At 42.3% G+C, this 109,578-nt stretch overlaps 3 protein-coding genes and 1 pseudogene across 3 annotated transcripts in view; 3 read left to right on the plus strand and 1 right to left on the minus strand.

Annotated features, from left to right (window-relative positions):
- Window positions 1–1,499, minus strand: part of LOC115104983 (lipase member H-like) — a 7,116-nt gene extending 5,617 nt beyond the window's left edge. The window contains exon 1 of the mRNA XM_029626458.2: window positions 1,055–1,499. Coding sequence (XP_029482318.1) covers window positions 1,055–1,106 — 52 coding nt within the window. The 5' untranslated portion in view covers window positions 1,107–1,499. The remainder of the gene's footprint in view (window positions 1–1,054) is intronic.
- A 20,481-nt stretch (window positions 1,500–21,980) lies between these two features.
- Window positions 21,981–33,323, plus strand: LOC115104569 (SH2 domain-containing protein 1B-like). The gene is made up of 4 exons (XM_029625926.2): window positions 21,981–22,491; window positions 31,528–31,591; window positions 31,665–31,833; window positions 31,976–33,323. Exons 1-4 carry the CDS (start codon window positions 22,352–22,354, stop codon window positions 32,014–32,016), a joined length of 414 nt encoding a protein of 137 aa, XP_029481786.2. The 5' UTR covers window positions 21,981–22,351; the 3' UTR covers window positions 32,017–33,323.
- Window positions 33,324–41,631: 8,308 nt separating this feature from the next.
- On the plus strand, window positions 41,632–46,299 carry LOC135563696 (protein CIP2A homolog; annotated as a pseudogene).
- Window positions 46,300–53,961: 7,662 nt separating this feature from the next.
- chrnd (cholinergic receptor, nicotinic, delta (muscle)) lies at window positions 53,962–68,230 on the plus strand. The gene is made up of 12 exons (XM_029626459.2): window positions 53,962–54,602; window positions 55,318–55,463; window positions 61,793–61,837; window positions 61,964–62,073; window positions 62,361–62,516; window positions 62,713–62,822; window positions 63,028–63,228; window positions 63,335–63,446; window positions 63,616–63,730; window positions 63,905–64,115; window positions 64,235–64,353; window positions 64,604–68,230. The coding sequence occupies exons 1-12, from the start codon at window positions 54,545–54,547 to the stop codon at window positions 64,784–64,786; spliced, it is 1,566 nt and encodes a 521-aa protein (XP_029482319.1). The 5' UTR covers window positions 53,962–54,544; the 3' UTR covers window positions 64,787–68,230.
- The last annotated feature ends 41,348 nt before the right edge of the window (window positions 68,231–109,578 follow it).

Consider the following 109,578-nt stretch of genomic DNA (forward strand, 5'->3'; position numbering starts at 1 on the left):
AAACCTGGAGTCTGCTAACACCGTGGTTCTCAAAACTCCTCAGCGACCCCCGTTGTTTTAACAAATTTGTTGCAGCTCTGAACTAATTCCAAATGTGGCCAATGTGATCAATGCAGTTTCACGTAGAAATGTGACTCATTTAACCACCCCCGCACAGGACTAAGATTTAAGATCAAAGGCCTGATCACCTGCATGCCCACCAATGTTGTTTACATGTTGAAATGTCCCTGTGGTCTGTCTTACACAGGGAAAAGCTGTAGAAGCATTAAGACGCGGATCAGTGAGCACCGCCGCATATACAGACAGGTGAGACAATAAACCCTGTTGCTGTTCATTTTGTACAAGCTGGACATCCTGTTAGTTCTCTGAGATACATTGGAATAGAAATGGTCAAGATGTCACGGAGGGGAGGAAGACGGAGAGGAAACTTCTTCAAAGGGAATCTTTCTGGATCCACAGTCTCTTCTTGGCCTTAATTCGACTTAAAACCATTTTATAGTTCCAAAATGTCCAAATGATTTGTGTACTTTTTCACCCAAATTGAATATTCTGTGTGTGTATATATTTTACTGTAAATATATATATTTTACTGTAAATATTGATCACATTCCTGGTGTATGGTCATATTTTGATGAATGTTAATATTGTGCACAATGTTGATATTGTACACTTATGTTATATATTTGTACCTCCTGTTTCAGGAAGTGTCACTGAGTACTGCCCATATATATAGGACCTTCCACCCCAACCTGGGATACGGATGCCTGATGAAGACCTACGTGTCAAAAACATTCTTATAATAAAATCACCTGGGAACATGAGCAGCAGTGTGCTGTGTTTAATTATTATTATTTATTTTTTTTGGCTTTTTCAGCTCTGGTTCACCTAGTCAAGGGCTTGATGATTAGTTGACAAGTTGAATCAGGTGTGCTAGCTGTGGAATAGATGAAACACATGGAACGGCTGGAAGTCCCGGGGGAGAGGTTGGAGAAACACTGTGCTAACAGATGCGAGACAGAAAACAACACTTTGATCATGGAAATATGAATCTTACCTTTGCAGAGCATGAGGGAGCCCACAAAACCGAGGAGTTGCCAGAGTAACATCCTTACAACCAAGAGAAAGAGGGAGATACTAGAGGGAGGTTTGTCTGAGAGAGGAAAGAATGGGAGCTCTTAGTAATACAGAGAGCGGGAGGGAGGGAGCAGGGGAGGGAAGAGCTAACTGACCAGAGCAGAGAGAGAGAGAGAGAGAGATGTTGAGGTGACTAGGTGTGTTGGTATCTGGGTGAACCAATAAAACTCTTGAGTAGAGCAACACGCTCACTGCCAACAAAACACAAACACACTGCCAACAAAACCCAACTCATTACACATCTCACTGTACACAGAGGAGAAGCATCGATGGAAGGAGAGAGACGAAGTACATCAGTATATAATAGTCATTCTAACCGTATTTCTTTATTCCTACTTGATCCTATACTTTTTAGTCTTTGGTAATATTTCGTGCTAATAAAGCATTATTGACTTGTACTGCAAGAGGGGAAAGAGAAGGCTCGAGACATGACACTTACTATTATTCTCCTCTGTTTCCAATGAGTCACCATGTACCTCCTAATCAGTCTTTCTCCATCTCTCCTTCCTTGCCTCTCCTTTATGCTCTATTCTCTATTCTCTCCATCCCTCTCTCATACTATCTGCCTCTATGTACTCAATTCCATCAATCGCAACTCTCCCATACATGTGAGGACCTGGTTGTCGCTGGCCAGCCCAGGCAGGAGTGCTCTCTGTGGGGCAGCTGTGTTCTGACAGGAGCATCTCCCTATGGAGTTCCACATGAGCAGGGTTATTAATAGCATCAGAGCTGTGGTAACACTAACCCGGCCCTGCCTATACCCACTATTTACTGACTACAGCATTAAATGTACAGTATGGGCTTTAAATACATATAATTTAAAGGCAGAGTACAGGGCAGAGGCATCGAAAGACATTTACATTTACATTTAAGTCATTTAGCAGACGCTCTTATCCAGAGCGACTTACAAATTGGTGCATTCACCTTATGACATCCAGTGGAGCAGCCACTTTACAATAGTGCATCTAAATCTTTTAAGGGGGGGGGGGGGTGAGAAGGATTACTTTATCCTATCCTAGGTATTCCTTAAAGAGGTGGGGTTTCAGGTGTCTCCGGAAGGTGGTGATTGACTCCGCTGTCCTGGCGTCGTGAGGGAGTTTGTTCCACCATTGGGGGGCCAGAGCAGCGAACAGTTTTGACTGGGCTGTTTTGACTGAAGCTGTCCAACCCTGCCCATTTCCCTGGTTACCTTATACTTATGAATACTTATTGTATGTCCCATTGCTGCCTGGTTCAAAGTTTCCCATCTAGTTGAACTTCAATTGTGTAGGCTAATACCAGTTGAGATGGTTTAGTTCAGGGGTCAATGCAGTGGCCTTCTGTTCATTCTGTAGACTTTGGGGGGCAATGATCTGGACCATGGACTGGGTAAGGTTTTGGTCTATGGAGTCTTAGACCACCAAGTTTAGGGCAGGGTCAGCCAGCATTCCTCCTGAAGAGCTACTCTCCAGAGGACCTTGATTCTCCAGGTGGGGAGCCAGGTCCTGATCATTCTCCAGGTGAGGAGCTAGGACTAGATCATTCTCCAGGTGAAGAGTCAGATCCTGATCATTCTCCATGTGAGGAGCTAGGACCAGATCATTCTCCAGGTGAAGAGTCAGGTCCTGATCATTCTCCAGGTGAGGAGCCAGGTCCTGATCATTCTCCAGGTGAGGAGCCAGGTCCTGATCATTCTCCAGTTGAAGAGTCAGGTCCTGATCATTCTCCAGTTGAAGAGTCAGGTCCCGATCATTCTCCAGGTGGGGAGCCAGGTCCTGATCATTCTCCAGTTGAAGAGTCAGGTCCTGATCATTCTCCAGGTGAAGCGTCAGGTCCTGATCATTCTCCAGGTGAAGAGTCAGGTCCTGATCATTCTCCAGGTGAAGAGTCAGGTCCTGATCATTCTCCAGGTGGGGAGCCAGGTCCTGATCATTCTCCAGTTGAAGAGTCAGGTCCTGATCATTCTCCATGTGTGGAGCCAGGTCCTGATCATTCTCCAGTTGAAGAGTCAGGTCCTGATCATTCTCCAGTTGAAGAGTCAGGTCCTGATCATTCTCCAGTTGAAGAGTCAGGTCCTGATCATTCTCCAGGTGGGGAGCCAGGTCCTGATCATTCTCCAGTTGAAGAGTCAGGTCCTGATCATTCTCTAGGTGAAGAGTCAGGTCCTGATCATTCTCCAGGTGGGGAGCCAGGTCCTGATTATTCTCCAGTTGAAGAGTCAGGTCCTGATCATTCTCTAGGTGAAGAGCCAGGCTGAGGCCACTACCAGGTCATTCTGTTTCCCCTCTGGATTAAGATCTTAACCCTGAAGCCACGCCCTCCTCTGTCATCTGTCTATGACTGGATAACACTAGACAGAGAGATTGTAGGCGACTGTGTGTGTCGAATCAAATGCATTTGTCACATGCTTCGTAAACAGAAGCTGTAGACTAACATTTAAATGCTTACTTACCATAGACTGGCTAAGTGGTTGGTCTATGGGCCTACCGGCCTTCCTTCTAGCTCTTACCATCTGGTCAGCCCTGGTCAGAGACACGGATACACACACACACAGGTCAGAGAGAATTATCCAGCAGGTCATAGCGAGGCTAACCTCCAACCTCAGTGGATGTTCTATGGTTAGTTAGTCAGTGATTAGTCTCATTAGGTGATTAGGTAATCAGAGATTAAACCTCTCAGAATATTAACCTCTCTGGGGAATTAGAGCATGAGATAACTACTCAAACAAATGGTGTGTTTGTGTGTTGTAGTTCACCCTATAACATCACCCACCCCTTTTGTAGGCCGTGATATCATTTCCATTTATTTGGGGGGGGGGGAACTCAGTTGGGGTCTCAACTTGCTGTTGAGAGTTAGAACAGTGCAATACACAAGGTGACATTTTTTATGTGGTTTTGCATCAGCAGCTTTTCTCTTGTTATGTCAGTCACTGACAGTAACTCAATTACCCATGTCAGCTAAATAGTTTTAGATGAGTAAATTAGTACAGTGGCTAGCTATCTAAACTTGTAGTAATCATGGTCAAACTACCGACCGGGAGGCCCCCATTGATTTTGTTAGTCACTCTCACTCAGATATCGTTTTAAAAACTACAAACATTTCTCTCCACCCTATGGCAAAATTTGTAGAGTTGCAGGAAATTAGTTATAAAATTAGGACCCCCAAAAGACCCATTGCATGTGTGGATGTGGGTACGCAGACCTGCGAGCCACTGCAGCCCATCATGATCAGTTCTGATTTTTGTTGGCCCCCACCTCCATCAAAGTTGCCCATCTCTGCACTACATAACAACATGATATGATCTATCAACATGATTATATTATATATGTACAACATTTTCTAATGTCATTTTTTAAATAATAATCTCAGTGGGCTGATCCAGTCCTGTGGTGAATGGGAAGACCAAGGTGGTGCTGGTCTCAGATTTGAAGACTAGGCTGTAGCTCAGTGGTCTAACCCATGCTTGCAAAACTTTCAAAAAAACTATTTTCGCTTTGTCATTATGGGTTATTGTATTGTCATGACTTTCCCTCTTGGGTGAGGATCATAGGCGCCAGATCAGCTCGGCACAGAGCTGACAGATAGACAGAGCCTCCCTCCCACCAGAGTTTTATGACTTAACAACAGGGTCGTAAATACCTTGCAGGCACTCTCTCTCCCACTCTGCAGAAATGGAAGTTAAACATGTTATTACCACAGAGAGAGATTTTGCAATACTGTAACATCAAAAGGTTAGACATTGAAACAATATTTCTAACCTAAATAATGTGAGAAAACGGTGGGAAGTACTTAAAGAACAATCATGTCAAAATCAGTAACTCTAAAAATGTATACGTCCCAGTTGTCAGGATTACATCTAAATGTTGTAAAACGTATATGATTAAATATTAAACTATTTGTGAGAAGGTGAAATGTGATTTTAAATCCGAATGAGCGGTTGTTGGGGTGCTAAATATCCTTATTTACGATGAGCATTTTATTCAACTGTATGTCAAATTGATTTATATAGCCCTTCTTACATCAGCTGATATATCAAAGTGCTGTACAGAAACCCAGCCTAAAACCCCAAACAGCAAGCAATGCAAGTGTAGAAGCACAGTGGCTAGGAAAGACTCCCTAGAAAGGCCAGCACCTAGGAAGAAACCTAGAGAGGAACCAGGCTTTGAGGGGTGGCCAGTCCTCTTCTGCCTGTGCCGGGTGGAGATTATAACAGAACATGGCCAAGATGTTCAAATGTTCATAGATGACCAGCACGGTCAAATAATAGTAATCACAGTGAACAGGTCAGGGTTCCATAGCCACAGGCAGAACAGTTGAAACTGCAGAAGCAGCACAGCCAGGTGGACTGGAGACAACAAGGAGTCATCATGCCAGGTAGTCCTGAGGCTGCAGGCTGAGACAGGAGGGGTCAGGAGACACTGTGGCCCCATCCAATGATACCCCAGGACAGGGCCAGACAGGCAGGATATAAACCCACCCACTTTGCAAAAGTACAGCCCCCCACACCAATAGAGGGATATCTTCAACCACCAATTTACCATCCTGAGACAAGGCAGAGTATAGTCCACAAAGATCTCCGCCACGACACAACCCAAGAGGGGGAGGCAACCCAGACAGGAAGATCACGTCAGTGACGCACCCCTCCGAGGGACGGCATGGAAGAGGACCAGTAATTCAGTGACTCAGCCCCCGTAATAGGGTTCCCTCTCCACTGGAATTGTCTGCCTCTAACCCTGTTACGGGGGCTAAGTCACTGGCTTACTGGTCCTCTTCCATGCCGTTCCTAGGAGGGGTGCGTCACTTGAGTGGGTTTAGTCCCTGACGTGATCTTCCTGTCCATGTTGGCGCCCCCCCTCAGGTTCGTGCCGTGAGGGAGATCTTTGCGGGCTATATTCGGCCTTGTCTCAGGATATTAAGTTGGTGGTTGAATATATCTCTCTAGTGGTGTGTGGGCTGTTGCTTTGGCAAAGTGGGTGGGGTTATATCCTGCCTGTTAAATGTAATTAAATAACTACCAAATAACTACCATCATCCACCTGAAACAAATTCTACAAACTTAGCTTTTTTTGTGTGAGCAATTATGGGGCATGTTCTCTAGCAAGCAAGCAGTAAATTGCCGCGTGCTGCTTAGACCGCCCATTGTGACTCACTTGTGACAGCATATATGTGACAGCATATTCGATTGTGCGTCAAGAATTCAGCATAGCAAGTTTGTATGAAGGTCTGGTTATTAAATGGGTAAATATTTCAATAGTAATATGGTCTGTAATTCTGCCCTGTTTCCAATTGTCCACATCGCTGGGATAACCTATTCAAGTATATAAATACATTTCGAAAATGTAAATAAAAATATTATGTATTATTAGCTAACTAGCCACAGTGTCGGCTAACTCAAATCAACTAGATACTTGGCTAGCTAGCTATCTAGACAACTTTACATACTGTATAAATAGCTGGCTAAGTGAATTAAATATCACCAGCTACCTAACTTCATATTAGCTAGCTTTCTTGATGTATTTATCACTGTAAATAACAAACTCCAAATGCATTTGTAGGTAGCTAGCTAACAGCCACGGAGGAAGGTGAAAGGATCATGTTAGCAGCCCCAACTGCCAAAGTGAGAGAGTAGGCTATTCTGGATAGGGCAGGTACTTTTGTGTAGGCCCTAGAAGTGAGGATGGAGATAATAGTAACATAATATTCAGTGCAGTGTAATTTGAATATAAGAAAGCCTGTTTCTTGTGAGGTTTTCTGTCCTCAGATAAAGAGACCTATGAAAGCCTGTCTACATATGAAGAGGTCCCAATGAAGAGCAGTGGTTCTCAGTCCTGGTCCTGGGGACTTAAAGGGGTGCATGTTTTTGCCTTAGTACTGCACAGCTGATTCAAACCATCAACTAATCATGAAGCTTCAAGTGGTATTTTATATATGTATTCATTTGTGATGCTATCCTTGATCTGGTCCTGTTATTGTCACATGCTACACATGCACATGCGTGTGCACATGCATCTATCAATCCAATGTTATCATGATTTGTTATAAGGGATATATATAGGGATTAGTAATCCACAATTACCTGGTGATGTAAAAGTCTAATAATTACATTATCTTCCATATTCCTACAGATACCTTGTGTACAGGTATCTGATTCTTTCAAATGGATTGCCTACAGTTACCATATAGGGCACTGCAAGGTTGGGTGACCATGGCCATCTGGGACTGCCTCCTGGAGGAATTCAGGCTAGTAAAGGGTAACTATGTCCTGCATAACTTCATGAGGATGGACACGAGGACCAGGAGAGGATCTGCAGCTCACCGCCGTGTGCCAGAGGAGAAGTCTGCTGCTCTGCTGGATGTTTCAAGGATGGGGTCCAACAATGTAACAAGTGAGGTAATCCATGTGCGGGAGATCTTCACCTCCTAATTCTTGGAAGAGGGTGCTGTTCCCCGGCAACACCATAGACTACACTATCCACAACCAAAGGCTCTTTTAACCTGTTGCTTCTACTCGGGACGCTTGCGTCCCAACTAGAGCTCTGGAAATGCAAATGCGCTACGCTAAATGCTAATAGTATTAGTTAAAACTCAAAAGTTCATTAAAATACACATGCAGGGTATCGAATTAAAGCTACACTCGTTGTGAATCCAGGCAACAAGTCAGATTTTTAAAATGCTTTTCGGCGAAAGCATGAGAAGCTATTATCTGATAGCATGCAACACCCCAAAAGACCCACAGGGGACGTAAACAAAATAATTAGCATTTCGGCGTTACACAAACCGCACAATAAAATAGAAAACATTCATTACCTTTCACCATCTTCTTTGTTGGCACTCCTAGATGTCCCATAAACACTATTTGGGTCTTTATTTAGATTAAATCGGTCCATATAAAGCCTAGATATCGTTATATGTAGACTGTGTGATAAACGAAAAAAACATCGTTTCAAAACGTAACGTCATTTTTTAAAATTCAAAAAGTCGACGATAAACTTTCACAAAACACTTCGAAATACGTTTGTAATGCAACTTTAGGTATTAGTAAACGTTAATAAGCGATAAAATTCATCAGGAGGCGATGTAAAGATCATTAGCTGTCCGTCTGGAAAAATGTCCGGCTAGAAACTCAACGAAAATAGAAAATATCCGGTCCTAGACCGGAGGAGATACGGTGTCCTGCATGTGTTTGACCAAGAAAAAACTCGAAGGGAAATGACAAGACTCTAGACACCGTGTGGAAGCTGTAGGTACTGCAACCTCAGTCAATTAATTGTGGTTCACGTTTATCAATGGGTTCAAGTAGCGCATGGATATATTTTCCCATTTTCAGTGATCAGTTTTTCCTGTGCTTTTCGATGTAAATGCCGTTCTGGTAAAGCCACAGCAGTGATATAACCAGTTTTTTAAACGTCTGAGTGTTTTCTATCCACACAGACTAAGCAAATGCATATACTATATTCCTGGCATGAGTAGCAGGGCGCTGAAATGTTGCGCGATTTTTAACAGAATGTTCAAAAAAGTAGAGGGTCGACTTAAGAGGTTAAAACTTGTTAGGGCTAAGGTCTAGTTTCCTGAATTTCCGCCTGACTGACGTGCCCAAAGTAAACTCTCTGTTACTCTGGCCCAGAAGCCAGGATAAGCATATAATTGGTAACATTGGATATAAAACACTCTGAAGTTTCTAAAACTGTTAAAAAGAATGTGATTTTCAGCTCCTAGGCTCTTATTATGGAAACCTATTGCTTCTATATATCTGTCACCCAAATTTCAATTCATTTGGCTTCCACTAGATGTCAACAGTCTTTATTCAAAGTTTCAGGCTTCTTTTTTGAAAAACGAACAAGTATTTGGAGTTTTTGTGATAGGACCACCTAGAGCAAAACAGTCTTTCAGCGCAAGCTTAGGAATTTTCCTTTTGTAACGGCCGATGTTGGTGGAAGAAAGAAGAGGACCAAGGTGCAGCGTGGAATGTGTCCATATTTATTCAAATGAACACGGAAATAACAAAAACACCAAAGAGAAATGACCGAAAACAGTTCTGGCTGGTGCAGACACACAACAGAAAACAATCACCCACGAAACACAATAGAAAACAGGCTACCTAAATATGGTTCTTAATCAGGGACAATGATTGACAGCTGCCTCTGATTGAGAACCATACCAGGCCAAACACAGAAATAGCAAATCATAGAAAAACTAACATAGACAACCCACCCAACTCACGCCCTGACCATACTAAAACAAAGACAAAACAAAAGAACTAAGGTCAGAACGTGACACCTTTCCTATTGAACATAGTACTTTCCATGTGAAATATTATAGTTTATTTACATTTTAGACTACCTGAGGATTAAATAGACATGTCGTTTGACTTGTTTGGACAAAGTTTACCGGTAGCTTTTTAGACTCCGTTGTCTGCATGTTGAACAAGTGGACTGAAATTAATGGCGCCAACTAAACATAATTTATGGGATATAAAGAATGATTTTATGGAACAAAACAACCATTCATGTTGTAGCTGGGACCCTTGGGATTGCAAACAGAGGAAGATCTTCAAAGGTAAGTGATTTATTTAATCGCTATTTGTGATGCCTGTGCTGTCCTCAAATAATTGCATGGTATGCTTTCGCTGTAAAGCCTTTTTGAAATCTGACAACGCAGTTGGATTAACAAGAAGTTGAGCTTTTAAATGATATAAGACACTTGTATGTTCATGAATGTTCAATATTACAAATATTTATTTGAATTGCGCACCCTGCAATTTCACCAGATGTTGTCGGCAGGTGTCCCGTTAACGGACCACCTAGCCCTAAGTTAAGAGCCATCCACATTGCAATAAGAATATTCTTCCATTTACTTAGCTATGTCAAATGCAGTTATTCAATTCCCAGCTACTCTCCCCTTGATTTCTATTTCTATTTCTATTTTGAGGGTCCTGTTTAGGTAAGGGTGTGATGTCTGTACAAAAACAAAACCGGCTATTTTTTTTGTCATCCATATAGAACAAATGTAGGAACAATTAGACACCCTATAACCCACACCTACACACATGTATCAATCTGATTGATGGATTGTGTTGTGCAGTAAGAATGCTCAGGTGTATAACCGTGGCTCCTTCCACCTTCAACGAATAGGTAAGAGGGCCAGCCATGGAGAATAGTAAGACACTTCATTATTTCTAATACTATGCTATATTGTTTGTCCTCATGTGTCTGTGCATATTTGTCAATATAACGTACTCTGCGAACCATCATACGCATTTGGTGTGTGTCATCATAGTGGTCTCTGACCTGTGGTCAGACTCCCTCAGGCAGAATACATTTACATTTGCAACTTTTTTCTATGCGGATTTGAATGTCATTTAGAAAACAGAAAGGTGTCAAATAATTGTTTCGCAAACATCCTTTCTGAATTTAAAAGTAATCCTAGGAGTATTCATCTAGTTTTTCTAAAGTATCGGTAATCTGATTACAATATGTTTGCTGGTAACATAACGGATTAAAGTTACAGTTTTTTGTAATCCATTACATGTAACATATGACATGTAATCTGTTACTCACCAACCCTGTGCGCACATGCCTGTTTGACAGACTCTTTTTCAGAGTGACATCAGAGCATTCAACTAAGGTAGATAAACAGCAACATATAACAGTCATATCAAGTAAAACATTTCTGTAACCGTTACTGAGCATGTTGTTGCTGTTCGGGCCGCTACGTGATCAAGACAAAGGAGATGATTGTGGACTACAGGAAAAGGAGGACTGAGCACGTCCCCATTCTCATCGACGGGGCTGTAGTGGAACAGGTTGAGAGCTTCAAGTTCCTTGGTGTCCACATCCCCAACAAACTATCATGGTCCAAGCACACCAAGACAGTCGTGAAGAGGGCACGACAAAACCTATTCCCCCCTCAGGAGTCCTCAGATCCTCAAAAGGTTCTACAACTGCACCATCGAGAGCAACTGACTGGTTGCATCACTGCCTGGTATGGCACCTGCTCGGCCTCCAACAGCAAGGCACTACAGAGGGTTTTGAGTACGGCCCAGTACATCACTGGGGTCAAGCTTACTGCCATCCAAGACCTTTATACCAGGCGGTGAAAGAGGAAGGCCCAGAAAATTGTCAAAGACACCAGCCCAGTCATAGACTGTTCTCTCTGCTACCACATGGCAGGCAGTACCGGAGCGCCAAGTCTAGGTCCAAGAGGCTTCTTAACAGCTTCTACCTCCAAGCTATAAGACTACTGAACATCTAATCAAATGGCTACCCAGACTACTTGCATTGCCCCCCCTCGCTTTTACGCTGCTGCTACTCTCTATTATTATCTATGCACAAGTCACTTTAATAACTCTACCCACATGTATATATTACCTCGACTAACCGGTGTCCCCACACATTGACTCTGTATCGGTACCCCCTGCATATAGCCTCGCTATTATTATTTTACTGCTGCTCCTTAATTATTTGCTGCTTTATTTCTTTTTTTTTGGTAATCTTCTTACAACTGCATTGTTGGTTAATGGCTTGTAAGTAAGCATTTCCCTGTAAGATCTACACCTGTTGTATTCGGCACATGTGCCAAATAAAATTGGATTTGATTTGATTTGCAAATGTATTTCTTTATTTTAAAATCCAAAATAGCCTAAGTGTTTTTAATTAAATAACTTTAAAAATAAGTATTTTGTAGTTTATTTTGATACATTGATCTTTATGGTATTTTGAATTGTATTTTATAATTGTATTTTGTCCATCCCTGACTGTATCCACCCTTAACGGGACCTAGTCTGATGTTATTACCTGGAGAGAGACGGTGAGAGAGCATGAGAGAGGGAGAGAAAGAAATGTTGACGTTTTTGCATCTAACTAAGATGTTTGGTGCAGTATTTTCTATTAAAAAGGTTGTGACGACCCTCCCACTCTGTCTGCCGTATTCTCTCTCTGTTATTTCCTTATTAGGATGCTGGTGGGCGGAGTTGGGAGGGTCGTCAGCTACATGGGAAACACCTGGGCCCGGTGTCTCCCAGGATAAATACACCACTTCCCCATTCATGGAGGAGACTCTCTCCATGCAGACACCTTTATGGATTTTGTTGTGATTCTTGGTGGTTTTTGGGTTGTTTGCGACAGCATCTTTCAACACCCTGCATTATCACATTCATGCATGCAAAACACTCACTTACACTACTGATTACTGATTACACACCCCATTGTATATTTTCCTTATTTGCTTTAGTTAATAAATATATATTTTGTTACGCCTTATCTCCATGTTGTCTCCCTTTTGTTACGGGCTTTGAGCTGGTTCGTGACAAGGGGCACCAGACACCTTTATATCAGATACATACAGCAAGGCAGCGAGAGAGGGAGGATAACACAAAGCCCCCGAAACTGACCTCTTGTGGAGGGATGCCAAAGGAGGTGATTCTCAGGTCGACTCCTTGGATGACGTCTAACCATGGAATCACAAAGAACAGACTTACAGGACAGATCATCACTTTGTGGTACAGTAGATAGGAGCACATTTCAAATCAAATTTTATTTGTCACATGCTTTGTAGACAACAAGTTAAAGATAAAATACAATAAAAAATAGAAATACTGACAAGAGGAATGAATACACAGTGAATAACTAATAAAAATAACAAGTAGAAATAACATGGCTACATACAGAGAGTACCAGCACCGAGTCGATGTGCAGAGGTACGAGGTAATTGAGGTAGCTATGTACTGTACATATAGGTAGGAATAAAGTGACTAGGCAACAGGATATATACTAGACAGTAGCAGCAATGTATGGGGTGAGTGTGAAAGTGTGTGAGTGTGCGGCGTCAGTATGCATGTGTGTGCATGTTATGTTTGTGTGGGCGTATGTAGTGTTGGGTTTCAGTGTAAGTATGTGTGAGTTTGTGGGTAGAGTCCAGTGTGTGTGCATAGAGTCAGAGAAAAACAGGATCAATGCAAGTATTCCGGGTAACCATTTGTTTAGCTATTTACCAGTCTTGTATAGAAGTCTTATGGCTTTGGGGTAGAAGCTGTTCAGGGTCCTGTTTCAGAATTTGCGCATTGGTACTACTTGCAGTGTGGTATCAGAGAAAACAGTCTGTGGCTTGGGTGGTTGGAGTGTTTTACATTTTTTTTTGCCTTCCTAAGACACCGCCTGGCATAGGTCCTGGATGGCAGAGAGCTCGGCCCGTTGATGTACTGGGCCGTACGCACTACCCTCTGTAGCGCCTTGAGGTGGGATGCCAAGCATTTGCCATACCAAGTGGTGATGCAGACAGTCAAGATGCTATCGATGGTGCAGCTGTGGAATTGTTTGAGGATCTGATGGTCCATGCCAAGTCTTTTCAGCCTCCTGAGGGAGAAGAGGCGTTGTCTTGCCCTCTTCACGACAGTCATGATAGATCCTTAGTTATGTGAACAGAGAGGAACTTGAAGATCTCGACCCACTCCACTACAGCCCCATTGATGTGCGTGGGGGGTGTGCTCGGCCCTCCGTTTCCTGTAGTCCATGATCACCTTTGTCTTGCTGACGTTGATGGAAAGATTGTTGTCTTGGCACCACATTGCCAGGTCTCTGACCTCCTCCCTTTAGGCCGTCTCATCGTTGTTGTTGATCAGGCCTACCACTGTTGTGTTATCGGTGGTGTTGGAGTCGCGCGTGACCACACAGTTGTGGCCCTTGAGGGGCCCCCGTGTTGAGGGTCTGCGTGGTGGATGTATTGTTGCCTACCTTCAACACCTAGGGGCGGCCCGTCAAGAAGTCCAGGATCCAGTTGCAGAGGGAGTTGTTCAGTCCCAGGGACCTTAGCTTAGTGATGAGCTTTGAGGGTATTATGGTATTGACTGCTGAGCTGTAGTCAATGAACAGCATTCTCACGAAGGTGTTCCTCTTGTCCAAGTGGGAAAGGTCAATGTGTTGGGGCGGTATGCAATTTGGAGTGGGTCCAGGGTCTCTGGGATGATGGTGTTGATGTGAGCCATGACCAGCCTTTCGAATCATTTCATGGCTACAGATGTGAGAGCCAAAGGGTGATATTCATTTAGACAGGTTACCTTGGCATTCTTGGGTACAGAGACTGTGGTGATCTGCTTTAAACATGTAGCTATTACAGACTGGGTCAGGGAGAGGTTTAAAATGTCCGTGAAGACACTTGCCAGCTGGTCAGCGCATGCTCTGAGTATGCGTCCTGGTAATCTTTCTGAATCTGAATATTAACCTTTTTTTTTAACCTTTATTTAACTAGGCAAGTCAGTTAATTATTATTTTTATTACCTCACCAGTTCTCATTACTGAATGTCGTAAACCCTTGGATATCTGCACGAACCCTAGCCTAAATCATGAATCAGTAATATACAAATTGGCTTAATTATTTATTTACTAACTAACTAAATAATCACACAGAATTACATAGCAAACACACAGTAGATATTTGGGTTTCATGATACAAAGATAAAGTCTCTAGCGGACGAAACCAATATGACGGCTTGGTAGACAAAGGAAAGGGGGTGGGGACTGAGAGTGGGAGAGTGGGAAAGACAAAATGGATTCACTACACACAGTTGACAATTATATGAATTGAAATGCTAATCCTTTGCACATGAACGGCCGCACAATCAAAAATAATTGCAATGTATATATTTACACCCATATATCGTTGTTGTCTTCTCTGTTGCAATCGCCGGTCCGTCTGCTGGAGAGTCAGTTCATCAGAGAGTCTCTGGTTAACTTCCCCAGAAGTCACAATGTCCTTCGTGGTTGTAGCTTTCTTCGCGGCTCTGGATAGTGTCTGTTGTAATGGATACGTAAGTCGCTCTGGATAAGAGCGTCTGCTAAATGACTTAAATGTAAATGTAAATACGTCAGGCCTACAGATGGTCGTTGCATACAATACAGTCGTATGAAAAAGTTTGGGCACCCCTCTGAGGCTGCATAGTAATTTACTGTCGTCACAGAAAATGATCACAGTGGCATGCCATTCATTTTCTAATAAAAGCTGAGTACTGGGGTATTGTCCAGACAAAGATTTTTAGCGTAGCAATATTAAGTTGTATGAAATTTGTGAAAAATAAGCTATGCAAAAATGTGGGCACCCTTGTCATTCTGTTGATTTGAATACCTGTAACTACTTAGCACTGATTAATTGGAACACACAATTGGTTTGGTGAGCTCATTAAGCCTCGAACTTCATAGACTAGTGCATCCAATCATGAGAAAAGGTATTTAAGGTGGCCAATTACACGTTGTTGTTCTCTTTGACTCTCCTCTGAAGAGTGGAAACATGGGGGCCTCAAAACAACTCTCAAATGACCTGAAAACAAAGATTGTTCAACATTATGGTTTAGAGGAAGGCTACAAAAAGCTATCGCAGAGATTTAAGCTGTCAGTGTCCACTGTGAGGAACATAGTGAGGAAATGGAAGACCACAGGCACAGTTCTTGTTAAGGCCAGAAGTGGCAGGCCAAGTAAAATATTGGAGAGGTCAAAAACAGCCCACAGACCACCTCCAAAGACCTACAACATCATCTTGCTGCAGATGGTGTCACTGTGCATCGTTCAACAATTCAGAGCACTTTGCACAAGGAGAAGCTGTATGGGAGAGTGATGCGGAAGAAGCCTTTTCTGCACACACGCCACAAACAGAGTCGCTTGAGGTATGCAAACGCACATTTGGACAAGCCAGCTTCATTTTGGAATAAGGTGCTGTGGACTGATGAAACAAAGATTGAGATATTTAGTCATAACAAGGGACGTTATGTATGGTGGCAAAAGAACACAGCGTTCCAAGAAAAACACTTGCTACCCACAGTAACATTTGGTGGGGGTTCCATCATGCTGTGGGGCTGTGTGGCCAGTGCCGGTACTGGGAATCTTGTTAAAGTTGAGGGTCGCATGGATTCCACTCAATATCAGCAGATTCTTGGGAATAATGTTGAAGAATCAGTCACAAAGTTGAAGTTATGCCAGGGCTGGATATTTCAACAAGACAATGACCCAAAACTGTTCAAATTCTACCTGGGCATTCATGCAGAGGAACAAGTACAATGTTGTGGAATGGCCATCCCAGTCCCTAACTCTAACTGAACTGGAGATGTTTTGTAAGGAGGAATGGTCCAAAATACCTTCATCCAGAATCCAGACACTCATTCGAGGCTATGGGAAGCATCTAGAGGCTGTTATTTTAGCAAAAGGAGGCTCTACTAAATATTGATGTGATTTTTCTATTGGGGTGCCCAAATTTCTGCACCTGTCTAATTTTGTTTTGATGCATATTGCACATTTTCTGTTAATCCAATAAACCTCATTTCACTACTGAAATATTACTGTGTCCATCAGTTATTTGATAGATCAAAATGAAATTGCTGATTCAAACACCCAATTATTTATAAATGGAAATCATGAAAATTGTCAGGGGTGCCCAAACGTTTTCATACGACTGTAGATGCTTCCACGGCTGTCAGTATTCTCATACTAGATTCACGTCATTTCTAGCTGCAGACTAGTAATTATACGTCTAAGATTTGCTCTTATTCCGTAGTGATCAATAGTCTCAGAGTTGAACCATTCCCAGCCATGTAGCCAAAACTAGAACTGTATGGTCTAATGGTCTATAGAATTGTAGCTATTCCAACGTGGGGACTCGGCGTTCTCTGACTTAATCTATATTTTGTATGAAGTGTGCTTTATACTCTGTGGAAGAAGGGGAAATCCATGACGCCTGATGCAATGTCTGGTCTCATGTGGGCGTGGCCACTGACTAGTTAAAACTTTATAACTAAACAAGTATCTCGTTTAGAAGGTCAACATAATATTACATCTTCTCACAAATAGTTTCATATTCAATCATGTATTTTACACAACATTCAGATAGAAAACTACTAACTGATAAATGTACACTTCCAAAGCTACCGTTATTCTGTGCTACCCTCCTTCCTGATGTCACAAAATAAAACAACTTCGACAGGATTATTCTTTAAATACCCACGGACCATTCCCACATTCTCAAAATAATAAATATTGTTTAATACTCCAATTTTGGGGATTTTTATTTCCCCTCTCTTTCTGCATGAACAGGGGGAGAGAGTCTCTGCCAGGAACTTATGACCTGTCGTAAAGTCATAAAACATGTGATGGGAGAGAGAGAGTGAGAGAGCCACGGTATATACCCCAAAGGGCCACGTCGTGACAGATGAAATCTATGCAGCCTACTCAATCACTTTTTATAGCTACTGTTTACAGGCCTCCTAGGCCATATACAGCGTTTCTCACTGAGTTCCCTGAATTCCTATCTGACCTTGGAGTCATGACGGATAAAATTCACATTTTTGGTGACTTTAATATTCACATAGAAAAGTCCACAGACCCACTCCAAAAGGCTTTCGGAGCCATCATCGACTCAGTCGGTTTTGTCCAATATGTCTCCGGACCTAGTCACTGCCACACTCATACTCTGGACCTAGTTTTGTCTCGTGGAATAAATATTGTGGATCTTAATGTTTTCCCTTATGATCCTGGACTATCGGACCACCATTTTATTACGTTTGCAATCGCAACAAACAATCTGATTAGACCCCAACCAAGGATCATCAAAAGCTGTGCTATAAATTCTCGGATAACCCAAAGATTCCTACTGTAGATGCCCTTCCAGACTCCCTCCACCTACCCAAGGACGTCAGAGTACAAAAATCGGTTAACCACCTAACTGGGGAAATAAATGTGACCTTGCGTAATACCCTAGATGCAGTCACACCCCTAAAAACAAAAAACATTTGTCATAAGAAACTAGCTCCCTGGTATACAGAAAATACTCAAACCCTGAGCCAAGCTTCCAGATAATTGGAACGGAAAGACAGTACCGTGCAGTATCGAAGAGCCTGCTGCTCGATCATCCTATTTTTCCAGCTTAATTGAGGAGAATAAGAAAAATCTGAAATATATTTTTGATACTGTCGCAAAGCTAACTAAAAAGCAGCATTCCCCAAGAGAGGATGGCTTTCACTTCAGTAGTGATGAATTCATGTACCTCTGAAGAAAAGATTATGATCATTAGAAAGCAATGTGCAGTGTGCGCTAACCAAGGTGGCCGGGCGCACAGTGTTTCCTCCGGCGCATTGGTGCGGCTGGCTTCCGGGTTGGATGCATGCTGTGTTAAGAAGCAGAGCGGCTTGGTTGGGTTGTGTATCGGAGGACGCATGACTTTCAACCTTCGTCTCTCCCGAGCCCGTACGGGAGTTGTAGCGATGAGACAAGATAGTAGCTACTACAACAATTGGATACCACGAAATTGGGGAGAAAAAGGGGTCAAATTTAAAATTTTAAAATTTAATAAAAATAAAAAAAGAAAGCAAATGATGGGCTCCTCTTTAAATCAGCATATTTTTCCAAAGCTCGGTTGTCCTGAGTCTGCATAACACTGCCAGGATCTAGGATCAAGGGAGACACTCAAGTTTTTTAATACTATATCTCTTGACACATTGATGAAAATAGTCATCGCCTCTAAACCTTCAAGCTGCATACTGGACCTTATTCCAACTAAACTACTGAAAGAGCTGCTTCCTATGCTTGGTCCTCCTATGTTGAACATAATAAACGGCTCTCTATCCACCGGCTATGTACCAAACTCACTAAAAGTGGCAGTAATAAAGCCTCTCTTGAAAAAGCCAAACCTTGACACAGAAAATATAAAAATACTATTGGCCTATATTGAATCTCCCATTCCTCTCATAACTGTTAGCAACTCACTGCCTTCCTAAAGACAAACAATGTATATGAAACACTTCATTCTGGTTTTAGACCCCATCATAGCACTGAGACTGCACTCATGAAGGTGGTAAATTGCCTTTTAATGGCGTCAGACCAAGGCTTTCAGACATAAGGAAGTGGATGGCGGCAAATGTTTTACTTTTAAACTCGGACAAAACAGAGATGTTTGTTCTAGGTCCAAAGAAACAAAGATATCTTCTGTTGAATCTGACAATAAATCTTGTTGGTTGTACAGTCGTCTCAAATAAACTGTGAAGAACCTCGTTGTTACTCTAGACCCTGATCTCTCTTTTGACTAACATATCAAGACTGTTTCAAGGATAGCTTTTAATCCATTTATGTAATATTGCAAAAATCAGAAACTTTCTGTCCTAAAATGATACAAGAAAGTTAAACCATGCTTTTGTCACTTTTAGATTAGACTACTGCAATGATTTACTTTCCGGCTACCCGGATAAAGCACTAAATAAACTTCAGTTAGTGCTAAACACTGCTGCTAGAATCTTGTCTAGAGCCAAACAATGTGATCATATTACTCCAGTGCTAGCCTCCCTACACTGGCTTCCTGTTAAGGCTAGGGCTGATATCAAGGTTTTACTGCTAACCTATAAAGAATAACATGGGCTTGCTTTTCCCTATCTCTCCGATTTGGTCCTGCCATACATACCTACAAGTACGCTACGGTCACAAGACGCAGGCCTCCTTACTGTCCCTAGAATTTCTAAGCAAACAGCTGGAGGCAGGGCTTTCTCCCATAGAGCTCCATTTTTATGGAATGGTCTGCCTATCCATGTGAGAGACACAGACTCGGTCTCAACCTTTAAGTCTTTATTGAAGACTCATCTCTTCAGTAGATCCTATAATTGAGTGTAGTCTGGCCCAGACGTGTGAAGGCGTCACTTAAATGGGTTGAGTCACTGACGTGATCTTCCTGACTGTGTTGGCGCCCCCTCAGGTTCGTGCCGTGGGGAAGATCTTCATGGGCTATGCTCAGCCTTGTCTCAGGGTAGTAAACCGGTGGTTTGAAGATATCCCTCTAGTCGGCTCCCACGCTCCTGCCGGTTCGTTGGGCTTCTATGCCCCAACCGGCTTGCCCAGCGCCCATGTCTCGGCCGGTTCGCTCAGGTGGGATGCCGGGTGGCACCCCTAGAGGGGGGGTACTGTCACGTCTGCTCCCGCTCTTCCCCCACCTGGCACTTGAGGGCGCCAGGCTGCCCCGCATCACGCACTCCTGCCATCTATTATGCACACCTGCCTTCCCTCGTCACACGCATCAGCGGTATTGAACTCCCCTGGACTCACTCATCACCTGTTTATTAGCACCCCTATATTTGTCAGTTCCCCTGCTCTGTTCCCTGCTGCTGCATTAATTGTTTTTTCTTCTTCTGTGTTACTCGTTTGCTGATGCTGTTCCTGTCTCGTTCCATGTCCGTTCTATACTAAATGTTTGACTCCCCGTACCTGCTTCGTCTCGCCAGCGTCATCCCATGTGACAGTTTGGGGTTTTAGGCTGGGTTTCTGTATAGCACTTTGTGACATCGGCGGATGTATAAAGGGCTTTATAAATTCATTTGATTGATTGATTGATTCTCTCTGCTACCGTATGCCAAGTGGTACCGGAGCGCCAAGTCTAGGTCCAAGAGGCTTCTCAACAGCTTCTACCCCCAAGGCATTAGACTCCTGAACATCTAATCAAATGGCTACCCAGACTATTTGCACCCCCCTCTTTTATGCTGCTGCTACTCTGTTTAGTATCTATGCATAGTCACTTTAATAACTCTACCTACATGTACATATTACCCCAATTACCCCGACTAACCAGTGCCCTCGCACATTGACTCTGTACCAGTACCCCCTGTATATAGTCTCACTATTGTTATTTTACTGCTGCTAATTATTTGTTACTTTTATTTTTATTTTTAGGGGTATTTTTCTTAAAATTGCATCTTTGGTTAAGGGCTTGTAAGTAAGTGTTTCACCTGTTGTATTCAGCGCATGTTTATGAATCCCCCCCAACACACACACACCTTTACCTGCACAAAATTGGAATCAGTCATGTAACTTTTGGATTAACCAATTAACCAAAGGATCCATCAAACGCATTTGGGGTGTCATCATATAGTGGTCTCTGACTTGTGGTCAGACTAGCTCAGGTGGAATAAACTTAAACATGCGCCTTTTTTTAATGCAAAATTGAATGTCATTGAGAAAACAGAAAGTATATGTAAAGTATATGTAATCTGATTACAATATTTTTGCTGGTAATGCAATTGGTTACAGTTTTTTTTGTAAACACACACACACACACACACACACACACACACACACACACACACACACACACACACACACACACACACACACACACACACACACACACACACACACACACACACACACACTACCTGATGATTGTGCCAGTCGAACTTTTCGGCTATCAGTATCCTTTTCCGCACAAGTTTGAAAAAGTAACTGTAATAATGTTACTTGTTACATTACTCTGTTACTCATAAAAGTAACGTGTTACCCCCAACACTGGTTACGGGGCATTCTGACTCTGGTTGAATAGAAGTAGGTTAACCAGTCTGTAAACATTGGAAAACGAAGTATGAGCTACTGTCCAGCAACTGAGTTATCTCGAGAGTGACTAGCAGCAACACTGATTATCTAACCTGGTGGTAGGTTAGGAGAATTAACATAACAGGTTAGAATAATTAGGTTAAGGTGAGGAAGAAAGTTAGGGTATGTCTCTCTCTTTCTCAATTCAGTTTTGAATTCAATTCAAGGGGCTTTATTGGCATTTTAAACATATGTTAACATTGCCAAAGCAAGTGAAGTAAATAATAAACAAAAGTGGAATAAACAATCAAAATGAACAGTAAACATTACAGTAAACATTTCCAAAACAATAAAGACATTTCAAATGTCATATTATGTGCAAATAGTTCAAGTACAAAAGGGAAAATAAATAAACATAAATATGGTTGTATTCACAATGGTGTTTGTTCTTCACTGGTTGCCCTTTTCTTGTCTCTCTCTCTCTCTCTCTCTCTCTCTCTCTCTCTCTCTCTCTCTCTCTTTATCTTGCACACACTTCCTGTGATCTTGTGGCCACAGAGGCGCGTTTGAAAGAGGGTCTGTGAGATATTGAACCTTTGAAGAGTGTTCTCTGTCTGTGTCTGTCTCTGCTCTCACTGCAGATTATGGAGAGATTGGTTGATTGATTATCAGAGAGTAACTTTACCAACGCTACCTCTGCTAGCTTCTCTCTGGGGTGAGGAGACAGAGAACACAGGGAGAGGAGAGGACAGGCGAGAAAGAGAAGAGTGGAGTGAAAAAGCAGGGAAGAGTATCAAAAGAAGAGGTGAGGACTGACTGAGGAGAGTGGGAGGACCAGGCTTCTGAGTGGACTGATACAGGAAGAGCGGTAGAGAGGGAGGGTGTTGACCCCCTGTTGCCCTGCTGTTGGGATAGTTACAATGGCATCGCCTCCATTGATGTACCACGGGGCAATCAGTAAACTGGACTGTGAGGATCTGCTGGGGAAGAAGGGGAAGGATGGAGCCTACCTCATCAGAGACAGCGAAACAATCCAAGGAGCCATGTGTCTGTGTGTCTAGTGAGTATTACACTCCTTGTTCTTTTTACAGAAATGTAGGACGTTTAATGTACACCAATCCATCATCCAAGCATTTTATAAATGCTTTATAGAATCCATCCTAGTTTTAATATTGCAGGGTGGTTTGGTGCTTTATGGAACACTAGTCAGTACTCATTGGAGAAAGCCAGGAACCCCTGTGACATCTATAAAAAAATGAGTGAGGAAGAAGGGTAACAATTAACCTTACACATTACACACTCGATGATCAGTACAGCCCTATACCCTCCATAGCTAATTGTATGTGGACACCTGCTCGTCAAACATGGGCATTAATATGGAGTTGTTCCCCCCTTTGCTGCTATAACAGCATCCACTCTTCTTGGAAGGCTTTCCACTAGATGTTGAAACATTGCTGCAGGGACTTGCTTCCATTCATCCAGAAGAGCATTAGTGAGGTTGGGCACTAATGTTGGGTGTTTAGGCCTGTCTCACAGTCAGCATTCCAATTCATCCCAAAGGTGTTCAATGGAGTTGAGGTCAGGGATCTGTGCAGGTCAGTCAAGTTCTTCCACATCGATCTCAACAAACCGTTTCTGTATGGACCTCACTTTGTGCATGGGTGCATTGTCATGCTGAAACAGGAAAGAACCTTTCCCAAACTGTTGCCACAGAGTTGGAAGCACAGAATTGTCTAGAAGGTCATTGTATTCTGTAGCATTAAGATTTCCCTGCACTGGAACTAAGGGGCCTACCCTAAACCATGAAAAACAGCCCCAAACCATTATTCTTCCTCCATCAAACTTTATAGTTGGCACTATGGATTCGGGCAGGTAGTGTTCTCCTGGCATCTGCCAAACCAAGATTCATCCACCTGACTGCCAGATGGTGAAGCATGATTCATCACTCCAGAGAATGCGTTTCCATTGCTCCAGATCCCAATGGCGGTGAGCTTTACATCACTCCAGCCGACGCTTCGCATTGCTCATGGGGATCTTAGGCTTGTGTGTGGCTGATTGGCCAGGAAACCCATTTCATGAAACTCCCGATGAACAGTTATTGTGCTGACATTGCTTCCAGAGGCAGTTTGGAACTCTGTATTGAGTGTTGCAACTGAGGACAGACAATTTTTACGAGCTATGCGCTTCAGCACTCTGGGCGGTCCCATTTTGTGAGCTTGTGTGGCCTACCACGTCGTGACTGAGACGTTGTTACTCCTACACGTTTCCACTTCACAATAACAGCACTTACAGTTGACCAGGCAGCTCAAGCAGGGCAGAAATTTGATGAACTGACTTGTAGGAAAGGTGGCATCCTATAACGGTGCCATGTTGAAAGTCATTCTATGTTTTATTATTTTATTTTATTTTGTTGCATATAGATTGTGGCTTCCACAATGTATGTAATTGTAATTGTCTCCATCATTTCCAATCTCCCATATATTTTTTTCTGTAAATACATAAAAATATTATTTTTTTTAAAGAAAAAAAAAGTCCTATATTATTTTCCCCTAACCCTGCCACCCCTCCCCTAATTGGAGTAAACTAGTGGACAACAACACTTAGGCTTCTACTTCCAGCTTATACATACTATATACATTTTACGGATACAGTATATATTACAATAGTTATCTTTTGTTTGTCTGTCTGTGCTATGATGTTTCACAAAAGATCTGAACCTTTCTAATCTTACAGATTCTACATATTTTAAATTAAAGATAAACATTTTTGCTAAGAGTACTATTATAGTATTGATCAATTGACTATGACTTTTAAAATCACCCAGCAGTGCTATTTGCAGAGTTAGCTCCAGGTAAATGTTGCAATTCTTCAGCCATTCCTGAACTTGTGACCAAAAAATGAAAATGATCTAATGATTCTTTCTCTTCGCAGCTAAATCTGCAGAACTGGCATGGTTGTATCCCCCATATATATAACATTCTATTGGTTGCAATAATTTTGTATAATCATTTAAATGGAAAAACTCTTAAGTTTTGAATCCAGAGTTGTTTTGTGTATCAGTCCATAAACCATGTGCCATGGAATCAGTACATTGAAAAGCTCTTCCCAACTATTATGCAATCTATATGGCACAGCTGTAAATGTTTTGGACCTTAAATGAAACTGGTATACTTTTTTTATTTATCACAATTTTCTTTAGCCAATTTTGCTCTTTAATGTGGGGCAGACAGACAACTGCCTTACTTTCTCCCCCTTCCACTTGCCTCTTCCATTTTTGCAGTAATGCTGCAATTAGTTGGTTGTAATTTTTAATAGAGCATATATTTACATAGACATAGATACATATATTTACAATAGAGCATATATTTACATATATTTTTTGTTAGCTACAAGTGTGACATATTATATCAATAGTCCCGTTTAATTTTGTCTGCCTTGCCATTCCAAATAAAATTGAATATTTTTTGCTCATATAATTCGAAAAACTGTTTGCTAGGTGTAGGCAAGGCCATAAGCAAATAGGTAAACGGGATATGACTAAAGAGTTATCATGGTGATTTGTCCACAAATGGGCAGGTATTTTCCTTTCCACGGTAGCAAGATCTTATTTATTTTGCTAACTTACTATAAAAATGTATTGTAATGAGAGCATTTTTTTCATTCGGGGTATGAACACTGAGTATGTGCATTTCACCATCAGACCATTTTATTAGTAAACTATACGGTAATGTAAAAGTTAGATATTTTTTATTGATCCAATACGTAATATGGTTCATTTATTATAATTTGATTGTAATCCAGAAAGGTTAGAAAATGTATTTAGATCCTCTATGAGGCTGTGGAGGGATCCAAATTGTGGATTTAAAAGAAAACACCTTTTTTAAGCACTGGATTTCTAGGCCCTTGATAGTATTATTGGATCTGATTTTAATAGATAACATTTTGATGCCATAATAAATAGATATGCCGATAGTGGACAACCTTGTTTTACTCCTCTTGACAGTTTAATACTTTCTGAGAAATATACATTATTTACTATTTTACACCTAGGGTTACTATATACATTTTACATTTACATTTAAGTCATTTAGCAGACGCTCTTATCCAGAGCGACTTACAAATTGGTGCGTTCACCTTATGACATCCAGTGGAACAGCCACTTTACAATAGTGCATCTAAATCTTTTAAGGGGGTGAGAAGGATTACTTTATCCTATCCTAGGTATTCCTTAAAGAGGTGGGGTTTCAGGTGTCTCCGGAAGGTGGTGATTGACTCCGCTGTCCTGGCGTCGTGAGGGAGTTTGTTCCACCATTGGGGGGCCAGAGCAGCGAACAGTTTTGACTGGGCTGAGCGGGAACTGAACTTCCTCAGTGGTAGGGAGGCCAGAGGTGGATGAACGCAGTGCCCTTGTTTGGGTGTAGGGCCTTGTGAGAGGATGCCAGGTCCGCAGGGAGGCGAGTTTTCCTCCATTGGTGTCCTCCATATATATATATATATATAACTTTAACCCATTGTATAAGAGATTTTATATAAGAGATTGAAATATTCCAGGAATTCATATATACATTCCAGTCGTACTTCCAGTCGTACTATCAAAAGCCTTTTTAAAGTCAGCTATGAATACCAGGCAATGTTTCACAGATTTTTCATAGTGTTCTATTGTTTCCAGGTCTTGTCTTATATTATCTCCATTTTATTGTCCATGTAAAAAACCTGTCTGATTAGGATGAATAATATACGACAATACCTTTTTAATTCTATGCACTATAAATGTTTCTAGATTTTTTTGCATCACAACATTGAATTGTAAGGGGCCTCCAATTGTTTAAATTGTTTATATTTACCACTTGGGTCCTGTTTCAGTAATAATGAAATTGGACCTAGTTGAGTATCTAATAATATACATTTTTTATAGGAATGGTTAAAACATGCTAATAATGGTCCTCTGAGTACATCAAAAAGGTTTGGTATCCCTCAACTGGTATGCCATCCAGCCTTAGACTTTTCCCAGACTTAAATACTTTAATTCTAAGTTCCTCCACTGTAATTTGACATTCACATGATTCATTCTGTATAGCTGTTCATTTTACATTATTAAAAAAAAATCTTTACAATTAACTTTGGCTAGTGGAGATGAAAGGAAAACATATGCTTAAAGTACTTTGCTTACTTCGCTTCTTTCAATATGTAATTTGGTGAACATGGGTGACTCCGTCATTTGTAACACGTTTCAGTCAATTATTTGTGTGAGTATTTCTATGTTGAAGATTTAAAAAATAATTTGGTGCATTTTTCCCCATATTCCATCCAGTTCGCTTTGTTATAATATCTTCTTTCTTGAATAAGTTCCTCCAGTTCTTTTAGTTTTTCCTCTAACTTATTATTATTCTATGGTACAGATTTTATTGCTATATATCTATTGCCAGTGTTTGTCTCTGGAGATTGTATGGCTGTGTGCTCGATTTTGTACACCTGTCAGCAATGGGTGTGGCTCAAATTTGAAGGGATTTCCACCTACTTTTGGCCATGTACAGTCATGGCCAAAAGTTTTGAGAATAACACAAATATTAATTTTCACAAAGCCTGCTGCCTCAGTGTCTTTAGATATTTTTCTGTCAGATGTTACTATGGAATACTGAAGTATAATTACAAGCATTTCATAAGTGTCAAAGGCTTTTATTGATAATTACATGAAGTTGATGCAAAGAGTCAATATTTGAATCATTTGTGTTGACCCTTCTTTTTCAAGACCGCTGCAATCTGCCCTGGCATGCTGTCAATTAACATCTGGGTCACATCCTGGCTGATGGCAGCCCATTCTTGCATAATCAATGCTTGGAGTTTGTCAGAATTTGTGGGCTTTTGTTTGTCCACCAGCCTCTTGAGGATTAACCACAAGTTCTCAATGGGACAAAGTTCTGGGTAGTTTCCTGGCTATGGACCCAAAATACACTGCTCAAAAAAATAAAGGGAACACTTAAACAACACAATGTAAGTCCAAGTCAATCACACTTCTGTGAAATGGAAATTATAGGCAATTAGCAAGACACCCCCAATAAAGGAGTGGTTCTGCAGGTGGTGACCACAGACCACTTCTCAGTTCCTATTCTTCCTGGCTGATGTTTTGGTCACTTTTGAATGCTGGCGGTGCTTTCACTCTAGTGGTAGCATGAGACGGAGTCTATAACCCACACAAGTGGCTCAGGTAGTGCAGCTCATCCAGGATGGGACATCAATGCGAGCTGTGGCAAGAAGGTTTGCTGTGTCTGTCAGCGTAGTGTCCAGAGCATGGAGGCGCTACCAGGAGACAGGCCAGTACATCAGGAGACGTGGAGGAGGCCGTAGGAGGGCAACAACCCAGCAGCAGGACCATGAGGGTGGTATGAGGGCCCAGGGTCCGTGCCGGACGTTTGGCATTTGCCAGAGAACACCAAGATTGGCAAATTCGCCACTGGCGCCCTGTGCTCTTCACAGATGAAAGCAGGTTCACACTAAGCACATGTGACAGACGTGACAGAGTCTGGAGACGCCGTGGAGAATGTTCTGCTGCCTGCAACATCCTCCAGCATGACCGGTTTGGCGGTGGGTCAGTCATGGTGTGGGGTGGCATTTCTTTGGGGGGCCGCACAGCCCTCCATGTGCTCGCCAGAGGTAGCCTGACTGCCATTAGGTACCGAGATGAGACCCCTTGTGAGACCATATGCTGGTGCGGTTGACCCTGGGTTCCTCTTAATGCAAGACAATGCTAGACCTCATGTGGCTGGAGTGTGTCAGCAGTTCCTGCAAGAGGAAGGCATTGATGCTATGGACTGGCCCGCCCGTTCCCCAGACCTGAATCCAATTGAGCACATCTGGGACATCATGTCTCGCTCCATCCACCAACGCCACGTTGCACCACAGACTGTCCAGGAGTTGGCGGATGCTTTAGTCCAGGTCTGGGAGGAGTTCCCTCAGGAGACCATCTGCCACCTCATCAGGAGCATGCCCAGGCGTTGTAGGGAGGTCATACAGGCACGTGGCGGCCACACACACTACTGAGCCTAATTTGAACTAGTTTTAAGGACATTACATCAAAGTTGGATCAGCCTGTAGTGTGGTTTTCCACTTTAATTTTGAGACCTCCGTGGGTTGATAAATTTGATTTCCATTGATAATTTTTGTGTGATTTTGTTGTCAGCACATTCAACTATGTAAAGAAAAAAGTATTTAATAAGAATATTTCATTCATTCAGATCTAGGATGTGTTATTTTAGTGTTCCCTTTATTTTTGTTGAGCAGTGTATATATGTTTCGTTCCCCGAGCCACTTAGTTATCACTTTTGCCTTATGGAAAGGTGGTCCATCATGCTGGAACAGGGGCGGCAGGGTAGCCTAGTGGTTAGAGCGTTGGACTAGTAACCGGAAGGTTGCAAGTTCAAATCCCTCTGAACAGGCAGTTAACCCACTGTAGTCATTGAAAATAAGAATTTGTTCTTAACTAACTTGCCTAGTTAAATAAAAAGGTAAAAAGGTATTGTTCGTCACCAAACTGTTCCTGGAAGGTTGGGAGAAGTTGCTCTCAGAGGATGGGTTGGTACCATTCTTTATTCATGGCTGTTTTCTTAGGAAACATTGTGAGTGAGCCCACTCCCTTGGCTGAGAAGCAAGCCCACACATGAATGGTCTCAGGATGCTTTACTGTTGGCATGACACAGGACTGATGGTAGCGCTCACCTTGTCTTCTCCGGATGCACCAAACAATCGGAAAGGGGATTCATCAGAGAAAATAACTTTACCCCAGTCCTCAGCAGTCCAATCGCTGTACCTTTTGCAGAATATCAGTCTGTCCCAAATGTTTTTCCTGGAGAGAAGTGACTTCTTTGCTACCCTTCTTGACACCAGGCCATCCTCCAAAAGTCTTTGCCTCACTGTGCGTGCAGATGCACTCACACCTGCCTACTGCCAATCCTGAGCAAGCTCTGTACTGATGGTGCCCCGATATTTGTACTATTTTCTACATTGTAGAATAATAGTGAAGACTTCAGAACTATGAAATAACAAATATGGAATCATCTACTAACCAAAAAAGTGTTAAACAAATCAAAAAATATTTTATATTTGAGATTCTTCAATGTAGTCACCCTTTGCCTTGATGACAGCGTTGCACACTCTTAGCATTCTCTCAGCCAGCTTCATGAGGTAGTCAGCTGGAATGCATTTCAATTATCAGGTGTGCCTTATTAAAAGTTCATTTATGGAATTTCTTTCCTTATTAATGCATTTGAGCCAATCAGTTGTGTTGTGACAAGTCAGAGTTTGTATACAGAAGATAGCTCTATTTGGTAAAAGACCAAGTGTCACGTGTGCTCCCTCTCTGGCCTCTAGGTCACCAGGCTGCTGTTTGCACACCTGTCACGTGCATCAGCGCCTAATGACACTCACCTGGACTCCATCACCTCCTTAATTACCTCCCCTATTTGTGTCACTCCCTTTGGTTCATTCCCCAGATGTTGTTTCTGTTTCATGTCTGTATGCTGTTAGTGTTTCTTGTTTTGGATTATGTTCTGTTTCTTTATTAAATATTCACTCACTGTACTTGCTTCCCGACTCTCAGCGCACATCGCTACACCAAGTCCATATTATGGCAAGAACAGCTAAAATAAGCAAAGAGAAATGACAGTCCATCATTACTTTAAGACATGGTCAGTCATTACGCAAAAACCATCAAGCGCTATGATGAAACTGGCTCTAATGAGGACCGCCACAGGAAAGGAAGGCACAGAGGTACTTCTGCTGCAGAGGAAAAGTTCATTAGATTTACCAGCCTCAGAAATTGCAGTCCAAATAAATGCTTCACAGAGTTCAAGTAACAGACAATCTCAACATCAACTGTTCAGAGGAGACTATGTGAACCAGGCCTTCATGGTCGAATTGCTGCAAAGAAACCACTACTAAAGGACACCAATAAGAAGAAGAGACTTGCTTGGGCCAAGAAACACGAGCAATGGACATTAGATCGGTGGAAATCTGTCCTTTGGTCTGATGAGTCCAAATTTGTCACGTTCACTGTCTTCAAACTCCCTGTCATAGATGAGCCAAGGCGCAGCGTCCATGTAATTCCACATCTTTTAATAAAGTGAAACTTTCACAAAAACAACAGGTAAACAGAAACCCGAACGTGATGCAACCGTGGTGCACACAAACACACACAGAAAATAATTAATTACCCACAACATTAGGTGGGAAAAAGGCTGCCTAAGTATTATTCCCAATCAGAGACAACGATAGCTGCCTCTGATTGGGAACCACACTCAGCCAAAAACAAAGAAATAGAAAACATAGAATGCCCACCCAAATCACACCCTGACCTAACCAAATAGAGAAATAAAACGGCTCTCTAAGGTCAGGGCGTGACAAAATTAGAGATTTTTGGTTCCAACCACCGTGTCTTTGAGACGCATAGTACTTGAACAGATGATCTCCGCATGTGTGGTTCTCACCATGAAGCATGAAGGTGCTTTGCTGGTGACACTGTCTGTGATTTATTTAGAATTCAATGCACGTTCTGCAGCGATACGCCATCCCATCTGGTTTGCACTTAGTGGGACTATCATTTGTTTTTCAACAGGACATTGACCCAACACACCTCCAGGCTGTGTAAGGGCTATTTGACCAAGAAAGAGAGCGATGGAGTGCTGCATCAGATGACCTGGCCTCCACAATCAATCACCCAATCTCAAACCAATTGAGATGGTTTGGGATGAGTTGGACCATAGAGTGAAGGAAAAGCAGCCAACAAGTGCTCAGCATATGTGGGAACTCCTTCAAGACTGTTGTAAAAACATTCCAGATGAAGCTGGTTGTTAGAATGCCAAGAGTGTGCAAAGCTGTCATCAAGACAAAGGGTGGCTACTTTGAAGAATCTCAAATATAAAATATATTTTGATTTGTTTAGCACTTTTTTGGTTACTATATGATTCCATATGTGTTATTTCATAGTTTATGTCTTCACCATTATTCTACAATGTAGAAAATAGTACAAATAAATAAAAACCCTTGAATGTGTAGGTGTTCAAACGTTTGACTGCTGCTCTATTTGTGTGTTGTGTTTCTGCAGTAAAAAGAAGGTGGTGTATACCTACAGAATCCTCCAGACCCACACTGGAAGCTACACCCTGCAGGTACACCCTGTGTGTGTGTGTGTGTGCGCTTGTGTTTGTATGTGTTTCTGATGGTCTGTCTGCCTGTGTGTAGACAGCGTCTGGTGTAGAGGAGAAATTCTTTAAGACGTTAGAGGAGCTGGTCCGCCATTATAAGCGTCGGGGGCAGGGATTGGCTCAGCATCTGCGCCACTCAGTCAAGCGGAAGACACTGCTACAACTTCCCGCCCCCAATGTCATCGACGAGGTGCCTGATTATGAAAGTAAGTAACACTGTCTGTCTGTCTGTTAGTTTCACTTCCATCTGTCACTGACTTTTTTTAGACCTTTATCAGATGTCCAGATCGTTATCATCCTTAAATACACACTCACTACTTGTCCTTTCTCTGTCCCTCTCTTGTCTAGATGTGGATGCATCAGACTACGTTGTTGTCCTGCCCTCTTGATTCAGCAGCACACCCCTGACCTACATCATCTATGAGCCTGTAAATATCTAGGTGTGGTGCCTGCAGGCACTTTTTTTCCTGATGCCAGGGGCGGATTGGTCATCTGCCATTTGCTCGAAATGCCAGATGAGCTGGTCAAATGTTAGCCCATAGGGCCTGTCTAATTCATTTTTTTTTAAAAAGCTAAATTATCATTATTTGGCTAATACTGTAATTGGGGCCTCTAAGGAAAAAAATGGGCTGGTGTGTTAGAAATGCCAGGGCTGATTTTTGGTCTCAGTCCGCCCCTTCCGTATGCAATGTGTTGTGTGCTGTTCTGTGTGCTAGGGATACTGAGATTGTCAGAGAGAATAGTGTTTGTCTGGTTGTTGAAGTGGAAGTTAAAATCAAATTTTATTTGTCACATGCACGGAATACAACGTGTGTAGACTTACTGTGAAATGCTTGCTTACGAGCCCTTCCCTACTATGCTGAGTCAAAATATATATATATTTATATACTATAAAATATATAGTAACACAAGAGGAAGAAAAAAACAAGAATGAAGCTATATCATAAAAATAAAATTTTGGTGGGTGCTTATATTTGTCCTGTCTTACACATCTACAGGTGTGTATTAATACGCATGTGTGAATTGGAAATGAGTTTTTTGCATAATCCACTCTCCCGGAGACACCTTTAGAGAGTGGGGTAACAGGGAGTACCAGTATCAGTACCATATCAATGTGTACAAGTACGAGGTGTTTGAGGTAGATATGTACATAAAGGCAGCGTAAAGTGACTAGGCATCGGGATAGATACTAATAAGAGTGAAATAAAGAACAGAGCAGCATATGTGTGTGTGTGTGGCGTCAGTATGCGTGTATGTGTTGTGCGAATGTAGTGTATCTAAATGTATGTGTGTGTGTGGCGTCAGTATGCGTGTATGTGTTGTGTGAATGTAGTGTATCTAAATGTGTGTGTGTGTGTGGCGTCAGTATGCGTGTATGTGTTGTGTGAATGTAGTGTATCTAAATGTATGTGGGTTTGTGAGAGAGTCAGTGTATGCATAATATGTATATATATCATCCTGTGACTGAATAGTATCAGTGCACATACACTCCATAGAAACATCCCATAGAAACATTCATATCTTTTTGTCACTATGGTATTCCGAATAGAGTTTATTTACTTGTAAAGATTTAGGCCTACTCTGGATAAGACTAAGCTGTAATGTGTAAATGTTCCTAGCTTAAATAAAACGTTTGTAAACACCAGTATTTATCTACTTTCCCCCTAACTAAATTAAAATGCTGTTAAGTAACCAACTGTGTGTTGTTGTAACATAAACCAACAACCCCCCCCATACACCACACTCAGTCTGGACTACATAGACATACACACTCATGCTCACACACATCCACTTGTTTTTGTCACACTTGTTTTCTCACCTCTCTGCAAGGTCCCCTGCTGTAGACAGTGTGTTTCACTTTCAGCCTTCCCTGAACCAGAGGACACTGGGGTGTAATCATTACGTCTTGCAATGGAAACCGTTTACCGTCTAAAAACGTAATGGAAGCAAACGGAGCAAACGGAACGAAATGGGAATAGACCTACCTGAATTTGTCCAATATGCACTCTCTTTTATCGTTGCAAAATGGTTTCTGTGTCGAGAAACAGTTTCTATTGCAAAACATTCTGCAACAGAATATGCGTAATGAATACACCCCTGATAACCAAATATCTATTAATTAATTAGGTGGGACTTGCGACTCCTCTTCTTCTTATAATTCTTCTGCACGCTACTCCTCTTACACCGTTTTAGCTAGAAACGCCGTTCAAACTTTAAAACATGCGGACTTGTCTGCATTGAGTTGCTTACATTATTTGACTTTATAAAATATTTTATACTTTTTTGGGGGGCTTCTTTTTGTCCTCCATCCACTTCCATGGCATTTCCTCAACATTCTAAAACTCATGACTTCAATATTCACTGTAAACAATGTAGCTTTCGACACAAATCAGCTACTTTGATCAATTTCCCCATTAGTTAGACAAAAAATTTGAGGGTATGACATCTTGGTCTACTTCTAACTAATTTAGCTAACTTCCATGGAACTTTCAAATGATAAGAATGGGAGACCACATTCTAAGCATGAGACAATGAGTAAATATTGTGACTTTTGACATGAATAATCACTTTTCCCAACAATGCGTCGTAGATAAAAACAGACACACACACACCATCCTCACCTTCAACCATACATTCATTCCTTTATCATACCAATCAGTCCAACTTAACCTCCTTTCATCTCTTCAACCCTCCATCCATTAGGTCTTCCATCCCATTATCCTTACTTTATTTATCTATCCATTTATGTATCTATCCAGTAATAACTATCTTTTAACAGATTTATCATTTGATTAATAATTAACATATGTTTGAAGTAAGGGATAATGATTACAATGATTACAATTTGTAAGTCGCTCTGGATAAGAGCGTCTGCTAAATGACTTAAATGTAAATGTAAATGTGGATAAATGCTTGAGATAAAGTTGATTCATTTCTTTGAAACTTCAACAATGCCTCCTTGTTTTCTGTACTCTACTATTACAGTTTGCCTATACTGTGGTATTCTAGCAGGAGACTGTCTGAAAGTGTTGTAGTCAAAGTGTTGTTATTTGTGATGAAATATGTGCTCTAACTGCCCCACAATCCAAAGTAATAAGGTTGATAGGGTGGTGTATCAAAGTAATCAGAACAATTATTTTATTAAATTCCACTTTGACTATATTTAACTGCTTGGCTTAAGTAAAACAGTTTAAACTTCTTCCACTAACACAAAAATACTTGTAAAGAGTTGAAGCAAGTCCCACCAATTTTTCTTAATGGAAATTACCATCTACTTATGTGTAAATATTGCCAAGCCAATAGGAACATTTTGTGCGAAAGATAAAATGTCTCACTAATAATTTTTCTTGCCTGAATTTATCTACAGAGAATGGAAACATTAAAACAGCATTAGAAGAAAATGGCTGCATGTGGTTGACCAAATAAGTGATATTTATAGGCCTGCTGACTTTTCTGGGTTTACTGACGTGACAATACTCCAATGCTGTCCAACCACAGTTTCCACCCCAATCGGGCCACCCATGTCATGACCAACTGAAATGCACAAACCACAGAGCTACTAAGTATGCAACATCACAAGACTTCCGGGAATGCATGCAAAAAGACCAAATGGTTTGGGGTTTGAGAAGTCAATGAAAGAAGTGAAGAATTCTTCCTTAGTTGTTCCTTTTTCTAAAGGCACAACCTAGATTCAAGCCATTAAGCAAGTTTCCATTGACCCAGGTTTGTTCGACAAAAGCAATGTAGCAAAAAAATTCATTGCGACATGGATAATGGAAACAGCAGATATACAGTGCCTTCAGAAAGTATTCAGACCCCTTGACTTTTTCCACATTTTGTTACGTTACAGCCTTACTGTAAATGTATTAAATAAAACATTTCCCTCAGCAATCTACGCACGATACCCCATAATGACATAGCGAAAACAGGTTTTTAGAAATATCTTATTTACATAAGTATTCATACCCTTTACTATGAGACTCGAAATTGAGCTCAGGTGCATCCTGTTTCCATTGATCATCCTTGAGCTGTTTCTACAACTTGATTGGAGTTCACCTCTGTTAAATTCAATTGATTGGACATGATTTGGAAAGGCACTCCCCTGTCTATATAATGTCCCACAGTTGACAGTGCATGTCAGAGCATAAACCAAGCCATGAGGTCGAAGGATTTGTCCGTAGATTGTGTCGAGGCACAGATCTGGGGAAGGGTACCAAAAAATGTCTGTGGCATTGAAGGTCCACAAGAACACAGTGGCCTCCATCATTCTTAAATGGAAGAAGTTTGGAACCATCAAGACTCTTCCTAGAGCTCGTCGCTCAGCCAAACTGAGCAATCGGTGGAGAAGGGCCTTGGTCAGAGAGGTGACCAAGAAACCGATGGTCATTCTGACAGAGCTCTAGAACTCCTCTGTAGAGATGGGAGAACCTTCCAAAAGGACAACCATCTCTGCAGCACTCCACCAATCAGGTCTTTATGGTAGTGGCCAGACAGAAGCCACTCCTAGGTAAAAGGCAAATGACAGCCCGCTTGGAGTTTGCCAAAAGGCACCTAAAGAACTCTCAGACCATGAGAAACCAGATTCTCTGGTCTGATGAAACCAAGATTGAACTCTTTGGCCTGAATGCCAAGCGTCATGTCTGGAGGAAACCTGGCACCATCCCTACGGTGAAGGATGGTGGTGGCAGCATCATGTTGTGGGGATGTTTTTCAGCGGTAGGGACTGGGAGACTAGTCAGGATCGAGGCAAAGATGAACGGAGCAAAGTACAGAGAGATCCTCGATGAAAACCTGCTCAAGAGTGCTCAGGATCTCAGACTGGGGTGAAGGTTCACCTTCCAACAGGACAACAACCCTAATCACACAGCCAAGACGACGCAGGAGTGGTCACTGAATGTTCTTGAGTGGCCCAGCCAGAGCCCAGACTTGAACCCGATCGAACATCTCTGGAGAGACCTGAAGGCACTGTAGGATACATTTTCTATAGCTCGACAAAAATGATATCCGTTAGACAGGGGTGGATTTTCTTTTGTCTAACTTCCGTTATTGCGACAAATTATGATGGAAACTGTGTTTTCTTTTGTTTAATAAATTCTGATTGCCAAATTCTTTTGAAGGTACACGGGGCACTTAATGTTATGGCGTAACTATAAGCTCCACTCCATATTCAAGTCTAAATGCCTAGTGCTTGCAAAATAACATTGTTAAACTATCAAAAAGAATGTTTCTTTGCAGGACAAGGATTGTCCTAACTTTCAAGAATGCCTGAATTGCTTTGCCTTGCTGTTCTGGTTGGCTGGCAATACGTTAAAGAATGATTTGAATATGGCAAATATTAGTCAATTATTGCATTCCATCCATGCTGGCTTTTGTGGGCTACCTGAGACATATAACAGATCGGTGGAAGGGCGTATCAGGCTGTCGCCAATTTATTCATGTGCAATTTGTCTAAATGGGTAATGGAAACACTTCAATCAGTACATTTTTAATTGCCTCTGTAGGTTTTTGAGATTTTTGAGATTTTTTTTATATAAGTGACATGACTTTCAGCTGTATTTATTGACACAATATAGTTCAATGGAGACGTACCCTAGCAAGCAATTGTTGCATCTATTTTCAATGCGAACTTTCGAAATGTTGACCTAAAATTCTCTGTGCACATTCACGTTAACATAGCTATCGTCATAAGTAGTTGAATATGTTATTACTCCAACTTCGTGAAAGTGACAAACTAGCTAGGTTTCCATCCAATTGGCGAAGGATTTTCATGCAAATATTCTAATACCAGCATAAAGAATATATGCATTTTTCCACCAGTGGTGTGTTTCCACCCAACACGCTTGTTGCAGATAAAAGTCAGTGTGCGATGACATAGTGCACACAAAATGTACCTTTTCACTTAAGTTTTCATGTACCGAATACAGTTCTAAAGTTCAATGTGTTTCCATCACATTTTCAACTCTACCTATAGATTTGTCACAAAAACTGTAATTGAATAGCAAATGTGTCTACTCTGGACTTGGCACATGCGCTCTAGCCAACAGCTTGCGGATACAATGTAGGTGGGCTGTATTGGTAGGCTAGTATACATAATGAAATTATTATGGATACCTGTTTCCATCACAGCTTTCATGATAAAAAAAAAGAAAACAATTATGACTTTACTTGCATAAATACTGTGGAGTGTTCATTTTTGTCAAAAAGGATATCGAAGGGCTGCTGTTGATAATGGGATATGATAAAGGGTGAGTCGGTCAAGGATCGATGCAGACAAGGTGGTAGATTGTATGACAAGCGACAGGTTTATTTCAAAGTGGAGATATCTGGTACAGCGTATATACGGGCCCCTCTGTTAGCTCATCAGAGACTAGCAAAAAAGACACTAGCTAACAATGGGTACAAGCTTCATATACAGAACAGAAAGTAGGTTGATATCTAGGAGATCGGATCTTCGGATTGGATCAGGCTGGGGTGTAGTCATCCGGCATTGGCTCTGTTGTCTGTCCGTCATCGTAGAATCCTGCCATGCCTGTTCTTGGTCGTCACACCCCGTTCAGCTGAAAAGGAGATCTGGTGTGTGCGCTATCTTCAGTCACACAATGTTCGGCTGGGAGGGATGTGTGTGTGTTAGTTTGTCTCTAAGTCTAGGCTTTCTGCCAATCTGTGGGTGTCTTATCTGGGTGTCCTCGGCAGCTATGTGTGTACTGTATGTGCGTCGTCCCTGTCTTCTGGGGTCAGTGTGTAAGAGCGTATGCGTCCCTATCTTCAGGGGAGTTGTGGCCGAACTGCCGGCTAGCACCTGTGGCTAGGAGTATCCTGTTGTGACAGTGTTCTGGATGATTACAGTGAGTGTGTGTGTGTGAGAGATATCCTGTATGGGGCCCAACCTGTTTTACTATGTGTCTCAGCTATAGTAGTGTAATGTCACCTACATAGGAATTAGCAGTAATGTAATGTCACCTACATAGGAATTAGCAGTCCTCTACACTGCCTTTGGAATTGACAGGCTGCACATGGACAGTTCGGCGCAAGACGACTGTTGGACTCCATTACGTTTTTCTATGCATGAGTTTATGGTGCGTTCACGACATCTGGGAACTCGGAAAAATACGTGGTCAAATCATGACGTCAGTGATCTTCAGGTCGGAAAGTCTGAGATCTGGAAAGAGGCACGAGTTGGATGACCTTTCAAAAAATATTTCCAGTCTGAGCTCTTTTTTCCCCTAGTTCCCAGTTATTTTGAATGCAGCATTAGCTAGCCAACGTCGCCATGACAACGGCTGCAAGCGGGATTGTGGATTGCTATTGGAGAAGCAATTTTAGCCTTTCTTCATATTGTACGGTCTTTGCTCAAGCCATAAAGCCCCACAGTGGAGGTGTCATAAAACCCGTTAAACATAGCGGTCAAACAGGGAAATGGTTCCAATCATTTTTACATCACTAATTTGTCCCATATAGGAATTAGAAACACTTCAAATAAGTGCTGTGTTTGTGTAGTGTAACGACCCTGGGTTTATAAGCGCGGAAATCGACTCTGTCGCACAAGCATGCAGTCGATATCGCGCCGGACCTCGGGCTAGAAGGTCGAGGGTTCGAGACCTGCTCCCTGCTGTTTCCTTATAATGTTGATAAAAGTCACCTTGTCCTAGAGAGATTTACACAGTTATCAAAATGTCATATCAGGGTAAGCCTACACGAAACCCAGCCCTTATTTGAAGTGTTTCTAAAATCCCCTATGGGAAAAATGAAAGGTGGAAAAATGATTGGAACTATTTCCCTGATTGACCGGTAGGTTTTATGGGTATTATGACTCATGTGGCACTCTATAGACCCCTTTCCAGTATACAACACACTGACTTCATGCTCAGATGCTAGCAGACTATTGGCGACAGTAAGAAAGCCATCGCCATCTTCGCCCATTCAACATAGCCTAGATTTACATTTATATTACTTCTAAACATAATAACCCTTTAGGGTTCTCATACACTTACAATTATGTTTTGATTCTTGCTTGAACAGTCTCTAATATTATATTTGGTTGTGATATTTGCAAAATAATTATTTTGTATGCAGCAATTGTTAGCTAGAATGCTAACGCTCATTGAATAAGGCTGTAGCAAAAGCTAGCTAAAGTGACATTTTACTGGCTGATTGAAAGGGGTCTATAGAAGTGCGTGGCACCAAATTTATTTTAATAATTTTTTTCTTTTTTTAAAATTCAGAAAAAAAAACAGAAAAAACAGTAAACATGCAAGAAGTATACGTACGGGAGTTGTAGCGATGAGACAAGATAGTAACTATTAACACTGGATACCACGAAAAAAATGACAGATTATACAATGACCTTAAAAGATACACACATGTAGATTGTTTTAACAGCTTTCTTATTAGAAGAATGTAACAGCCGTAGTGGGTGGAAGAAGGTGAGGACCAAGGTACAGCGTGGTACGTGTCCATATTTATTCAAATGAACACGGAGATAACAAAATGACAAAGAGAAACAACCGATATGGTTCTCAATCAGGGACAACGATAAACAGCTGCCTGTGACTGAGAACCATACCAGGCCAAACACAGAAATCCCAAAACATAGAAAAAGGAACATAGACAACCCACCCAACTCACGCCCTGACCATACTAAAACAAAGACATAATAAAATAACTAAGGTCAGAACGTGACAAAGAATGTACTGCTCAAATTCCTTATAGAAAACACGGAAGTGTTTTTTTATTAGTGAGTTTTTCCATTACCACAATTAGATTTATCCTTATTATAGTTCATTAAGGAAACCAAGCAGCACAGCGTGGCACCGACTTGCCTTGTTTGCGCATTTCGGTCATGTCTTGCATGGCACCTGCCTACATAATACTTAGAATCTTGAAAGTGTGTGCTAAACTAGGGGGTGATGATAGTTCTAAGGCTGGTTTCTTTTTTACAGCAATTATTTAAATTGTTATCTAAATTATTTTTAAACAACCCTTTACTTTGGTTTGATATCGTTCTATTAGTAGCAGAACACATACATTTGTGTAATTTGTTTAGACAATTACCATTTGGTTGCACGAATGGGCTGTGATCCATCTTCAGTACCTCATGGGCTGTTCCGCTATTCAAAATTAAAAGCGGGAGGAAGTAAAAGCAAAAAGAGTTGTACCTCATGGACTGTTCCGCTATTCAAAATTAAAAGCGGGAGGAAGTAGAAGCAAACAGAGTTGTACCTCATGGGCTGTTCCGCTATTCAAAATTAAAAGCGGGAGGAAGTAGAAGCAAACAGAGTTGTACCTCATGGACTGTTCCGCTATTCAAAATGAAAAGCGGGAGGAAGTAGAAGCGAACAGAGTTAAATTAACTGAATGTACAATATAATTTCTTAGCAAGTTAGTGAATATATGGGTGTATGTGTGTTTAAGTTACTTAAATAATGGTCACAATGTTAGCTAGCTAATGTTATAATTTGCCTTGTCTTGTCTGAAAAATGTGTGCTCCTTTCCTAGCTAAAGTCCTTTTGCTAACGTCAGCTAACAAGTTGTCAAGCTAGCTATCAGCTGTAGCTCAGCCACTTAGATATTTTTTTTTTTTAGCTAGCTATACTTTTTGGCTAAGCTGATGAATAGTATCATACAGCCAGTTGATCCTATCTGCTACTGAGGTCAGGATTGTTGTTTTGGGGCTGCTGGTAGCCTAGTGGTTAGAGCGTTGGGTCAGTAACCGAAAGGTTGCTGGATGGAATCCCCAGCTGACAAGGTAAATCTATCGTTCTGCCCCTGAACAAGGCAGTTAACCCACTGTTCACCGGTAGGCCGTCATTGTAAATAAGAATTTGTTCTTAACTGACTTGCCTAGTTAAGTAAAAAATAAATAACAACATGTCTGAAGTCTCTCCTGCTGGCCATCCACCAGTACAGAGACAATAGGACGGCCCATAACACTGCCCTATTGCAGAAACAAGTGGAGGTCAGTTTCAACATGTCTACACTGTGGCGAAGCACACAAAATGGAAGATATGAATCAAGGTGTGTAGGAGCTGTCAGGACTGCAGCGCGATTGTCTGTTGTCATCGGGCCAGGTGCTGCCCAGTGAGTGTGTCAGTGGAGCTGGCAGGAGACCCCAATACTATCCCTGCACTCACAGGAACCATCATCTCTCTACTGGTCCAACTTGGTTCTGATGAGTTCCCAATGCATTTCTGTCCTATAATGTCTTGACAAATGATTGATCTTGTCTTACAGCTATACTAAGATGTGTGTGTGTGTTCTCTCTCCCAGCCTGTGTTGATGAAAGCAGAGATGTTCTCCAGAGCAGTTATAACCTGACCAGCACTCTGGCCTCCATCATCCACTGCCACAGTGGCACCCCCAGGGAGCTGTTGGTACTACAGGTAAGACAACAGTCACCGAAATGACATAAAGAGACTAAACCAGTGGTCATGAACCCTGGTCTTGGAGAATGATGGAGCTACACAAAGCTAAAGCTCTGGTGAGGAACATGGCTGTAAGATGTAATGTGTTCAGATTTTGCTGTAGTAACTCTCTCTCTCTCTCTCTCTCTCTCTCTGTGTGTGTAGGATGTAATGTGTTCAGATTTTGCTGTAGTAGCTCTCTCTCTCTCTCTGTGTGTGTGTGTGTGTGTGTGTGTGTGTGTGTGTGTGTGTGTGTGTGTGTGTGTGTGTGTGTGTGTGTGTGTGTGTGTGTGTGTGTGTGTGTGTGTGTGTGTGTGTGTGTGTGTGTACAGGTGCTACAGAGGCTCACGTACAACACCCGGATAATCCACTGTGCCAACTAAATCTATGAACGCAGACTTTCTCATGACCAACATGTGAGATACCTCTCGACTCCTCTCCTCTTTTCCCTCCTCCTCCCCCTCCTCTTTTTCCACTCTACAGTATAGCAGATATGAATGTGTACATGAAAGTATTCATTTAGTCTCCTATGTCCCCCCCCCTTCCAGCCACTTCATCTTCTCTACAACTGTCTGTCCACCCTTTCTCTCTATTTTTGTAGTACTCATCCTCTCTTCTTCCTTCTCTTTTTCTCGCTACTCTTTGATGTAACAGATTGTTGTAATGTGAAGGAGTTCTACTGTACGTTGATTAACCTGTGTGTGGGTGGGTTCCTACGGAGTAATGTCAAGGCGTTCTACCGTACCCTGATTACCTTCCTGGCCGACAACAGTTTTGACGGTGGTGGTGTTCACTCTCTCCATACTGGTCAGCCTCACTCTCAATGAGGAGGTGGGGGAGTAGGTAACACACACATACACACCAATGTTTTCTCTGTGGTTCTGGTTGTGACTACTATCTCTCTGGTTTGTGTGTGTGTGTGTGTGTGTGTGTGTCAGCTATTCCATGCTAAGAACATCCACCTGACATTCCAGCTGATCTTCAACATCATCGTCAATGGCGATGGAACCCTAACCAGGAACCACTCTGTTGACCTACTGGTGGACCTACTGAGGAACCCCAAGATAGCTGACTACCTGACCAGGTACACACACAAACACACACATACTCACACACTTTAATAAAACAATAAAAGTGATGTTGTTTATGTCTCTCCCTCCTCTCTGTAGGTATGAACACTTCTCAGTGTGCGTGTCCCAGGTGTTGGGTCTGCTACATATCAAAGACCTGGACTCTGCTGCCAAGGTGTTGGAGCTGCTCCTGGCTCTGTGTGGTTGGTTAGGCCTAAGGTCTCTGCTGTGTGAGGTCGTGTTCCTTCCCGCCGCCCCACGGCTCCGAGCTGCAAGTCGCAGACAGGGCGGGCCTAGATACAGGCCAGAAAACAGAGCCGGGCTTAGCTCTCATCCAATGGCTACAGCTCTCTGGCTGACGGGGAGGAGTCATGCTGTCTACAGGCGCTGCAGCTGCTGACTGAACTACTGGAGGCACGGCAACCCAACGTGGACGTACAGAACTAAAAGTGGAAGCCTGCTCTACATAGCTTCATCATCCAGTCTAAATCGTTGATAACTCCTGTATGTACATCCAAAGTGATTTTTCTTTGTCCTTTCTTATGTGTTTCTCTTCAGGAGGGGTTGGGTTGAGGTTGTGTGCATGTGTTGGGCTTCGTTGAGTTGTTGGTTCCAATGGTGTTGGGTCTACAACAGGGACGGGACCCAGCCACACCAGACAGCCAGCTCAGAACACACTGCATACGCACCACACACACCACCAGCTTGCTACTAAATATCAATTACATGGGGGGACTGGTCTGTGTGTTGTGTGTGTGTGTGTGTGTGTGTGTGTGTGTGTGTGTGTGTGTGTGTGTGTGTGTGTGTGTGTGTGTGCGTGCGTGCGTGCGTGCGTGCGTGCGTGCGTGCGCGTGATCAGCCTTAATTCTTCCACTGCTGTGTAATGAGGATTGTGTGTAGCATGGTGTCTCGTCAGGTGAGCTCCCAGGTCTGTCTCTCTCAGGTTCAAATACTGCTCGCCTGTTGCCATAACAATGACCCCCTCACCAGCCACGACTGCAAATGCATCAACACAGGCATCAAGCATTCTCATACCAAAGAGATGGACTCAAAATTATGTGTGTGTGTGTGTTTCAGTCAAGTGTGTGGTGAGGCGGTGTTGAAGACTCTGGAGTTGATGAGTAAACTGAGACAGAAGGTGAAAGACATGGAGACCAGCTTCTACAGAATACTACAGGTACACACACACACACCTGTGGAGCTGAGCTAAATGATTGACACGTTAAATCTCTCTCCCTGTAGGACCAGAGGAGGGTCACAATCCTCTCTCTGGCTCTCACGTTCAATCACTAAGAACATGTTCAGACCGGGCTTCGTCTACTGTTTGAGGCCACGCCTCTCCCAGACTTTCCTTCACTAGCGTGAGGGACTGAACACAAACATAAACAAGCACAATTAAATCAAATGTTATTTGTCACATGCTTTGTAAACAACAGGTGTAGACTAACAGTGAAATGCTTACTTACAGGCCCTTCCCAACAATGTAGAGAGAAAGAAAATATAGAAAAGTAATAACATGTAATAATAAATAACTTGGCAATTTGTATTTATTATGGATCCCCATTAGCTGCTGCCAAGGCCCCTACTCTACTACCACATATCTACAACACAAAATCCATGTGTACGTACTAACTCATTCCTTGCCACCCATTCTGAAACTAACTGCAGCTCTTTGTTAAGTGTTGCAGTCATTTCAGTCGCTGTGGTAGCTGACGTGTATAGAGTTGAGTCATCCGCATACATAGACACACTGGCTTTACTCAAGACTATGATCGATAATGTCAAAAGTCGCACTGAAGTCTAACAAAATGTAAGTGCTGTGCTTGTTGAATGTCCTTCCCTATAAGCGTGCTGAAAGTCTGTTGTCAACTTGTTTACTGTAAAATAGCATTGTATCTGGTAAAACACAGTTCTTTCCAAAAGTTTACAAAGGGTTGGTAACAGGCTGATTGGTTGGCTATTTGAGCCAGTAAAGAGGGGAATAACTTTTGCTTCCCTCCAGGCCTGAGGGCACATACTTTCTAGTAGATTTAAATTAAATATATGGCAAATAGGATTGGCAATATCGTCCGCTATTATCCTCAGTAATTTTCCATCCAAGTTGTCAGACTCCGGTGGTTTGTCATTGTTGATAGACAACTATTTTTTCACCTCTTCCACACCTACTTTACGGAATTCAAAATTACAATGCTTGTCTTTCATAATTTGGTCAGATATACTTGGATGTGCAGTGTCAGCGTTTGTTGCTGGCATGTCATGCCTAAGTTTGCTAATCTTGCCAAAAAATCATTAAAGTAGTTGGCAATATCAGTGGGTTTTGTGATGAATGAGCAATCTGATTCAATGAATGATGGAGCGGAGTTTGCCTTTTTGCCCATAATTTCATTTAAGGTTCTCCAAAGCTTTTTACTATCATTCTTTGTCATTTATCTTTGTTTCATAGTGTAGTTTCTTCTTCCTTTTATTCAGTTTAGTCACATGATTTCTGAATTTGCAGTACGTTTGCCAATCGGCTGTACAGCCAGACCTATTTGCCATTTCTTTCGCGTCATCCCTCTCAACCATACCATTTTTAAATTCCTCATCAATCCACAGGGATTTAAGTTTCTACACTAATTTTCTCAATGTGTGCCTGCTTATTAGTAACTGGGGTAAGCAATTCCATAAATGTGGTAAGTGCAGCGTCTGGTTGCTCCTCATTACACACCACAGACCAACAATTCTTTACATCAACAATGGGAATCACTGCAAAACTTCTTGTATCATCCTCTTATACACTATATTAGGCCCATCCTTCGGATAATTGGTTTTCCTAGATATGGCTACTACATTGTGATCACTACATCTGATGGATCTGGATACTGCTTTCAAACAAATGTCTGCAGCATTAGTAAAGATGTGATCAATTGATGATTTAATTCCTGTGCTGTTTGTAACTACCCTGGTAGGTTGATTGATAACCTGAACCAGCTTGCAGGCATTAGTTACAGTTTGAAGCTTTATCTTGAGTGGGCAGCCTGATGAAAGCAAGTCAAAATTTTAATCACCCAGAAAATGTACCTCTCTGTTTATATCACATACATTATCAAGAATTTCACACTTTATCCAGATTACATTTACATTTACATTTAAGTAATTTAGCAGACGCTCTTATCCAGAGCGACTTACAAATTGGTGCATTCACCTTATGACATCCAGTGGAACAGTAGCGCATCTAAATCTTTTAAGGGGGGTGAGAGGGATTACTTTATCCTATCCTAGGTATTCCTTAAAGAGGTGGGGTTTCAGGTGTCTCCGGAAGGTGGTGATTGACTCCGCTGTCCTGGCGTCGTGAGGGAGTTTGTTCCACCATTGGGGGGCCAGAGCAGCGAACAGTTTTGACTGGGCTGGGCGGGAACTGTACTTCCTCAGTGGTAGGGAGGCGAGCAGGCCAGAGGTGGATGAACGCAGTGCCCTTGTTTGGGTGTAGGGCCTGATCAGAGCCTGGAGGTACTGAGGTGCCGTTCCCCTCACAGCTCCGTAGGCAAGCACCATGGTCTTGTAGCGGATGCGAGCTTCAACTGGAAGCCAGTGGAGAGAGCGGAGGAGCGGGGTGACGTGAGAGAACTTGGGAAGGTTGAACACCAGACGGGCTGCGGCGTTCTGGATGAGTTGTAGGGGTTTAATGGCACAGGCAGGGAGCCCAGCCAACAGCGAGTTGCAGTAATCCAGACGGGAGATGACGAGTGCCTGGATTAGGACCTGCGCCGCTTCCTGTGTGAGGCAGGGTCGTACTCTGCGGATGTTGTAGAGCATGAACCTACAGGAACGGGCCACCGCCTTGATGTTAGTTGAGAACGACAGGGTGTTGTCCAGGATCACGCCAAGGTTCTTAGCGCTCTGGGAGGAGGACACAATGGAGTTGTCAACCGTGATGGCGAGATCATGGAACGGGCAGTCCTTCCCCGGGAGGAAGAGCAGCTCCGTCTTGCCGAGGTTCAGCTTGAGGTGGTGATCCGTCATCCACACTGATAGATACTGATTGTTAGCACTTGGTGATCTATAGTAGCTTCCCACCAGAATGGGCTTTAGGTGAGGCAGATGAACCTGGAGCCAAAGTACTTCAATAGCATTTAACACGAGATCCTCTTTACAGAAATGTGGTTCTGAATATAAACAGCCACACCTCCACCTTGGGCATTTCTGTCTTCAGTGTAGATCTTATAACCATGTATTGCTACCACTGTATCATCAAAGGTATTATCTAAGTGAGTTTCAGAAATGGTCAGAATATGAATGTCATCTGTCATCTAGCAAATTATGGATTTCATGAATCGGGGGAAGAAGGCAGATGCGCCGAGAATGATTCTTCTTCTTTCTGGTTCCAACACACATCCATTTACACTCACCTGGAGTCCAACAATGAGCAGCCATATACGCTCACCTGGAGTCCAACAATGAGCGGCCATTTACGCTCACCTGGAGTCCAAAAATGAGCAGCCATTTACACTCACCTGGAGTCCAACAATGAGCAGCCATTTACGCTCACCTGGAGTCCAACAATGAGCAGCCATTTACACTCACCTGGAGTCCAACAATGAGCAGCCATTTACACTCACCTGGAGTCCAACAATGAGCAGCCATTTACACTCACCTGGAGTCCAACAATGAGCAGCCATTTACGCTCACCTGAGTCCAAAATGAGCAGCCATTTACACTCACCTGGAGTCCAACAATGAGCAGCCATTTACACTCACCTGGAGTCCAACAATGAGCAGCCATTTACACTCACCTGGAGTCCAACAATGAGCAGCCATTTACGCTCACCTGGAGTCCAAAAATGAGCAGCCATTTACACTCACCTGGAGTCCAACAATGAGCAGCCATTTACACTCACCTGGAGTCCAACAATGAGCAGCCATTTACGCTCACCTGGAGTCCAACAATGAGCAGCCATTTACACTCACCTGGAGTCCAACAATGAGCAGCCATTTATGCTCACCTGGAGTCGAACAATGAGCAGCCATTTATGCTCACCTGGAGTCCAACAATGAGCAGCCATTTATGCTCACCTGGAGTCCAACAATGAGCAGCCATTTACGCTCACCTGGAGTCCAACAATGAGCAGCCATTTACGCTCACCTGGAGTCCAACAATGAGCAGCCATTTATGCTCACCTGGAGTCCAACAATGAGCAGCCATTTATGCTCACCTGGAGTCCAACAATGAGCAGCCATTTATGCTCACCTGGAGTCCAACAATGAGCAGCCATTTACGCTCACCTGGAGTCCAACAATGAGCAGCCATTTACGCTCACCTGGAGTCCAACAATGAGCAGCCATTTATGCTCACCTGGAGTCCAACAATGAGCAGCCATTTACGCTCACCTGGAGTCCAACAATGAGCAGCCATTTACGCTCACCTGGAGTCCAACAATGAGCAGCCATTTTCCGACTCAAGCTAGTAGAGGGGTGCAGAGGCAGAAACTGATAATAGTCCAGGAAGGCCCCATTATGATCCTCTTGGATGTTTTGATAGGAATCATTTAAAGATGCCGATCCTTATTCAGTTCAAGGCGCTTGGTCAAAGTTTGTATTTCAAATCAAATCAAATCAAATGTATTTATATATTCCTTCGTACATCAGCTGATATCTCAAAGTGCTGTACAGAAACCCAGCCTAAAACCCCAAACAGCAAGCAATGCAGGTGTAGACGGTGTAGACGGTGGCTAGGAAAAACTCCCTAGAAAGGCCAAAACCTAGGAAGAAACCTAGAGAGGAACCAGGCTATGAGGGGTGGCCTCTTCTGGCTGTGCCGGGTGGAGATTATAACAGAACATGGCCTAGATGTTCAAATGTTAATAAATGACCAGCATGGTCAAATAATAATAATCACAGTAGTTGTCGAGGGTGAGGCAAGTCAGCACCTCAGGAGTAAATGTCAGTTGGCTTTTCATAGCCGATCATTAAGAGTATCTCTACCACTCCTGCTGTCTCTAGAGAGTTGAAAACAGCAGGTCTGGGACAGGTAGCACGTCCGGTGAACAGGTCAGGATTCCATAGCCGAGGCAGAACAGTTGAAACTGGAGAAGCAGCACGGCCAGGTGTTTCTTCATGAAGAATAATAATCCTTTCTTTAGCTGCATCAAGTTCAATTCCTTTTTTCACAATTTAAGGTATCCATCTTATCTTTCCCGGTGACTACTGCGAACATGTCGCAGATTATCCGCGAGTGCCCATCAGATTCAAAGGAGTTTTCACTGCTGAAAGCTGACAGTCCAAGGGAACAAACATTTGCCACGCCGCCGGGGACTTAGATGCACCCTCCATGGCCTTCCCTACCAGCGCCTCGCACAATTGTGTTGTCTGTCTAGTTGAATGTGAAGAGCGAGAGAGCAGGGAGGCAGGTGATGGCTGGGTCAGTTGTCAGTGACAGGTTGCCGGCTGTTCCTTGCTACGCACCTGCCTGGCTGCGTGTTAACGTTTGGTGTAGCCTCAGAGCTGTGTCGGGCATATCCCCAGTGTCTGTAGTCCTGGGGAATACACAACATACAGTTACAGCATGTACTGTCCAACAACTGGAGTCACACTCACACACTGGAAAAAAGCTATTTCCTTTAGTAGTTCTATAGAGAGCGTTGTATGTTGAGCTCTTGGTAGCCTGGCTCGGTTGTCGGTGTCCAGGTACTAAAGCGTCCACCGGGGTGAAAAAGTTAAGTGAGGAAAAAACTAAGATGTTGGAAGATGTGTAAAATGCAGCGTTTTGATTTAAAAGGTTATTTAAAGTTTTAAAAATGAAAAGTTTGGTAGGTATCAAGTCACAACAAGCAGCACAACAATGCGGAAGTGTGCCGTTTTCACACTGTACCTAGTCGATGTGCAGGGGTACGAGGTAATTGAGGTAGATATGTACATAAACCTAGGAATAAAGTGACAGAAAGTAAACAGTAGCAGCAGTGTATGTGACAAGTCAAAGTTTGTGCAAAAAGGATCCATGCAGATTGTCCTGGTAGCTATTTTGCTAACTATTAAACGAACCATTTAGCAGTCTTAGGGCTTCGGGGTAGAAGCTGTTCAGGGTCCTGTTGGTTCCAGATTTGGTCCATCGGTACTACTTGCTGTTCAGTAGCAGAGAGAACAGGGTATAACTTGGGTGGCTGGAGTCTGACAATTTTGAGAGTCTTCCTCTGACACCACCTGGTATATAAATCCTAGAAGGCAAGGAGCTCGGTCCCAGTGATGTAGTGCTCCGTCTGCACTACCCTCTGTAGCACCTTGCGGTTGGATGCCAAGCTTGATGGTTTGTCGGGCGGGAATAGCGGGATTTCTTTTAAGCTTCTGGGTCCCGCTCATTGAAAGTGGCAGTTCTACCCTTTAGCTCATTGCGGATGTTGCCTGTAATCCGTGGCTTCTGGTGGGGGTACGTAGTGTCACTGCGGGGACGACGTCGTCGATGCACTTTTTGATGAAGCCAGTGACTGATGTGGTGTACTCCTGTAGTCTACATATGCCCCTCAAAAAAAAAAGATGACATCAGATGAGAACCTCGGTGAATACCGGTAAACCTCTAATTTAGAAGTTATTTTCCCTGTAACAATTGCTTGTTTCTCCTTTCACATTTTTAAAACCCAAATGCCTCCATAGGCTTCCCTTACACTCGGCCTACTATAATGAATTCTAGTTTAACAGCAATACGTCATGTCTTTTTATCCTGGCGATTTTATTATACCATTACATTTTACATGTATTTATTTATTGTTGTTGTTGATGGAAAAAAATAACAGATTGCTTGTTTTTCGTCTATTAATAAAAATAAAAACAAACTGATTAGAATGATCCACACGGTCCTGGTTTTATTTACATTTACATTTAAGTCATTTAGCAGACGCTCTTATCCAGAGCGACTTACAAATTGGTGCATTCACCTTATGACATCCAGTGGAACAGCCACTTTACAATAGTGCATCTAAATCTTTTAAGGGGGGTGAGAAGGATTACTTTATCCTATCCTAGGTATTCCTTAAAGAGGTGGGGTTTCAGGTGTCTCTGGAAGGTGGTGATGGACTCCGCTGTCCTGGCGTCGTGAGGGAGTTTGTTCCACCATTGGGGGGCCAGAGCAGCGAACAGTTTTGACTGGGCTGAGCGGGAACTGTACTTCCTCAGTGGTAGGGAGGCGAGCAGGCCAGAGGTGGATGAACGCAGTGCCCTTGTTTGGGTGTAGGGCCTGATCAGAGCCTGGAGGTACTGAGGTGCCGTTCCCCTCACAGCTCCGTAGGCAAGCACCATGGTCTTGTAGCGGATGCGAGCTTCAACTGGAAGACAGTGGAGAGAGCGGAGGAGCGGGGTGAAGTGAGAGAACTTGGGAAGGTTGAACACCAGACGGGCTGCGGCGTTCTGGATGAGTTGTAGGGGTTTAATGGCACAGGCAGGGAGCCCAGCCAACAGCGAGTTGCAGTAATCCAGACGGGAGATGACAAGTGCCTGGATTAGGACCTGCGCCGCTTCCTGTGTGAGGCAGGGTCGTACTCTGCGGATGTTGTAGAGCATGAACCTACAGGAACGGGTGAGAACGTCCATGGTACACATGCAATGCAACTTCTGGAGAAGTGGCAATGCAATCTCTGGTTCCAATATATCATTGTTTTTATTTGGGAGCAGTATAAAGGTGAGTGGACATTCTCCCTTTATATTGGATCTGTCCAGCTACTGTGAAAAGTTTGGATGTGTTTAAAATCCTCCATGATTGCCCGCAGGGAGCAATTATGGTGCCTGTAAGTGTATTTAGGCATAGCATAGCCTATTTACAACAAGTTGTGTTGTTTAGACTTTGATTAGAATTATTATCTCTTTATCTTGCTTATTGACAATGTTTGGCATGTCCATGCTGTTACGCACACCTCTATGAAGACGGAACGCAACACCCTGCTACAACTAAACTCTCTGTGAAGCGAAAAAGGTATGGACTGTAGGTGCGAGTAAAAATGACAACAAGCAGAATGTGGTACCGTTTACAAGGACTTTATTCCTTTACACGGTAATATGGGGAAAAGGGGCTGGACGGAACCAAAGCAAAGAAAGTAAATCTCAAAACCCCCCCCTCTCCTATCTTACCTGCCTACCCACTACTTACCTAATTTAGCACCACCTGGTGCCCTAACCAAAATACAGGGGGTGGTCCGCCCAGGTCTTACCTAGTGTGCCTAGACAGCGAATATGCTACGGGTATATGTATGCCCGCGGGCCTCTTGCCTAAGCACTCCCAAGGTGCCTTCCCCTTTCCCCCTGGGAACAAATGAAACAGAATATTAAACAATTTCACAAACAAACTAAGAAACAAAGGACATCAAAATAAGCTCTATCTGAGCAACAAACTCACAAAACATACCAACTCTCAGCAATGAACTCCTAGCAAAATCTCTAGCAAAATCTCTTTTGACCTCCCAGCAAAATCTCTCTACAAAAAGATCTCCCTCCTGAATAGAACACTGGCTTTTATATAGCGTCAGAAGGAATGGGTAATTGGAGACAGCTGTGTCTTGACGAGGGGGCGGGGTCAGCTCTCCAATTAGCCATGGAGTCGACCAATCAGCTGCTTGAGGGATTTCAGGAAGCCATTTCCTGAAATAAACACATGAAAATACACAAACTACAACACATAAACTGGGGAACGTAACAATGCTCAGCCATAATGTACTTTACAGTAGGCACATCCCCTATATCAGTGCTAATGCTATGTATATATTTCTACACTGAAACCAGTGCAAATACTTCGAACAATGTTGACTGCGAACAGGTTACATTTAACATATTTAGCAAAGATGGGATGCGTCTAGATATTTTTAAAACTATAACAGAATAACATTGGAATTTGAGTTTTTTCCAAGGCAATAATAAAAGACCATAAATACACAACTTCAAACATCCACATGTACTGTATAGCTATGGAGCACGTTCTGATTGGCATGTGAGGGACCAACCCTCGACACACCCACAACTTGCTTCTTCATCAAAACCCAGTCCTTTCGTGCCACCCAGTGTAACAGTTTTTAAAATACTTTGTGAATTTCATGGGATGGTATTGTCAAGATTCAATTGTTATTGTACTTTTTAGGATGATATTGGCAGAATATATTTGTGCTCTGCAAATGTTTTGTCATTTCATTTGGAGGCTTTAGAGAGAACTCTGATACGTTAAACCTGATCAACCTGATCTCCAAAGTCCACGTCTTTTGGTATCAATCACACACAAAGAGGAGCTCCCGCGGTGCAACAGCGGTTACACCAGCACTGCGCTGATCATTATTGGTTGTGAAAATAGATAAACATATTTCTGACACACCCCTAGTGCTACTGCCAGAGTTTAGATTTACCATTGCGCTAGGTTTGTTAATCGATTACAAATTACATGACCCTCCTGTGGACTAAATAAAAAATACTAAACCCTCCTCTGACTGAAATTTTAAAAAACATACATTTTCCTCTGGGTAACAATTGTGTAAATTTCAACCACTCCCTGAATATCTTTGTACAATGTCATGATTCCTCTCATCCCTCCCCAAATGTGTAGCTGTGTTTTTATTTAAAACTATTTTAACATCGTCTATGGGCAAGCACAGATTTGTTTTCAGATCCCTCCTATGTACTTCACTCATTTACAGTCACCCTTTTAGCCAATGGTGTTACATACCTTTTGTTCTTGTTGGGACAAGTGACTTCAGCTTTCTGGGACAAGTGACTTCAGCTTTCTGGGACAAGTCCTCCCACTGGGCACGGACATAAATTCTATGTCTAGTCCACTTTGGTTCAATGTAATTTACATTGGAATTGCGTGGAAATAACATTGATTCAACCAGTGTGTGCCCAGTGGGCTGTCGCTGTTTTACTGTCCACTGTATTGGTATTGAAATAAATATTGACTGGTCAGATGATCAGTGTATTCATTGTTTGATCAAAACTCCTACATTTCTCCTGTAGTGGGAACAACTGGAGTGGGGTTTGAACCAGCAACCAGAACCTGACCTGTTATACAAGTCCAGACCTCTGTAGTAGACAAAGCTCAACAGGGAGGTACATTAAAAGGAAGGAGTTTTATACACATCCAACTTACCCATCCAAAACCTACAGTACTGTATAGGGACCCTGTAGGCCTGTAATTGCTCTTTATATTCTGCAGTCCTCAATGAATGTATCTGTAATGCAGGAACCATTTCTGTAAATTCATTGCCTGGAAGGCCGCACATTAGTGAAGCAAAGCTCATACGTGTACTGTGTCCCCTTACATACTTTCTGTCTCTCACACACCCTACCCCCTATCCTGTATCTCTGTGGCGGAAGTGGGGGATTGCATGCCTACCCCGGCCTGTCTCCACCTGTTCCCGCCACTCACGGCTCCGGGGGTCACGTCACGAGCACAAGGAGAGAATGGATAACTTTTTTTAAGTTCCAGAGCCTGTCCGGTGCCGAACAGCCATGAACTGCCATTTATTGGGACCGGGAGCCCTGGTTCTGTTCGCGGTCCTTGTAACAGGTAAGTCCGTTGAAGTGTTACGTTTTATTTTTTCCTTGTGAGCATTTTGGATATATTGTTTTTGTTCAATTAGGACTATTTATTCCCAAAATAACGTTTATCCTTCAACATGTTCTATTGAAAGTGGACTATATTTTCTGTAGCCAATGCCTAATTGTAGCCTAAAAGTGAGTTATGACCAGTATTAGGCCTGTGATTTAATACACACACTGGTTCAATGTCCAAGACTTCTTAAAACATTTTACTGCAGTGGGCTAAATCAGAGTCACAGTGTTTCTTGGTAGTCTTAAACAAATCTACCATGAAACAAAAGTATACACCTCAAACACATGGTTATGGGCTTAAAAAAAGAAGACGCCTGTACCATGTCACATACAAAGTTGAAAGATATTACATTTTGAGTTTGCATCCCAATATTACACTTTATATACTATATGTCACATAAGACTGAAATGTAACAAAACTGACATAGAAACACTGGATTTTCATTGTTTATTTGATTTTTTTATATTTATTAAATATGAAGAGTATGAATAATATTCGACCCATGATGCCACTAGGTCATTTGACTGCAGCAAAGGGCTACTCTCCATTGGATTGAGGCTACTATGTGGGCTATTTAATACAAGTACCCTATTATTCAATCCTATAAATACTGCTGTTCGAAGCCTATAATGAATGTATCTGTGCATTGACTTCTGTGTGTGTGTGTCAGAGTGTTTGGCCAGGAATGAGGAAGAGCGGTTGATTCAACATCTGTTCAAGGAGAAGGCTTACAACAAGGACCTCCGGCCCGTAGAAAAACAGGGTGAAGCTGTCGTTGTGTACATCGCCCTCACACTCTCTAACCTCATCTCTCTGGTATGACCACTCTGTGTGTGTGTGTGTCAATGTGTTTGTGACTGGTATGCGTCTCTGTCTGTGTGTGTGTGTGTGTGTGTGTGTGTGTGTGTGTGTGTGTGTGTGTGTGTGTGTGTGTGTGTGTGTGTGTGTGTGTGTGTGTGTGTGTGTGTGTGTGTGTGTGTGTGTGTGTGTTATTAATAGCCCAGTCTGATCCTCATGGATGTACAGTACCAGTCAAAAGTTTAGACACACCTACTCATTCAAGGGTTTTTTCTTTATTTTTACTATTTTCTACATTGTAGAATAATAGTGAATACATCACAACTATGAAATAACCCATATGGAATCATGTAGTAACCAATAAAGTGTTAAACAAATCTAAATATATTTTCTAATAGCCACCCTTTGACTTGATGACAGCTTTGCACGCTCTTGGCATTCTCTCAACCAGCTACACCCAGAATGCTTTTCCAACAGCCTTGAAGGAGTTCCAGTTATGCTGAGCACTTTTTGGTTGCTTTTCCTTCACCCTGTGGTCGAACTCATCCCAACCATCTCAATTGGGTTGAGCTTGGGGGATTGCGGACGTCAGGTCATCTGCCTCCGCACTCCATCACTCTCCTTCTTGGTCAAATAGCCCTTACACGGCATGGAGTTGTGTTGGGTCATTGTCTTGTTGAAAAACAAATGCTAGTCCCACTCCTGACCTTAGTTCCTTTTGTATGTCTCTATTTGAGTTTGGTCAGGGCATGAGTTGGGGTGGGCATTCTATGTTGTGTAGTCTAGGTTTTGTATTTCTGTGTTTGGCCTGGTATGGTTCCCAATCAGAGGCAGCTGTCGATCGTTGTCTCTCAATGAGAACCATACTTAGGCAGCCTGTTTTTCCACTATGGCTGGTGGGTAGTTATTTTCTGGTTAGTGTTTGTTGCAACTTTCAGAACTGTTCGTTTATCGTTTTGTTGTTTTTGTTCGTGTATTCATTCTGGATTAAAAGTATAATGGATACGTACCACGCTGCACTTTGGTCCTCCTCTCCTTCTCCCAAAGACATTCGTTACACCACTAAGTGCAACCCAACTTATGATCCAAGATGGCGTAGCAGTCAGATGTCCTTGTCCTGTCGTGTCCTTTGTATATATCGTTTTGCATATTTTTCGTCGCACATCCTTTAAAATATTTTGCTAAACCTTATCATCTAAATACTCTCCTGCAACCCGCCTTTTTTTTTTTTTTTTTCCTTAAGTATTTATATTTACTTCGGATCTGGAATCTCTCAACTGAAGCTAGCCAGCTAACTACAAGCTAGCCAGCTAACTACCAGATATCAGTCAGCAAACCATTGTCAGCGGTCATCAGCTAACCTTCAGCTCGGAAAGCTCTCGCCAGTTCGAACAACGTGACTCTAACCAGAGCATAACGGACCTGTTATTTTTATCCACGGATTCCTACCGCAAACTGAACATTTTCATCTGGATCTTCACAACTAGCTAACCGCAATCCCGGATGACTACTCCTGGCTAGCGTTTCCATCCCAGAGCAAGCACCAATTTAGCTTGAAGCTAGCCCGGCCAGGGCTCCTGTGCTACCACCGAAGCATACTCCTGGGCTACAATATCGGCCTGCTAGCTACCTAGAGCAACTTGGAACTGTCCTGGTTAGTGATTACTGTCTTATTTCACTGTAGAGCCTCTATCCCTGCTCAAGGCAACCATGTTGTTCCACCTCCTACATATGCGATGACATCACCTGGTTTAAACATCTCTAGAGACTATATCTCTCTCTTCATTACTCAATGCCTAGGTTTACCTCCAATGTACTTACATCCTACCTTACCTTTGTCTGTACACTATGCCTTGAATCTATGCTATCGTGCCCAGAAACCTGCTCCTTTTACTCTCTGTTCTGAACGTGCTAGACGGCCAGTTCGTATAGTCTTTAGCCGTACCCTTATCCTACTTCTCCTCTGTTCCTCTGGTGATGTGGAGGTTAATCCAGGTCCTGCAGTGCCTAGCTCCACTCCCACCCCCCAGGTGCTCTCATTTGTTGACTTCTATAAACGTAAAAGCCTTGGTTTCATGCATGTTAACATTAGAAGCCTACTCCCTAAGTTTGTTTTACTCACTGCTTTAGCACACTCTGCCAACCCAGATGTCTTAGCCTTGTCTGAATCCTGGCTTAGGAAAACCACCAAAAACCCTGAAATCTCCATTTCTAACTATAACGTTTTCCGCCAAGATAGAACTGCCAAAGGGGGCGGTGTTGCAATCTACTGCAAAGATAGCCTGCAGAGTTCTGTATTACTTTCTAAGTCTGTACCCAAACAATTTGAGCTTCTACTTCTAAAAATGAACCTTTCCAGAAACAAGTCTCTCACTGTTGCCGCTTGCTATAGACCTCCCTCTGCCCCCAGATGTGCCCTCGATACTATATGTGAACTGATTGCACCCCATCTATCTTCTGAGCTCGTGCTACTAGATGACCTAAACTGGGATATGTTTAACACCCCGGCCATCCTACAAACTAAGCTTGATGCCCTCAATCTCACACAAATGATCAATGAACCTACCAGGTACAACCCGAAATCAGTAAACAGGGGCACCCTCATAGATGTCATCCTAACTAATTCGCCCTCCAAATACACCTCTGCTGTTTTCAATCAAGATCTCAGCGATCACTGCCTCATTGCCTGCATCCGTAATGGGTCTGCGACCAAACTAACACCCCTCATCACTGTCAAACGCTCCCTGAAACACTTCTGTGAGCAGGCCTTTCTAATCGACCTGGCCGGGGTATCCTGGAATGACATTGACCTCATCCCATCAGTAGATGATGCCTGGCTATTCTTTAAAAGTGCCTTCCTCACCATCTTAAATAAGCATGCCCCTCTCAAAAAATGTAGAACTAGGAATAGATATAGTCCTTGGTTCACGCCAGACCTGTCTGCCCTTGACCAGCACAAAAACATCCTGTGGCGTTCTGCATTAGCATAGAATAGCCCCCGTGATATGAAACTTTTCAGGGAAGTTAGGAACAAATATACACAGGCAGTTAGAAAAGCTAAGGCAAGCTTTTTCAAACAGAAATTTGCATCCTGTAGTACTAACTCAAAAAAGTTCTGGGACACTGTAAAGTCCATGGAGAATAAGAGCACCTTCTCCCAGCTGCCCACTGGCTAGGAAACATTGTCACCACCGATAAATCCATTATAATTGAGAATTTCAATAAGTATTTCTCTACGGCTGGCCATGCTTTCCACATGGCTACCCCTACCCCGGTCAACTGCCCGGCACCCTCCACAGCAATCCGCCAAAGTCCCCACCATTTCTCCTTTACCCAAATTCAGATAGCCGATGTTCTGAAAGAGCTGCAAAATCTGGACCCCTACAAATCAGCCGGGCTAGACAATCTGGACCCTCTCTTTCTAAAATTATCTGCCGAAATTGTTGCAACCCCTATTACTGTTCAACCTCTCTTTCGTATCGTCTGAGATTCCCAAAGATTGGAAAGCTGCCGCGGTCATCCCCCTCTTCAAAGGGGGTGACACTCTAGACCCAAACCTTCTCCGCTATGCAATCTGGTTTCAGAGCTGGTCATGGGTGCACCTCAGCCACGCTCAAGGTTCTAAACGACATCATAACCGCCATCGATAAGAAACATTACTGTGCAGCCGTATTCATCGACCTGGCCAAGGCTTTCGACTCTGTCAATCACAACATTCTTATTGGCAGACTCGACAGCCTTGGTTTCTCAAATGATTGCCTTGCCTGGTTTACCAACTACTTCTCTGATAGAGTTCAGTGTGTCAAATCGGAGGGCCTGACTGCCTCTGACAGTCTCTATGGGTGTGCCACAGGGTTCAATTCTCGGGCCGACTCTCTTTTATGTATACATCAATGATGTTGCTTTTGCTGCTGGTGATTCTCTGATCCACCTCTACACAGACGACACCATTCTGTATACTTCTGGCCCCTCCTTGGACACTGTGTTAACTAACCTCCAGACGAGCTTCAATGCCATACAACTCTCCTTCTGTGGCCTCCAACTGCTCTTAAACGCAAGTAAAACTAAATGCATGCTTTTTTTCGATCGCTGCCCGCACCTGCTCGCCCGTCCATCACTACTCTGGACGGCTCTGACTTAGAATACGTGGACAACTACAAATACCTGGGTGTCTGGTTAGACTGTAAACTCTCCTTCCAGACTCACATCTCCAATCCAAAATTAAATCTAGAATCGGCTTCCTATATCGCAACAAAGCATCCTTCACTCATGCTGCCAAACATACCCTCGTAAAACGGACCATCCTACCGATCCTCGACTTCGGTGATGTCATCTATAAAATAGCCTCCAACACTCTACTCAACAAACTGGATGCAGTCTATCACAGTGCCATCCGTTTTGTCACCAAAGCCACATACACTACCCACCATTGCGACTTGTACGCTCTCGTTGGTTGGCCCTCGCTTCATACTCGTCGCTAAACCCATTGGCTACAGGTTATCTACAAGTCTCTGCTAGGTAAAGCCCCGCCTTATCTCAGCTCACTGGTCACCATAGCAGCACCCACTCGTAGCACACGCTCCAGCAGGTATATCTCACTGGTCACCCCCAAAGCCAATTCCTCCTTTGGTCGTCTTTCCTTCCAGTTCTCTGCTGCCCATGACTGGAACGAATTGCAAAAATCTCTGAAGCTGGAGACTCACATCTCCCTCACTAGCTTTAAGCACCAGCTGTCAGAGCAGTTTACAGATCACTGCACCTGTACTTAGCCTATCTGTAAACAGCCCATCTACTTACCTCATCCCCATACTGGTATTTATTTATTTATTTTGCTCCTTTGCACCCCAGTATCTCTACCTGCACATTCATCTTCTGCCGATCTACCATTCCAGTGTTTAATTGCTATATTGTAATTACTTCGCCACCATGGCCTGTTTATTTCCTTAACTTACCTCATTTGCACTCACTGTATATAGACTTTTTGTTTTCTTTTGTTCTACTGTATTATTGACTGTATGTTTTGTTTATTCCAAATGTAACTCGGTGTTGTATGTGTCGAATGTTGTATGTTGTATGTGTCGAATTGCTACGCTTTATCTTGGCCAGGTCGCAGTTGCAAATGAGAACTTGTTCTCAACTAGCCTACCTGGTTAAATAAAGGTTAAATAAAAATAAATAAATAAAAGATGGGATGGCCTATCGCTGCAGAATGCTGTGGTCGCCATGCTAGTTCAGTATGCCTTGAATTCTAAATAAACCACACACAGTGTCACCAGCAAAGCACCCCCACACCATCACACCACCTCCTCCATGCTTCACGGTGGGAACCACAAGTACGGAGATCATCCGTTCACCTACTCTGCGTCTCACAAAGACACAGCGGTTGGAACCAAAAATCTCAAATTTGGACTCATCAGACCAAAGGAGAGATTTCCACCGGTCTAATGTCCATTGCTCGCGTTTCTTGGTGTCCTTTAGTAGTGGTTTCTTTGCAGAAATTTGACCATGAAGGCCTGATTCACACAGTCTTCTCTGGACAGTTGATGTTGAGATGTCTGTTACTTTTATTTTGGCTGCAGTTTCTGAGGCTGGTATCTCTAATGAACGTATCCTCTGCAGCAGAGATAACTCTGGGTCTTCCTTTCCTGTGGCGGTCTTCATGAGAACCAGTTTCATCATAGCGCTTGATGGTTTTTGCGACTGCACTTGAAGAAACTTTCAAAGTTCTTGACATTTTCCGGATTGACTAACCTTTATGTCTTAAAGTAATGATAGACTGTCGTTTCTCTTTGCCTATTTGAGCTGTTCTTGCCATAATATGGACTTGGTCTTTTACCTATTAGGGCTATCTTCTGTATACTACCCCTACTTTGTCACAACACAATTGATTGGCTCGAACGTATTGAGAAGGAAATAAATTCCACAAATGAACTTCTGGCAAGGCACATCTTTTATTTGAAATACATTCCAGGTGACTGGTTGAGAAGCTGGTTGAAGCTGGTTGAGAGAATGCCAAAGCTGTCATCAAGGCAAAGGGTGGCTACTTTGAGGAATCAAATATAAAATATATTTTGATTTGTTTAACACTTTCCTGGTTACTACATGATTCCATATGTGTTATTTTATAGTTTTGATGTCTTCACTATTATTCTACAATGTAGAAAATAGTGAAAATAAAGAAAAACCCTGTGTGTGTCCAAACTTTTGACTGGTACTGTATGTCACAAAGAGGACCACGATCCAGTCAGCCTGAGCAAAATGGAGAATGTAGAAAAACAGACACTGCCTTCTCTCTCTCGCTCTCTCTCTCTCTCTCTCTCTCTCTCTCTCTCTCTCTCTCTCCGTAGAAAGAGGTAACCGAGACTCTGCTGACCAATGTGTGGATGGAACATGTGAGTATATTCTTCTGCTTTATTTCAACCAGTTGGTCTTATCACTGTGTATCTTTATAAATATAATACATCTATAACAGTTTCCTATTCACATACACGCTCACATTATTCACTGTGTGTGTCCAGGGCTGGTATGACACCAGGCTGTCTTGGAACACCACTGAGTTTGATGATATCGATGTCCTGCGCCTCCCGCCCAGCATGGTGTGGCTGCCGGAGATCGTCCTAGAGAACAAGTAACACACACCCTCATCTTCTCTGGGTCTGTTATCCTTTTCTCCTCTGTCTTACGATGCCCAGTTCCAGACTGTTTCCTACTCTAATATATTGCTGTGGGTGTGTGTCAGTAACGATGCCCAGTTCCAGGCTGTTTCCTACTCTAATATATTGCTGTGGGTGTGTCAGTAACGATTCCCAGTTCCAGACTGTTTCCTACTCTAATATATTGCTGTGGGTGTGTGTCAGTAACGATGCCCAGTTCCAGACTGTTTCCTACTCTAATATATTGCTGTGGGTGTGTCAGTAACGATGCCCAGTTCCAGGTGGCGTACTACTGTAACGTATTGATCAATCCGGAAGGCTATGTGTACTGGCTGCCACCAGCCATCTTCAGATCCTCCTGTGCCATCAACGTCAACTACTTCCCCTTCGACTGGCAGAACTGCACTCTCAAGTTCACGTAGGGTCTGAACCCCCCACACACATACAAACAAACGCAGGCATGCACACACTCACACACACACACACACACACACACACACACACACACACACACACACACACACACACACACACACACACACACACACACACACACACACACACACACACACACACACACACACACACGTAAAACTCTGTTTCCCATGATGCAGCTCCCTGACCTACAATGCTAAGGAGATCACCATGCAGCTGAAAGAGGAGCTGGAAGATGACAAGTCCTACAAGGTGGAGTGGATCATCATAGACCCTGCAGGGTTCACAGGTACACACACACACACACACACACACACACACACACACACACACACACACACACACACACACACACACACACACACTCTCTCTCTCTCTCTCTCTCTCTCTCTCTCTCTCTCTGCTGAATCATCCATAAGCCAGCCCATAGAAATGCCAGTATATAAACCACTCTTTCACTCATCGCTCACTTTCATCTCTCCCTCCCCCTATAGAGAATGGAGAGTGGGAGATCATTCATAAACCGGCCCGTAGGAACACCTATAAGAATATCCCTATAGAGAGCAACAAGCACCAGGACATCACCTTCTATCTCATCATCAAACGCAAACCTCTGTTCTATATCGTCAACATCATAATCCCCTCTGTCCTCATCTCCTTCATGGCTACACTGGTCTACTACTTACCAGCTGACAGTAAGTATACCCTTAACCTCTTATCCCTTACCTCTTCCATGAACCCTGACCTTACTACCTAACTACCACACTACGTCCACAGTGATTACTGTGTGTGTGTGTCTAGGTGGGGAGAAGATGACTCTGTCCATCTCGGTGCTGCTGGCTCAGTCTGTGTTCCTGCTGCTGATCTCACAGAGACTACCGGAGACCTCCATGGCTATACCACTTATTGTCAAGTAGGACACACACACCCTTTTGTATGTGTTTGTGTTTCATAGACACACTGTTTGTGTGTTTGTGTTGCAGACTGTCAGTTACCAGTTGTTTGATTTTGAGAAGAATCCCCATGATGATCATGGTGTTTGTGTGTGTGTCTTTTGTCTGTGTGTGCATACATGCGTGTAGGTATCTGATGTTCATCATGGTTCTGGTTACGGTGGTGGTGTTGCACTGTGTGGTGGTCCTCAACCTGCACTTCAGGAGCCCCAGTACACACATCATGACAGAGTGGACTAGACAGGTACACTCAGACTACACAAGGAGTAGAGCAGGCCTAATTGTTACTCCATGGATACCTGCAACTGCAATTTAAACTAAAATGTGACATGGTTTTGTGTGTCTGTGTGTGTGTCTCTGTGTGTGTGTGTCTCTGTGTTTGTGTCTCTGTGTGTGTCTGTGTCCTCTCCTCCACTAGTTCTTCCTGGAGAGGTTGCCCCGCCTGCTGCGGATGTCCCGCCCTGCAGAGTCAGAGTCTAGCTGGGAGGGGGCGTTGCCAAGGCGATCTAGCTCCGTTGGTTACATTGCTAAGGCGGAAGAGTACTACAGTGTGAAGTCACGCAGCGAGCTGATGTTTGAGAAACAGTCTGAGAGGCATGGGCTGGCCACACGGGCTACACCTGCGGCAGGTACACAGAGCAGACACACATATATAGGCACAGAGAACAGACACATGAACATGCACAATCTTCTATAGTGAATGTTATGTACGGGAAGGTATATGATTCCTTACTTTGTGTGCATGTAGCTGTGAAGCCCCAGTCAGATGGAGAGGTGACAGAGCAGCTGTACTCTGAGATGAAGCCTGGTGTGGATGGAGCCAACTACATTGTCAAACACATGCATGACAAGAATGACTACAATGAGGTAAGAGAGGAGGGGGAGATGGAGAGAAAGAGGGGGAGGGGCAGGGGGAAAGGAGGGAGGCACAGAACATTAGATATAATACAATACATTATCCTATTCATGTTAAACTCCCCAGTGGGACTTGGGTCTGTAACAAAGGCTTCAGTCACTAGTGTGTGTCATTAAGGCTCAACAAAGGTGATCATGACATACGTGAATGTAATGCTTGCTGACCCCCCCTCCTTTCGTCTTCTCTCTGCTCTCCCCATAGGAGAAGGATAACTGGATTGGTATAGCTCGTACGGTGGACCGTCTGTGTCTGTTCCTGGTCACCCCAGTCATGACAGCAGGCACCATCGTCATCTTCCTCATGGGTATCTACAACCACCCTCCGCCCCTGCCCTTCGAGGGAGACCCCTACAACTACCTGGAGGAGAACAAGCGCTACGTCTGATACACACCAACGCTTATACACGTTCGCACACATGTGAAGTGTGGTTCTGCTGTTTGTTCACCTTCACCTTCACTAACACATCCGCAACCGCCCAAATATAAAATATGAGGCCTGCCCCCGACCCTAACCCACAAATATAGAAAATGCACTGTGGGCCTACAGTCAGATGGCAGAACTATTTTTGGACAGGCCTTTTTATATAGGCCTATGTTTCTGCTTATCATTTCCAACATTTTGGTAGGTTATTTGTTAGTCAACTTGTTTGTAATTAGATAGGCCTAAATGTAGCTCCTCTACTGTCATTACTAGTTGACCTAGAAGACTAAGTAATCCCTTAACCAAAATGTAATTAATCCATAGAATTAACGTTTCAGTCTACTTGACATCGGTAAAGTTTGTTTTCTCGTTCATCTCTGCTTCTTTTGCAGCAAAGACATGTAGGACCCGGGAGAAAATTCTATAACAAAAAAAAAACGTGAAAGATTTTTTGCGAAATTTTGACCGGTTTTTATAAATGTAAAAGCTATTAAAAAGACCCAACATGTTTTTGATAAGATTTCAGTTCGGCTTGGATGCATATCTTATGTGATTGAAATGCTATCAGCTTTTATGATGCTGATAAAGATAGCACCGCCACCTTCACAGACGTTCCCTAACCGTGCATTCATTCTCTCAAGATCCTGAAAGAAATACAGTACATTCAGAAAGTATTCTGACCACTTCACTTTTTCCACATTTTGTTACATTACAGCCTTATTCTAAAATTGCTTAAATTGTTTTTTCCCTCATCAATCTACACACACAATACTCCATAATGACAAAGCAAAAACAGAAAAAAATTATTATGAAAGATTACATTTACATAAGTATACAGACCCTTTACTCAGTACTTTGTTGAAGCACCTTTGGCAGCGATTACAGCCATGAGTCTTCTTGGGTATGACGGTACAAGCTTGTCACACCTGTATTTGGAGAGTTTCTCCCATTATTCTCTGCAGATCCTCTCAAGCTCTGTCAGGTTGGATGGGGCGCGTTGCTGGACAGCTATTTTACGGTCTCTCCAGAGGTTCAGGTCCGGGCTCGGATAAGCCACTCAAAGACATTCAGAGACTTGTCCCAAAGCCACTCCTGCATTGTCATGGCTATGTGCTTAGGGTCGTGGTCCTGTTGGAAGGTGAACCTTCACCTCAGTCTGAGATCCTGAGAGCTCTGGAGCAGGTTTTCATCAAGGATCTGTCTGTACTTTGCTCCGTACATCTTTGCCTCGATCCTGACTAGTCTCCCAAACCCTGCCCCTGAAAAACATCCCCACAGCATGATAATGCCACCGCCATGCTTCACACACCGTAGGGGTGGTGCCAAGTTTCCTACAGATGTGATGCTTGGCATTCAGGCCAAAGAGTTCAATCTTGATTTCATCAGACCAGAGAATCTTGTTTCTCATGGTCTGAGAGTCCTTTAGGTGCCTTTTGGCAAACTCCAAGTGAGCTGTCATGTGCCTTTTACTGAGGTGTGGCTTCCGTCTGGCCACTCTACGATAAAGTCCTGATTGGTGGAGTACTGCAGAGATGTTTGTCCTTCTGTAAGGTTCTCCCATCTCCACAGAGGAACTCTGGAGCTCTGTCAGAGTGACCATCGGGTTCTTGGTCACCTACCTGACCAAGGCCCTTCTCCCCCTATTGCTCAGTTTGGCTGGGCGGCCAGCTCTAGGAAGAGTCTTGGTGGTTCATAGCTTCTTCCATTTAAGAATGATGGAGGCCACTGTGTTCTTTGGGACTTTAAATGTTGCAGAAATGTTTGGTACCCTTACCCAGATCTGTGCCTCGACACAATCCTGTCTCGGAGCTCTATGGACAATTCCTTCGAATTCCTCATGGCTTTGTTTTTACTCTGACATGCACTGTCAACTGTGGGACCTTATACTGATGTGTGTGCCTTTCCAAATCATGTCCAATCAATTGAATTTGCCATAGGTGGACTCTAATCGAGTCTCATAGCAAAGGGTCAGAATATTATATAAATAAGGTATGTTTTTTAGTTGGCGAACATTTCAAAAAATATATTTTCACTTTGTAATTATGAGGTATTGTGTGTAGATTGACAGAAAATAATTATTTTATCAATTTTAGAATAAGGCTGTAACAAAACAAAATGAGGAAAAAAATAAAAAGTCTGAATACTTTCCCGAATGCACTGTAAATACAATTTGTCTAATTCTGTTCCTGAGTCAAAATGTTGTGTATCATTTTACTGCATGCAATTCTTTATTCTGCAGGAGTTAATATTTTATTAGGCTAAGTGGGAGGTTATAGACCTACAGTCAGTGTCTTGATTTCAGTCAGGCTACTATTCCATTGAACCCATCTGAACAGTACAATTCTCTTGACGTGCCATTTTGAAGTCCCCGTCCTGTGACTGTTGAATTTGTATAGCGCCTCACAATCATCACACATAACATAGTTACCACTGCTATCATCTTCTTTTACCACTTCACCTAATCTTTCCCAAACATTAGACTACTGTTCTGGTCCTCCTTCTATTTATTTTCAACTCTCTATTTCGCAGCTTTTCTCTTATTGAATTAACTCTGACATAGTCCTTTTTGCCTCAGTGGATTGACGTTAACTTTTTAAAAGAAGTTCGTTATTGGCGTGTTGGACAATTTGGAGCGCTACAGTTGGGCCCTAATGTTTAGGCTTCAAATCAAAATCATTTGTCACATGCGCCAAATACAACAGGTATTACCTTACTGTGAAATGCTTAATTACAAGCCCTTAACCAACAATGCAGTTCAAGAAATAGAGTTTTAGAAACTATTTACTAAATAAACGAAATAAAAAAATAAAAAAGTAACTCTACAAAATTACATGACAATAAGGAGGCTATATACAGGGGATGCTACACACTAACAGCAGATACAAATTCTGAAATAGAAAACAATGTAGCATATAGATATGAATGTTAATGCATTGTTTCCTCTTTATTCAACCCGCCATCCACACAATATTTAATGACCCTAATCCCGCCCGATCCGTGTGTATATATATACAGGTTGAGTCAACCGCACACACGCACGCAAACATGCAAACACTCAAACACACACACACACACACACACACACACACACACACACACACACACACACACACACACACACACACACACACACACACACACACACACACGCAAGACACTTAAAGGCTTAAAGGCCATGCTACAGCCAATCAAAAACATTTGTTGTCTTTCCGATAAGGCTAAGTCACTCTGGGTTGACGGCCTGCTTTCAATGTGTAATCTTTAACTGCCTAGGTGCCTAGACTTTTTTTTTTACTTAAAACTTCCCCTGGGTAGTGTCTTGGCAATTTGGATTAACTTGACTGTTTATGACTAATATACGTGTGCGTTTTTAATAAATATTTACAACAGGTGTGTTTAAAAAAGCAATTAGCCTATTGTATCTGTGTTCGGTGTGGTATTATCATGTGAAGAGGTTAGAAAAAGACAGGTGAATGACGGGGCTCAGAGATGGCGCCGATAGATATGGCAGCTCTGCTTCTAGCTCCTAAGCAACTTTGCGGTATTTAGTTTTTTGTGTGTTATTTCTTACATTATTAGCCAATAATTGTTTTATGTTATTACATACAGACAGAAATTACTTTGGGATATCAGAGTGGCAGTGACTTACCAGCATTACGACAAGGAATACGACTTTCCCAAATTGGATCCTTTGTTCGTATCCCCAGAGCAATTGAACTCATTCCAGAGGCAGCTCCTAAATACCACCGGTGGAGAAGAGGTATTCAGAGTGGACTTCTAGTCCGACTCAGGAGGCATGCACACCATCCACCGCTTCCGAGTATATTACTCGTTAATGTTCAGTCTCTGGATAATAAAGTAGACGAGGTCAGGACGAGGATCTCCTTCCAGAAAGACATCGGGGATTGTAACATGCTCTGTTTCACGGAAACATACTGTCCCCGTCCATACAGCCATCTGGGTTCTCGGTACATCATGCAGACAGGAATAAAGAACTCTCCGGGAAGAAGAAGGAAGGCGGGGGTGTATGTTTCACGATTAACCCCTCATGGTGTGATTGTGATAACACAGAAATTCAAGTCCTTTTGTTCACCTGACCTAGAATACCTCACAATAAAATGCCGACCATATTACCTCCCAAGAGAATTCTCTTCGGTTATAGCCACAGCCGTGTATATTCCCCCTCAAGCCGATACCATGACAACCCTGAAGGAACTACACTGGACTTTGTGCAAACTAGAAATCACATATCCTGAGGACACATTTATTATAGCTGGGCATTTTAACAAAGCAAATTTGAGGAAAATGTTACCAAAGTTCTATCAACACATTGACTGTAATTCTCACGCTGGTAAAACATTAGTCCACTGCTACTCAACTTTTCAAAATACCTACAAGGCCCTACCTCGCCCTCCCTTCGGCAAATCTGATTAGAACTCCATTTTGCTCCTCTCTTCCTATAGGCAGAAACTCAAACAGGAAGTACCCATGCTAAGGTCTATTCAATGCTGGTCTGACCAATTGGAGTCCATGCTTCAAGATTTTGATCACGCGGACTGGGATATGTTCCGGGTAGCCTCTGAGAATAACATCGACGAATACACGGATACGGTGACTGATTTCATCAGGAAGTGTATAGGAGATGTTGTACCCACTGTGACTATTCATCTTACCCAAACCAGAAACTGTGGATAGATGGCAGCATCCGCGCAAAACTGAAAATGTGAACCACCGCATTTAACCAAGGAGACTGAGAATATGGCAAAACACCAACAAATATTCCCTCCGTAAGGCAATCAAACAGTTAAAACGTTAGTACAAAGACAATGTGGAGTCGCAATTGAACGCCTCAGACACAAGACGTATGTGGCAGGGTCTACAGCCACACGGACACCGACGTCTTGCTTCCGGACAAGCTAAACACCTTCTTTCTCCCGCTTTAGGGATAACACAGTGCCTGCCACCAGTGCGGCCCTCTACCAAGAACTGTGGTCTCTCCTCCATGACTGACGTAAGAAATTTAAGAGTGCTAACCCTCGCAAGGCTGCCAGCCCAAAGGACATCCCTAGCTGTTTCCTCAGCATGCGCAGACCAGCTGGCTGGGGTGTTTACAGACATATTCAATCTCTCCCTTTCCCAGTCTGCTGTCCCCACTTGCTTCAAGATGTCCACCATTGTTCCCGCAGAAAGCAAAGGTAAGTGAACTAAATGACTATCACCTCTGAGCACTCACTTCTGTCATCATGAAGTGCTTTGAAAAGCTAGTTAAGGATCATATCAACTCTATCTTACCTGACACCCTAGACCCATTTCAATTCACTTACCGACCCAAAAGATGCACAGATGATGCAATCATCATCGCATTGCACACTGCCCTATCCCGTCTGGATAAGAGGAATACCTATGTAAGAATGCTGGTCATTGACTATAGCTAAACATTCAACACCATAGTACCCTCCACGATCATTCAGCTCGGTGCCCTGGGTCTGAACCACGCCCTGTGCAACTGGGTCCTTGACTTTGACTGGCCGCCCCCAGGTGGTTAAGGTAGGAAACAACACCTCCACTTCGCTGATCCTCAACACAGGGGCTCCACAAGAGTGTGTGCTCAGCCCCCTCCTGTACTCCCTGTTCACCCATGACTGCGTGGCCATGCAAGCCTCCAACTCAATCATCAAGTTTGTAGACGACACAACAGTAGTAGGCCTGATTACCAACAATGACGAGACAGTCTACAGGGAGGAGATGAGGGCCCTGGGAGAGTTTTGCCAGGAAGATAATCTCACTCAACATCAACAAAACAAAAAAGCTGATCGTGGACTTCAGGAAACAGCAGAGGGAGCACGCCCCTATCCACATCGACGGGACCACAGTGGAGAAGGTGGAATGCTTCAAGTTCCTCAGTGTACACATCGCTGACGATCTGAAATGGTCCACCCAACCTCAGGAGGCTGAAGAAATTTGGATTGACCCCTAAAACCCTCACAAACTTTTACAGATGTACAATTGAGAGCATCATGTCGGGCTGTATCACCACCTGGTACGGCAACTGCTCCGCCCACAACCGCAAGGCTCTCCAGAGGGTAGTGAGGTCTGCACAACGCATCATCGGGGGCAAATTACCTGCCCTCCAAGACACCTACACCACCCGATGTCACAGGAAGGCCAAAAAGATCATCAAGGGCATCAACCACCCGAGCCATGGCCGGTTCACCCCGCTATCATCCAGAAGACAAGGTCAGTACAGGTACATCAAAGCTGGGACCGAGAGACTGGAAAAACAGCTTCTATCTCAAGGCCATCAGACTGTTAAACAGCCATCACTAACATTGAGTGGCTGCTGCCAGCATACTGACTCAAATCTCTAGCCACTTTAATAATTAAAAATTGGATGTAATAAATGTATTACTAGTCACTTTAAACAATGCCACTTTATATAATGTTTACATACCCTACATTACTCATCTCATATGTATATACTGTACTCTATACCATCTACTGCATCTTGCCTATGCCGTTCGTCCATCGCTCATCCATATATTTATATGTACATATTCTTATTCATTCCTTTACACTTGTAAGGTAGTTGTTGTGAAATTGCTAGATTACTTGTTAGATATTACTGCATGGTCGGAACTAGAAGCACAAGCATTTAGCTACACTCGCATTAACATCTGCTAACCATGTGTGTGTGACCAATAACATTTGATTTGATTTGATTTGATTTCGGTTCAAGTCTGGGCGGAGATGACACAGAAAAAAAGTGAAATAGGCAATCTTGTGCATTTCATAGTAATTACCCTCCTGGATGTACTAGTCTCCGCAAAGCACATGTCAGTGGCGGTCGGTGCCGTTTAAGATGAGCTGTTTTATTATGAGCATGGCCTTCTTTCTATCACAGCATATTGGATGACTGTCATTCATATTTCATTCACCCAGCTCAATGTAACATTGATAGGTTTAGGCTACTACATGATACTAGAATTTTCCCTATACCCGTCATGAATGACTGAATTTTTACAACGTAGGTGCACGGGTAGAGAGACATTTGAGTAGTCAAGGTGACAGACAGTGACACATTCAATAAATACACCCTTGATCACACGCAAGCACAGTTCACTTGCAAAGCAGCCACATAAAAACAGCAAAAACCCTTTGATTGTTGGATAATTCCTTCTCATATCTCCTTCTCTCACCTTTTCCCTTCGCTAGTGGACTTCAGTGTACAACACATCTGCTGTCAGTGACCAGGTAAAAAAAACTTTCCAAGCCAAACTTTAATATCATATAACAGCTAACCGCTACACACAGCCTACATCATTGTCACCATATTAGCTAACGTCAAGGCAAAATAGCTACTAGAACCGATGCGTTAGTAAACCCGCTACAATCATGCAGTACAGTGTACTGTTAGCAAGCAGTTTAGTAGTTACACCAGTGGGCCCAGTGGGCAGATAGGTCCGGTCTGGCCGGCCAGATAGGTCGGTCCTTTCCTGTTTCAGCATGACAATGCCCCTGTGCACAAAGCGAGGTCTATACAGAAATGGTTTGCCGAGATCGGTTTGGAAGAACTTGACTTGCCTGCACAGAGACAGATTGGTATTGTCCGGCTGACTGGCCGGCCAGATAGCTAAGTCTGGACCCAGCTGTCTGGCCGGATCTACCTATCTGGCCTGTCAGACCTACCTGGCCGACCAGACCAGGTAGGGGCGGCCGGCTGGTCAGATAAGTAGGTCCGGCCGGCCAGATAGGTAGGCCCAGCCGGCCAGATAGGTAGGTCTGGCCAGATGGCTTGGTCCGGTCGGCCAGATAGGTAAGTGAGGCCAACCCATCTGGCATGCCAAACCAAGCTATCTGGCCAGATAGGTAGTTATGGGCGGCCAGATAGGTCTTGTTCAGATAGGGGGGGAGTAGAGAAAAGGTCTTGTTCAGATAGGTCTTGTCCGGTTCGGGCGGCCAGATAGGTCTTGTCCGGCTGGACAGACAGGTAGTTCCGGCCTAGCTATGTGGCAGGCCGGACCTAGCTATCTGGCAGGCCGGCCAGACCTGCCTATTTGGCCAGCCGGCCGACGTGACCAGCTAGGTGCGGCCAGCCCGCCCTCCATGTTTGTTTTTATATTTCAACCTGCATGTTCTGATCCATGTTCTATTTTAGTGCCTGGCTACACAGACGCTCATTGACTAGCGCAACCAGTTTGGATGAAATTATTTGAATAACATGTATGCGTACATTTATTTTGCAACGCTCGTGGACTCAAGTGGGCAGTGTGATCAGCATGTTATCCTGATGGCTGGGCCGGCTGTGGGGCCAAGTCATATAATTATATTTAATTCAATAGCGTCTGTGTGGGCCTAGTCATAAAGATTTCTCATTTTAACTTTAAAAATGTATGACCTTTTATTGTGGCATATACACTACCAGTCATGATGTTTTCATCTGATTTTCAAACAATCACTTCAATGGGCTCCTTTAGTAGGCTACCTGGGCACGTTCATCCACTTGCAACATATTTCCAGCCTTCAAACAGTATTGAATGGAAAGAGATACTTGTTACACAAAACACCAACAACTGTAAAGACATTTGGTTATTGTCATTAGACCAGAATGAATGCCTCCCCTGCTGTCTGTGTGCCTCTGTCACACATCTCTGCCTTGGCAAAATGTAAGTGTTCCCCTCAAACCGCATTGCATTTTGGAGCGTATAGGGTCTTATTCTGGTGACATGATCATCAATGCTTGGCTGCTTTTTGTCAAATAATAATAATAATAATAATAATAATATCAATCTCATCACGTAGGCCGTATGTGTGCTCTAGCCAACAGCATGTAGATAGATACCTGTGCGCTGTTGGCTAGAGCACACGTGCCAATACCAGAGTGTACCAGACTGGGCACACTCGCTATATAACACACATCAGTAGAGTAAAAAATGTGATAGAAATCCATTTAACTTTTAACCCATTTAACCACAAATAGTATTTTTATGTGTACTACATTATCACGTACAGCGTTTTATCTGCATCAAGTCAATTTGATGGAAACATCTCTGGTGGGAAAATGCGCATATAGTTTTTATGCGTATTTATGAATATTCAGCATGAAAATTTGTCGCCAATTGGATGGAAACCTAGCTTGTGTTTTCTTGTCTGGGCTTTAGGCCTATATATCATGGTGGCAAGGCATATGAACTAACATTATAGAGCAAATAACGCAACCATTACAATACAGGTTGTAATACGCCTTTTTTATGGCTTGGCTTCCCTAGTGATTTTACCCACAAAAAGTCATTTTTTGGGGGAAGCCTGGCTTCCCTTAGCGTTCATGAATACACGCCACTGCAGCAAAGACATGTATTACAGCATATTGGTTAATAAGGACATTCCTGCTATGGAAGAGTGGGCTTGTAGAGTGAAATAAATGTATTTTATTATTAATATCACCAATAAAATAAAACCGCTAACAGATGTATGTGAAAAAAATGGGAACCGTTCCTAGTAAGAAATATTGTGTAGACATACTGTAAGATTCATTAGTCTCGAAGCAACCTATACATATGATACATATTTGATGACTGTGTATTTCTTTTTTCGAGTTATTTTATTTCCTTTTGTTGCTTATTGTATAGTTTCTGGATTATAGTATACTGGTTTGTGGACTGCACATAGCACAGACACATAGTATTGTCATTCATTCCGCAGTGGTTGGGAATGGGTAGGGGAGCTGGACAATCATAATGACGATGTTGATAATGATTTTTCCACTACCTCTATGATGAATTACTGAACTATAAACCTATGCTTGAAAACTAATACAAATATAAGTAAAATAAATAGGTATTTTAATAGCCTTCATTTCAACTGATCTATATTAAACGCTTGTGTTTTACTTTCTAGATGTATTTATTATCTGTGGATGTTTACAGGATGTTTTTACAGGATTGTATTATATTGGAGTGAAAAGATGTCGTCTTCTAAATAACTCAAATGTGATGTGTATAATATACCCTAGATGACAGATAAGAGGCGCTGTTGTGAAGCCTTTTTTATACTCCTACACCATTGTAAAGCTATAGAGAAATGTTATATTACAGACACCTTAATGCATAGTATTAAATTATAGTACGTGAACTGAACATAAAAATATATTAAAACATTTTCCTAAAGTATACTTTTTTGAGAATACTAACAATGACAGTTAAATATCATGTAATTTTGTCCTTGAAACAATCAATTGACCACTGCACCAGCCTACAGAGCCCACGGGACAAGGTGAATGCAGTCTTCTCCTGATCTCTTGGGTCCATAGCAACCTGCCGGTAACCAGTAACCACTGGTGTTGTCTTGAGTCTAATCTAATACCATTTGTCCTGCTTGAGACTGGTCAGTGAAACCTGAATTCTGGGAGGGGGCTTGCATCCTTATGGGCCACGTGTACTAAATTTGGCGTTAGAGTAGGATGAAGGTTCTGCTAGACAATAATCTGAGGTCAGTTTTGTATCTCCTTCATGGTTTAGATTAGACTTTAGGTAAGGAAACCAGTGCTGACCCTAGATCTGTGTCTAAAGGGAACTCCTACCCACCCAAAGATGTCGCTGGTCAAAGACAATTGAACATCACCCTCTAGTGGCCCCATCTTTCTCATCATGATAGTACCACACACAAAAAATTGATTTGCCTTTAGTATCTGATTTCAAACACACCACAGGATTTGCCTACAGTGTCTGTATTCAAACACACAAGTGTGTCAGTTGTAAATATGTATTAAAAACACAAACGTATAGATGTCAATGTCAGAAATCAGTAGTTAGTCTAAATTATCAATAGACTGAACATCACACATATCAAAGCCAGACCATCCACCCAGAGTGACTGATCTTCATAGGAAAAACAAGTGTTTTTGATTGGCTGTAACATGACCTTTATACAGTAGGATTAGGTGTGTATGTGTGTATCCTTACAATTGTAAGTTGAATCAGTGTGGTGGAGACTGCATTATTCTAATTATTGTGAAAATGTTTGTGACTTTGGGAAAAGGAGCATGGTAAAGGAACACGTTATACTGAGTGAGTGCACAGTCTGAATGGTCACATTCACTTCATAGCCAGGGAACTTAGCACAGCTATTTACTATCCAGTATAAGTAAATACGGCTTGAGTTTCCTGGAATAGGTGGTGCTGTGAGTAGGGGAGTGAGTAAGAGGGAGGAATAAGGTTCAGTAGTCCTTCTTCAGCTCAGAGTGGCTGGGCCAGGCTGAGCCCTGTCCGAATTTAGTGCGTAAAAACACCACATTGAATACGACAGTAAAGTTCGCAAAAACACTACAGTGAACACTATTGTATTTATTCCATAGCATACTATAGTATTTTTTCATCTGGGTGTTTACCAAGTAAAAGAATGTTGCCCATCCAGTGTGTCGAGTCATGCCAGGAGTCATTTCAAACCTTTGGACAATAACTGATAGCTTGGTTGCTACCTTCAGTTCAGCTGCATTCCACTCCTTGTACCTTGTACTCATATGGTACATGACACAGAGTCTGAGATAAAGGGGGTGGGGAAAAGTCCAAATTAAACATAATAAAAGTACATTTGAACACTAAGTGGCAGTGTTTTTACAACTAATGCCGGTTTGCCTGAGGCTGATGCCATGCAGGTGTTTGTACACAAGCATATACACACACTCTCGTTCAAATAAACACATACAAGAACACACACATACATGTAATAGTGCCAGACATGCACACAAACATATACAGTAGGCATTGCTGTTATTTCAGATGTTCTTGATGTCCTTTGTTTTAAATGTATTATTATATATATATTTTTAATTGCATTGTTGTTTGCTGTTTTCTTCTGTCTTTTCCTTTTTTTCTTTAGTTCATTCTCTTGGTTGTTGGTGCATTGGGGGGTTCTTGGGGGATTGGAATTACAGTTCCCCCCACAGTTCCAGTTGGGGAACTGTGGGGGGATCTTGGGGGGGTTCGGGTTTCACAAGATTGTGGTCATGAAAAGGAAACTATGACATGTATTTTATATCACTATCATGCACCCTCACACAATGATGTCTCTGTTGCGGAAAGACTGATACTGTTTGATTGTGTCTTGATGCTGTATTGTTTGTCCTTCATGTTCTAATACTTTAATGTTACCCCTTCCTTGTGTTTTTTGTAATAAATAATACAAAAATACAAAATAAATATATATATAGTTTGATAACAAGACATTTGTGGAGTGGTTGAAAAACTAGTTTTATTGACTCCAACCTAAGTGTATGTAAACTTCCGACTTCAACCGTACATAGCCTACAAGGCACTGATGCAGACCTTTGGAACATCTACATTTTAAAAAGTGTAATGAATCCATTTAATATAGGCTGCACCATGACAAATCAATGATTTATTTTAAACAGGAAAGAAACATGATATGAAGAAAATGTAGTCTATTTCAGAAGAACAGAATAGCATACTCTGAGTTGTCCTTATGTTAGGCCCTGATAGGGCTATGCCATATGGCTGTGGGCTACAGTAGTTCATTTAGTAGGTCCGGCCGGCCTGATCCTTTCATCAAGGATCGCTCCCGTTCATCTTTCCCTCGATCCTGACTAGTCTCCCAGTCCCTGCCACCACAATGCTTCGTCGTAGGGATGGCACCAGTTTTCCGTCAGACCTGACTCTTGGCATTCATGCCAAAGAGTTCAATATTGGTTTCATCAGACCAGAGAATCTTGTTTCTCATGGTCTGAGAGTCCTTTAGGTGCCTTTCGGCAAACTCTAAGCAGGCGGTCATGTGCCTTTTACTGAGGAGTGGATTCTGTCTGGCCACTACCATAAAGGCTTGATTGGTAGAGTGTTGCGGAGATGGCTGTTCTTCTGGAAGGTTCTCCCATCTCCACAGAGGTACTCTGGAGATCTATCAGAGTGACCATTGGGTTCTTGGTCACCTCCTTGACCAAGGCCCTTCTCCCCTGATTGCTCAGTTTGGCCGGGCGGCCAGCTCTAGGAAGAGTCTTGGTGGTTCCAAACTTCTTCCATTTAAGAATGATGGAGGCCACTGTGTTCTTGGGGACCTTCAATGCTGCAGACATTTTTTAAATCAAATCAAATTTATTTATATAGCCCTTCGTACATCAGCTGATATCTCAAAGTGCTGTACAGAAACTCAGCCTAAAACCCCAAACAGCAAGCAATGCAGGTGTAGAAGCACGGTGGCTAGGAAAAACTCCCTAGGAAGGCCAAAACCTAGGAAGAAACCTAGAGGAACCAGGGTATGTGGGGTGGCCAGTCCTCTTCTGGCTGTGCCGGGTGGAGATTATAACAGAACACGGCCAAGATGTTCAAATGTTCATAAATGACCAGCATGGTCGAATAATAATAAGGCAGAACAGTTGAAACTGGAGCAGCAGCACGGTCAGGTGGACTGGGGACAGCAAGGAGTCATCATGTCAGGTAGTCCTGGGGCAGGGTCCTAGGGCTCAGGCCCTCCGAGAGAGAGAAAGAAAGAGAGAATTAGAGAGAGCATATGTGGGGGTGGCAAGTCCTCTTCTGGCTGTGCTGGGTGGAGATTATAACAGAACATGGCCAAGATGTTCAAATGTTCATAAATGACCAGCATGGTCGAATAATAATAAGGCAGAACAGTTGAAAGTGGAGCAGCAGCACAGCCAGGTGGACTGGGGACAGCAAGGAGTCATCATGTCAGGTAGTCCTGGGGCATGGTCCTAGGGCTCAGGTCCTCCAAGAGAGAGAAAGAAAGAGAGAAGGAGAGAATTAGAAAACGCACACTTAGATTCACACAGGACACCGAATAGGACAGGAGAAGTACTCCAGATATAACAAACTGACCCTAGCCCCCCGACACATAAACTACTGCAGCATAAATACTGGAGGCTGAGACAGGAGGGGTCAGGAGACACTGTGGCCCCATCCGAGGACACCCCCGGACAGGGCCAAACAGGAAGGATATAACCCCACCCACTTTGCCAAAGCACAGCCCCCACACCACTAGAGGGATATCTTCAACCACCAACTTTTTTTATACCCTTCCCCAGATCTGTGCCTTGACACAATCCTGTCTCGGAGCTCTACAGACAATTCCTTCGATCTCATGGCTTGGTTTTGGCTCTGACATGCACTGTCAACTCTGGGACCTTATATAGACAGGTGTGGGTTTCCAAATCATGTCCAATCAATTGAATTTACCTCAGGTGGACTCCAATCAAGTTGTAGAAACATTTCAAGGATGATCAATGGAAACAGCATGCACCTGAGCTCAATTGAGTCTCATAGCAAAGGGTCTGAATACTGAATGAATGAATGACAGGAATTAAGGACATGAATGGATTACATTTTATTTTCGTGTCAAATCGTCAGTTGGCAACCCATCCCTTATTGGATTAATTGACACAAACAAACATTACAATAATTCACTGAGATAATTCAGTGATAATCAGTGGTCATCGCATAAAGAGTGAAAAAATGTAAGATAGAAATCAATACATAATAGTAAATAAGGTTATCCAAACAATAATTATATCCCTAGAGCAGTAATAAATATATTGTACATACATATACATATATACACACTTACACACTGTATATAGACACATACATACATACATACTTACACACTGTATATAGACACATACATACATACATACATACATACATACATACATACATACATACATACATACATACATACATACATACATACATACATTACATACATATACACTGTATATAGACACATACATACATACATACATACATACATACATACATACATACATACATACATACATACATACATACATACATACATACATACATACATACATACATAACAAATACAGAAAAATGAAACAGAAGGCATTTGAATGCAGTCAGGCACGAAGAGAAGATTCATGTGGGAGACAAGCCTATACACAATCTATATTCACATGTGCCATTTACCACATAGAAGCTAAATATTTTTATAATTTAATTATAGACAGCCATTTTTCCTTTTATTCCAGGCTTTGTCTAAATATTCTGCAAAGGGAAATATACAATGGACAAAAAAAAAATCAGTTTCTCCTCATGGCTCAGGATCATAATGCCAGGGTATATCTGGTGTGCTTTCTGGAATAAGATCAAGCGTATATCGTGGTACAAAGGGCAATAGAGAATAACATGAGTTTCATTCTGTATTTCTTTGAGGTCACAATAGTTACATCGTCTTTCAATACTAGACACAATATCCCTGATCTTACCTGTTTTAATATGCAGACACAATATCCCTGATCTGACCTGTTTTAATATGCAGAGACAATATCCCTGATCTAACCTGTTTTAATACGCAGAGACAATATACCTGATCTAACCTGTTTTAATATGCAGAGACAATATCCCTGATCTTACCTGTTTTAATATGCAGAGACAATATCCCTGATCTTACCTGTTTTAATATGCAGAGACAATATCCCTGATCTTACCTGTTTTAATATGCAGAGACAATATCCCTGATCTAACCTGTTTTAATATGCAGAGACAATATCCCTGATCTAACCTGTTTTAATACGCAGAGACAATATCCCTGATCTTACCTGTTTTTAATCCCTGATCTTACCTGTTTTAATACGCAGAGACAATATCCCTGATCTTACCTGTTTTAATATGCAGAGACAATATCCCTGATCTAACCTGTTTTAATACGCAGAGACAATATCCCTGATCTTACCTGTTTTAATATGCAGACACAATATCCCTGATCTAACCTGTTTTAATATGCAGAGACAATATCCCTGATCTTACCTGTTTTAATATGCAGAGACAATATCCCTGATCTTACCTGTTTCAATACGCAGAGACAATATCCCTGATCTTACCTGTTTCAATACGCAGAGACAATATCCCTGATCTTACCTGTTTCAATACGCAGAGACAATATCCCTGATCTTACCTGTTTTAATACGCAGAGACAATATCCCTGATCTAACCTGTTTTAATACGCAGACACAATATCCCTGATCTAACCTGTTTTAATACGCAGAGACAATATCCCTGATCTAACCTGTTTTAATACGCAGAGACAATATCCCTGATCTTACCTGTTTCAATACGCAGAGACAATATCCCTGATCTTACCTGACAATATTTCTAAATACGCAGAGACAATATCCCTGATCTTACCTGTTTCAATACGCAGAGACAATATCCCTGATCTTACCTGTTTTAATACGCAGAGACAATATCCCTGATCTAACCTGTTTTAATATGCAGACACAATATCCCTGATCTAACCTGTTTTAATACGCAGAGACAATATCCCTGATTTAACCTGTTTTAATATGCAGACACAATATCCCTGATCTAACCTGTTTTAATATGCAGAGACAATATCCCTGATCTTACCTGTTTTAATACGCAGAGACAATATCCCTGATCTAACCTGTTTTAATACGCAGAGACAATATCCCTGATCTAACCTGTTTCAATACGCAGAGACAATATCCCTGATCTTACCTGTTTTAATATGCAGAGACAATATCCCTGATCTAACCTGTTTTAATATGCAGAGACAATATCCCTGATCTAACCTGTTTTAATATGCAGAGACAATATCCCTGATCTAACCTGTTTTAATATGCAGAGACAATATCCCTGATCTAACCTGTTTCAATACGCAGAGACAATATCCCTGATCTAACCTGTTTTAATATGCAGACACAATATCCCTGATCTTACCTGTTTTAATATGCAGAGACAATATCCCTGATCTTACCTGTTTCAATACGCAGAGACAATATCCCTGATCTTACCTGTTTTAATATGCAGAGACAATATCCCTGATCTAACCTGTTTTAATATGCAGAGACAATATCCCTGATCTTACCTGTTTTAATATGCAGAGACAATATCCCTGATCTTACCTGTTTTAATATGCAGAGACAATATCCCTGATCTAACCTGTTTTAATATGCAGAGACAATATCCCTGATCTTACCTGTGCACATAGCGATCTCTTGCTTTTAGGTAGGTTATACATAATACATATCTCACACACGAATTCACCCTTAAACAAAAGGTTCTCAATTTGGGTTTATGATTCATCTCCTCCACCCATTTTTTTCATATTGCATCAACAGTTTAAAAAACAATATATATATTTATAGGAAGCTGATGGGATCCTCATGAAGTTGCATAGCTTATAGAAAGGTTGTGCAACATGGGCTCTCATGAAGTGTTTGATTTGATTTTCAAAAATGTTTGCATTGATGTCACAGTGATTAGAGGGACAATAGAGTGCTGAGTGCCAGGCAGTTAGCAAGTTTGGTAGGCTACTAATGACCAACAGCATCAGAGCTTGGAGAAGCCTAAACACCTTGACTAAACGGCCACGTGGAATTTGACTGCGGTCATGACTCGGGACCGCTGGTGTGCCGGAAATATGGTCACCATAACAGCCCTACTTCAGCCTCTGACCTTCTCTCTCTCTCTCTCTCTCTCTCTCTCTCTCTCTCTCATCTCTCTCAATGTCTCTCTCATCTCTCTCATCAAGATGTGATGGTACAGTAGATAAACTCGGTATCACAGTGTATTATCAATTAGATTTCCTCACCTCCTGCGTCCTCTCAACACCAAATCTGATGGAAGAAGTTGGTGAATGACATATGCTGCCCAAAGAGCAAAAGGCCAAGTAAATTAGTGTAACCGCTTCCTGTAGAACACTGAGACACTTCCTCCCCAGTCATTCTCCATTTTCTGTCACTGCATCACCCTGCGCTACTTGTTGGCCTTCTGTCTTCCTCTCCTCCCCTCGTTTATTCAGGGGCTTGTTGAGATGATTAACTACACAAGAGGGATTGTTAGTCAGTTACATGAACATGGTGTAATATATCACCCAAACAGATCTTAAAGTTTCACTATACATAAATCGCTCTGCCATTTCCTGGTTTCTAAAACTCTAATAGATCACCCAAACCGCTATGAAATATATCTTTCATAACCCAAAATATTTTTGTTTAAGCTGTTTGAAGCTGGTGTACAAAACTGAAAGTTAAAGAAGCAAAAACAAAACTTAAGAATGGGAAGCATAGAAATAGCACACATAGAACATATATACTTGTTCTTAGACTTGCTTTCAAGTAGAATGATACATCTATAACTCACATTACTATGTGAATTTGGTCGGGTCGCCCAAAAAGTTACACATTGGCACTTTAAACTATCACTTGATGCAAATACACATAATAGTCAATCCTACTGTACCTGAAATGCCCTCTTCTTATAAAGTATCTTCCCGGCCTGCATAATAAAATCAAATTCAACAATCACTGTCATCTCCTTGACTAGTACAAACACGACATTATGGTGTTAAATGGTTCAGTAGAGGCTGATTATGATGTCCATCTTACCTCTTTTTTTAAGATACATGTATACCCCTGCTGCTGTTGCTACTGCTGCTATAGTGACTACAAACACTACAGCAACGATGGTGCCTGAGACAGTGACAAGAGAGAGAAAGTCTATCACTTTATTACCAATGATACTGTCAGTGCCAATGTATACCGATGACAACCATATGCATGAGTATTTAGGGCTAGATTCAATCCGATCACCCCTTTTCGGCTATGCACCTTTTAACAGCAATGTTCCTGCGTTCGCAGAGACCACATTCACAGTAAATGCTGCATATGTCGGCTCAATCGGAAATTACCTTTAAATGCCAATCAAACTGTAACGCAAATCTTTTGTGGTCTGGTTGGAATCTAGCCCTTAGTTAAATCAAGATGATATCAGGGCAGAACTGTAAGCAGGAATCTGGTCTAAATGAATCTTATGTTTACAGTATATTACCAGCAGATAGTTTGTCTGGTGTGATCTCTAGGTAAGTGAGGAACAGGTGTGTGTCTCTAGAAGTATAGAGTTCACAGCTGTAGCTCCCCTGGTGAATCACGTTTAGCCTGTGGAGCTGAAGGCTGCCGGACTCTGACATGTCTTGAACCTGCTCCTTCCACTGGTCATTAATGTACATCTGAGGTGTGCCCTTGGTGTAGGTAGCGGTGAGGATATTGACTATCTGGTTAAACCTCCAGGTGAGGTTGAAGGTCAGGAGGTCAGACTGAGGGATCCTGCAGGGGATAGACACCTCACTGCTAGGAGAACACTGCACCGGATCTGAAATGATGTCATGAGAAAGTACCTTTTTAGCATGTTCTTTGTGTATACTGTCTCACTGTGTTTTTGTCAGTGGTCTAAAGTACTTAAGTAAAAATACTTTAAAGTATTACTTAAGTCGTTTTTTGGGGTATCCATACTTTACTTTACTATTTATATTTTTGACAACTTTTACTTCACTACATTCCTAAAGAAAATAATGTACTTTTTACTCCATACATTTTCCCTGACACCCTAAAGTACTCGTTGCTTAGCAGGACAAAAAAAGGGTTAAATTCACACACTTATCAAGAGAACGACCCTGGTCATCCCTACTGCCTCTGATCTGGCGGACTCTCTAAGCACAAATGCTTCATTTGTAAATATGTCTTGAGTGTTGGAGTGTGCCCCTGGCTATCTGTTAATTTTTAAAAATCAAGAAAATGGTGCCTTCTGGTTTACTTAATATAAGGTTTTTTAATTGATTTATACTTTACTTTTGATACTTAAGTATATTTAAAACCAAATACTTTTACTCAAGTAGTATTTTACTGGGTGACTTTCACTTTTACTTGAACATTTTTCTAATAAGGTATCTTTACTTTTACTCAAGTATGACAGTTGGGTACTTTTTCCACCACTGGTTTTTGTACAGTTTGCAGACAGATACAGTTATGGAATTATTTTGTTGATTGATAAATTGTTTGATTAATTAGTTGATTGATTGATTGATTACCTTGCTGTCTCAGGGTTGCTGTCTCCCCTCGTGTCCCAGAGGTCACTGTACAGATGTTGGTTCGGTCTCTGCTAAACTGTTTGCTACTTGTGATGTCATAAAGGCCCCGGTCATCTACCTTGGTGCTGGTCTGGATGGTTCCGGGGTCCAAGGGCATATCAGAGGGAAGGTTAGTGGACCAGGTGAGTTTAGGCTCGGGGTAGATATCTTTGGAACTGCAGGTGATGATGTCATCTGATAACTGTATGTTCACAAAGTGGACTGGAGCTGCAACAAAGTAGACATTACACATGGAGCAGCCATAAAGTGATCATCACAGACAGACAGACAGACAGATAGACATTCCTTACCCTCCACTGATATGTTAATGAAGGACTCCTTGTTGCCTTTAACAGTGCTGGTGTAACACTTGTATGTACCCTGGTCCTGGAGAGTGATCGCGTTCAGCAGTAGTGATGCGTTTCCTTTGTGTATCTGGTCATTGAACAGGGCTGTTCTCCTTCTGTAATGCAGGCTCTGCTGTTGGAGCTGATCTGTACTGTAGTAGTAGGAGTGGACAGTCAGGTCCGCAGCTGGTTTCAGCCAGTGGATGACTTCCTCACTCCCAGGCATAAAGCTGCAGGGCATGACACAATCCTCCGAGAACACACAGGTTACATAGACGTCTGTAAACAGAAACATACACACACAAGTTAAATGGGCATCTGAAGCAGAGTGGAACAAGCAGACCCACATGCACACTGTAGTGTATATGTTGACTTTACTGTAGTATTCACTGTAGTGTGCAGTGATATTTACTATAGTATAAGCGCTGTAGTAATATTAACTGTAGTATATACTATAGAGTGGTGAGGGAGAGGAGTCTACCTTGTCCGGAAACTACTTCACCATTCATTTTCTGGATTCAGGTTCACGCAAACGTCCATTTTAAGCTTTGTTTTACTGTTCACACTTAGTTGATTTCTGGATTGTAAATCGATTCGCTGTCCTTAAATATTTGACATCTGATATATTAATTTCAGTCTCTGAATTGTTCAAATCTAACTTTTCACCACCAGCTCCTTATATCAGGGCATTAAAACTACAATCTGTGTCCTGAATTAGCCTAGTGTGCATGTGCTAGAGCTGTCGTGGTGACCGTATTACCGCCACACCTGCGGTCACGAGTCATGAAGGCAGTCAAATTCCACGTTTAGTCACGTTAATTAGACTTCTCCAAGCTCTGATGCTGCTGATGGTCACGGACTACAAAATGAAAACCAGCTATGTCGCAGACACCGACGCCTTGCTTCCAGACAAGCTAAATACGTTCTTTGCCCTCTCTGAGGATAACACTGTGCAACCGACGTGGTGAGCTACCAAGGACTGTGGGCGCTCCTTCTCCGTTGCCAACGTGAGTAAGAAATTGAAACGTGTTAATCCTCGCAAGGCTGCCGGCCCAGATGGCATCCCTAGCCGCATCCTCAGAGCATGCGCAGACCAGCTGACTGGTGTGTTTAAGGACATATTCAATCTCTCCCTATCCCAGTCTGCTGTCCCCACATGCTTCAAGATGGCCACCAATGTTCCTGTTCACAAGAATGCAAGGGTAAGTAAACTAAATGACTATCGCCCAGTAGCACTCGCTTCTGTCATCATGAAGTGCTTTGAGAGACTTGTCAAGGATCATATCACCTCCACCTTACCTGTCACCCTAGGCCCACTCCAATTTGCTTACCGCCCCAATAGGTCCACAGACGATGCAATCGCCATCACATTGCACACTGCCCTATCCCATCTGGACAAGAAGAATTCCTATGTAAGAATGCTGTTCATTGACTACAGTTCAGCATTCAACACCTTAGTACCCTCCAAGCTTATTAAGCTCAGGGCCCTGGGTCTGAACCCCGCCCTGTGCAATTGGGTCCTGGACATCCTGACGGGCCACCCCAGGTGGTGAAGGTAGGAAACAACACCTCCACTTTGTTGACCCTCAACACTAGGGCCCCGCAAGGGTGCGTGCTCAGCCCCCTCCTGTATTCCCTGTTCACCTATGACTGTGTGGCCATGCATGTCTCCAACTCAATCATCAAGTTTGCAGATGACACAACAGTAGTAGGCTTTGATTACCAACAACGACAAGACAGCCTACAGGGAGGTGGTGAGGGCTCTGGGAGTGTGGTGTCAGGAAAATATCATCTCAGTCAACGTCAACAAATCAAAGGAGATGATCGGGGACTTAAGGAAATAGCAGAGGGAGCACTCCCCGATCCACATTGACGGGACACCAGTGGAGAAGGTTGAAAGTTTTAAGCTCCTCGGCGTACATATCACCAACAAACGGAAATGGTCCACCCACACAGACAGTGTGGTGAAGAAGGTGGAACAGCGCCTCTTCAACCTCTGGAGGTGGAAGAAATGTGGCTTTTGCAGATGCACAATTGAGAGCATCCTGTCGGGCTGTATCACCGCCTGGTACTGCAATTGCACCGCACACAACCGCAGGGCTATCCAGAGGGTGGTGCGGTCTGCACAACGCATCACTGGGGGCAAACTCCCTGCCCTCCAGGACACCTACAGCACCCAATGTCACAGGAAGGCCAAAAAGATCTTCAAGGGCATCAACCACGGCCTGTTCACCCCGCTATCATCCAAAAGGCGAGGTCAGTACAGGTGCATCAAAGCTGGGACCGAGAGACTGAAAAACTGCTTCTATCTCAAGGCCATCAGGCTGTTAAATAGCAATCACTAGCACAGAGAGGCTGCAGCCTACATACACAGACTTGAAATCATCGAGACTTTAATAAATGGAACACTTGTCACTTTAACAATGTTTACATATCTTGCATTACTCATCTCATATGTATATACTGTATTCTATCCTATCTTAGTCTATGCCGCTCTGACATTGCTCCTCCACATATTTATATATTCTTAATTGCATTCCTTTACTTAGATTTATGTGTATTAGGTATTTGTTGTGAAACTATTAGATAATACTTGTTAGCTATTGCTGCACTGTCAGAACTAGGGGTGGCAGGTAGCCTAGTGGTTAGAGCGTTGGACTAGTAACCGAAAGGTTGTATCCCTGAGCTGACAAGGTAAAAATCTGTCATTCTGCCCCTGAACAAGGCAGTTAACCCACTGTTCCTAGGCCGTCATTGAAAATAAGAATTTGTTCTAAACTGACTTGCCTAGTTAAATAAAGGTCAAATAAATAAACTAGAAGCACAAACATTTCACTACACCCGCAATAACATCTGCTAAACATGTGTATGTAACAAATAACATTTGATTTGATCATTAGTAGCCTACCAAACTTGCTAACTGCCTGGTACTCAGCACTCTGTTGTCCCTTTAATCATTCTGACATCAATGCAAATGTAATTGAAAATCTAATCTAACACTTAGGTGCAACAAAGCGAGAGCGTGATCGAAAAGAAACAGTTCTGTAAGGTGAAGACACACAAAACAACTACTCACAAACACAGGTGGGAACAGGCTACCTAAGTATGGTTCTCAATCAGAGACAACGATTGAGAGCTGCCTCTGATTGGGAACCATACCAGGCCAAACACATAGAAGTACAAAACCTAGAACAAAACATAGAATGCCCACCCCAACTCACACCCTGACCAAACCAAAATAGAAACATAAAAAAGGAACTAAGGTCAGGACGTGACAAAAATCTGTCGTTCTGTCCCAGAGCAAGGTAGTTCACCCACTGTTCCCTGGGTGCCGAAGATGTGGATGTTGATTAAGGCAGCCCCCCGCACCTCTCTGATTCAGAGGGGTTGGGTGAAACACGGAAGACACGTTTCAGTTGAAGGCATTCAGTTGTACAACTGACCCTTCAAGATGAGTAGGCCTAACATGTGAGCTGATGTTATCGTAACATTTCTATAGGCTATGCAATTGCGAGAGAAAACAGAGTGATAGCCTCTATTAAAAAGAGAAGGATCCAATCAGCTTTCTATAGGCTAGGCCTACTAAATGTATCTATCAACTTTCCTAATATTAAGCACATTGCTTTGCTTTACAACAGGAGTATAGCCTACCTGGCTGACATGAAAATGAACCACGAGAAAAGCGTTCTCTGCTATTCCCCCCATTCCCTGTTTCGAGACAGGTCCATGATAATGGTCCATTCTACAAAAAACAAATGACATATATTTGGGTCACAATATTAGCCTATCACTTGTGAATGATATCTTATCACTTGTGAATGATGCCCAGCATAAGGCAAGAAACAATGCCACTTTTTCTTGACTTTTTCGAAACTTAGTCGCACACCTCATGTAGCCTAGCCCATAGGCCTACAGTTGAAGTCGGAAGTATACATACACCTTAGCCAAATACATTTAAACTCAGTTTCTCACAATTCCTGATATTTAATCCTAGTAAAAATTCCCTGTCTTAGGTCAGGATCACCACTTTATTTTAAGATTGTGAAATGTCAGAATAATACCAGAAAGAATGATTTATTTAAGTTTTTATTTCTTTCATCGCATTCCCCGTGGGTCAGAAGTTTACATACACTCAATTAGTATTTGGTAGCATTGCCTTTAAATTGTTTAACTTGGGTCAAACATTTCAGGTAGCCTTCCACAAGCCCATTCCTCCTGACAGAGCTGGTGTAACTGAGTCAGGTTTGTAGGCCTCCTTGCTCGCACACGCTTTTCAGTTCAGCCCAAATGTTTTCTATGGGATTGAGGTCAGGGCTTTGTGATGGCCTCTCCAATATCTTGACTTTGTTGTCCTTAAGCCATTTTGACACAACTTTGGAAGTATGCTTGGGGTCATTGTCCATTTGGGAGACCCACTTGCGACCAAGCTTTAACTTCCTGACTGATGTCTTGAGATGTTGCTTCAATATATCCACATAATTTTCCTTTCCTCATGATTCCATCTATTTTGTAAAGTGCACCAGTCCCTCCTGCAGCAAAGCACCCCCACAACATGATGCTGCCACCCCCGTGCTTCACAGTTGGGATGGTGTTCTTTGGCTTGCAAGCCTCCCCCTTTTTCCTCCAAACACAATGATGGTCATTATGGCCAAACAGTTCTATTTTTTTTCATCAGACCAGAGGACATTTCTCCAAAAAGTATCATCTCTGACATCAGTGCAAACAGATAAATTGTCCCCATGTGCAGATGCAAATCGTAGTCTGGCTTTTTTATGGCGGTTTTGGAGCAGTGGCTTCTTCCTTGTTGAGCGGCCTTTCAGATTATGTCGATATAGGACTCGTTTTACTGTGGATATAGATACTTTTATACCGGTTTCCTCCAGCATCTTCACAAGGACCTTTGTTGTTGTTCTGGGATTGATTTGCACTTTTCGCACGAAAGTATGTTCATCTCTAGGAGACAGAACGCATCTCCTTCCTGAGCGTTGTGACGGCTGCGTGGTCCCATGGTGTTTATACTTGCATACTAAGTTTGTACAGATGAACGTGGTACCTTCAGGCATATTGTAATTGCTCCCAAGGATGAACCAGACTTGTTGAGGTCTACAATTTTTTTTCTGAGGTCTTGTCTAATTTCCTTTGATTTTCCCATGATGTCAAGCAAAGAGGCACTGAGTTTAAAGTCAGGCCATGAAAAACATCCACAGGTACACCTCCAATTGACTCAAATGATGTCAATTAGCCTATCAGAAGGTTCTAAAGCCATGACATAATTTTCTGGAATTTTCCAAGCTGTATAAGGCGCAGTCAACATAGTGTATGTAAACTTCTGACCCACTGGAATTATGATACAATGAATTATAAGTGAAATAATCTGTCTGTAATCAATTGTTGGAACAATTACGTATGTCATGCACAAAGTAGATGTTCTAACCGACTTGCCAAAACTATAGTTTGTTAAAACCTGTTTAGGGTAGGGGCAGCATTTTCACTTCTGGATAAATAGTGTGCCCAAACTGAACTGCCTCCTACTCTGTCCCAGACCCTAATATATGCATATTATTATTAGTATTGGATAGAAAACACTCTGAAGTTTCTAAAACTGTTTAGATCATGTCTGTGAGTATAACAGAACTTATTTAGCATGCGAAACCCCGAGAACAAACCATTCAGATTCTTTTTTTTTAAGTCACTGTCTTTTCAATATATTTTGATGGGGAATCCAGAATTTGAATCGACTTTCCTGCAGTTCCTACCGCTTCCACTGGTTGTCACCAGATTGTAGAAAATGGTTGAGGTTTTTCCTTTGTGTAATGAAGAAGTACTATAGCTCAGATGAACGGCACTTCATGTGTACCTTTTGATAGAGGCCAGAAAAGTAGCGTCAGTTTGTTTTGCTCCTGTATTGAACACAGATTATCCCGTCTTCAATTTGATCGATTATATACGTTTAGAAATACCTAAAGTTGTATTACAAAAGTAGTTTGAAATGTTTTGGCAAAGTTTACAGGCAACGTTTGAGATATTTTGTAGCGACGTTGCGTAAGTTGGAAGCGGTGTTTTTCTGGATCAAATTTTGGATATACAGTGGGGCAAAAAAGTATTTAGTCAGCCACCAATTGTGCAAGTTCTCTCACTTAAAAAGATGAGAGAGGCCTGTAATTTTCATCATAGGTACACTTCAACTATGACAGACAAAATGAGAAAAAAAATCCAGAAAATCACATTGTAGGATTTTTTATGAATTTATTTGCAAATTATGGTGGAAAATAAGTATTTGGTCACCTACAAACAAGCAAGATTTCTGGCTCCACAGCCCTACATGTGCGCCCAGCTATATCCTGTCCCAAGCTTGTTTTCCATGGCTTAACTAGCTGACTAGCTGAACTATGGTCATTTTCGCCCTCATTGCCAAACTTCATAAATACTGCAGCCCCAACTTCAAAACTCCTTCGCTAGTTATACAGTCATATTACCAAGAAATTCTCTGGAAAGAGACTTAAATTACTTATTGTTTCGTTGAATAGTCATGGCTGGTTCGTACCCTTACAAAAATGTACCATGGGAGTCAAATGAAAGAAATATAATGGCAGGAAAAAGCCATGGAACTGGTGCAAATAGCATGGTATTTTCCTGCAACGTTGACTACTCGCTCTGCAATGGAAAAGCTTAGGCCTGCAACGTTGACTACTCGCTCTGCAATGGAAAAGCTTAGGCCTGCAACGTTGACTACTCGCTCTGCAATGGAAAAGCTTAGGCCTGCAACGTTGACTACTCGCTCTGCAATGGAAAAGCTTAGGCCTAGTACCCTTTTAGACTCATTCATCTCATAGTGAAAAACCACAAAACAAATGGTCTAGTAGTGTACCCTCTAAAACCTTGGGACCTGGATAGGGTATGGTGAAAACAATGAAGGGAGTCTGAAACCTTGAAGATTTAAAATTGTTTATCTGGTGTGTCTCTTCAATTCAGTTTGCAGCTGTCTCTCTCTCATTCAACTGACTTGGGTACTTTTACGGAATTCTAAATTCCCAACGTACTTGTACTTTGTAAAAATGTATTCATTATCATTTTTATCTCAGATACATTTTCATCATGTAAATCTCAACATATCCCTAAAAATAGCAAGTTACAATGTTTCCCTTTGTAAACACTCTGGGTGCGTTAGTAAATTTGCTCTGGTGATCTACTCTGATTTCAGAGCAAACTCGTCTGAATATGCCAGAGCGCAGAATAACTGATGAATGTATTGACGCTCAACACTCGTTGAATATGGCCGGTGTCAGTAAAGGTTGGCAAAAAGCGTAATGAAATTGTTGCCAGCAGCACAGTTACAGTCACCAACGCTCTAGATAACATGAAAACAGCCTAACCAGCTCTGCTAGGGTGAGTAAAATGGCCAGAGGGAGGTGTTCTCTCATATTTCTTTGGCCTCTGACAGAAGATCACCAACATTACATACTTGTGTTCTGTTGGTCAGATAAGACCTAAACCAATTCACTACTACATCATTTATCACAGTTTAGTACATGAGACCAATCCAAAATTCCAAGGACCTCTACAAAATGTTCTTTTGAGTATTGTTTCATAGACCGTACCTTCATGTATTTATTACCTGTCTCTAGTAGCATTTTGGATTTCTTACGGGTACAGTAGGTTACCATATGATCACTAAAAACAATATTTAAGACTCCTGACTGACGTTCTCTTGATCTGATACAATAATCAAATCCAAAGTTAATTTACTGTAAATACACACCCGGGTTGGCTCAACAATCAGTTGTTTTAGACCAAATAACTGATTGAAGTTATACAGGGCATTTACTAGTGTACTTTTCTTGGGTGATAACTGCACATTTTTATTAAAATCGCCAAGCAGAATTACCTTCCCTATCAGCAAATATATTGTGATCACAGCAATTCGATTCAAGTAAAGCATAGAAATTATTCTGCTTAGGAAGCCGATAGTACACACCAACGAACAACATTTAGGAAGGAGTATATCTACTCATGCAACCTTAAGACCATCCTTTTTCAGATCTGAACAAGGGTTAAAATGCACATAATTCCTAGTAAAAACACACAGGCCGCCACTGTTTTGGTTTCGGTCAATTCTATGAATGCTATAACTCGGTTATGTACACAGTTTCATAGCCTTAACCTTTTTTAAATTGACTATCGTATTTGTTATTTAAATCACACTTTATTAGTATAATGAGTAATCCAGGAACGTCACGACAAAACTAGAGAAAATAGCAACTACAGAGTGCCAATGGCCACAATGCATGGCTAAATTACTTCCGGACACGAAGGGTCCACAGAGCTCCTCATCCCCCTCACCCCTCTATAGTAATTAGTGTCGTGTTTTTGCGGATAGTAGTATACGGTAGTATTTACTGTAGGGTTGTTGCAGACATTACTGTAGTATTTACTATAGTGTGTTTGTTTTTATTATCTTTGACATAGAAAGACCTACTGGAAATACTAAAAGAGCACATTTTCCGTAACCTGTATGTAGGTAGGACTGGCCCAGATAACAATGCTACGGAGAGAGAATGTTTTTGTAATGTTCCCCTAATGTTTGAGTGTCTAGTTTTTCATTAGTTAGGGGAACATTTTATCTATGTTAGCAAAAACTGTCTGAGAACTGTTTTAGCATGTTTTGGTTTTAAAGTTAGAAGAACATTCCCATAATGTCAAGCAGAACTGATCTAGAACCTGGTTACAATGTTCTCAGAATATGCCACATTAATGTTCTAGATGTATTTTATGGGACGTTGCAACAACATTCATGTTGTCCAGTTTTCTGAGGGTTAGGAGAATATTTCATAAACGTTCCACCAAACATAATTTTTTACAATTTCTTCCCCCTTTTTCTCCCAAGTTTTGTGATATCCAATTAGTAGTTACAGTCTTGTCCCATCACTGCAACTCCCGTACGATCTCGGGAGAGGCGAAGGTCGAGAGCCATGCGTCCCCTGAAACAAGAACCCGCCAAGTCCAGAGGCGCCCTTCGGTCCGGAGCTTCCAGAGGCGCCCTTCGGTCCGGAGCTTCCAGAGGCGCCCTTCGGTCCGGAGCTTCCAGAGGCGCCCTTCGGTCCGGAGCTTCCAGAGGCGCCCTCCAGTCCGGGGCTCTCTACGAGGGTCCCCAGTCCGGGGTCGGCGGCGAGGGTCCCTGCTCTAGAGGTGCCACCTAAGTGGGCCGAGCCAGAGGTGGAGCGGGTTCTACGTCCCTCACCAGAGCGGCCACCGCGGAGAAATGCCCACCCAGACCCTGCCCTATGGGTTCAGGTTTTGCGGCCAGGGTCCGCACCTTTGAGGGGGGGTACTGTCACGCCCTGACCGTAGAGAGCTTTTTATGTCTCTATTTTGGTTTGGTCAGGGTGTGATTTGGGTGTGCATTCTATGTTATTTTTTCTATGTTTTGTATTTCTTAGTTTTGGCCGGGTATGGTTCTCAATCAGGGACAGCTGTCTATTGTTGTCTCTGATTGGGAACCATACTTTTTCCCACATGGTTTTGTGGGTAGTTATTTTCTGTTTAGTGTTTGCACCTTACAGGACTGTTTCGGTTTCATTTATTCTCTTGTTATTTTGTATTAGTGTTCAGTTCAATAAAAAACCATGAACACTTACCACGCTGCGCTTTGGTCCGACTACTCTTCCTCATCCGATGACGAAAACCGTTACAGGTGGCAGCATTATGCTGTGGGGATGTTTTTCAGCGGCAAGGACTGGGAGACCGGTCAGGTTCAAGGGAAAGGTGAACGGAGCAAAGTACAGAGAGATCCTTGATGAAAACCTGCTCCAGAGCACTCAGGACCTCAGACTCGGGCGAAAGTTCACCTTCCAACAGGACAACGACCCTAAACACACAGTCAAGACAACTTAGGGGTAGCTTCGGGACAAGTCTCTGAATGTCCTTGAGTGGCCCAGCCAGAGCCCGGACTTGAACTTGATTGAACATCTCTGGAGAGACCTGAAAATAGCTGTGCAGCGACGCTCCCCATCCAACGTGACAGACCTTGAGAGGATCTTCAGAGAAGAATGTAAGAAAATCCCCAAATACAGGTGTGCCAAGCTTGTAGCGTCATACCCAAGAAGACTTGAGGCTGTAATTGCTACCAAAAGGTGCTTCAACAAAGTACTGAGGAAAGGGCCTGAATACTTATGTAAATATGATATTTCAGGGGTTTTTTCTCATAAATTTGCTAAACCTTCTATAAACATGTTTTTGCTTCGTCATTATGGGGTATTGTGTGTAGATTGATGAGGGGGGGGGGACAATTTAATACATTTTAGAAAGTAAAGTAACAAAATGTGGAAAAAGTCAAGGGGTCTGAATACTTTCCGAATGCACTGTACGTACCTCACCAGACATGCCACCAGGGCTGTCTTCACAGTCCCCAAATCCAGAACAAATTCAGTATAATAGTATTATTACAGTATTATATAGAGCAATGATCACTTTGTATTCCCTTCTCAAATTACTCAAGCAAACAGCAAGTGAGCTTTAAAAAATGAATAAAACAATAACGCCTGTCCCCTATCTGACTTAGTTGTAATGTCTATGTCAATATGTTTAAATGTATATAAATTGTAAAGTATTTTTGTCTGTAAAATATTTTTCGTTATGTGTAGGGCCCCAGGAACATTAATTGTTGCCATTGGATCCCAACAACAAAAAACATTCCTGTGTCCAGTTTTGTTAGGGTTAGGAGAATATTCCATCAATGTCACTACACAGAACATGGTTGCCATGTTCTCAGAAAATGCGATATTAACGTTCTAAACTCGTTTCATGGGACATTTGCAAGAAAATGAATGTGTCCAGTTTTCTGAGGATTAGGAGAATATTCCATCAACGTTCCACCAAACATACACAGGAGATGTTTGCCATGTTTTGGGAATATATACAATATTAGTGTCCTTGACACATTTCATTGAACGTTTCAAGAACATTTGTGTGTCGTCCAGTTTTCTGAGGGTTAGAAGAATATTCTGTCAACGTCTCACCAAACATACAGACATGGATATAGAACAAGACAATAATGTTCTAGACACGTTTCATGGGAACGTTGTAAGAACATTTCTGTGTATCAGTTGTCAGGAAGTCGCCTGATGATTCTAAAGAAACGTTAGCCCCCCATTTTTTAAAATTACACCTTGTTAGTTGCCAAGCCCATGACTGGTGAACCACTGATGCATTCACAGCTCTTTTTTGTCTGTTGGCAAGGTTACACGCACACAGTGCTTTTAACATGTTTTCAACTTACATATTTAACACAAGTGATTACATTGGGCATGTTAATTTATACAGAAATTATTATTCAACATGTCGTCACCTGGGATTTGAACTCACAACCTTTTGGTTCACTGCATTCAGATATTCATTCTACATTACCATGTCTGTGGTAGTTATCACTTACTTGGACTATTCTCTCATCAATGATTTGATAGTTGTCTAATGTTGGTGGGGTATATTTAACCTTTTTTAATGAAACTCCTGAATCACTACGATCAATAAAGTTTTTCTTGTGTGTACTTTTACCAGAGCTGATAGTTACTTCAAAGTGCATTGACCCTATTGCTTACACCTATCAAGTTGTTTCAGATCTACACAAGTGCCTAGGCAGGAGGGGGTTAGGGTTTCTTCTGGACAGAGCCTAACTACACTGGTCAAATAAGAACAGGCACTAGAGATATCCCTTATTTGGACAGTGGTTAGGGTGTTCGTCATTGGTGGTGTTCTGGGTTTGAGACGTGCTAGTGGAGTCACCATGCTCTCACATTCCTACTCTCCCCTATCGGGTCTCAATCCCAGACCACCAGCACCAATGACTAACTCCCATATCGCTGTCCAATAAGGGATATCTCTAGGGCATGTGCTTATTGGACCAGTATAGTATAGGGTGAATGCAATTTGAACTAAATCTCAGCTCTGTTAAAGGTAGACTCAAGAAAATATTTGATTGATCATGGTGATTCAGGAGTATCATTAAAACAGGTTAATATGCCCCACCAACATTAGTCAACTATACAGAAAGCCCTTAAGTTGCTGAAATAGGTGAAGAATATCAATGATGAGAGAATAGTCAGATGAACTTATACCTGACATGGTGGCAAAGCAGGAAGATTGCAGTACCGTGAACCACGAGGTTGGACTTCAAAAATCCCAGGTTAGGACATGTTGAATAAGAATTACTGCAACATTCTTATTTAACGTGTGTAGAACATTAATAGTTTATATTCTGAGAACATGTCAACCATGTTCTGTGTGTTGTTGGTGGGACGTTGATGGAATATTCTCCTAAATCATAGAAAACTGGACACGAATGTTCCTGCACCATTCTCATTTAAAGTGTCTAGAACATTAATATTTTATGTTCTCGGAACATGGTAACCACATTCTGGGTATGTTTTATTTCACATTTCGAGAATGGTCTCTTGGTGATGGGTTCAGACTTCTAAACTTGAAATATGAAATATCCTTGTTCATGGTACGGAGGGAGAGAGTTGAATGCGAGGGGAATGCGTTCTGTCAGAACACATTATTGTTAGACATCAGGTATCCTATGGAAAGGAGATGGGCCACAGTCTGGTTGCTACACGAGAAGTTAATGATTATCTGTAGGAGGAATTTATATGGTGGAGTCAATCAAGGTTGCATATAAGCCATGGGCTCGGAACATTATTTAATTACTTAATAAGACTCTTGGGTAGGGAATAGGCAGGGTATATGCTAATTAAATACTGTAGTATTTACTATAGTTAACAAAAATGACTTTTGTGCTTTTGCGGACATTACTGCAGTATTTACTACAGAATTCTGTTATAGATAATACTGTAGTATTTACTATATCATTCTACAGTATACTACAACATTCTATAGTAAGTACTGCACATGATCGAGGGATACTTCCTTGTGCAGTATAGTATTCTACAGTATACTACTGTTTAATATAGAATTCTATAGTATTATAGTATTCTATAGAAAAGTGTTGTATTTTTTCATGTGAGTGTAATACATACAAAAATGCAGGTAAACACTCTTGGATTTTTTTATTGGTATTTGTTCATGGCAATCCTTGATACTGTACATTACTCTGCCTTTACTCCTGACTCCTTTACTCCTGAGATAGCTTAGTCAAAAACTCAGTTATCCAGTCTGTATCACATCCGGCCGTGATTGGGAGTCCCATAGGGCGGCGCACAATTGGCCCGGCGTCATCCGGGTTTGCCGGGGTAGACCGTCATTGTAAACAATAATTTGTTATTAACTGACTTGCCTAGTTAAATAAAAGTTAAATAAAATACTTTTTAAAATACTGTAAGTTAAACTCTGACAGTCAACAGCAAAACTGTCTTGATTTGGGTACATGGCTCTTTAGACAAAGGCTTGGCATAGTACATGTAGATAGACACAGACGGTCAGACAGTCAGGAGAAACCACTGCCACCTCACCCTGGCCCAGCCACACTCTGACCTGAAGAAAGACTACTGCACCTTATTCCTCCCTCTTACTCATAGCACAGCATCACCTATTCCAGGAAACTCAGAGATTTATTTGTACTGTATATTATATAACTGTGTCACGTTCCTTGGGTATGAAGAGAATGTGACCACTAAGTAGCTGTGCCAAGTTCCTTGGGTATGAAGAGAATGTGACCATTCAGGCTGTGCACTCATAAAATAATAACTTGTTCCTTTACCATGCTCCTTTTCTGAACATCAAACATTTTCACAATAATAATAATAATGCAGTCTCCACCACACTGTAAAAAAAAAAGATGTTGATTCAATGTACAATTATAAGGCAACCAGCTGTAATAGGATTGTGAGTTGGCTCAACAGAATTTTTACACACAAACTTTTTGTTGTGAGTTTGCTCAACCACATTTCTGTTTGAGCACAATCCCATTGCAGCTGGTTGCCTTATAATTGTAAGTTGAATCAACATACTTTTTTCCAGTACAAAGTCTAAATGGTTTTGCTTTGACAAATAAAACACTTATTCCTGAAGATCACATTAAGTTCTCTGTGCTGTGGGTGAGCTGCCTACAGTAAACTATGATAAGATGCAGTAATAATGAGCTATTTTTAAAAAAACAGACAGACTGTGATGGTTATTGTTACTCACCTCCCCCGTCTGTGAGACGGACGCTTGACAGTAGAATCACCATGACTAGACCTTTTGACTTCATGGTGACCTGACTCCAGCACGGTGTCTCTGTGTTTTAAATGGTTGTAAATCCAAAACACAACTCAGTTGTTCACATCTCACCTGTCACTCCCTTATCAAGTCAGATTGTATCAGTAGTATCAGTAGTACCTGTTCAGGTTGGGCGTGGAAATTAGTCATGTTCTGAAAGTGATAGTTTAAAGAGTGAGTACACACGTACACACACACACAGTACCAGTCAAAAGTTTGGACACACCTACACATTCAGGTGTTTTTCTTTATTTTCACTATTGTCTACATCGTAGAATAATTGTGAAGACATCCAAACTATGAAATAACACATATGGAATCATGTAGTAACCAAAAAAAGTGTTAACCCTGTTTACCCTATTTGGTAAAAGACCAAGTCCATATTATGGCAAGAACAGCTCAAATAGGCAAAGAGAAACAAAAGTCCACCATTACTTTAAGACATGAATGTCAGTCAATGTGGGAAATTTCAAGAACTTAAACATTCTCTTCAGGTGCATTCGCAAAAGCCATCGAGCGCTATGATGAAACTGGCTCTCATGAGGACCGCCAAAGGAAAGGAAGACCCAGAGTTACCTCTGCTACAGGGGATAAGCTCATTAGAGTTACCAGCCTCAGAAATAATGCAGCCCAAATAAATGCTTCACAGAGTTCAAGTAAAAGACACATCTCAACATCAACTGTTCAGAAGAGACTGCGTGAATCAGGCCTTCATGGTTGAATTGCTGCAAAGAAACCACTACTAAAGGACACTAATAAGAAGAAGAGACTTGCTTTGGCCAAGAAACACAAGCAATGGACATTAGACCGGTGGAAATCTGTCCTTTGGTCTTATGAGTCCAAATGTTAATCTCTTTGTGAGAGGCAAAGTAGGTGAACGGATGATTTCCGCATGTGTGGTTCCCACCGTGAAGCATGGAGGAGGAGGTGTGATATGGGGGTGCTTTGCTGGTGACACTGTCAGTGATTTATGTAGAATTCAAGGCACACTTAACCAGCATGGCTACCACAGCATTCTGCAGCGATACGTCATCCCATTTAGTTTTGTGCTTAGTGGGACTGTCATTGGTTTTTAAACAGGACAATGACCCAACACACCTCCAGGCTGTGTAAGGGCTATTTGACCAAGAAGGAGAGTGCTACATCAGATGACCTGGCCTCCACAATCCCCCCGACTTCAACCCAATTGAGATGGTTTGGGATGAGTTTGACCGCAGAGTGAAGGAAAAGCAGCCAACAAGTGCTCAGCATGTGTGAGAACTAATTTAAGACATTTGGAAAAGCATTCCAGGTGAAGCTGGTTGAGAGAATGCCAAGAGTGTGCAAAGCTCTCATCGAGGCAAAGGGTGGCTACTTTGAAGAATCTAAAATATATTTGAATTTGTTTAACACTTTTTTGGTTACTTCTTGATTCCATATTTGTTATTTAATAGTTTTGATGTCTTCACTGTTATTCTACAATTTAGAAAGTAGTACAAATAAAGAAAAACATTGAATAATTAGGTGTGTCCAAACTTTTGACTGGTACTGTATATCCCTCATTGGCCTATCCCTCTGTTCTTTCACATATCTACTATTCACAAAGAACCTGTCAGAATCCCTCAACCTTGATCCACCCTCCTCTACTGTCTTTAGTACCTGAGCATATGACATCTTCTGCACTATTCTAACCCTGGCCACCTCAACCTGCCTCTCTGACCCTGGCCACCTCAACCTGCCTCTCTGACCATGGCCCCCTCAACCTGCCCTCTCGTACTGGACACCTCCGATCCCCAGCAACATGGGCAACCCTACAGTTGGCACACATACATTTTTGTTCCATGTCCTCCTGCACACTTTCCACATCTTGGATTCTCCCTCCCACACGCAGCTGCAACATGCCCATAAACGTGACACCTATAACACCTCAGTGTATTCAGCACAAGAGCTCTAACAGCATAACTCATATATACAAACATTAGTTTGTCAGGTAAAGACTCTAAATCAAAGCTCAAAAGAACAGACTGTGTCACCTCTGTTCCACCATGCTCCCCACCAGGTCTGCTTCACACCAACTGCTTCACACAAACTGTGGGCATCACAAACACCAGGAATCTTCTACTTAAATTGCTCCACCTCCACACTTAACGCTACCCCAGAAATGACTCACTTCAATGGTGCCATAAACCTAAGAGCAAAGCAAGATACAAGTCTTTCCCAAAGTTACGTCACACGGAGTGGAGTGCCTGCTCCCTCTGATCTGAGGAAACACAAACAAACATTACAAGTCCACTTCAAGTTGCCTTCACCAGCTCAACAGCACCCACCATCTTTTCCACCCAACCTGAAACCACTCATGGATCAGCCAAAAGGCCTGGTTCCATCCTCTCAAAAATCTCGATCCCATTGAACCAAATGTATTTTTACCATAACCATATTCATCAATGTGAGGCTCGGGCTCCGGGCTCCTCACAACAACTTCTACCCCTTCCATTTCACTTCCATAACTCGAACTGGCGTCCGGCTCACTCTGTTAGAACTTGATACCAATCTTCCTCGACATACGCTCTCCTTTGTTATTGCTAGCTTCAGAAGATTCAAACTCATCTTCTGCCTCACTCAGTCTTTTCAACCTCCTCTCTCTTTCCCTCTAATTCTCCTCCCTTAACCAATTATCTGACTCCTTCTGAAAATAGTCCTCACCTGGCAGCTTCATTAGCTTCTTATGGCTGGGGGGCAGTATTGAGTAGCTTGGAGGAATAAGGTGCCCAGAGTAAACTGCCTGCTACTCAGGCCCAGAAGCTAAGATATCAAATCAAATCAAATCAAATGTATTTACATAGCCCTTCGTACATCAGCTGATATTTCAAAGTGCTGTACAGAAACCCAGCCTAAAACCCCAAACAGCAAGCAATGCAGGTGTAGAAGCACGGTGGCTAGGAAAAACTCCCTAGAAAGGCCAAAACCTAGGAAGAAACCTAGAGAGGAACCAGGCTATGTGGGGTGGCCAGTCCTCTTCTGGCTGTGCCGGGTGGAGATTATAACAGAACATGGCCAAGATGTTCAAATGTTCATAAATGACCAGCATGGTCGAATAATAATAAGGCAGAACAGTTGAAACTGGAGCAGCAGCACAGTCAGGTGGACTGGGGACAGCAAGGAGTCATCATGCCAGGTAGTCCTGGGGCATGGTCCTAGGGCTCAGGTCAGTTGAAACTGGAACAGCAGCATGGCCAGGTGGACTGGGGACAGCAAGGAGTCATCATGTCAGGTAGTCCTGGGGCATTGTCCTAGGGCTCAGGTTCTCCGAGAGAGAGAAAGAAAGAGAGAAGGAGAGAATTAGAGAACGCACACTTAGATTCACACAGGACACCGAATAGGACAGGAGAAGTACTCCAGATATAACAAACTGACCCCAGCCCCCCGACACATAAACTACTGCAGCATAAATACTGGAGGCTGAGACAGGAGGGGTCAGGAGACACTGTGGCCCCATCCGAGGACACCCCCGGACAGGGCCAAACAGGAAGGATATAACCCCACCCACTTTGCCAAAGCACAGCCCCCACACCACTAGAGGGATATCTTCAACCACCAACTTACCATCCTGAGACAAGGCTGAGTATAGCCCACAAAGATCTCCGCCACGGCACAACCCAAGGGGGGGCGCCAACCCAGACAGGATGACCACAACAGTGAATCAACCCACTCAGGTGACGCACCCTCCAGGGACGGCATGAGAGAGCCCCAGTAAGCCAGTGACTCAGCCCCTGTAATAGGGTTAGAGGCAGAGAATCTCAGTGGAAAGAGGGGAACCGGCCAGGCAGAGACAGCAAGGGCGGTTCGTTGCTCCAGAGCCTTTCCGTTCACCTTCCCACTCCTGGGCCAGACTACACTCAATCATATGACCCACTGAAGAGATGAGTCTTCAGTAAAGACTTAAAGGTTGAGACCGAGTTTGCGTCTCTGACATGGGTAGGCAGACCGTTCCATAAAAATGGAGCTCTATAGGAGAAAGCCCTGCCTCCAGCTGTTTGCTTAGAAATTCTAGGGACAATTAGGAGGCCTGCGTCTTGTGACCGTAGCGTACGTGTAGGTATGTACGGCAGGACCAAATCAGAGAGATAGGTAGGAGCAAGCCCATGTAATGCTTTGTAGGTTAGCAGTAAAACCTTGAAATCAGCCCTTGCTTTGACAGGAAGCCAGTGTAGAGAGGCTAGCACTGGAGTAATATGATCAAATCTTTTGGTTCTAGTCAGGATTCTAGCAGCCGTATTTAGCACTAACTGAAGTTTATTTAGTGCTTTATCCGGGTAGCCGGAAAATAGAGCATTGCAGTAGTCTAACCTAGAAGTGACAAAAGCATGGATTAATTTTTCTGCGTCATTTTTGGACAGAAAGTTTCTGATTTTTGCAATGTTACGTAGATGGAAAAAAGCTGTCCTCAAAATGGTCTTGATATGTTCTTCAAAAGAGAGATCAGGGTCCAGTGTAACGCCGAGGTCCTTCACAGTTTTATTTGAGACGACTGTACAACCATTAAGATTAATTGTCAGATTCAACAGAAGATCTCTTTGTTTCTTGGGACCTAGAACAAGCATCTCTGTTTTGTCCGAGTTTAATAGTGGAAAGTTTGCAGCCATCCACTTCCTTATGTCTGAAACACATGCTTCTAGCGAGGGCAATTTTGGGGCTTCACCATGTTTCATTGAAATGTACAGCTGTGTGTCATCCGCATAGCAGTGAAAGTTAACATTATGTTTTCGAATAACATCCCCAAGAGGTAAAATATATAGTGAAAACAATAGTGGTCCTAAAACGGAACCTTGAGGAACACCGAAATTTACTGTTGATTTGTCAGAGGACAAACCATTCACAGAGACAAACTGATATCTTTCCGACAGATAAGATCTAAACCAGGCCAGACCAGACCAATTTGGGTTTCCAATCTCTCCAAAAGAATGTGGTGATCGATGGTATCAAAAGCAGCACTAAGGTCTAGGAGCACGAGGACAGATGCAGAGCCTCGGTCCGATGCCATTCAAATGTCATTTACCACCTTCACAAGTGCCGTCTCAGTGCTATGATGGGGTCTAAAACCAGACTGAAGCATTTCGTATACATTGTTTGTCTTCAGGAAGGCAGTGAGTTGCTGCGCAACAGCCTTCTCTAAAATTTTTGAGAGGAATCCCCACAAGATATGCATATAATTAGTAGATTTGGATAGACAGAAGTTTCTAAAACTGTTTGAATGATGTCTGTGACTATAACATAACTCATATGGCAGGCAAAAACCAGAGAAAAAATCCAATCAGGAAGTGGGAAATCTGAGGTTTGTAGTTTTTCACCTCTTTGCCTATCCAAGATACAGTGTAAATTTGGTCCGATTGCACTTCCTACGCCTTCCACTCGATGTCAACAGTCTTCAGAAACTTGTTTGAGGCTTCTACTGTGAAGGAGGAGAGAATGAGAGCTGTTTCAACCAGAGGTCTGACTCTGAGGTCTGCCAGTGAGAGGTAGCTGCATTCCATTGCATTTCTAAATCAAATCAAATCAAAATCAAATGTATTTATACAGCCATTCGTACATCAGCTGATATTTCAAAGTGCTGTACAGAAACCCAGCCTAAAACCCCAAACAGCAAGCAATGCAGGTGTAGAAGCACGGTGGCTAGGAAAAACTCCCTAGAAAGGCCAAAACCTAGGAAGAAACCTAGAGAGGAACCAGGCTATGTGGGGTGGCCAAGTCCTCTTCTGGCTGTGCCGGGTGGAGATTATAACAGAACATGGCCAAGATGTTCAAATGTTCATAAATGACCAGCATGGTCGAATAATAATAAGGCAGAACAGTTGAAACTGGAGCAGCAGCACGGCCAGGTGGACTGGGGACAGCAAGGAGTCATCATGTCAGGTAGTCCTGAGGCATGGTCCTAGAGCTCAGGTCCTCCGAGAGAGAGAAAGAAAGAGAGAAAGAGAGAATTAGAGAGAGCATACCTAAATTCACACAGGACACCGGATAGGACAGGAGAAGTACTCCAGATATAACAAACTGACCCTAGCCCCCCGACACATAAACTACTGCAGCATAAATACTGGAGGCTGAGACAGGAGGGGTCAGGAGACACTGTTCAAATACCTCCTTTTTGTTTGCGCATTTAGTTCACAAATCCAAATTCACAAGGTGCAGGCACTTAGTTCAGACGAAAAGTCAAAACAGTTCCATTACAGTTCGTAGAAACATGTCAAACGATGTATATAATCAATCTTTATCTTGTTTTTATCGTAAATCTTCAAAAATGTTCCAACCGGACAATTCCTTTGTCTTTAGAAATGAAAAGGAACGGAGCTCGCTCTCACGGCCGGGCGCGTGACCTAGCTCATGGCATTCTGCCAGACCCCTGGTTCAAACAGCTCTTATTCGCTCCCCCTTCATAGTAGAAGCCTGAAACAAGGTTCTAAAGACGGTTGACATCTAGTGGAAGCCTTAGGAAGTGCATTATGACCCCATAGACACTGTATATTGGATAGGCAATCAATTGAAAAACTATAAACTTCAGATTCCCCACTTCCTGGTTGGATTTTTTTCTCAGGTTTTTGCCTGCTATATGAGTTCTGTTATACTCACAGACATCATTCAACATTTTTAGAAACTTCAGAGTGTTTTCTATCCAAATCCAATAATCATATGCATATTCTAGCTTTTGGGCCTGAGTAGCAGGCAGTTTACTTTAATGCACCTTATTCATCCAAGCTACTCAATACTGCCCCCCAGTCCCAAAGAAGTTAATCAGCACAACAGTTTTCAGCTGTGAAAACATAATTGCAAAATGATTTTATAATGATCAATTAGCCTTTTAAAATTATAAACTTGTATTAGCTAACACAATGTGCCATTGGAACACAGGAGTGATGATTGCTGGTAGTGGGCCTCTGTACGCCTATGTAGATATTCCATTTAAAAAAATCAGCCGTTTCCAGCTACAATAGTAGTTTACAACATTAATAATGTCTACATTGTATTTCTGATCAATTTGATGTTATTTTAATGGACAAAAAAATGCTTTTCTTTCAAAAACAAGGCCATTTCTAAGTGACCTCAACCTTTTGATCAGTAGTGTAGGTGACAGCCACACGGTGGTACCACAGATAGAACAATGAGACAGATAAGCAAAAATATAAACGCAATATGTAAAGTGTTGATCCCACGTTTCATGAGCTGAAATAAAAGATCCCAGAATTTTTGATACACACGAAACCGGATTATTTGGGCACACATTTGTTTACATCCCTGTTAGTGAGCATTTCTCCTTCGCCAAGATAATCAATCCACCTGATAAGTGTGGCATATAATTTATCCAATCAGATCAAAACATACACACACATACACAGAGAGCAGAATACATCAGAAAAGAGAGCAACACATGGAATCAGAACCAGGTTAGACATCGAACACATCTCTTGAGTCATTACCCTCTGGTGCAGTGTTTCTCTTCTCTGTTCTAGCCTCCCACACGGCACATGATTCAACTAATCAAGTGCTTGATGATTCATTGATTAACTAAATCAGTTGTGCTAGTGAAGGGCTAGAACAGAATTATGATCTGGTGTATACCCATGCAGAAATAACAATGTTTCTGTAACGATCGTCTGTTGAAGAAGTTATGGACCAAAGCGCAGCGTAGTAAAAGTGTTCATACTTTTAGTTGAACTGAACACTAAATAACAAAATTAACAATTAATTAATGATTAAATGACTTAACAAATCATTTTAAATGGAACTGTAACTAAGTAAACTTATACTCTGTTTTATTTGATCTGATTAACAATATGAGTTCATACGATGGGATTGTGTGACACAGACAAGGAGTAATTAAAGTTAATGAACACCATTCCAACTAGGAAGAAAGAAGTGGACTGTGTAAACAGATAAGGTCGTTAACCTATGGTTGAACCGACGAAACTTAGCTCTGGGGTTTTTAGATAAGACAGTGAGTGCATTCCTAGGTTTTCTGTTAATTAGAACTGTCAGCTAAGTGGTGATTGATAATATTGAGGGGTCAAAAGTTACCTGGGAGTGTGTTAGTAAGTTAGAATGAACTTTTCACCTCACTTTGTCCCTGTCGAGAGGAGGAGTTTCTGTTAAGCAATGAAATGACGTCATGTTTTGTATATAAACTGTTGCTCGTGGTGAAGTGGCAGCGCGCTCCAAGAATAAATTCTGTTACCTATTATTGAAAAGACTGATCTCCGTCTATTTTATGCAAACAAGAATCTTACAAATTCTCATAAAATAGATTAAGGGTTTTCAATTAATGAAAACACATTGGCATCATTAAATTACAGTAACAGGTTCCCAATCAGAGACAACGATAGACAGCTGTCCCTGATTGAGAACCATATCCGGCCAAAACAAAGAAATACAAAAACATAGAAAAAAGAACGTAGAATGCACACCCAACTCACACCCTGACCAGACCAAAATAGAGACATAAAAAGCTCTAAAGTCAGGGCGTGACAGTTTCCCAGTTCATAAAAGCAGAAACACTTAACATGATCACACTTAATGATACCAACAAGTATTCCGCTGTTCTTTACTTCTTTATATCTTTTATTTTAATTTCACCTTTATTTTAGCAAAGAGTCCCACTGAGACCAAGGTAGAGACCAAGGGAACCCTGCATGACCAACCACAATTACTTCTACATATTAAATACTTCAATCAAAAGTATAAAATGTTAATCAGAGTTATCTGGCTAACTTATTGATTCTGGTGTGTAAAAAAACACCCTGTTGTTGGTTTGTGTTCTGGTTAGGATTTTTAGGGTTAGTGTTAGGAAGGAATGGACTAAATGACTTAATATTATTATTAAGTCTATAAAGTGTGTGTGTGTGTTCAGTGCTTTATTGTGTATAGCTCTGTAGTGACTGAGTCACTTCCTATAAAAAAAGAGAGAAGGAGAGAATGAAAAGCAGACTTGCGTGAGATAGTTACTACCCTGGTCCATTTTAAGAGAACATTAGGGAGGAAGAGGGGAGAGAGGAGGCCAAAGAGAGACCTGCTCCCAACTTCTTTTGAGAGTGAGGAGTTTGACTGGACTGAACCAACTGGTTACTTGGAGAACAAACACACAGAAAAATCCCTGTGCTTTGAGGGAGAGTCAGGGGAGTAATTAGTTCGGGGGTGGGTATGACCAGTGGTGGAAAAAGTACACAATTGTCATACTTGAATAAAAGTAAAGATACATTCATAGAAAATGACTCACGTAAAAGTCAAAGTCACCCAGTAAAGTTCTACTTGAGTATAAGTCTAAAAGTATTTGGTTTCAAATATACTTAAGTATCAAAAGTAAATGTAATTGCTAAAACATACAAACGTTTCAAAAGTTAAAGTATAAATCATTTCAAATTCCTTGTATTAAGCAAACAAGATGACACCATTTTCTTGTTTTTTACATTTACGGAATACCAGGGGCACGCTCCCACACTTTACAAACAAAGCATGTGTTTAGTGAGTCCGCCAGATCAGAGGCAGTAGGGACCAGGGATGTTCTCTGTCTAGTGAGTCCTCCATATCAGAGGCAGTGGGGGTGACCAGGGATGTTCTCTGTCTAGTGAGTCCTCCAGATCAGAGGCAGTGGGGGTGACCAGGGATGTTCTCTGTCTAGTGAGTCCTCCAGATCAGAGGCAGTGGGGGTGACCAGGGATGTTCTCTTGATAAGTGTGTGAATTAGACCATTTTCCTGTCCTGCTAAGCATTCAAAATGTAACAAGTACTTTTGGGTGTCAGGGAAAATGTATGGAGTAAAAATAACATAGTTTTCTTTAGGAATGTAGTGAAGTAAAAGTAAAAGATTTCAAAAATATAAGTTGTAAAGTAAAGTACAGATACCCCCAAAAAGTAGTACTTTTTAAGTATTTTTACTTAAGTACTTTATACCACTGGGTATGACAACACACACACACACACACACACACACACACACACACACACACACACACACACACACACACACACACACACACACACACACACACACACACACACCACACACACACACACACACACACAAGAGAGAACTCAAATACTGATAGATATGTGGACGTTCAAAGACACACACTAATGCGCACACACCTGGCCGTAGATGTTAATCCTGTGTAATTACAGTATATGCAATATTTGTATTAATTCGCAAGTGGAGTACAGCCTGATTACTGAAGGGAGTGTGTGTGTATATGTGTATGTGTGTGTATGTGCTTGTGCATGTGTGTGTGTGCCCTCCCTCAGTTAGTAGGTTAGTGAGAGATTGCCAGG

This window comes from Oncorhynchus nerka, linkage group LG22 (assembly GCF_034236695.1).
Source record: "Oncorhynchus nerka isolate Pitt River linkage group LG22, Oner_Uvic_2.0, whole genome shotgun sequence".
Taxonomy (NCBI): Eukaryota; Metazoa; Chordata; class Actinopteri; order Salmoniformes; family Salmonidae; genus Oncorhynchus; species Oncorhynchus nerka.

Coding starts and splice junctions, on each gene's coding strand:
- LOC115104569 (XM_029625926.2), top strand. CDS start 22,352: ATGGCATCGCCTCCATTGATGTACCACGGGGCAATCAGTAAACTGGAC. Junction 22,492..31,527: donor GCCATGTGTCTGTGTGTCTA/GTGAGTATTACA, acceptor GTGTTTCTGCAG/TAAAAAGAAGGTGGTGTATA. Junction 31,592..31,664: donor CTGGAAGCTACACCCTGCAG/GTACACCCTGTG, acceptor GCCTGTGTGTAG/ACAGCGTCTGGTGTAGAGGA.
- chrnd (XM_029626459.2), top strand. CDS start 54,545: ATGAACTGCCATTTATTGGGACCGGGAGCCCTGGTTCTGTTCGCGGTC. Junction 62,074..62,360: donor GAGATCGTCCTAGAGAACAA/GTAACACACACC, acceptor TGGGTGTGTCAG/TAACGATGCCCAGTTCCAGG. Junction 62,517..62,712: donor AACTGCACTCTCAAGTTCAC/GTAGGGTCTGAA, acceptor CCCATGATGCAG/CTCCCTGACCTACAATGCTA.